General features: G+C 48.3%; 2 protein-coding genes and 1 pseudogene across 3 annotated transcripts; 1 reads left to right on the top strand and 2 right to left on the bottom strand.

Moving 5' to 3' along the window:
- Positions 1-5,171: 5,171 nt before the first annotated feature.
- LOC136321680 (U6 spliceosomal RNA) lies at positions 5,172-5,271 on the bottom strand (annotated as a pseudogene).
- A 4,624-nt stretch (positions 5,272-9,895) lies between these two features.
- On the bottom strand, positions 9,896-42,024 carry CERS4 (ceramide synthase 4). Of its 2 annotated transcripts, none has more exons than XM_066266643.1 (11): positions 41,868-42,024; positions 19,278-19,451; positions 16,471-16,588; positions 15,669-15,787; positions 15,524-15,581; positions 15,128-15,178; positions 14,329-14,421; positions 13,998-14,126; positions 13,488-13,594; positions 10,450-10,606; positions 9,896-10,359 (listed from the first exon to the last, which is right to left on the bottom strand). In XM_066266643.1, the coding sequence occupies exons 2-11, from the start codon at positions 19,448-19,450 to the stop codon at positions 10,183-10,185; spliced, it is 1,182 nt and encodes a 393-aa protein (XP_066122740.1). In that variant the 5' UTR covers position 19,451; positions 41,868-42,024; the 3' UTR covers positions 9,896-10,182. The 2 variants fall into 2 exon arrangements, with proteins under 2 accessions (XP_066122740.1, XP_066122745.1); XM_066266648.1 differs by lacking the exon at positions 41,868-42,024 and adding an exon at positions 41,348-41,787.
- Positions 42,025-80,394: 38,370 nt separating this feature from the next.
- On the top strand, positions 80,395-142,684 carry FBN3 (fibrillin 3). The gene is given in 81 exon segments (XM_066252633.1): positions 80,395-80,594; positions 80,729-80,811; positions 81,526-81,624; positions 81,805-81,900; positions 82,143-82,238; positions 85,406-85,411; positions 85,414-85,602; positions 86,284-86,409; positions 89,317-89,441; positions 89,443-89,473; positions 89,547-89,730; positions 90,023-90,046; positions 90,048-90,154; positions 90,223-90,342; positions 90,466-90,486; positions 90,489-90,594; positions 92,018-92,022; positions 94,281-94,364; positions 94,367-94,392; positions 94,482-94,629; positions 94,632-94,730; positions 95,001-95,054; positions 98,018-98,229; positions 101,017-101,219; positions 101,221-101,255; positions 101,361-101,732; positions 101,735-101,773; positions 102,561-102,609; positions 102,611-102,684; positions 102,867-102,989; positions 103,139-103,175; positions 103,177-103,256; positions 104,174-104,299; positions 106,626-106,682; positions 106,685-106,747; positions 106,872-106,918; positions 106,920-106,995; positions 107,492-107,607; positions 107,609-107,621; positions 107,703-107,783; positions 107,786-107,824; positions 108,449-108,571; positions 108,946-108,984; positions 108,987-109,120; positions 110,179-110,242; positions 111,055-111,179; positions 113,904-114,030; positions 114,395-114,523; positions 117,364-117,435; positions 120,721-120,807; positions 120,810-120,851; positions 121,121-121,252; positions 121,595-121,720; positions 121,995-122,108; positions 123,388-123,516; positions 124,361-124,624; positions 125,644-125,769; positions 126,630-126,722; positions 126,725-126,781; positions 126,942-127,007; positions 127,245-127,370; positions 127,851-127,923; positions 127,925-127,968; positions 128,088-128,131; positions 128,134-128,212; positions 128,978-129,069; positions 129,071-129,119; positions 129,280-129,405; positions 131,389-131,595; positions 132,506-132,634; positions 134,078-134,170; positions 134,173-134,208; positions 134,406-134,519; positions 137,264-137,392; positions 137,481-137,531; positions 137,534-137,603; positions 138,952-139,031; positions 139,034-139,125; positions 139,127-139,155; positions 139,794-139,944; positions 142,346-142,684. Coding segments are annotated over 81 exon segments (8,073 nt in total).
- The last annotated feature ends 241 nt before the right edge of the window (positions 142,685-142,925 follow it).

Here is a 142,925-nt window from a genome sequence, read left to right as displayed (position 1 = left end):
TTTAACTTTTCTTTCTGTTTTCTCATGGCTAGATTTTTTTTGCAATGAGTAATGACATTACATTGTCTGGGTGTATCAGTTTATTTATCCATTCACTTACTGGACATCTTGGTGGTTCCCAAGTTTTAAAAATTATGAGTAAAGGTGCCATAAACATTCATGTGCATGTTTTTGTATGGATGTAAGTTTTTGACTCCTTTGGGTAAATACCAAGGAGCATGGTTGCTGGATAGCATGGTAAGAGTATGTGTAGTTTGCTAAGAGATCACTAAGCTACCTCCCAAAGTGGCTGTGTCTTTTTGCATTCCCACCGGCAATAAGTAAGAGTTCCCTGTGGCCCGACATCCTCATTAGCATTTGGTGTCTGTGTTCTGGATTTTGGGCCATTCTGACAGGTGTGTGGTAGTATCTAATTGGGGTTTTTAGTTACATTTATTTCCTTGATGGCATATGATGTGTGATGATATCTGTGTTCCCATATGCTTATTTGCAGTCTGTATATCTTCTTTAATAGTCTTTGGCCCATTTTATAATTGGGTTGTTTGTTTACTTACTGTTGAGTTTTAAGAGTTGTTTGTAAATCTTAGATAAGAGTCCTTCATCAGATGCCTTCTGCAAATTTTCCTCCCAGTCTGAACCTATCTTCTCTCTCTGTCTCTCTCTCTCTCTCTCTGGAAAATGTCTTTCATAGAGCAGAAATTTTAAATTTTAATTAAGTCCAGCTTATCAATTCTTTCTTTCATAGATCATGCCTTTGGTATTGTATCTAAAAAGTCATCACCAGGGGCCTTTGCCAGTGGCTTAATAGATAGAATGTTGGCCCGGCATATGGATGTCCCGGGTTTAGTTCCTGGTCAGGGCACACAGGAGAAGCGACCATCTGCTTCTCTCCCCCTACTCTCCCCCTTCTTTCCTCCTTCTCTCCCATCTCTCTTCCGTTCCCTCTCCCCCCTTCTCTCCCTCTTCTCCTCCCACAGCCAATGGCTCGCTTGGTTCGAACATTGGCCCTGGGCGCTGAGGATAGCTCAGTTGATTTGACCATTGGCCCCAGAGGGGGATTGCCAGGTAGATCCTGGTCAGGGCACATGTGGGAGTCTGTCTCACTATCTCCCCTCCTCTTACTTAAAAAAAAAAAAGGTTATTGCCAAATACAAATCCATTTGGATTTTTTCCCTCTGTCATCTTCTAGGGGTTTTACAGTTTTTCATTTTACATTTAGGTCCGTGGTCCATTTTGAGTTAATTTGTGAAGGATGTAAGGTCTGTGTCTACATTCATTTTTTTGCCTGTGGATTCATATTTTTGTCCAGTTGTTCCAATACCATTTATTGAAAAGACTGTTTTTCCCCATTGTGTTGCCTTTGATCCTTTGTCAGAGATCAGTTGACTGTAATTATGTAGATCCGTTTCTTGGCGCTCTCTTTGTTTCACTGATCTATTTGTCTGTACTTTTGCCAATACCAAACTGTCTTGATTGGTTAGTGTCAGTCTAACTTTGTTCTTGTCCTTCAATATTGTGTTAACTATTTTGGGTCTTTGCCTCTCCTTATAAACTTGAGAATCAGTTTGTTAATATCCACAATGTAAGTTTCTGGGGTTTTGGTTAGAATTGCATTAGATCTATCGATCAGGTTGGGAAGAACTAACATCTTGACAGTATTAATTCTTCATATTTATGAACAGGGAATATTTCTCCATTTATTTAGTTCTCTGACTTCTTTTGTCAGAGTCTATAGTTTTCCTTATATATAACTTCTATGTATTTTGCCATATTTATACCAAAGTATTTAATTTTGGGGGTGCTAATGTAAATGATACTGTGTTTTTAATTTTAAAGTCCATATTTTAATTGCTGGTACATAGGAAGGTGATTTTTTGTATATTAACCGTGTATCTTGCAACATTGCTATAAATGGCTTATTTTTTTTGGTCAGTTTTTTTGAATTTTTTACATAGACAATCATATCATCTGTGAACAAATTTTATTTCTTCCTTACCAATCTGTATCACTTTCCTCTTTTTGTCTTATTGTGTTAACTAGACCTTCCAGTAGGAATTGAAGAGTGGTAAGAGATGATGTTCTTGCCTTGGTCCTGATCTTAGTGGGAAAGCTTCTAGTAGTTTGTCACCATTAAGTATGCTAGCTGTAGAGTTCTTTGAGTAGATGTTCTTTTTTTTTTGTGACAGAGAGAAAGATAGAGGGACAAATAAGGACAGATAGGAAGGGAGAGAGATAAGAATCATCAATTCTTTGGGGCTCCTTAGTTGTTCATTGATTGCTTTCTCATATGTGCCTTGACCCAGGGAGTGGGGGCTATAGCAGAGCTAGTGACCCCTTGCTCAAGCCAGTGACCTTGGGTTCAAGCCAGCGACTTTGGGTTTCAAGCCAAAGACCTTTGGGCTCAAGCCAGCAACTATGGGGTCATGTCTATGATCCCAGGCTCAAGCCAACGACCCCACGTTCAACAATCAAGCCGAATGAGCCCGTGATCAAGTCAGTGACCTTGGGGTTTCAAACCTGAGTCCTCTGATTCCCAGTCCGATGCTCTATCCCAGGGGTAGTCAACCTTTTTATACCTACCGCCCACTTTTGTATCTCTGTTAGTAGTAAAATTTTCTAACCGCCCACCGGTTCCATAGTAATGGTGATTTATAAAGTAGGGAAGTAACTTTACTTTATAAAATTTATAAAGCAGAGTTACAGCAAGTTAAAGCATATAATAATAATTACTTACCAAGTACTTTATGTTGGATTTTCGCTAAGTTTGGCAGAATAAATCTTTATTAAACAACTTGCTATAATTAAATCTATCTTTTTATTTATACTTTGGTTGCTCTGCTACCACCCACCATGAAAGTTGGAATGCCCACTAGTGGGCAGTAGGGACCAGGTTGACTACCACTGCTCTATCCACTGCGTCACTGCCTGGTCAGGCTGAGTAGATGTTCTTTACCAAGTTGACTAATTTTCCCTTTAGTCCTAGTTTACTGACATTTTCCATTTTTTAAATTTGTAGTGAAAATACACATAACGTAAAAATTACCATCTTTTCTATTTAGAGATTTTATTTATTGGTTTTTAGATAAAAGATATACTGCTCACAAGAATTAGGGGATGAGGGAATGTGCAGATATTCCAGTACTCTCAGCCCTTTGTATAGTACGTTTTTACTGATGAAATAAAAGTTGGTTTTGTATCTCATTTGCATAATCAAACAACTTTTTTTACTTGTTATTTGCTTTTCTGATGTTCTTGTTTAATAAAAAAAATCAAATGCTTTTTTTTTTTTTTTTTTACCGCTTCATATTCATTTTGAAATATCCCCTATTTTTTGTGAGCAGTGTATACAGAGAGAAAGGCAGGGGGAGAACTGGGAACCACCAACTTATAGTTTCTTCTTGTATGAGCCTTGACCAGGCAAACCCAGGGTTTTCAACCAGCAACCTCAGCATTCCAGGTTGACGCTTGATCCACTGTGCCACCACAGGTCAGGCCCATATTAACTATTTTTAAATGTACATTTCAGAAGGGTTAATACATTCACATTGAGCTCTGGCTGGATAGCTTGGTTGGTTAGAGTGCCATCCTGATACGCAAAGGTTACCAGTTCGATCCCTAGTCAGGGCACATACAGAAAAAGATCAATGTTTCTGTCTCTTTCCCTTCCTCTCTAAAAAGAATAAACAAATTAAAAGAAAAAATATATTCACATTGTTGTGTAATCAATCTTCAGAACTCTTTTTATTTGGCAAAATTGAAACTCTACCTACATTAAATAACTCCATTTCTCCCTTACCCTGGCACCCATCATTATATTTTGCTTTTACTAAGTTGACTCCTCTAGGGATCTCATATAAGTGGAATCACACAGTGTCTTTTTGTGTCTGGCTTATTTCATTTACTATAGCGTCCTCAAAATTTATCTACATTATAGCATGTGCTAGAATCTCCTTTCTTTTTTAAGACTGAATAATTCCATTGTATTTAACCATGTTTTAAAAATTCCACTGTCAACCTGTTGGCCAATTCAGTACCAACAGAAATCCCCAATTTGGGGTGCAGTGAAGAAGGGAAATATTCAGTGTAAAACAGCACAGCTAAGAAAACATCATGGTTGTGAGGTAGCCCTGAGGTCAGGCCCCTCTCTAGCTAGACAGCTCCTCACTGGTCTGCTCCTTTCTGTGCCAGTCTGCTGTGATGCACTGGTCTGCTCCACTCCACTCTACTGAGATATCTTCAACAGTTCAGTTCAGCTCAGCCAGAGAAATCTTCCTTCTTTCCTGGAAGGAGGAAGTGTACTCCCAAGCTAGAAGGGAACTGGCTTATATATGATATATACAGAAGTCCTCACCCCCTGGTCCCTGATTGCTCCATCTTCATGAAAATGATGGTTCCAAATCCTTGAAGTTTGATTGGTCCAAAAGGTGATGCCCTGATTGGTCAGAATGAAACCGCTCTGCTTGGTTGGTGAAGAAGCTGTGTAGCTCAGATTGGATGGGGAAAGTCTCAGTCCTATTGACTGAAATAGGATTCCAGGACTCCTTTATAAAGGCTGTCTCAGATGGTAGAAACACAGTGCAGGCAGGCAGGTCTGTGTAGACTTCTCCATGAAGTGGTTTGGGTAAGAGGCCCCTGTGTAGAAATGGCTGCTAGGCTGTGGATTTTTTAAATTTTATTAATTTTAGAGAGAGGAAGGTAAAGAGCAGGAGAGTGACAGGAACATGTGAGCCTCTATGTGCCCTAACCAGGGATTAAGCTGGCAACATGCATGCTTTGGGACGACACTCCAACCAACTGAACTATCCGGCCAGGACTGTGTTCTTTTTGTTTTTATAATTTGAGCCCAGTTGGCCACTGAGTACCCTTTTTAGTAGGTATCTTCTTTCCTAGGGCCCACACACTCCTGTGACTTATTTGTTCATATCCTGTTTGTCTCTTTACTTTTGGGTGGTTCCTTTTCTTATTTCATTTAGCATAATGTCCTCAAAATTTATCTGCGTCATATGTGCCAGAAATTCTTTCCTTTTAAAGACTGAATAATTCCATTATATTTAACCAGGTTTTTAAAATTCCACTCCTGTGACTTGCCTGTCATATCCTGTTTGTCCCTTTACTTTTGGGCGGCTCTAATTTTTACTGATATTTGGGAGTTCTTCCTTTCTCTGTCTTTCTTTTTAATGGAGGGCTTTACAAATTTGCATGTCATCCTTGTGCAGGGACCATGCTAATCTTCTCTGTATTTCGATTTTAGTATATGTGCTGCCAAAGTAATCTCTACCCATTAAACCGTTATTCCTTTTCTCTGTGCCACACCCCTGCCCTGCCCCTGGCAACTATCAATTTGCATTATACTTTTATAGGTTTAGCTAGGCTGGATATGTGATATATTAATAAAAGGAATCATAAAAAGTGACCTTTTTTGTCTAATCTCTTTCACTTGGTGTAATGTTTTTGAGGTTCATCCATGTTGTAGCATTTGTATTTCTTTTTTATGGCTGAATAATATTCCATTGTATGGATGGACTAGTTTATCCATTCACCTGTTGATGGATATTTGGGTGGTTCCCATTTCTTGGCTATTGTGAATAGTGCTGCTTTGAACATTCATGTACAGCAAGATTTTGTTTGAGTCCCTGTTTTCAGCTGGGCCATATGGTAACTCGCTTTAGCTATTTGAGGAGCTGCCAAACTGTGTTTCACAGTGACTAACCATTATACTTCCAACAATGTATGAGAATCATTCCAATTTTTCCACATTTCACCAACACTGGTTATTTTATTTTTTTGTTATATCCATCCTTATGGATATAAAGTGGTATCTTGTGGTTTTGATTTACATCGACTATCCTTTAATTTGTTGAACATTTTTTCATGTACTTGTTAGCTACCTGTATATATTCTTTGGAAAAATGTCAAGTCCTTTGCCCTTCCTTTACTTGGGTTTTTTTAGTTGTTGAATTATATGAATTATAGGAGTTCTTTTTTTTTCAGAGACAGAGAGAGGGACAGATAGGGACAGACAGACAGGGAGATGAGAAGCATCAATTCTTCGTTGTGGCACCTTAATTGTTCATTGATTGTTTTCTCATATGTGCCTTGACCAGGGGGTGGGGGCTATAGTAGAGTGAGTGACACCTTGCTCAAGCCAGCGACCTTGGCTCAAGCCAGTGACCTTGGGCTTTAAGCCAAAGATCTTTGAGCTCTAACCAGTGACCCTGTGCTCAAGCCAGTGAGCCTGTGCTCAAGCTGGATAAACCCGCACTCAAGCCTGCGACCTCGGGGTTTTGAACTTGGGTCCTCCGTGTCCCAGTTTGACACTATCCACTGCACCACTGCCTGGTCAGGCTATAAGAGTTTTTTATATATTCTGGATAGTAGGCCCTTTTCAGATATATAGCTTGCAAATACTTTCTCCTATATTGCATGTTATCTTTTGCATATCCCCTTAAATTTTAAAAAAATTAGATTTCTTGGGGTTACACTGGTTAAATGTATATAGCTTTCAAGTGTACAGTTCTATGATACATTGTCTGTGTATGCATTGTGTCCATCATTCAGTCATTTCCTTCTGCCCATGCACACTGACCACCTCTACTCCTCACTATCCCCAGCCCCACTTTCGCTCTGGTAACCACCATATGTTGTGCTATGAGTTTTTGGTTGTTCATTTATTGCTTTCTGTTTTATATCCCAAGAGTGACATCATATGGTTCTAGACTGTGTATCCTTTTTTTAAAATTTTTTATTCAGTTAGAGGATGGGAGGCAGAGACAGACTCCTGCATGCGTCCCAACTGGGATCCACCTGGCAAGCCCACTAGGGGGCGATGCCCTGCCCATTTGGGGCATTGCTCTGTTGCTTAGCAACTGAGCTCTTCTTAGCACCTGAGGTGGAGGCCATGGAGCCATCCTCAGCGCCTGGGGCCAATTTGCTCTAATTGAGCCATGGCTGCAGGAGGGGAAGAGAGAGAAAAAGAGAGGTGAGGGGGAGGGGTAGAGAAGCAGATGGGCACTTCTCCTGTGTGCCCTGACCAGGAATTGAACCCTGGACATCCACACACTAGGCCAATGCTCCACCACTGAGCCAAATGGCCAACACGCATATCCCTTTTAAACTGTTTTTATTAATAATGTATCTGTCACATCTCACAACTTCAAAAGTTAGAACAGTGATTCAATTTATATCTGCCTGAATTCCATTCCCCTGCATCCCCAAATCAAAGGTAATGTATTAGTCTTCTGAATTTTCTATTTTGTTAATTAAAGAAATACAGTAGCCTGACCTGTTGTGGCACAGTGGATAAAGCATCATCCTGTAATGCTGAAGTCCCCTGTTCGAAGCCCCGAGGTCACTGGCTCTGAGCACTGGCTCGTCATTATGGGGTCACTGGCTTGATCAGAGAAACATCCATACAATCCCAAAAGCTTGTCAGCTTGAGAGCAGGGTCGCTGGCTTGTGTGTGGGATCATACATATGACCCCAAGGTCGCTGGTTTGAGGCCAACATCACTGGCTTGAGCAAGGAGACACTGGCTTGCCCTGTCAAGGCATGTATGAAAAACAATGGGTGAAAAACTAAAGTGAAGCAACTATGAATTGATGCTTCTTATCTCTCTCACTCTCTCAAAAAAAATAATGAAAGAAAGACAGTAGTAACCCTTTATGCATGGTTTTGCCTTCTGAGGTCTCAGTTACTTGTGATCATCTGTAGTAACAAAAATATTAAATGGAAAATTCCAGAAATAAACCAAGCATGGAATTTATAGGATTTGGTAAAATCTGTAATTTCAGGCATCCGCTGGGGATTTTGGATATGGGGGTACTGTAGTTCTACTAGACATTTATGCCTACCAATACATTATTTTGTTTGATCTGCTTTTGAACTTTGTAAAATAGTCAACAATTTTATGTGATGCTGAGTGGTTTTCCAAGTGATTGTACCAGTTTACACGCTCCTCTGTAATATGTGATTCTTACTGACCTCCATCTTCTCCATTTGTTTTATCCAGTTTCTTTATTTTTGCCAATCGAATGGGTTTAAAATGGTATTTGTCTTGCTTGGCATTATTCCTATTCTGAATGAGATTGAGTGAGGGTGTCTTTGTGTTTATTGGCCGTGTCTTCTCTTCTCTAAGTGTGCATTGTGTCTTTTTTTCTATATATTTTCCTTTTAAGTTGGCTGTCCTTGCCTTAGTGATTTGTAGGCATACCCGGGAGATCTAGATGTATCTTGAGAGATAAAGAGAAATGCATTTGTCTTCCCAGGTGTACTGCCCGTTCCCCTCACCAGGGTGCACCATGGCAGTTCCCCTTTCCCTGCAGATCCCACCACCAGAGGGCGCTGTCATAATCACTTTTGCTAGGATAGCTGAAGGGAATTTCATTTGCACTTTTTTTATGTTGAGCATCTTTTTAATTTGCTTCAAGGCCAACTGCATCTTTCCCTTTGAGCAGCCTATTCATCTTCCCACATTGCCTTCCTCTCGGGATCTGCTTTTCTATCTCAACATTTACTTTGTCACATTTCTATTTGAGAATCCTTTTTATACCTTTGTTTTGTTTTGCTCTTCTGTCTCTTGTGCCATTTTTCAGTCTTTTCTCCCTCTTTCTTCCTCCTGGTCCTTCCACCTTCTCACAAGTTCTTCTCTCTGATGCCTCATCCTTTCTTGAACCCCCAAGTCCACTGTCTCTTTGCTCCTAGTTCATTCTCTGCGCAGTGCCTCTTTCCTTCCCGTCATCCCTTCTTGCTCTCTTCCTGTTTGCTTCTTGTTCCCATGCCATCTATCACTCTCCTCTGCTGTTTTTCCCTCTTGTCTTTTTTATTTTAATGGGGTGACATCAATAAATCAGGGTACATATATTCAAATAAAACATGTCCAGGTCATCTTGTCATCCCTCTCGTCTTTATAGTCCCTTCCCAACCTCTTGAACACCTTTTTCTTAAATCTCTTTCCCTCTGTCCTTGTGTGTCTCAGTGAAGAAGAGACCTTTCTCCTCTCTGCCATTCTCTCATTTGTTTGCACAGAAGACAAGACCCACCCTTTCTCTTGTCTTCCCTCGTGTCCCTCAGCCTAGTCTTGGCTCAGCTGTCTTCTCTGTCTCTCTTAACTCCTTTCCTTCTTACAGGGCCTCCTCTCCTAGCCATTTATTCTCTCAGATCTCTTCCTTTTGTACCCTCTTTTTTCTTTCTCTCAAGATCTGTCCTCTGTCTCTTAACACATTTCCTCTCTCCTCTGTCGCCACACAGCACCTGTCCCCTGCCATCTCCTACTTCTTTTGTTTCTATAACTCACTTCCTTTTTGTTGTTTCCCTGAAGGCAGCATGTTCTGGTCCTGCATGGATCCTTGTGGCTCTGATTTCTGGGGTATGGGACACAGTGCCTCAGCCTATCTCAGCTAGCGAAGAGGGGGGCACCTTCCTGCAGAGCTCTGGAAGAGAAAGTGACCTACCCAGGTTGACCCTTGGGAAGCCCATGGGAATATCCCCAATTGTAGGCCCTATTTCTCTGTTTCTAGGGAGGCCTGGGATGCCATGAGGGTGAGGTCTTGCCAGCACTGAGCACAGGCTGCAAAGATAGGCATGAGCCTCCCCTTTGCCCTTTTGCTTGGCCTTGGACCTCTGTGACCTGAGGCAAAGTCATCTGTAAGCTGTGTCTGTGAATAGCCGTCTAAAGGCTGCCCTGGGGTAGAAGGAGGTGGCTTGGCTAAGGCATAGGCTGGACAGGGATTTGCCTGGGGGAGTTTCCAAATGTTGCTTATTGTCTGTGACCCCTGGGTCTGGGCATATGACTTGGGGTGAGAGTGTTCCATCAGTGGGGTATATAAAGTCCTGGCTTCCTTGGGGTCTCCAAGGAGCTATGACAGGGACACAAACTCTGAGGCATAGAATTTGGCTCTCTTCAAGTTTTATTGTGCCCCTCTTGGCCTGGGGCTCTTCAGTCCCCAGGCTTCAGTCTGGTGATGGCTCTGGCAAGCTGCAGCACCCTGCTGCTGCCCACCCCCCAGCTGTCTAGTGGCCCAAGGGAGTATAGGCAGAAGGAAGGGGCTGGAGACATATCATCGGCCCTCCCCGCACTTGGGGTGGGGCCCTCCTAGTCTCCACCGAGTTGGCTGGAAGGCTGCCAGTCCAGCTGCTCCAAATCCAAAGCACTGGGGCAGCTCCTCACAGCCAGTCCTCAGCCAGCTACGTGGCCAACATGTGCCCATTGGCCGGCTGCCCAGCTGCCCGGCTCCGAGGGCCATCAATGGGGGCCATTCTGGGCTCCTGAGCTGCCCCATTCTTGAGCTGCGGATGCTCCTGGGCTTCCTCCCCTTCACTTGAGTCAGACTCCTCCACATCACTGCGAACATCCTTCTCCATCTGGGGAACAGGGAGTGGGCACAAGGCTGGGGCTGGGCTGGGCTGGGGCTCCAGGTTGGCGCATGGGAGCTCACCCTTGCCCAGTCTTACCTGGCCTTTTTTTGTGAAGCTGTAGATCATACGAAGAATAAGGCAAGACCAGAACACGTGCAGCAGCTGCAGCATCACCAGAAGTGAGTTGAAGAAGTAATAGCCAAAGAAGGGACCCGAGTTGGCGATGGAGTCATAGTAAGTAGTATAGAGGATCCTGAGGCAAGTGGGGAGGCAGGCAAGTGGGGAGGCAGGCAGGTGGAAAGGTGGGCTTTACCGACAGCTCTAGTCCCCAGTCCTAGGAAGCTCTAACTTGTGTGACCTTCCCTGCTCTAGAACCTTCAGTGGCTCCCCACAGTCCCCCAGAGTAATATCTATGCTATTCAGCTGGGCATCTAAGTGCCTCATCACACTTGGTTATGTTAAATGAGTAGGTCGCACAAGCTTACCAACTGGCCCGTGCACAACGTGAACCTCAAAGGAAGCACTTAGTATTCTAGTGGCTCTCCTCAATGGTCCTTTTACACCTCTCTTCTCAGGTCCTTTTCTTCCCTCACTCAGCAGGCTCTGACCCCCAGCTGCTGTCACCCAAATCAGCTGTAAGGTAACCAGGGCCCCGCTGGCTCGTGCAGCAGGCTCCCTGCTGTCCTTTCCTCATGTGCCTTCAGGGACTCGCACTCCTCACTTCATGGCTGCTCCCTCTGCGTCTCCTCTGCAGCTGCCCTGACCTGCAAGCATCAGGGGCACTGGGACTGGCCTGCTGTCCACACCTGCTCCCTGAAGGACCCTGTCCAGTTTTGTGGCTGCAAACACTGAACATTCACATCTCCCCAAGCTAGTGTGCTCACTGTTTCCTCTCTGAGTTTTCTGGGGGAGGCCTGGAGGCCCCTCAAACTCAGCACAGCTAGAGCTGAATTCCTGATTCTCAAGGAACAACTGTGAGCTCATAACAATTTCATGACCTGTGAGTCATTCCAGAGTCCACTTACTATCTCACCTGGACCAGCTCAGTGGCGTCTGCTGCAGCCACCCAGCTCCAGGGACAGAAGCTGCACATCTAGGCTCTCACCTGCTGTTCCCTCTGCAGCCACCAGAGGGCACTTGTGATCCGTTGAGTCAGGTCCTTTCTCTGCACTACTCGGAACCCTCCCCTTCATTTAGGATTAACAACCCAAGGCCTCCCTGTGATTTTATTTTATTTTTATTTTTATTTTTGTATTTTTCCGAAGCTGGAAACGGGGAGGCAGTCAGACAGACTCCCGCATGCGCCCAACCCGGATTCACCCGGCATGCCCACCAGGGGGCGATGCTCTGCCCATCTGGGGCATGGCTCTGTTGCAACCAGAGCCATTCTAGCGCCTGAGGCAGAGGCCATAGAGCCATCCTCAGTGCCTGGCCTAACTTTGCTCCAATGGAGTCTTGGCTGCAGGAGGGGAAGAGAGAGAGAGAGAGAGGAAGGAGAGGGGGAGGGGTGGAGAAGCAGATGGGCGCTTCTCCTGTGTGCCCTGGCCGGGAATCGAACCCGGGACTCCTGCACGCCAGGCCGACGCTCTACCACTGAGCCAACCTGCACAAGCTGTCTGGTCCCCTCCCTGCCCTCATATTCTTCTCCCTCTCTCTCCTTAGCTCACTCTGCTCTTGCCATATGGGCCTCCTTGCTGCTTCTCCAATGTGTCAGGCAAAATCCAGCCTCAAGGCTCTTGCTCATGCTGTTACCACTGCAGAGAATACTTCTGCTGTGACTAGTACTGTTCTCTCCCTCAGTTTATTGCAGTCTTTATGAATGCTATCAGTGATACCTTCCCTGGCCATCTGTGTTAATTCCAACTACCCACACACTTCCTGTGCCTGACTTTCTTTTCTCTTGAACACTACCACCACTCCCTTACACACTATATACACCTTGTTTGCCTTATTTATCCCCCAATTATCAGCTCCATGTGTACGGTGTTGGGGACTGAAAGCCAACAGGGTCTTTGCAGTTTAGATTTTTGGGGGACAGAGGTGTGGGGAAGTGGCAGTAAGCTGACAGTCTGCCCAACACCCCACCTCACTTGTTCTGTGAAGTTGCTAAAGGCTATTTTGCTATGGTGCTGGATTGTTTATACCAGTGGTAGTCAACCTGGTCTCTACCACCCACTAGTGGGCGTTCCAGCTTTCATGGTGGGCGGTAGCAGAGCAACCAAAGTATAAATAAAAAGATAGATTTAACTATAGTAAGTTATTTTATAAAGATTTATTCTGCCAAACTTAGCAAAAATCCAACATTAAGTACTTATATGCTTTAACTTGCTGTAACTCTGCTTTATAAATTTTATAAAGTAATTTCCCTACTTTATAAATCACCATTACTGTGGAACTGGTGGGCGGTTAGAAAATTTTACTACTAAAATAGATACAAAAGTGGGCGGTAGGTATAAAAAGGTTGACTACCCCCGGTTTATACTCATCCTTCCCCTCATGTCCCTTGGAAAGACTGGAGGCAAGTTTCTTTTATCCTTTGTCTTGTGAAGTTAACATGTTATGTATGGTGGAGGTTTTCAGCACTTGTTAGAATTCTTGGGTTGCCTTGGAAATGTGATCAGAGATCTCTTTGATTTGCTAATGGCCTGATTTTGCCCTATAAATAAAGCAGGAAGCGGGTGTGGAGGCTGCTCTGTTCTTGCCATCAGCATTGCAGAGGCCTCCCAAGCCCATCCTTTTTCTCTAAGCCTATTTTCTTAATTCCACGCTGTTCCCACTCAGGACCTGGAATCACTAGCTGCGCTGGCTCGCAGCAGAATGGAGATCTTCACATTGCTCCCTATGCTCTGAGAGGCTCAGTAAATATACTGAGTAAAGACTGTAGTGAGCTGGTCACTGATCCTGCCATCCATTCCATGCTCCTCATTCTCCTAAATGAGGACTGAGCCCAGTTTTTTGTCTCATTCAACCTTTGGGCCTTATACGGTGGCCATATGCTGTGCCCTGGGCTGGGAACACAACACCCTTCTTTGCTTCCTCCTGGCCAACACCCCCTGCACGAGGGTGAGGCAGACCTAGATCCTAGTTGTGCCCACCCACCTCCCCAGCCCTAGAAGGCTGGAAGGCTGACTCACTGGGTGGGGAAGAGCACAAGGCGAGTGTAGAAGAAGACCAAGGAGAAGATGATGAAGAGAGAATTGCACACTCGCCGCTGGTATGCATAGTTGAACATCTTACAGGCCTGGGGAAGATAGCAGAGAGAGAAGGACTCAGTGGGTGGTAGTGGCAGGAAGGTGGTGGAAGAGGTGGGAAGAGGTAGGAAGAGGTGGGGCCTCTTTTCTAGGAGAAGGTACCTTGGGGTGAAGCCTTATCTCCAGGAATTTCCTAGAAAGATACAAGTTGGTCTCTAAGTGAGAAACTTCAACTCCTTGGAAGAGAAGAGATGGCAGGGTCTCACCTTCCAGGAAGACATTGGGCCTGGGACTCATCTCCCAGGAAACCTTAATAGGACAGGGTCTCTTCTCCCAGGAAAGCTTTGAGGGCGGGGCCTCCCATCAGTGGAAGCCTGACTGAGGTGGGGCCTCATCTCCAGGGGCACCTGGGAGGGCGGGGGATCACTGCGGACAGGAGCGGGCTGGGCCTACCTCCAGCAGGTAGTCCGCAGAGTCATGCAGCAGCAGCACCAAGGAGCCAATGCGCAGCAGGTTTGCACTGTAGGAGAAGACGATGAGGGTGATAGTCACCAGGTGGTGTGCCACCTGTTCCTTGAAATCCTGCAAGAGATGGCGAGTCACGGCCAGGACCAGGCTGGGTGGCCGGGGAGCACTGTCAGGGGGATGGTTGGCACCACGCTTCCTGCCTTAGGTACCAGGGACTCTCCAGGTGTCGGGGTGAGGCCATCCTTCCCCAACTGAAACTGAATCATGACTCTCCGAGGACATCACTTCCCCACCTGGACCCATGGCCAGGCCTCACCTTGCGCCTGATGTCGAAGGGCAGTGTGATCAGCAGGGAGATGTAGAAACTCAGCTCGAGGAGATACCAACAGTACAGGGTAGACTGCAGGGGCTGGGACAGGCAGAGTGCAGGGTTAGCTGGAGGGAGGGGAAACTCCCTTGGGCTCTCCCCAATTTGCTCAAAACCAGGACAGTTGAATTCCAATGAGCCAAGAAGGTGTGAGCTTCCTATCACTGGTGGTAATCAAGGGTAGTAGTTGGGGTTTTTTTTGTATTTTTCTGAAGTTGGAAACGGGGAGGCAGTCAGACAGACTCCCGCATGCGTGCAACTGGGATCCACCCGGCACGCCCACCAGGGGGCGATGCTCTGCCCATCTGGGGCATGGCTCTGTTGCAACCAGAGTCATTCTAGCGCCTGAGGCAGAGGCCACAGAGCCATCCTCAGCGCCCTGGGCCAACTTTGCTCCAATGGAGCCTTGGCTGTGGGAGGGGAAGAGAGAGACAGAGAGGAAGGAGAGGGGGAGGAGTGGAGAAGCAGATGGGCGCCTCTCCTGTGTGCTCTGGCCGGGAATTGAACCCGGGACTCCTGCACGCCAGGCCGATGCTCTACCACTGAGCCAACCGCCCAGGGCTCAAGGGTAGTAGTTTTGTGCCAGCTCCTGTCCAAGTTTCCTTACAGGGAAGGCAGAAATAGACAGTGGGACTCAGAGGGGTGATTAAAAGTGTCATGTCCAGGTTTGGCTCTGCTGTCTTTGGCCACAGGAACTCTGACCACCTCCCAATCTTCCCTCTAGTCTCCAGGCACCCCTGCCACTCACCTGCTTTGGGTAATTGTCCCAGCACTTTGCTGGCCTCCACAGCCATGGCTCCTGGGGGGACACAGTCGTTTGAGGCTGCCTGAAGATCAGACCCCAGCCCTCCACCCCAGGCCCGGGGTTTCCTTGGGGTTCCCCAGCCCTGTTTCCCACCTGGTTACATCTCTGCCCTCATTCAAGACAAGGGGCTCAATCACAGCTAGACCCCCAGCCCCAACCACAGCAGGTCCCAACAGGCTCCCGTTGAGGGGACATCTGCCACGACCTTTCTCCCTTCTCTGTGCACATGCTTTTCCCTCTGCCACACTGTTCCACACCCCCTCACCCCAAGCCAGGCTCGGCACATAGTAGGTGCTTGTGGGACAGGCGGAGGGCCAGCAAGAAGTCAAGAACACTCACGTGGTAGAGGACCGAGAGGCCACCAAAAAAGGAGCACAGATAGAAGACAAACCGCCAGCTGCAGACAGGGAGAGGGCCTGTGAGGTGAGGCCGCTGCTGACTGAGCAGACCCCTTCCCCTTCTCCCAGCCCCACCCCAGGCGGACCTGGCCTCACAGAACTTCTTGGTCAGGCAAGGCCGGTCCTGGTTCCGGCGTCTTCGGAACCAGCATTGGGTCTGCTGCAGCGTGAGGCCACACTGGGTGGCCAGTACAGCCATCTGAGGCTGGGGAGAGGGTGATGGAGGCCAGGTCACAGAGATGGTTTCCCACTCCTGTTCCAGGCCAGGTGGGACCCAGCTCTGCTACCCCCTTCCCTGCAACCTCAGACCTCATCTATGGGGTTGTGACCTATAGAAATAGGAGAGTACTGCGGTATGGGGTGAGGCCTCTCAAAGCAGGACCATGAGAACCCAGCCTTGTTCGCAGGACAGGCAGATGACTGATAGGCACTGGGATTAAGTAAGGGGCTGGGGGATGGAGCAGCTCCCCACAGAGGTTTTCCTGTACCCCTCTAGAACAGTGCCTACCCTACTCCAGATGTGCAGCTGAGACGCTGTCACCCACCCCTACCTGCAGAGGGTGACTGACTGACAAGGGACAGGGATTACAAGGCTCTATCCTGCAGGTGCTGCACCACCCCCGTCAGGGTAGGAAGCCCTGTCCTCTTCCCCTTCCCCTAAGGACCCAGCCAGATCCTGCCTTCCAAGCAGTCACACCATGGACAGGAATTGAGGGAGGGTCACATGACTGCAGAACCCCAGAACAGTCAGGCCTCCAGTCTTCCCCAGAACAGGAGTTCCCTAGACTTCCCTGGGCTTTCTCCGTTCCCAGAAAGGGGCCACACACCACCCCCAGGGCCCACAGACACAGCAGTCCTGCAGGCAGATAAGGAGGAAGAGGCCCTTACCTCGGCGGGTCTCCATCCTTCTGTGAGGAAATGTTTCTCCAGTGTGACGTTGGGTTTCACCAGCCTCCTGGCCTGATCCCTCACACCCAGCCACCGGCTCAGGGGCAGGCCGATGAGTCTGGTGCAGGGGACACAGGGCTCATCAGTCCAGGTGAGAAGGGACGTACGTGCTACAGGCGGGGAAACTGAGGCTCAGCAGGGCCAGATTGTGTCCTGGAACGCTGGGGGATGGCCTGGCTGCTGCACTAGACTGGACAGAGAGAGGCAGCCGGACTGGCCTTCCAAATGGGGGTGTGAGGTTGACCTCTGGGGCACCTAATCACCTTCATTCACTCTAGTCCCAGACTAGGGTCAGAGTCCCCTCAGTGCTGGTCGCACGGTGGCCTGTATCCTAGTCTGGACCTCACTAGGCTTGGGGCTCCTGACCAGCAGGAGCAGGTCTGCTCCCTCCCCCCTCTCAGGCCTCTTCCCGGCCCAGCCTTATCCACTCCAGGGTCCACATTTGGTGGAGCTGAACTCTGGTCAATCACATTTCCCACAAGGGGGCTCCCAAGGATAGGAGTCAGGACTAAATTTTATATCTATCATTCTAACATCACTGCTTCATGTGGGGAAACTGAGGCTCAGGGCATCCCTGCAAGGAACTCATCCCAGACTCAATCGCGAAGGTGGAAAGGTACACATCAACACTTGTTGAGTGCTTATGATCTGTTAAGATTATGCACATAACCTATTATCATCGTCCCCACTGTCCCAATGGGCAAACTGAGGCTGAAAGGTCAGAAATGTACCCAAGTGACACAGCCAGTGAGTGGCAGACTTGAACTACAAACCCATGACCCGCTTTCTCTTAATAAGGGGAAACCCTTGCCTCCCACCCCACTTTGGGGTATGATAGCACTCCCACTTCAGTTGGGGCCATCAGTTAAATTTGCAAACCCCCCTTCAGGCCACGGTAGTGAGCCTGGGCACACCCCTTCCAATGCTCCCCACCCTGGTGGGCAAGCAGATCCACCCATCAAGGCCTGGCTGATTGGGCCCCCCAGAACTGCCCAGGAGAAGCCTCGGTCCCTGCTGGCCTACTCACTGTCTGATCTCAAGCAGCTCACTTGACCTCTCTGTGCAGAGGCGGATTTAACGGTGGGCGCACTGGGCATGCGCCCTGGGCCCCAACTTCTGAAAGGCCCTGCAAAATCCCAATTTTACACCTTTTTCTAATGTAAGGGGCCCAATATTTTCTTCTGCACCTGGGGCCTCAACCGACCTTAATCCGCCTCTGTCTCTTGTGCCTCTGTTTCCTCTTCTGTAGAATGGGGATGATAACAGTACCACCTCTCAGGGTGGCATTGAGGGTAAAGTGGGTTAAGATGCATCAACTGCTCAGAGCAGTGCTTGGCACCAAGTGCTTAAAGGGTGCCTGTTAAATAAATACATCAGTGGATGCTCCCTAGGGCCCCTATGTCTAGGGAGTCCATACCCAGGAAGCCCTTTATGAGTGGGAGAAACAAAGTAAGATACAGAACACTTCCATCCCTGTGGTCCGGCCAAGGCAGAGGAGAAGGCAGACCCAAAGTAGCTAGAGGGAGTTAAAGGCTCTGTGGGGGGAGGAGCAGGGCAGGCTTCCCTGGAACCCAGGCTTAAAGGAGCCGCAAGGGAGTATGTGCAAAGGCCAGGTGGCCGCCAACATGGAGAACCAGCAGTGGGTGTGAGGAGTGGAGGAGAAAGTGCACAGGGAGAAAGGGGACCAGAAGGGGTCCTCAGCCTCAAAGGAACCTTTGTGGGGTACAGTATGGAGGCCACATGTGAAAAGGTGGGACTACCTGAGACAGGGAGGGGTGGGGAACCCCAGGAGAGATGCCCACACCCAGAAGGACAACCAAAGAAAGAGGAAGAAACCCAGTTTTTTGTTTTTTGTTTTTTACAGAGATAGAGGGTCAGAGAGAGGGATAGATAGGGACAGACAGACAGGAACAGAAAGAGATGAGAAGCATCAATCATCAGTTTTTTGTTGCGACACCTTAGTTGTTCATTGATTGCTTTCTCATATGTGCCTTGACCACGGGCCTTCAGCAGACCAAGTAACCCCTTGCTCGAGCCAGAGACCTTGGGTCCAAGCTGGTGAGCTTTGCTCAAACCAGATGAGCCCGCACTCAAGCTGGTGACCTCAGGGTCTCGAACCTGGGTCCTCGGCATCCCAATCCGACGCTTTATCCACTGTGCCATCACCTGGTCAGGCAAAAACCCAGTTCTGAGTAGTGTCTGGGTCACCTGAGAAATGACTGAAGAGCCACTGGGTTTGGCAATAGGGAGACTGCTGGGAGGGCAGGTGGCATGCACTCAGGGGCTGATGCCAGGCTGCAGGAGGCTGGGGAGGCCAGAGTGCCTATGTGCCCTTCTTTGGCTATTAAAGGCAGTAGGAGGGATGGTGGTGGATGCAGCAATGAGGACCGAGGGTGGTAAGGGTGTGGGACTGGCTTGCCTATAATGAAGGGGAGGAGGAAGGAGTGGGCAGGAGTTCTCTGCTTACTGACTGACCAGCCACTGTAGACCTTCCTCAGTCAGCAAAGTGAGCATATGCTTGCCAAGTCCCCGTTTTTTGAAGATGCTGGCATAACCAGACCAGAGCTGCAGCCGGTGTTCCGATAAAACAGCCATCAGAGACCACGAGAATGTAAGTAGCAGCAGCTGGGGGCAGGTTGGAGGAGGGAGCAATTTGGTTCGGAGCCAGAGACACATTAGGACAAAACCATGCACAAGGCGGCAGCCTGGGACCAGCACCGCACACACCAGCCGCGACAGGCACTTACCTCTCGAAGGTGAAGCGCATGGCTACCAAGGCCAGTGCCAGGGGCAGGGCGGCCAGCATGTCCTGGGGGTGGGCGTAGACCAGGCCGTCTCGGTCCTCCAGTTCAGCCCACGTGCTATTGGGTGGGAGCCAGAACCTGTCCTGCCACAGCCACTTGTTCAGACTGGACCACATCCTGTGGACAGAGGTCCAGTTAAGAGTGAGTTCAGCATGTAGGACGGAGGAGCCTATCACTTGGCCCTCATTCCCCCAGTGCCTGGCAACCTGGAGTTTATTACAGCCAGTGTTAAGGATAAACTTGGGCTATAAAGGGCACGTTCAGGCAAATGACTTCAACTTTCGCTGAACTCGAGTTCTTTTGTAAGACAAGGACAGTACTACCCACCTCTCAGCTCAGCCTGGTTAGGCATACAAAGTGCTTAGCCTCACACCTACTGACCCTTAACAGCAAAGCTCATGACAGTAATTATTTTTCTGCACTCTACAGGCAAGAAATTGATGGTCAGAAGTAAAGGGTCATGACTTCAAGTTTTTAAATGTCCAGGAAATTACTGCCATTGTGGGAAGATGCCATGGATGCTGCTCAAAGATGAAGAATTTTTAAAAATCTGGGTCCTGGCGGGTTACTTAGTAGAGCATTGTCCTGGCAAACCGAGGTCATGGGTTTGATCTCTGTTCAGGGAACACATGAGAAGCAACCAGTGAGTACACAACTAAATGGAACTGAGTGGAACAAGTTGATGCTTCTCTCTCTCTCTCTCTCTCTCTCTCTCTTTTCTTTTCTCTCTCTCTCAAATCAATGGAAATTTTTTTTTTAAAGAAATCTTTTTTTTTTTTTTTTGCACTTTTCTGAAGCTGGAAACGGGGAGAGACAGACAGACTCCCACATGTGCCCAACCAGGATCCACCCGGCACGCCCACCAGGAGGCGATGCTCTGCCCCTCCGGGGGCGTCGCTCTGCTGCGACCAGAGCCACTCTAGCGCCTGGGGCAGAGGCCAAGGAGCCATCCCCAGCACCCGGGCCATCCCTGCTCCAATGGAACCTCGGCTGTGGGAGGGGAAGAGAGAGACAGAGAGGAAGGAGAGGGGGAGGGGTGGAGAAGATGGGCGCTTCTCCTGTGTGCCCCAGCCGGAAATCGAACCCGGGTCCCCTGCACGCCAGGCCGATGCTCCACCACTGAGCCAACCGGCCAGGGCCTCAATGGAAAATTTTTTAAAATTAAGTGAAAGGTGAGGAGGCAAAGAGACAGACTCCCACATGTGCCACAATCGGGATCCACCTGGCAAGCCCCCTACCAGGCAATGCTCTGCCCATCTGGGGCTGCTGCTCCATCGGTCAGCAACTGAGCTATTTTAGTGCCTGAGGCGAGGCCATGGAACCATCCTCAGCACCCTGGGTCAGCTTGCTCGAACCATTTGAGCCATGGCTGTGGGAGGGGAAAAGAGGGAGAGAAGCAGATAGTTGCTTCTGTGTGCCCTGACCAGGAATCGAATCTGGGACATCCACATGCTGGGCGATGCTCTACTGCTGAGCCAACTGGCCAGGGCTGGAAAATTTTTTTTTAAAGTAAAAAGAAATACAGAAAATCTGTAATTCCCTCCCTAGCTACCCTTCCCAACGTGAACTGCCCATGAGGTGTGAACGTCAGCTGCCTCGCTTGTTATCCAACCATAGGCGGTAGCTGAGCAAGAGAACCAGTGGAAGACTGACCACTCTGTTAACAGAACAGTAACTAAAGTGAGGTACCTTCCCACTGAGAGCTGCCAGGGACCAGCCCCCATCCACACAGCCCAGCCCTGCTGAGTAGCCCACACAGCTTCTCCCTTTCTCAAGATCTTAAGACAAGTGTGCAGAGCCTCACACCAATCCCCACTTGGAATGTCTGTTCACTTACTTGTTCATTGGTCTAGCCATCTGTCCATCCATCCACCTGTTCATGTGTCCACCCATACATATATCCGTCTACCTATCCATCTGTTCATTTGGTTCACTTCTCCCACCTGTCAGATATCCTCTGGCTGACTTGTACATGCCAGCTTTGACTGCATGTTGAGGACACAGCCAGAAACAAAAGCAGACTCATTCCTGTCTTCATGGAGCTCCCAGCTCAACAGGGGAAGCAATCAATATGCAAACAAACCGATTTGTAAATAAACAAAATAACACAGTGTGATAGGGTCTGGTAGAAAATAAACAGTGGCATTGATTTTAAATGAATTGACCAAGGAAGGTCTCTCTAAAGAGAAACCATATGAGCGGAGACCTAGAGAAGAGGAGGGCCTGGGTTTACACAGAGTAGGGTAGTGGTGGTATAGAGGGGCAATCCAGAGACATAAGCAGCAGGTGCAAAGGCCCTGGGGCAGGTCTCAGTTCTGAGTGCTAGAGTCAGTAAGGTCTGTGTTGCTAAAGCAGAGTAAGTGCAGGGGGAGAGGAGAAGGTGAGAGCAGGGAGGGAACTGGATAGGTTATGCAGAATCTGTTGGCTGTGGGGAAAAAAATTTAGATGTTTTCCTACAACAGAAAAGTTCAAAAAATTTATAGTGAACACCTATATACCCACTGCTAGATCCTACTTTGCTTCATTTGCTTCAATGAACACCTGCCCATGCTTTCATCCATCCCTCTATCTACCCATTAGTCCATCTGATTTTTCTGGATGTATTTTTTTTAAAAGATTTTATTTATTGATTTTCTAGAAGGGGGGTAGTGAAAAGTATCAATTCTTGGTTGCTTCACTTTAATTGTTCATTGCTTGCTTGATTCAGCAAGCCCAGGAGTTTGAACTGGGGACCTAAGCATTCTAGGTTGACACCACCATAGGCCAGGCCTGGATGCATTTCAAAAGAAGCAGCAGATACAAGCCACATTGCCTGACCAGGTGGTGGCGCAGTGGATAGAGCATCAAACTGGGACACGGAGGACCCAGGTTTGAAACCTGGAGGTTGCCGGCTTGAGCATGGGCTCATCGGCTTGAGCGTGGGCTCACTGGCTTGAGCATAGACATGACCCCATGGTCGCTGGCTTGAGCAAAGAATCACTCGCTCTGCTGTAGCCCCCCAGTCAAGGCACATATGAGAAAGCACTCAATGAACAACTAAGGAGACTAAGGAACCACAATGGATAGATGCTTCTCATCTCTCTCCCTTCCTGTCTGTCCCTCTCTGTCCCTCTCTCTGTCTGTCATATACACACACAAAGACACAAGCCACATTATCCTGAAATATCTCAGCATGCAAATCATAACTTGGGTTAAGTATTTGCTTATGGGTTGTTTTTTTTTAATTCAGAGGAGGGGAGGCAGAGACAGATTACTGCATATGCCCTGACTGGGATCCACCCGGCAAGCCCACTAGGGGGCGATACTCTGCCCACCTGGGGCATTGCTCTATTGCTTAGCAACTGAGCTCTTCTTAGCACCCGAGGTGGAGGCCATGGAACCATCCTCAGCGCCTGGCACCAACTTGCTCCAATCAAGCCATGGCTGCAGGAGGGGAGAGAGAGAGAGAGAGAGAGAGAGAGAGAGAGAGAGAGAGAGAAGGGGGAGGGGTGGAGAAGCAGATGGGTACCTCTCCTGTGTGTCCTGACCAGGAATTGAACCCAGGACATCCATACACCAGGCCAATGCTCTACCACTGAGCCAACGGGCCAGGGCTGGGGTTTTTTTTTTCTTTCAAGGTAAATTTTACTAGAGCAAAATGCATCAATCTTAAGTGTAGAGTAGCTCAGTTTTGGCAAATGTGTGTACCTGTGTAACCCAACCTCCTACCACAAACATTCTTGCTTTTCCACAAAGTTCTCTCTTGCCCTTTCTTAGTCAGTCTCCACCTCCTCCATCCAAGGGTCACATCTGTTACAGTTTTTTTATTCCATCTACACTGGGGTGGGTGTCTCAGATGGATGAGAGGGCCCCTCCGGAGGAGGCTCTTTCATCTGTCCCAGAACTGTACAGAAGTGGAACCACAGATTCTGTGTCTGGCTGCTTTCACTCTGTGCTGTGTTTTCAAGACTCATCCATGTTGTTGCACCTACCACAGCAGCTTTCTTTCTTAACAGGGAACCATGGGTACCGCAGGCATACAACAGTTGGCTTCATCCTTTGTTGAGGGGCATCTGGATGCTTCCAGTTAGGGTTAATTATGAGCAAAGCTGTTATGAACAGTCACATCCTACTCTTGTGTGAACAGAAGTTTGCATGTCTCCTGGATCAGGCTGAGGAATGGAATTGCTGGGTCATACGACAGTTGAGTATTTAACTTTATGAGCAACTGCCAAACTGTTTCCCAGGTGGCTGCACCATTTTATACTCCTGCCTGTGCAGTCTAGGGTTTCTGAGGCTCTTGGTTATATTATAGGCAAGATGGCAAGCCATAGGCTGTTGGTTGCCATGCAGGAAGTGGCTGAGGGGAGGCCGGAAGGGGGTGCTGTGGGCTGTCCAGATGAGGTAAGTAGGTGGGCTCAGTGTTGAACAAGACAAGTAGGGGTGGGGGGCTCAGATGTCCCTGTGGACATATGGAGGAGGCAGGAGCTCCTCAGGTCTGGGGCAGGGGTAGGGAAGGCTGAGGTAGGACTTATCAGTGTGTGGCTGATGTTTAAATCTATGGGGATAGATGGAACATTGGCGGGGGAATAGAAGGGGTGAGGGATAAAAGGAACAGCCTGGACCACACTATGGAATCCAGCATTCAGGCATCAGTGAACAATTAGCAGTGGCACCTGCCATTGGACAGTCTGGTGGCGGAGAGGCAAAGGCAGTAGCCTGGCAAATGATCAGGGATGTGCCGCAGTGGCTAGTTTAGACCCACAAGGCTTAGGCAGCCCAGGTAGAATAGAGAGATGGAAAAGTATATGCGAGGACTTTTGCTTGAGTGGTGGATTTCTCTAGCAAAGAAATCATCTCCACTAACAGGCACCGCTGGCTTGATCTCATTCACCTACTGGGACAGGAGGGCACATGCCCAGGTGGCCTTCCTGGCCTCCCACATCCACAACAGGGCATCTCCGGTCTCCTCCTCAGGGTCAGTCCCAACCATCTGGTAGACAGCCCCTCCTCCACTAAGTACAGACTGAAGTGGGCTGGGAGTCCAGGTGCCCAGCCCCATATTCTTCCCCCACAAGGGTGCTAAGAAGGGGGTCCAACTGAAGCCATGGTGCTTGCAAGTCTTGATGAGCTTCAGGGACAAGGGAGAACACACAAGAACAATGACATCTCATAATCGCCTCCATTGATGCACCCAGCCTCAAAGCCCACCATTCATTGCCTGACACTCTGCTTCCATCACACTGTGCAGCTTCACACACATAGCCTTGACAAATGCAGTCCTCTGCCCACAATGCCTATATAATATCTATTGCTCCATGCTGGGTGCTTGAAGGACGCAGAATGGTGGGGAAAGTGGGTAAGGTCTCTGCCCTTGCAGGGCTTGCTCACCTTCCTCTTTTGTCTGGCAAATGCTTTCGAATCCTTTAAAACCCAGTTTAGTTGTCACTTCCTCCTGAAGGTACCTCCTGATTGCCCCAACCTTGGATCCACTTAAAGCACCTTCCCCAGCCCAGCCTCGCTCACTGTGGTGTTGGGAGCTAGCCATGCTGTCAGAGGGGCTGAGTGGTGAAAGGAGGACACAGGACCAGCCTGAAAACCCAGTTCCCTCAGCTACAGCAGGCACAGCCCATTCTGGCCCCCAAGTCATTTTGGAAAAGCACTTTCCAAACCAGAGAGCCCTTCAAAGGGGCTTCATATTGACTTACCCTACCCTGACTGCAGAGGTCTCAGCCCTGCAAGCGCTACTTCTCTGCCACCCTGACATCTGTCCTCCTCCCATGCCCTCCACCCTCTTGATAAAGAAGAGAGACTGGTTTGGGAAGAGAAACGGGTCCAGAGCCCAGCAAAGTGGCTGGAGCTCTAGCTCCAAAGCTCCTGGCCCCGGGGCCTCAACTTCTCCACCCTCCTTGGGTGGGACAGGCCCCTGGCACACAGGGTGGGCTCAGGGGTGGCTGTAAATGGCCATCCATGGCCAGCAAGGCCCAAACTTCTTTCATCCCCAGACCCCCCACCAGATGCTCTCTTCTTGAGGACAGGAAGAAACGGGGCTCAGGGTGGCAGTTCTCGGCAGTCTTTTGGATACCAGCTCCTCCACTCATTCCCTGTGACACTCTGCCTCCCTGGGCATCGGCTGCCCCATCTAAGAAGTGGGTACAGACAGGTCTTCTGCTTTACCACACACATTGCATGCTGGTATAGCAACAGACAGGATTCCTATCTCGCCTGTTTACCAGTCAGGTGGCCTCGGCTGCTGACCTGGCTGCTCTGTGCCTACATTGCCTTATCTATAAAATGGAGTAACAGTAGGCTCTTCCACATAGGGTGACTGTTAGGACACCTGGCATGGAATGGGTGGGAGGCAAAGTTTAGCTACTTATTGTCAGCAGTAGAGAGAAGAGGAGTGGGCTGGGGAGCATTCTGGAAAGGAGGGGTGCCAGCCTGTGGCAGGTTCTGGGTGGTTCTTCCCAAACAGCTCCTGGCCTTGGCAAAGGTGCCTTCCCTTCAAGCTGGTAGCTCATGCTGGGCTCATGCTGGGCTCAGGCACAGCCACAGAGGGGTTATTTCGAGAATGACGGGGGGGGGGCAGTCTGACCAGCCCGAGCCTTCAAGAGAGACTTCATCCCCAGCAGACCCAGCACCATTTGCCCCTGGACCTCCCAGTTTGGTTATGTTTTGAAGCCTCTGGCCTTTTCCCAGCCCTGCCCCTGCCACCTGGAGCCAGACTGGATTATCCTTCTTAGTGGCTAAAAATATGGGGGTGGGGTGGGGGCCAGGGGGTGAGGATTAGGGCTTGGGCTGACAAGAGGAGGAGAGAGAGGATCCCTGGCCACCTCAGGCGTCTGAACGAGCCTGTTCAGCCTCTGTTCTTCTCTGAGCCCTTAGACACCCCAGCAGTGCAGGCTGTGCACTGGTTTCAGTCCAGCTGGTAGACACCCCAGCAGTGCAGGCTGTGCACTGGTTTCGGTCCAGCTGGTAGACACCCCAGCAGGGCAGGCTGTGCACTGGTTTCGGTCCAGCTGGTAGACACCCCAGCAGGGCAGGCTGTGCACTGGTTTCGGTCCAGCTGGTAGACACCCCAGCAGGGCAGGCTGTGCACTGGTTTCGGTCCAGCTGGTAGACACCCCAGCAGGGCAGGCTGTGCACTGGTTTCGGTCCAGCTGGTAGACACTCCAGCAGGGCAGGCTGTGCACTGGTTTCGGTCCAGCTGGTAGACACCCCAGCAGGGCAGGCTGTGCACTGGTTTCGGTCCAGCTGGTAGACACCCCAGCAGTGCAGGCTGTGCACTGGTTTCGGTCCAGCTGGTAGACACCCCAGCAGTGCAGGCTATGCACTGGTTCCAGTCCAGCTGGTAACACAGGACTAGCCTGAGCTGTAAAGTAGGAAATCCATTCAGACTAGATGTCTAGGTCCAGACCATGGACAGACTGACATGCAAGGACACACACAAAATCACCTGTGTGGCCTGACCTGCTGCCTGGAGTCGTCTGACTCCTGCAGCTGGAGGCTCCAGCAAAGAACACATGATATGCTAAGTGGGGATTGTGTGCTGATAACCACAGCTGCTCCTGCACTAGTTCCTTGCTATCCCTCCAGATGGCCCTGGCTCCTCTACTCTGGACCTCTGAGCAGGGTCCCCATGAGGTGCTAATGACCAGAGATGCAGCCAGTCCAGGGGACACTAACATGCTGCTTCCTGCAAAGACCCAAAGAAAGACCCCAGATCCAGGGTTGCACCTTGCCCCATCCTCTCCTATTTAGACACACTCTTACCCTCTACACTCTGGGCCTGTTGATACACTTCCTTCTCCCCAACAGCTCAATTCACTACAACAATGATTTGGTGGGCTTCCGACTCACCAAGCTCATGCTTTCCCCAGGGCCTTTACATGTGTCTCTGTCTGTCTCATCATTCACATCTCAGCTCACTCATCACCTCTACAGAGAAGCCTTCTCAGATCACTGCCAAAGAGGCTACCACCTCAGTCCATCTCCTGACTCTGTTTTCCTTTAGCCCTGACATCTCAGTTGATCTGTTTTCTTATTTACTTGTTTGTCTGCCTCACAAAGGCATGAGTCTCATGCAGGCATGAATATTGTGTTAGTCACTGCTGTGTCTAAAATAAATATTGTTTTAGTCACTGCTATGTGACAGGGCCTGGCACAACATTAGGTACCAACTAAATGTTGAGTGGATGAATGAGTGGGTAGAACAGACACATGGACAGGTGGGTGGATGCAAAGACTTTATAGCTCAAAATTTCTATAAAAAGAAGCCACTTTCTTTTCTTTTCTTTTCTTTTCTTTCATTTTTCTGAAGCTGGAAACGGGGAGGCAGTCAGACAGACTCCCGCATGCGCCCGACCAGGAACCACCCGGCATGCCCACTAGGGGGCGATGCTCTGCCCCTCTGGGGCGTCGCTCTATTGCATCCAGAGCCATTCTAGCGCCTGAGGCAGAGGCCACAGAGCCATCCTCAGCGCCTGGGCCATCTTTGCTCCAACAGAGCCTCGGCTGCGGGAGGGGAAGAGAGAGACAGAGAGGAAGGAGAGGGGGAGGGGTGGAGAAGCAGATGGGTGCTTCTCCTGTGTGCCCTGGCCGGGAATCGAACCCGGCACTCTTGCACGCCGGGCCAACGCTCTACCGCTGAGCCAACCGGCCAGGGCTAAGAAGCCACTTTCTTTAACAGGCAAGGTCAGTTTGATCCCCATAAAGCAGGTGTACTATCTCCACGAAAACTGGGAATTCTGAGGTTCAAAACCAGATGCTACTGAAAACAGGTCACTCAGTCAGCAAGGAAGAGAACCAGGGCCAGAAGCTCCCCAGGGAGGGGAATAGCTTCTCTGTGCCGCCAGGGGGATCAGGCTTATAGGACCCTGTGGAGGCCTCCCCAGGCTTGCTTCTGCCTATCAAGGTTTCCCCAGGGAACAAGCCCCCCTCCTCCCCCTGCAGGCTCAGGGATCTAGGTAAACTGAGTCAGGTATCCTGGCATCCCCAGACCACTGGCCACAACCTCTCACCACAGCCACCCCTCCTGGTTGCCACAATTCCCCTGGTTGCTTCCAAACCCCTAAATTAAACAACCAACACTGGGGCCATGAGGGGCGCTCTACAGCTGCCCATCAGCTGTGCCCCGGGCCGCCTGCCAGGCCTGCTCTCGTGGCAGTGCTCCTTCCCTCCCACAGCTCCGTTCCAGACCCTGCCCTGCCCCACACCCAAGTCCTAGGATGCCCCAAAACCTCCCCTGGTGGTTCAGCCTCCAGACCTTTGCATCAGCCCTTTGCCAGAAATGCTTTCACTCCCTTCACTGGGTCAGTTCTTAACTAGCCTTTCAAGACCTGGATCAGATTCTCCACTTAAGAGACTTTCTTTGCCCTTCCCACCTACGGCAGAGCCCTAGCTCCTCAAGCCTTTCGTAAGACCTTTTCTTCACCCCTGGAACTGGCCAGACCCCACTGGAGCTTAGATAGCTAGCTGGCTGTCCATCTCCCTAACAGTGAGCACCAGGCAGAGACCTCTTGGGTCCCCAGTGTCACCTAGTGTAGCTATGTGTTGGGGGATAGGTCAGGGAGGTTTTAAGGACCGAGGGAGGAAGAGAGGATCAGGTCTCCTGAATTGAAGGGGAAAACCTGCTCCGAAGGCAGGCCAGAGTGGGGCAGCAGGGTCTGACTGACACCAACTTGCATAGGGTTGGGTCAGGCATATAGGTTGGGGTGCAAGGGAAGCTCTCTTGGACTACTATAATTAAAACAACAATAACACAGCCCTGGTCAGGTGTCTCAGTAGATAAAGCATCATCCCAGGGCACTGATTTGATCCCTGGTCAGGGCACATATTGAGAGGCAATCAATGAGTGCACAACTAAATGGAACAACTAAGTGGAGCAATGAGTTGAAGCTTCTCTCTCTCTCCCTTTCCTCCTCTCTTCCTCTCTCAAATCAACAGAAACATTAAAAAAAAAATCCCACAGCCTGATCAATGGTGGCACAGTGGACAAAAGGTCAACCTGGAATGCTGAGGTGCCAGGTTCAAAACGCCAAGGTCACTGGCTTGAATGTGGGATCATCAACATGATCCCATGGTCGCTGGCTTGAGCAGGGGATCACTGGCATGGCTTAAGCCCCCCCCCCGTCAAGGCACATATGAGAAGCAATCAATGAATAACTACAGTGCCGCAACTATGAGCTGATGCTTCTCATCCCTCTCCCTTCCTATCTCCCTCTCTCTCTCTTTCAAACAAACAAACAAACAAACAAATAAACAACACAAATACCCCCCCACAGTTTTATTGAGGTATCACTGACATGTAGGAAACAGCAAATTTAAAGCGTGTGATTCAATGCATTCTCCCATCCAAATACTAACCAGGCCCAACCTTGATTAGCTTCCGAGATCAGATGAAATTGGGCGCATTCAGGGTGGTTATGGCTGTAGACTCAATGCATTCTGACATATGTGCACAACCACGATCGTCACTTCAACCAAGACACTGAATACAGTTGACCTTTGAACTACACAGGTTTGAACTGAATGGGTCCACCATATATATAGTTTGTTTGTTTGTTTGTTTGTTTTTACAGAGACAGAGAGTCAGAGAGAGGGACAGACAGACAGGACTGGAGAGACGAGAAGCATCAATCATTAGTTTTTCATTGTGCATTGAGACACCTTAGTTGTTCATTGATTGCTTTCTCATATGTGCCTTGACCATGGGCCTTCAGCAGGCCAAGTAACCCCTTGCTCAAGCCAGCGACCTTGGGTCCAAGCTGGTGAGCTTTTGCTCAAACCAGATGAGGCCACGCTCAAGCTGGCAACCTTGGGGTCTCAAACCTGGGTCCTCGGCATCCCAGTCTAGTGCTCTATCCACTGCGCCACCGCCTGGTCAGGTGATTTTTAAAATCTTTTAAACAGAAGATGGAAACTTATAGTATCAATAAATACATACAGTACTATAAATGTATTTTCTCTTCTTAATGATTTTCTTAATAACATTTTCTTGGCCCTGGCTAGTTTGCTCAGTGATAGAGTGTCCACCTGGCGTGTGGATGGCCTGGGTTTGATTCCCAGTCAGGGCATACAGAAAAAGCACCCATCTGCTTCTCCACGCCTCCCCTTCTCCTCCTGCAGCTATGGCTGGATTGGTTCAAGCACATCGGCCCTGGGCGCTGAGGATGGCTCTGTGGAGCCTCCACCTCAGGTGCTAACACTAGTTTGGTTACGAGCACTGGTCCCAGACGGGGGTTGCCAGGTGTATCCTTGTTGGGCGCAAGCAGGAGTCTGTCTCTCATCTCCCCTCCTCTCACTTAAAATAATAATAATAATAAATCTATGAAGAAGAAAAAAATATGCATAAATGAATTCAGAGAGGCTCTGACCACCCGAAGTAAAGTAACTCCCCTCATACTCATGCATTTCTTGAAAATTCCACAAATACAGTGTGTCCGTAAAGTCATGGTACACTTTTGACCAGTCACAGGAAAGCAACAAAAGACGATAGAAAAGTGAAATCTGCACCAAATAAAAGGAAAACCCTCCTAGTTTCTGTAGGATGATGTGGCAGCATTTGCGCATGCGCAGATGATGATGTAACACCGTGTGTATATAGGGGAGCAGCCCAAGGCCATGCCAGTGGAGATGTGGATGGTACAGAGGAAAGTTCAGTGTGTTCTGTGGCTCGCTAAATTCAAATCCGTGACCAAAGTGCAACGTGAATATTGGCGCGTTTATAACAAAGCACCACCACATAGGAATAACATTACTCGGTGGGATAAGCAGTTGGAGGAAACCGGCAGTTTGGTGGAGAAACCCATTCTGGTAGGCCATCAGTCAGTGACGAGTGTGTAGAGGCTATATGAGATAACTACCTAAGGAGCCCTAAAAAATCTGTGCATGAGCCCACATCAAACTGCACTGAATAGGTATGAAACTGGGAGAGTTTTCCTTTTATTTGGTGCAGATTTCACACTTCTATTGTCTTTTGTTGCTTTCCTGTGACTGGTCAAAAGTGCACCATGACTTTACAGACACACTGTATATATGGATATTTGCTAAGTGTCCTATTTCAGGGTGTGACTTGCCCCAACTCCTTCCAGTCTCCAGCTAAGTCCCCAGGAAGCTACAGCAGGTATCCAGTGCCAGGTATTTCTGTTGTGCATATTTTGCAGCTAGGGAAACTGAGGCACAAAGTAGGAAGTGGAGAGATGGAATTCAAATCTAAGCCAACCTGTCTGCAGAGCCTGACACTCTATGCAACCTCTCCCTAGTCCCTCCCCTTCCAAGCCAAGCCTCTCAGGCTGTAGCCAGAAGTACCTGGGACTCCTGTTGTCCTTCCACAAACATTTATTGGGCACCTACTGTGTGCCAGGTGCTGGGCTACACATTGGCACCCCTGCTGGATACAGACTACCACCAGATTCCCATCCCATGAACCTCGGCTCCATGAAGGTGGGAGGGGGAGGCAGCAAACACCATATAATTTATTAATTTGTGTGTGTGTGTGTGTGTGTGTGTGTGTGTGTGTGTGTGTGGCAGAGACAGAGTCAGAGAGAGGGACAGATAGGGACAGACAGACAGGAAGGTAAAGAGATGAGAAACATCAATTCTTCGTTGCGGCTCCTTAGTTGCTCATCGATCTCTCATATGTGTCTTGGGGGCTACAGCAGACTGAGCGACCCCTTGCTCGAGCCAGCGACCTTGGGCTCAAGCTGGTGAGCCTTGCTCAAACCAGATAAGTCTGCGCTCAAGCTGGCAACCTCAGGGTCTCGAACCTGGGTCCTCCACACCCCAGTCTGACACTCCATCCACTGCGCCACCACCTGGTCAGGCATAATATATTAATTTGTTTCATGATGTCAGGTAGTACAGAGAAAAATAAGGAAGGAAAAGAAATCAGGAGTTGGGCAGTGAGGGCTGCAATTTTAAACAGGAAGGTCAGGAACAGTGGTGGGATTCTATTGGTTTGCACTGGTTGGGCAGAACTGATACCTAGTTTTTTGTTGAGTTCACCAAACTGGTTGTTAAAATGACACTTGTAATCAGGGTTCTCTCTAAGGTGGGTACCTGGGTAGCCACCCAATGTGGAAATCACAAATTCATATTCCTTACTTTTTGTTGTTGTTGACAGAGACAGAGAGACAGAGAGAGGGCCAAATAGGGACATTCAGACAAAAAGGGAGAGAGATGAGAAGCATCAATTCTTCCTTGCAGCACCTTAGTTGTTCATTGATTGCTTTCTCATCTGTGCCTTGACTGGGGAGCTCCAGCTGAGCCAGTGACCCCTTGCTCAAGCCAGCAATCTTTGGGCTCAAGCCAGCGACCATGGGGCCATGTCTATGATCCCACACTCAACCCAGCGACCCTGTGCTCAAGCCGGATGAGTCCTCATTCAGCTGGCAACCTTGGGGTTTCAAACGTCAAGTCTGACACTCTATCCACTGTGCCACTGCCTGGTCAGGCTTCTTACTTTTTTTTTTTTAATGTTTATTTTATTGATTTTAGAGGGTGAGGAAGGGAGAGAGAGAGAGAGAGAGAGAGAGAGAGGAACATCAATCTGTTCCCATATGTGCCCAGACTGAGGATCAAACCAGCAACCTCTGTGCTTTGGGATGATGCTCTAACCAACCAAGCTATCCAGCCAGGGTGCTTCTTACTTTTTTTAATTTTCATCTGTGCAACAGAGTATTCTAAGGACCCGCTGTAATGTTCATTCCGTCTATAGGTGAAAAAAATTTGATGAAACTGTCCTTGTAACATTTATTTATTCTTTTCATAAAACTCATTATACCTTTGGTGAAATACATTTTAATTCCTTTGTGTTTGTTACTTCCGTAAATAAACATATAAAGTAAGGAGAAAAAGTGCCAAACAATGAGCAGGTGGCAAGCTGTCACTGGAAATATCTTAAATAACAGTTTTATTATTTTTTGTCAGGTATTATTTAATATTTTTTCATTAATATTTTAAAGATAAAGAAATAAAAGGCATCCATATTGGAAAAGAAGAAGTAAAGGTTTCACTTTTTGCAGATGATATGATCCTATACATCAAAAACCCCAAAGACTCTACAAAAAGATTACTAGAAACAATAAACCAATACAGTAAGGTTGCAGGATACAAAATTAATATACAAAAGTCCATAGCCTTTCTATATGCCAACAACAAAACATTAGAAAACGAACTAAAAAAAAAATCCCCTTCACAGTTGCAACAAAAAAAATAAAATACCTAGGAATAAACATAACAAAGAATGTAAAGGAGCCTGACCAGGCAGTGGCACAGTGGATAAAGCGTCGGACTGGGATGTGGAGGACCCAGGTTCGAGACTCCAAGGTCGCCAGCTTGAGCGCGGGCTCATCTGGTTTGAGCAAAGCTCACCAGCTTGGACCCAAGGTCGCTGGCTCAAGCAAGGGGTTACTCAGTCTACTGTAGCCCCACGGTCAAGGCACATATGAGAAAGCAATCAATGAACAACTAAAGTGCCACAATGAAAAACTGATGATTGATGCTTCTCATCTCTCTCCATTCCTGTCTGTCTGTCCCTATCTATCCCTCTCTCTGACTCTCTGTTTCTGTAAAAAAAAAAAAAAAAAAAAAGAATGTAAAGGACCTATATAACGAAAACTGCAAAGCATTGTTAAGGGAAATCGAAAAAGATACAATGAAATGGAAAAATATTAGTTGTTCTTGGACAGGAAGAATAAATATAATCAAAATGGCCATATTACCCAAAGCAATATACAAATTTAATGCAATTCCCATCAAAATTCCAATGACATTTTTTAAAGAAATGGAACAAAAAATCATCAGATTTATATGGAACTATAAAAAACCCCGAATAGCCAAAGCAATCCTAAGGAAAAAGTACGAAGCTGGGGGCATTACAATACCTGACTTCAAATTATATTATAGAGCCACGATAATCAAAACAGCATGGTATTGGCAGAAAAATAGACACTCAGACCAATGGAAAGAATAGAAAGTCCAGAAATAAAACCAGATATATATGGTCAAATAATTTTTGATAAAGGGGCCAACAACACACAATGGAGAAAAGAAAGCTTCTTCAACAAATGGTGCTGGGAGAACTGGAAAGCTACATGCAAAAGAATGAAACTTGACTACAGTTTGTCCCCTTGTACCAAAATTAATTCAAAATGGATCAAAGACCTAGATATAAGACCTGAAACAATAAAGTACATAGAAGAAAACTTAGGTACTAAACTCATGGACCTTGGTTTTAAAGAGTGTTTTATGAATTTGACTCCAAAGGCAAGAGAAGTGAAGGCAAAGATAAATGAATGGGACCACATCAGACTAAGAAGTTTTTGCTCAGCCAGATAAACTGATGACAAAATAAACAGACAGCCAACTAAATGGGAGATGATATTTTCAAACAACAGCTCAGATAAGGGCCTAATATCCAAAATATACAAAGAACTCATAAAACTCAACAACAAACAAACAATCCAATAAAAAAATGGGAAAAGGACATGAACAGACACTTCTCCCAGGAAGAAATACAAATGGCCAACAGATATATGAAAAGATGCTCATCTTCATTAGGTATTAGAGAAATGCAAATCAAAACTACAATGAGATACCACCTCACACCTGTTAGATTAGCTATTATCAACAAGACAGGTAATAGCAAGTGTTGGAGAGGCTGTGGAGAAAAAGGAACCCTCATCCATTGTTGGTAGGAATGTAAAGTAATACAACCATTATGGAAGAAAGTATGGTGGTTCCTCAAAAAACTAAAAATAGAACTACCATATGACCCAGCAATCCCTCTACTGGGTATATACCCCCAAAACTCAAAAACATTGGTACATAAAGACACATGCAGCCCCATGTTCATTGCAGCATTGTTCACAGTGGCCAAGACATGGAAACAACCCAAAAGCCCTTCAATAGAAGACTGGATAAAAAAGATGTGGTACATATATACTATGGAATACTACTCAGCCATAAGAAATGATGACATCAGATCATTTACAACAAAATGGATGGATCTTGATAACATTATATGGAGTGAAATAAGTAAATCAGAAAAAACTAAGAACTGCATGATTCCACACATAGGTGGGACATAAAAATGAGACTCAGAGACATGGACAAGAGTGTGGTGGTTATGGGCGGGGGGAGGAGAGGGAGGGAGAGGGGGGAGGGGAGGGGTACAAAGAAAACCAGATAGAAGGTGACAGAGGACAATTTGACTTTGGGTGACAGGTATGCAACATAATTGAATGACAAGATAACCTAGAGATGTTTTCTTTAAACATATGTACCCTGATTTATTAATGTCACCCCATTAAAATTAATAAAAATTTATTTTTAAAAAACCTTTTTCTTTTTTTTCTTTTCTTTTTTTTTTTTTTTTTTTTTTAAATAAATTTTTATTAATGGTAATGGGATGACATTAATAAATCAGGGTACATATATTCAAAGAAAACATGTCTAGGTTATTTTGTCATCAAATTATGTTGCACACCCCTCGCCCAAAGTCAGATTGTCCTCCGTCACCCTCTATCTAGTTCTCTGTGCCCCTCCCCCTCCCCCTAACTCTCTCCCTCCCTCCCTCCCATGTCCTCCCTCCCCCCCCACCCTTGGTAACCACCACACTCTTGTCCATGTCTCTTAGTCTCATTTTTATGTTCCACCAATGTATGGAATCATGTATTTCTTGTTTTTTTCTGATTTGCTTATTTCACTCCTTATAATGTTATCAAGATCCCACCATTTTGCTGTAAATGATCTGATGTCATCATTTCTTATGGCTGAGTAGTATTCCATAGTGTATATGTGCCACATCTTCTTTATCCAGTCTTCTATTGAAGGGCTTTTTGGTTGTTTCCATGTCTTGGCCACTGTGAACAGTGCTGCAATGAACATGGGGCTACATGTGTCTTCACGTATCAATGTTTCTGAGGTTTTGGGGTATATACCCAGTAGAGGGATTGCTGGGTCATAAGGTAGTTCTATTTGCAGTAAAAAACCTTTTTCTTATAACCTAGTTTTGTGTACTTTTTTTTTTTTTTTTTTTTAATTTTTTTTTTTTAATTTTATTTATTCATTTTAGAGAGGAGAGAGATAGGGAGAGAGAGAGACAGAGAGGCGGGGGGAGAGAGACAGGGGGGAGGAGCTGGAAGCATCAACTCCCATATGTGCCTTGACCAGGCAAGCCCAGGGTTTCGAACCGGCGACCTCAGCATTTCCAGGTCGACGCTTTATCCACTGTGCCACCACAGGTCAGGCTTGTGTACCTCTTTTATAGTTCTTATTTAATTATTAAATGCATGAAATAATAAACTACCTTTCAGTATATCATTTTTTCATACTTAAAATGGTCATTAGAGCGGAGAACCAGTTGTAAAATTATTTGGACCCCACCACTGGTCCGAAGCCCTCTCTGACAAGATGATATATGACCAAAAGAGGTGGGGGAGGAGCCATGGGGAGAGAGCATTTTAGGCGGAACAAACAGCCTGTGCAAAGGCCCTGAGGCAAGGCCATGTGTGGTAGATTCAAGGCACTGAAATGAGGCCTGGGAGACTGAAACGGAGGGAAGAATGGGAAGAGGTGAGGGCAGGCAGATGACAGTCAACATCTAACCAATATCTTAGATGAAGAAATGAGACCCAGAGGCAGACATTTTCAGAACTTGTCTTGCTTGCTCTCTCCTGTCACGCAAGGTCCTTGTCCCCTGCCATCTCTCAATAGTTTAGCCTGACTCTCTTGCTCCAACTGTGGTCCCATGGCACCTGCCAGGATACTGCCATAGCTGAGCCAGGATCTAAAGGAGTTGCCCTTAGGTGCAACCATCCCTATTTGGAGGGTGATTTGAGGGGGGGAGGGGTGTTTCTAATCATGACTCAGCAGAACCTCTGATTAAGGTTCCAGGGTCCAAGTATCTAAAGCTTCCAAAGCCAGAAAGGTTTGGGGCTCATCTGGGTCAGTGGTGGGTATGTAAAGAGTGACCAAGACTTTGTCCTCAACCTGGACAGGGAGTGACAGTGGGCTGATGGCAGGGCTATCCTTAAAACACACCTGCTAGGATTTTGCTGCTTGTCCTGAAGGCCCAGCCACGACCTTCTATGCCATCTGTGTCCCTTACGGCTCTTATCACCTTTCTGAGGACATCCTAACTTATCCAACTCTGCGTCCTGTCTGACTTGCCTGGCCTGCAGCCCAGACCACCAATGTCACTGTGCCCTCCCCAACCCCATGTCTAAACTAGAGGGAGATGGCAGGGGACAAGGACCTTGCGTGACAGGACCTGGCTTCTTCCTTCAACTCCCTCTAGCCCCTTCAGGGAGTCTCCCAGGTCAGTCTAGCTCCACCAAGTACAGGGGAAAGGGGTGATCTTCCCTCCTCCTGCCAGCCCACTCAGCCTTCAGAGTTCTAGCGCTTTAGAGCAGAATGACCAGTGCACACAAGGATAAAGTACCAAAGCCATCATGCCTTCTCTGCAAACCATAAAGCAGTCCTGGAGCAAGCACCTTCCCATGGTCTGCTGTTGTTGCACTAGGGGCCTGAAGAGCTTTAGCCTCTTTATCTTGCACCTCTCTCACTCTCCCTCTTCACTCAATCTGCTCCAGCCACACCAACCCCTTATTCTACCTCCAACATGCCAGGCCCAGTCCTGCCTCAGGACCTTTGCACATGCTGGTCCCTCTGCCTGAATGCTCTTCCTCCAAAAGCCCGTCTATTCCCAATCTGGCTGGCTCCTTCTCATCCTTTAGGTTTCATCACCTTATCACCTTCCTGTTCCTCTCCCTTGAGAACATCAACTCCATGGGAGGAGGGGGGTTCATTTTGTTCACTGCTGTTCCCCACTGTCTCAGAGTAGGTACTTCCTAAATATGTGCTGAATGAATGACAGGCACAGGTGGAAGGAAGGCGAAGCTGGGCAGAGGGGGTCCTGATGATGGCAAGGCTGGCAGGGGCTTCACCCCTCCTTAGATACAAAGTCATGGGACGGGGGTGGGGGAAACCATGGTTTTGAAAGCCTAGGAGGGGTGGGGAGAAGCCAAACTCCTGCTGGTTCAGTGTGGGGAGCTGGTGTGAGGGCATTACATTAACAAAGGTATAAAGTCAATACTGAGGGAAGAGAAAAGCCTCCTCTTTGCTAATGCAGTCAGGGCCAGGTTGGGTCTGAGGTACAGATTCAAGGGTGGCAATGGACAGCCTATTCTGAAAGGCTGTGGGTGTGATGGGGAGGCAGAAAGGGCAGGATTAGAAGCAGGGGATTCAGAAACATGGCTGAAGTTGACCTCTTCCTCTTTTATGAAGCCCTTGCTCCCTTGGCTTCTGACTTGTCACCAACTCCTAGTTTCTTCCACCCTCTCTCCAAACTCCACCCTCCCACCCAAGATGGGTATGTCTCCCAAGCTCCAGGTTTGCTGTTCCAAAGCCTGCCCTGCACCTAGCCTCACCTCACCTCTACCTGAACCTCCAGTGGCACCACAGTTTCCAGATGCTAGAAAGATTGCTGACTTGCACCTGAACCCGCTTCACAATCAGCAGCTTCTGCAACCCACCCAGCTGCAAATCGATGCACCCATTTCTCACACATCCACGCCTCCACCTGGTCCAGTCCCACCTTGATCTAGACTAGTACAATTGTGCCTGACTCCATGCTGGCTTCTGAATGAAGTAACTCCTATGTACCTTGCAGTTTCTCGCCACATGTTAGCTCTGGTCTCTGCCCATTAACTCTTTGTGTGTGTGTGTGTGTGTGTGTGTGTGTGTGCCAGAGACAGAGAGAGACAGAGAGAGGGACAGATAGGGACAGACAGACAGGAAGGGAGAGATATGAGAAACATCAATTCTTCGTTGTGGTTACTTAGTTGTTCATTGATTTAGTTCTCATATGTGTCTTGACTGAGGGGCTATAGCAGGCTGAGTGGCCCCTTGCTCGAGCCAGTGACCTTGGGCTCAAGCCTGTGAGCCTTGCTCAAACCAGATGAGCCCACGCTCAAGCTGGTGACCTCGGAGTCTGGAACCTGGGTCCTCCACATCCCAGTCCGACGCTCTACCCACTGCACCACCACCTGGTCAGGCTCTGCCCATTAACTCTTTTCTTTTTTTTTTAATGAGACTTTTTTTTTTTTTAAGGTTGGGCTTGGGAGGACTTCTCTTTTTTTTTTTTTTTAAGATTTTTATTTATTCATTATAGAGAGGAGAGAGAGAGAGAGAGAGAGAGAAGGGAGGGGAGGAGCAGGAAGCATCAACTCCCATATGTGCCTTGACCAGGTAAGCCCAGGGTTTTGAACCAGCAACCTCAGTGTTTCCAGGTTGACGCTTTATCCACTGCGCCACCACAGGTCAGGCCTGCCCATTAACTCTTAATCATCCTTTCTAATGAATCCAACAGCCACCTCGTCCAAGAAGCATTTCTGACCCCTCCCGAGGCTGAACCAGGTCATTCCCCTGGCTCCCTTCCCCCAGGCAGCCTGTTTTACCTGTGCTTATTAGCAGCTAGGTACTGTGCTCTCCTCTGAGGTGATGATTGCTATTATTCCCATTTTGTAAGGAAGAAACTGAAGCACAGTAGTAGGAGGTGATGTCACTATCCTGAGGGCACTGAACTCAAACTGGCAGGACTTGGTCAGTGGCAACCTCTAGACAGCCTCAGCCCCACAGCCGGAAAGGGGACAGCCTGCACTGTCCAGATAAGAGAAGACTGTGCCTCTCACCCCCATGCCAGCTTTCCTGTGGGTGTCCTAGGGGTAGTGGGAGGTGGGAGGTGGGAGGAGTGAACCCAGGCCTGCTCCCCCCACCATCTACAGCCACCCCAGCAGCTCCTGTGCCAGTGTTCACTCCATGCCAGGCACTGGGCCAACCAAACAATTTGCATGTCTGACTCGCTCAGTCTGCAAATGGGCCTGGGTCTGGAGGTGGGTGTAGTTAACCACCTCACTCCCATTTCTCAGAACAAGAAATGGAGGCTAATGGGGTTGTGAACTCCCATCAGCACCAGAGCCCTCCCCATACCCCCAGACATCAGGCTGCCACTGAGATGGCCAAGCCCTTTCCTAGCCAAGGCTTCATTTGACCCCAACACTCTCAGGGATAGGAACTACTGACTCATTATACAGATGGGCAAACTGAAGCTCAGAAAACTTTCCCTGGAGCCAAAAGTCCAGTTCAAGACCCAAGACTCTCAGCTTATTTCCACTGACACTTCCCTCTCCCCTCAAAACATCTTTGCTGGGAGTAGGTGAGCTGGGAGAGCAGGCAAGGAAGGTCCTGACAGCCTCATCCCTGCCACCTGGCTAGGCCCGTGGGGACCCCGGTGTGCTGAGGGAGGGTCCAGGCTCACTGGTATGTTTGCAGCAGCTGCTCTTGGAAGAGGACTGAGATCATTCTGGGGATGCCAGGGGTTTCAAATACAGCCCCATGCTCCAAAATTTTTAACTCGGGTGGCCTCATGCAACAGATCCTGCAGCTTGGGACCTTGCCTGGGCTCCCCCATCAGGTAGCATCTCACAGCTCCACCTCCAGACATGTTTCTCTCTGTTTCTCCATCCCAGATGAAAGGCTCCTCCACACTCCCAGCTGCCCGTGCCAACAATCTCCTCTGGGCATTTTCCTTCATGCCCACTTCTGAGCAGGAAGGAAATAAAAATTATGTTCTGCCAAAATGAACCCCCAATTCACTTAGTTTCCATCAGCCCTGACAGGTGCACAGCAGCAGCCTCCTCCCATCTGTTCTGCCCACAGCAGCTGCTGGATATTCTGAAATGCAATGGGAGTCCCTCACGCACTTTGTTCTAAGCCTTCTATGGTCCCCACAGGCTTGAGAATGGAAACCGCACACTCGTCGCCATCTACCTTCGAGGTCCGCAAGCTCTCCCAACCTCCAATCCCTGCGCTTCAGCCACGCTGGCCTTTTTTTTTGCTCTGCAAACACACCAGGCTGGGCCCTGCTTCAGAATCTTGCTGTTTTCTGGGCCTGAAAAGCCCTCCCTGCTGGCTGGCCACTCAGGCCCGGATGACAATTTCTCCGAGAAGTCTTCCCTGACTTAACTTACCCCTTTGCCTGGATGCGTTGTTTTCCCCACACGTAGCACGGGCTAGAATGATCGGTTTATGATTATGCGGTTCCTAGCCGTCCACGAGGCCCGGCTGCGAGCTCCGCGACTGGGACCCCGTCTGCATCCCCAGCTTTAGCACGCCGGCGGCACCGAATGAGCGCTCCGTATGGATTTGCAGGTGACGGGCCGACATTCCCGTCGCGTTCCCCGCATTCACGCACCCAGATCACCCTGCTTCCCGGTGCCAGGCTTGACCCCAGTCCCTCGCCCCCGTTTGGCCGCCCGTCCTAGGCGCGCGGCGCCGGGGCCCTCCGGGGAGCAGGGCTCTGTCGGGGACGCAGCCTGGGCCTGGGACCCGATAGGAAGCCCCGAGATGCCGTCAGGGGACGGGGGACGGGAGACACAGCAGCTGCGTCCAGGGACTGGGCCGGGGCCTCCATGGCTGCGGAGGAGGGGCCGGAGCTGGCCGCGAGGATGGCGTTGTGGGCGGTGTTGTGGGCTCAGGAAGCTCGCTTACCTGGGCAGCGGGGGCGCGCGAGTGCGCCGGGTGGGCGTCTGGGCTGGCGGCCGCGCGCCAGTAACGGAAACGCACGCAGCGAGCGCGGGCTGGCCAGACTCGTTCCAGCACCGAGTCAGCCGCGGGCCTGGAAAAAGGCTGGGGCGGGGCGGGGGCTGGGCCTGGAGGCGGGCCTAGGGGCAGGTCCGGCCAGACGCGGGGTCCCGGCGGCACTGCGCTCCGCTCCTTCTCGGCGGTAGGCCGCTCCGGTCCCCGCCGCTGGCCCCGCCCCCCGCCGGGGTCGCAGGCTCGCTCTACTGGGATCCAGAAGCAGATATCTTGCTTCTACCTATCGCTCCGCTCTGAACACAGTGTGGACGTGGTGCGCTCAGTCTGATTTCCGTTTCTCCGTCCGCTACACGTCCCACCCGGCGCCCTCCGGAGTCCTCTCTTCTGACCTGGCTCTGACCTGCACATCTGCTGTGGCGCATGGCTCGGCTGGGCGTTCCCGAGGAGGCCCAGACATCGCCTTGGACCTCAGGGACGTGTCCCAACTCCGAGGCCATGCCGCCCCATTCATGGTTTCGCTCAGAAGCCAACCGCAAAATTGGGGGCTTTAGAGGCCATTCTGGAGGCTGGGAGGCGTAGGGCGCAGCTGGCCAAAGTCTGTGATTTGGAGTCATAGTAGGAGATTTTAACTCCCTATTGACATCAAGGGACAGAATTTACGGACAGAAAATCAACAAGTAAACATCAGCCTTAAATGACACACTAGATCAGATGGGTTTAATCGGTACCTTCAGAGCATTTCAATCCATATTGGCAGAAAATACACATTCTTTTCAGTGCACATGGAACACTTTCTAGGATAGACCACATGTTAGGACACATAACAAGTCAGGATAAATTTAAGAAGGTTGTGATGGGGGGAATACGTCTGCAGTTTGGTGGGGTGCACGGATCAGGCAGCATGGAAGGTGGAGCAGCCCCAGGTTCGGCCATGGTGCCCACTTAGTGGAGAACAATAAGGGAAGGTGCTGTGCCCCCTCTTGATGGCTGGATAAGAAAGTGACCCTGGATCAGCAGCACGCGAAGGCATGAAGCCTGGAGCCATGAATGGAAGACAATCGTGGATCATGACCACCTGAGATGCACTGGGGACTCAGTGGGGTCCAGCTGTAGCCAGGTGACCAACCATTGTCATCTGCACAAGTGGCCTCAGCTTTGGACAATAAGCCTCTCCCTGGAGCTGATCTCATGAAGGTGGGGGAAGTTACGATTTTCTGGGCTGTGGGGCCCCTAGGCAATTTGCTTCACATCCCTGAGATTTGATTCCCCGCACACAGGAATTGAACCAGGAGGGCACAGAGGACTCGCTGCAAGTGTGGAAGAACCTGTCCCTCCAATCCAGCTTCTAGCCTTTGTTTGCAGCTATATCCTCCACCCTCCACTATTCTCTCTCCTTTCATTATTACTATTTTTTATTTATTGACTTTTAGAGAAAGACATATACTACGGTGCTGCAACTATGAATTGATGCTTCTCATCTCTCTCCCTTCCTGTCTGTCTGTCCCCTCCCCTCTAAGAAAAAAGGAATCAATCAATTAATGCGTGCATAAATAAATGGAACAGCAAGTCAATATTTCTCTCTTTCTCTCCCTTGCACACTCTCTAAAAAAATAAAAAATAAAAAATAAATTTTTAAAAGGATTCCTGCCTTTGGAATCTAAAGAATAAAACAAACAAGACAGAGACAAATTTATAGATACAGAGAACATTTTGATGGTTGTCAGAGGGGTGGTGGGCTTAGGGGCTAAGTAAAAAATATGAAGGGATTAAAAAGTACAAATTGGTAGTTACAGAATAGTCCTAGGAATGTAATGTACAGCATAGGAAACAAGTTAATAATATAATAACTATGCCTGACCTGTGGTGGCCCAGTGGAGAAAGCGTCAACCTGGAATGCTGAGGTTGCCAGTTTGAAACCCTGGGCTTACTGGGTCAAAACACATAGGGAAGTTGATGCTTCCTGCTCTTCCCCCCCTTCTCTCTCTCTCTCTCTCTCTCCTCTCTAAAATGAATTTAAAAATAAAAAAAGAAGAAGTAGAGAGGGTAGGTCGAGATAAGACCACAGAAGAAGCATGGTTGGTGCCAAGAAAGTCCTTAAGGACTTGGATATGATTTTAGAGGCTATAGAGAGCCATGGAAAGTTTTAGAGCAGGAAGGGACATAGTCTTATTTGTGTGCCCCTAGAGACCCCCTGACTGCTGTCTGGAGGGCAAGCAGGGACAGTTGCTCAGTGCAGAGTTGATAAGGCCTGAATAGGGCAAAGAGGCGGAGGAAGGGGGAAGGTGAAGGTCTTTACCTTTATTCAAATAGAGCAGGGGTAGGGAACCTTTTTGGCTGAGAGAGCCATGAACACCACATATATTAAAATGTAATTCCGTGAGAGCCATACAATATGTTTAACACTAAATACAAGTAAATGTGTGCATTTTATGTAAGACCAACACTTTTTTTTTTAATAAATTTTTATTAATGTTAATGGGATGACATTAATATTTCAGGGTACATATATTCAAAGAAAACATGTCTAGGTTATCTTGTCATTAAATTATGTTGCATACCCCTCACCCAGAGTCAGATTGTCCTCCGTCACCCTCTGTCTAGTTTTCTCTGTGCCCCTCCCCCTCCCCCTAACTCTCTCCCTCCCTCCCTCCTGCATCCTCCCTCCCCCCACCCCTGGTAACCACCACTCTCTTGTCCATGTCTCTTAGTCTCGTTTTTATATTCCACCAATGTATGGAATCATGTAGTTCTTGTTTTTTTCTGATTTACTTATTTCACTCCGTATGATGTTATCAAGATCCCACCATTTTGCTGTAAATGATCTGATGTCATCATTTCTTATGGCTGAGTAGTATTCCATAGTGTATATGTGCCACATCTTCTTTATCCAGTCTTCTATTGAAGGGCTTTTTGGTTGTTTCCATGTCTTGGCCACTGTGAACAGTGCTGCAAAAGACCAACACTTTTAAAGTACAGTTAAGTCTCTGAATTCTTTTTAATAATGTTGTTATGCTGTTGCTAACCAATGATGAATAAAGTACTTCTTAGCATTAATGCAACTTCTGGTACTGCATGGTTTTGCTGATGCTTTGTAGTCTAGTTGATATGTGATGAGATTAAGCTTCATGCAGGCATTGAGACTTCCATCCGTTAAACGTGATCATAGGTTGGTCTTAACGTTCTTTAGATGTGAGAAAGACTGCTCACATGCATACGTAGAGCCAAACATTGTCAGTACAGCAATATTCACATGCTGCAGAGTGTGGTATGTGACGGGAAGTGTGTTCCAAGTTTTGACAATCAGCTGATCCGCAGGTTGACGTTTTTTCATTTCTCTCCACTTGTGTTTGCTCACCAGCTCTGCTTGCTGTCGTGCAAGTCTTCCCAAATCTTCATTCAGTGACTTGAACTTATTCACCCACATGTCTGAGGACTTCAGGTCAGTAGCTTGTAGCTCAAAATCTCTGACAGAGACACCTGGGTTGTAACTCAGGTCGGCGCTGTCCACTGCACACTCGTGTAGCTGGGTGATGAACTTAAAAAGATGAGTGCGCTCTCGAAATTCTCCAAAGTGTGCTTTGAATGACTGCAGGTAATTAGATGTGAAGCCTGCTAGCTGCTGGAGATCAAGATGTTGAGCAGGGTCACTTGCTGTGCATGCATCTTTAAACTCTCCCAGTTTTTCAAAGTGTAGTAAATGACCTGTTTCAATGTTGGCGATGAAGAGTTCCAGCTTGTTTTCAAATGCAAACACTGCTTATTGAAGAGATAAGACTGTATTTCCAACACCTTGCATTTTCACATTGAGCTGGTTCAGATGTTCAGTTATGTCCACGAGATAGTAGAACTTCAGTAGCCGCTCAGTGTTAGCTAACTCAGGATGCTCGATGATTTTCATTTCAAGAAAAGTCTGGATTTCGCTCAGACAAGCCGCGAAAGGGCTGAGCACCTTCCCTCTTGACAACCAACACACATTGCTGTGAAGAAGCAGACCAAGATAATTATTCCCAACTTCATCCAGCAGTGTTTTAAACTGGCGATCATTTAAAGCTCGGGCAACAATAAAGTTGACCAACCAAATGACCAGCGACATCACCTCACCAAGCTGCTTGCCACACATCTGAGCACAAAGCGCCTCCTGATGTAGGATGCAGTGAAAACTTAGGATGGGTCTCTTTTCATGTTCATGAAGAAGCGCTACGAATCCTCTGTTTTTCCCCACCATGCACGGAGCATCATCAGTACACACCGAAATAAGTTTATCCATCGGTAAATTTTTTTTCTTTAGCGAACTCAGTGAAAGACTTGAATAAATCCTCCCCTCTTGTTGTCTCTTTCATATGCAAAACAGCAAGACTTTCTTCACATAGTGTGTCACCGACAGCATATCTTGCAATCACGCTGAATTGGGATAAATGGCTTACATATTTTGACTCATCCAAAGCAAGAGAGAAGAATGGTGCTGCATTTATGTCCTCCACTTCTGTTGCCTCAATTTGATTTGCCATCATGATGGTATGATCATGAATAGTTCTTGCCGACAGAGGCATGTCTTTTATTCCTTTAATTGTCTTGTCTTTATCCGAAAAGTTGTCAAAAAGTTCATTGGCAACATCAAGCATGAATGTTTTGGCATACTCCCCATCTGTGAATGGCTTTCCGTTTCTCACAATTGCTAAAGCACCAGCAAAGCTAGCCGAATTCCAGTCACCTTGTTGGATCCAAACACGGAGTTGCTGCTGACTAGCTTGCACTCTGCACAGTAGCTCTTGACATGCTTTCTTCCTGCTGTCCCCTGCTGGATATTTCGATGCAAATGTAGTATGGCGTGAGTCGAAGTGCCGCTTTATATTTGACTGTTTCATTGATGCAATTTTATCATTGCATATTAGACACACTGCAGAACCTGCTCTCTGCACAAAGGCGAATTCCTCTGTCCATTCCTGCTGAAAAGTACGATACTCCTCATCTTTTTTTCTTTTAGCCATCTTCTTCGTCAAAAGGGTTTCTGCAATTAGCTAGCTGACTACTTGATTAAAAGGAGGGAAGTTTACTTCCTGACCTCACAACAACCCATGTATGTTAGGCGTTATCCAATGAAAATTTTTGGCTCCAGCCACCCGCAACCATGAACATGAGCGGTAGGAAATGAATGGATTGTAATACATGAGAATGTTTTATATTTTTAATGTTATTATTATTTTTTTTTTATTAAAGATTTGTCTGTGAGGCCCTGGCCGGTTGGCTCAGCGGTAGAGCGTCGGCCTAGCGTGCGGAGGACCCGGGTTCGATTCCCGGCCAGGACACACAGGAGAAGCGCCCATTTGCTTCTCCACCCCTCCGCCGCGCTTTCCTCTCTGTCTCTCTCTTCCCCTCCCGCAGCCAAGGCTCCATTGGAGCAAAGATGGCCCGGGCGCTGGGGATGGCTCTGTGGCCTCTACCTCAGGCGCTAGAGTGGCTCTGGTCGCAACATGGCGACGCCCAGGATGGGCAGAGCATCGCCCCCTGGTGGGCAGAGCATCGCCCCTGGTGGGCGTGCCGGGTGGATCCCGGTCGGGTGCATGCGGGAGTCTGTCTGACTGTCTCTCCCCGTTTCCAGCTTCAGAAAAATGAAAAAAAAATAAAAAAAAATAAAATAAAATAAATAAATAAATAAATAAAGATTTGTCTGTGAGCCAGATGCAGCCATCAAAAGAGCCACATCTGGCTCGCGAGCTATAGGTTCCCAAACCCTGAAAAAGAGCATGCATACAGAAAAAGCACACAAGTCACAACTGTATCGCACAAAATTTTCACAATGTGAGCATGCTTATGTAGTCAGCGCCCAGATCAATGACAGACCATCACCAGCCCCTAGAAGTCCCCACATTGCCTCCTTTCTTTTATTCCCACCCAGGATCACCCCTAACTTGACTTTGAACAGCATCGAATCATTTTGCCCGTCATTTGGGCTCTACAAACTGAAAGAGACAGGATGTTTTCTTGTATGTCTGGTTTATTTTGCACAGCATTAGGCTGGTGAATTTTATCCAAGTTGTTCTAGTCTGTGTTCTTTGTCATTATTATATAGCAGGGACTCTTAACCATTAATTGCATTTAGAGCTGGCTAATTCTTTTTTTTTTTTTTTTTTTTTAGAAAGAGAGTGCACAAGAGAGGAACAGGAAAGGGGGCAGAGGAAAGAGATAAGCATCAACTGATAGGTGATAGGTGTATCTCTTTAATGTTCACTGATTGCTTCTCATACATGCCTACACAGGGGGTGGAGGGGGCTCAAGCCAAGCCAGTGACCCCTTGCTCAAGCCAGTGATGTTGATCATGTTGATGATCCTGCACTCAGGCTAGCGACACTGATCTCAAGCTGGCAAGCCTGTGCTCAAGCCCACAATTCTGTGCTCTAGCGGGTGACCTTGGGGTTTCAAATCAGGCACCTCAGCATCCTGAGTCGATGCTCTATCCACTCTGCCACCACCAGTCAGGCAATCTGGATAATTCTTTGTGTGTCCTGTGCATTGAAAGAAGTTGAGCAGCCTCCCTGGTCTTTCTACCCACAAGATGATGGTAGCACATCCCTCCACCTTGTGACAACCACAAATGTCTCTAGACCTTGCTAAATGTCCCCTTAGGGATAAAAATCACCCCTGGTGGAGAATCATTGCTATAAAGAATTACATTTTTTGACATCACCACAACTACTGTCTGATCCATTCTTTTATTGGACGTTTAAATTGTTTCCAGCTTGGGGGTATTACAAGCAGAAGTGTTATGAACATTCTTGTGAGTTTGTTTTTCTTCTTTTAGATTTTATTTATTGATTTTAGAGAGAAGAGGGGTAGGGAGGAGGAACTTCAACTCATAGTAGTTGCTTCTCGTATGTGCCTTGACCAGGCAAACCTGGAGTTTTGAACTGGCAACCTCAGCGTTCCCGGTTGAAGCTTTATCTACTGTATTACCACAGGTCAGGGTTGTAGGTTTTTTGCATGAACATAAATATACATTTCTTTTGAATTTATTCCTGGGAGTCATAGTGTAGGAGTTTGTTTAGCGCTTTGAATACTGCCAAACAGTTTTCAAAGTAGTGTGCCAGTTTACATTTCCATCAGCAGCTTGGAAGCATGACTTGGTATTGTTTTCCTCATGTTAACCATTCTGGTAGGTGTGGAGTATCATGCATTTTGGTTTTAATTTGCATTTTTTCCAATGAGTCATGATATCAAGCATCTTCATTTATTGGCCATTGAGAGATCACTTTTTGTGAAGAGCTTATTTTTTCCTTTAGGTTTTCTGTCTTTTTTGTGTCGATTTGTAGAAGCTCTTGGTATATTCTGGACACAAATCTTTTGTCAGATATTTCTGTGGCAGATATGTTGAAGAAATTTTAGGAGGTACTCAGGAGGTAAAGTCTGCAGACCTAGGTGACTGATTGGAGAAGAGAGAGGGGTAAGACTGGACAATGATTCTTCAGGCTGAACGTCAGAGTGACTGAGGAGGCCATGGCTCGGGTGGGGACATGAAGGGAGCTACAACTGAGGGAGGTGTTGGTGGATCTGAGGAGCCACTGGAATTTGTCCTGGGTGCCAAAGACAAACTGGGGCTCATAGGGAAGGGCCCGTGGGGGGGCATGGACCCCAGAAATCATTGGCAAGATATGCAGCCTTGTGTGTGTGTGGGGTTTCTGTGCATCTGTAGCTTGCAGTAGGTCCAGACACGCCAACCCTTGATTCAGAGCACAAAACCTGACAGAGTCCTGTAGACTAGCTGAGGATCTGGCAACAGAATTTCCTTCTTTGCATTAAAATTTAAAAACATATATCATAAAGTAAGATGGAGATTTTTCTTTCGTTATGTCACTCTGTGAATTTTAACACATGCATAGATTCCATGCAACTATGACAATCAGGATAGAGAACAGTTCTGTTATTCCCCCCCAAACTCCCTCATATTCCCCCTTTGCAGTCTCCCCTTCCCTCTCCCCTTTCCTGGCAACTCTTTCCTCTGTCACTAGAGTTTAGTCTTTCTGAGAATGTTATATAAATCAAATCACATAGTGTATCGCCTTTGAAACTGGCTTTTTCCATTCAGCATAAGGGCAACTTTTTCAATAGACTTTATTTTTTTAGAGCATTGGTAAGTTTACAGCAAAATTGAGCAGAAAGCGCAGAGATTTCCCATATACCCCCTGTCCCCACACATGCACAGCCTCCCCACTATCCACATCCCCTAGCAAAGTGGTGCTTTTGTTACAATCAATGACCCCACCCACGATGGTAAAATGTCTTGATTGAAGCAGGAAGATTAGAACAGGAAACAAAAGCCTCAAGCTCTACCCCTCCCTTTCTCCATCTTGGTTGGAACATTGTGGACTGACCTTCACTGGCCACCTATTCCTCCACTTGCCCTTCCTTAATCTCCTGTAACAGGAAGGACCAAAAAAAAATCACTATCTGGAGAGGAGGGACAAGGATGAGTGGCCTGAGCAGCTCTCCATTATCAGAAGCCGAGGACCACCCTATCCTCCCCCTGTCCCATGTTTAATAAAAACCCTCCACCCGGACCCCATTGGTGCATCTCGCTTTCCAAAGTCACCCACTCTCACCTCTCAAGCGCATTCTATTGCTTTAATAAATTTGCTGTGTTTTGCTAAACCTTTCTGTCATGCTCCAGAATTCCTTCTTGTTCTTTGACAAGGACCTGGATGGGGTTGCAGCCTTCCTTCACCTCCCTGGGTGTTGCCTGGCATCAGTGATCACCCCAAATCCTATGACATTAGGGTTCATTTTGATGTACATTCTATAGGTTTGGACAAATGTATCATGACATGTACCCATCACCAAGAATCCTCTGTGCATCACCTGTTCATCCATCCCCACCATCTCAGCCCTGAAAACCACTGATCCTTTTACTGTCTCCGTAGTTTCTCCTTTTCCAGAACATCATAGAGTTGGAATTATGCAGTACGTAACCTTTTTAGACTGGCTTCTTGCACTTAGTAACATACATTTAAGCTTTCTCCATGTCTTTTCATGCCCTGATAGCTCATTTCTTTTTCTCGATGAATAATATCCATTGTCTGGATGTACCACTTTGCTTATATATTCATCTGTTGAAGGACATCTTGTGGGTTTTTTTTCTTTTGGGGTGCAATTATAAGAAAGCTGCTATAAACATCCGTGTGCAGGTTTTTATGTGGTCATAGATTTCAACTCACTTGGGTAAATATCAAGGAGCTCAATCACTGGAGTGTATGGTAGGAGTATGTTTAGTTTTATAAGAAACCACAGAACTGTCTTCTAAAGGGACTGTACCTTTTTTCATTTTCACCAGCAATGAAAGAATGTTTTTGTTGTTCCACAGGCAATAGGATTTTAGTAATAGCTAATTCTTTTTTAAGTGAGAGGAGAGGAGACAATGAGATAGACTCCCGCATGCACCCTGACCAGGATCCACCCAGCAACACCTGTCTGGGGCTGGTACTCGGACGAACTGAGCCATCCTCAGTGCTCAGGGCCATGCCCGAACCAATCAAGCCACTGGCTGCAGGATGGAAAGATAGAGAGAGAAGGGGGAGAGCATGTAGGGGAGAAGCAGATGGTCACTTCTCCTGTGGACCCTGACCAGGAATCGAACCAAGGATGTCCATACACTGGGCTGATGCTCTATCCAGCCAGGGCTGCTAGTTTTATTAGAGAGCTTTATTGTATACAAAATAATTTATACACGTTATTTCTTTTTGTAGGACAGAAAAGGATCCTTATTTTATGTATTTTTTCCAACCTTATTGTTATGTAATTGACATAGGACATTGTGTGATTGAATTTAAGATGTACAAAGTATAGATGGAGTTGATATACAGATATACTGGAATTGATGGCTGCAGGAGAGCTGGCCAACACCTCACCTCATTACCATTTATTTTGTGGTGAAAACATGAAGATCTCTCTTCAAGTCTAGCAACTTCAAATCTATCACACAGTATTATTAACTATAATCACCATGTTGTACATTAGATCTCCAGGATTTACTCATGATTTTTAAAATTAAATTTCCTAGGGTAGCATTGGTTAATAATATTATATAAATCTCAGGTGTACTATATATATATATATATATTAGATAGAGAGAGAGAGGGACAGACAAGGATAGACAGACAAAAAGGGAAAGAAATGAGAAGCATCAATTCTTTATTGTGGCATCTTAGTTGTTCATCGATTGCCTTGACGGAGGGGGGTGGGTGCTCCAGCAGAGTGAGTGATCCTTTGCTCAAGCTGGTGATCTTGGGTTTCCAAACCTCGGTCCTCAGCATTCCAGGATGACGTTCTATTCACTGCACCACCACCTGGTCAGCCTCAAGTGTACAATATTATAATATAACATCCCTGTACTCTATTTTGAGCTCACCACCCTTCTCCTTCTGCCACCACGTCTACTCTCCTTCTGCCACCACATCTTCGACCCCCTTTACCCTCTTCATTCTTTTCTAGGCAGCAGGATTTTTAATCACAGAGAAATACAGGAAATAAATTGAGGTCTATCTGTAGGCAGCTTTTTTCTTGAAACATTATAGAAAAGCACTTTCCATAGTGTTAGAAAAAAATATTTTTGTATTGTTAGAAAATCTCCTTAAAAACATAAATTAAAAAAAAATTGTTCAATGACCACCTAATAGATTGTATCATCTCAGTGCACTGCATTTTACCTCACAGTGCCCCTTAGGCTCTGTGCCATCAGACTGTTAAAATAGTGTTACCACAAGTATTGTTACGTGTACATATTTTCCTGCTTCTCATGTTTCTTTAGAATGAATTCTCAGAAGTGGAAATACTGGCTTGTAAAGGATAAACATTTTATAACTCTTGGCACGTCGTGCCACATGCTCTCCAATTGATGCTGAATGCATCACGTCAAAGCAAAATTTAGTAATTTTTAAAAAGTCACTATTGAGACATCTCATTTTAAATTAATGATTAGTATCTTTGAATGCTCATTAAGGTGAATATCTTTCCCAGATAAATCAGCGCTACTGGTCTGCATTTTTTACCTGGATATTTGCGACTTCTTTGTCCATGGGCTTTTCAATCGTTTGGTTGCAATATTCATATGAATAAATTCATATAAGCTTTTTAAGCTTTAAGGAGAGACAACCAGTACATCTCTTTCATATTTCTCCCACTGCTCTTAAACTTAAAAGGGGCTTTGAAATCTCAAGAGATATGAAATCCATTTACTTCCTTATAGTCACATGGAAGAGTGAAGTTTGATTTTTAGGTATTTAACTCTTCATATAATCTTGTATTCATCAGCTATTGCTGAATAACAAGTTACCCCAAAATGTAGTTGCTGAAAACTACAGCTCATGGGTCAAATGCAGCCATAGCTTTTTTTTTCTTCTTTTTTTTAAGAGAGGGAAGGAGAGAGAGAGAAACATCGATTTGTTATTCCACTTATTTATGCATCTATTTGTTGATTCTTGTGTACACTTTAGGGATCAAACTTATAACTTGGCATATCAAGATGATACCCTAATCAACTAAGATACCAGCCAGAACAACCCACTGCCCGTTTTTATAAACTTCTATCAGAACACAGGCCCATTTGTTTACAAGTTGCCTATGACTGCTTTCGCACTGCAAACAAGTCAAGCTGTTGAAACAAAGATTGTATGGCCTGTGAAGCATAACGTATTTACTATAGAGTCCTTTACTGAAAATATTTATCAATCCCCGCAAATGACCAAGGCAGAATTTGCAATGCTGTTTATGACCTAGCCTTTGAAATCACATCTTGTCCTACAGAATTCCACTGGTCACACAGGTCACCCCACCTCTGACTTTATATGGGAGAGACTTGAATACCAGTGAGGTGAGGGTCATGGGGGCCATCTTTTTTATTTTATTTTAATTTATTGTGTTTACATAGATTCTAGTGTTGCCCTGAATGCATCCTCCCTCCCCCCTATTTCCCTCAACATCTCCCTTACCCCCTCCTGATAGTGCCCTCCCCCCTTCCCTTCAGGTTTATCCCACCTTATCATCCCCCTTCCCTCTGTCCTCTTTTTCTCTGGTCCCTTTGATCTCTCCTCTGTCTCAATTCTGTTCCTCAGTTCACATTTTTCATTGGATTCCTCAAATGAGTGAGGTCATATGATATTTTTCTTTTTCTGCCTGGCTAATTTCACTTAACATAATAGTTTCCAGGTCCATCAATGTTGTCGCAAAAGGTAAGATTTCCTTCTTTTTCATGGCCCCATAGTATTTCATTGTATATATGTACCACTGCTTTTTAATCCACTAGTTCACTGACGGACACTTGGGCTGTTTCCAGATCTTCACTATTGTGAACAATGCTGCCATAAACATGGGGGTGAATTTCTCCTTTTGAAACAGTGCTATGGTGTTCTTGGGGTATATTCCTAAAAGTGGGATAGCTTGGTCAAAAGGCAGTTCGATTTTTAATTTTTTGAGGAATCTCCATACTGTTTTCCACAGTAGTGCACCAGTCTGCATTCCCACCAACAGAGCAGGAGGGTTCCCTTTTCTCCACATCCTCACCAGCACTTACTATGTGTTGTTTTGTTGATGAGCACCATTCTGACTGGTGTGAGGTGATATCTCATTGTGGTTTTAATTTGCATTTCTCTAATGAATACATATTTTTTCATATGCCTATTGGCCATCTGTATGTCCTCTTTGGAGAAGTGTCTATTCAATTCTTTTGCCTATTTTTTGATTGGATTGTTTATCTTCCTGGTGTTGAGTTTTACAAGTTCTTTATAAATTTTGGTTATTAACCACCTTTTCGGACGTATTGTTGAATATGTTCTTCCATTGTGTAGTTTGTCTTTTTATTCTGTTCTTATTGTCTTTAGCTGTGCAAAAGTTTTTTAGTTTGATATAGTACCATTTGTTTATCCTGTCTTTTATTTCACTTGTCCATGGAGATAAATCAGCAAATATATTGCTGTGAGAGATGTCGGAGAACTTACTATGTTTTCTTCTAAGATGTTTATGGTTTCACGGCTTACATTTATGTCTTTTATCCATTTTGAGTTTATTTTTGTGAATGATGTAAGTTGGTGGTCTAGTTTCATTTTTTTTGCAGGTAACTGTCCAATTTTCCCAACACCATTTGTTAAAGAGGTTGTCTTTACTCCATTGTATACTCTTACCTCCTTTATCAAATATCAATTGTCCATAAAAATGTGGGTTTGCCTGACCAGGCAGTGGCGCAGTGGATAGAGCGTCGGACTGGGATGCAGAGGACCCAGGTTCAAGACCCTGAGCTCGCCAGCTTGAGCCCAAGGTCACTGGCTCGAGCAAGGGGTTACTCGGTCTGCTGAAGTCAAGGCACATATGAGAAAGCAATCAATGAACAACTAAGGTGTTGCAACGCGCAATGAAAAACTAATGATTGATGCTTCTCATCTCTCTCCGTTCCTGTCTGTCTGTCCCTGTCTATCCCTCTCTCTGACTCTCTGTCTCTGTAAAAAATAAAAATAAAAAAATAAATAAATAAATAAACTGGGTTTATTTCTGGGTTCTCTGTTCTTTTCCATTGATCTATATGACTATTCTTATGCCAGTACCAGGCTGTTTTGAGTACAATGGCCTTGTAGTATAACTTGATTTCAGGAAGTGTGATACCACCCACTTTATTCTTCCTTTTCAAGATTGCTGAGGCTGTTCATGTTCCTTTTTGGTTTTATATAAATTTTTGGAATACATGTTCTATATCTTTGAAGCATGTCATTGGTATTGCATTGAATTTGTAAATTGCTTTGGGTAATATAGACATTTTAATGATGTTTATTCTTTCTATCCATGAACACAGTATATGCTTCCACTTGTTTGTATCTTCCTTGATTTCTTTTGTCAATGTTTTATAATTTTGCGAGTACAAGTCTTTAATCTCCTTGGTTAAATTTACTCCTAGGTACTTTATTTTTTTGGTTGCAATAGTGAAGAGGATTGTTTCCTTAATTTCTCTTTCTGACAATTCATTGTTGGTGTATAAAAATTCCTCTGCTTTCTGAGTGTTAATTTTATATCCTGCCACCTTGCTTAATTCATTTATCAGGTCCAGTAGTTTTTTGACTGAGACTTTAAGGTTTTCTATATACAGTATCATATCATCTGCAAATAATGATAGTTTTACTTCTTCTTTTCCAATTTGGATGCCTTTTATTTCTTCTTCTTGTCTGATTGCTGTGACAAGGGCTTCCAGGTCTATGTTGAATAAAAGTGGTGATAGAGCGTTGGCCTGGCGTGCGGGGGACCCAGGTTCGATTCCCGGCCAGGGCACATAGGAGAAGCGCCCATTTGCTTCTCCACCCCCACCCCCTCCTTCTTCTCTGTCTCTCTCTTCCCCTCCCACAGCCAAGGCTCCATTGGAGCAAAGATGGCCCGGGTGCTGGGGATGGCTCCTTGGCCTCTGCCCCAGGCGCTAGAGTGGCTCTGGTCGCGGCAGAGCGACGCCCCGGAAGGGCAGAGCATCGCCCCCTGGTGGGCAGAGCGTTGCCCCTGGTGGGCGTGCCAGGTGGATCCCGGTCGGGCGCATGCGGGAGTCTGTCTGACTGTCTCTCCCCGTTTCCAGCTTCAGAAAAATAAAAAAAAACCAAAAAAAAAAAAACAAAAGAGTGGTGAAAGGGGGCACCCCTGCCTTGTTCCTGATCTTAAGGGGATTGCTTTTAATTTTTGCCCATTGAGTATGATGATGGCAGTGGGCCTGTCATAGAAGGCCTTTATCATGTTGAGGTATGTTCCCTGTATTCTCACTTCGCTGAGAGTTTTGATCATAAATGAGTGCTGGATTTTATCAAATGCTTTTTCTGCATCTATTGAAATTATCATGTGGTTTTTCTCCTTCCTTTTGTTTATGTGATGAATCAGATTGATTGGTTTGCAATCATAGGGCCATCTTGAAGGCTGACTGCTACCACTGAAATTTGTTTGCAGGTATTTTTGCAAAGATACTTGGTTGCGTGCCTGATATTTATTTCCCTCCTTCATTACTAAAACATTGATTTTGTCTGGAGCAACAATATGCTCCATTTAAAACACAAATGTCCCCAGATTCCTGTGTAACTAAAAGTGGCCACAGGACCCATTGGTGGCTAATGAGATGTAAATGATGGTAGGGCTCCTGAAAGTTATTGTTTTCCTGATTAGAAGGGAAAACTATGCCATCCCTGACTTTTTAAAGGACATAATCCTTCCCCTTTCTTGCTGCCTAGAACATGATCACGATGACTGCTGAGGACAAAAGCCACATACATAGCTAAGAATGGCTGTGCAAAGAGATGGGATGACCCTGGGTCCCAGCAGGCAGCATGGAGCCTCTGTGCTGGGTTCTTTATTTCCTGATTTAATGTTAAATGAGCAATAGCAAAACTTCTCCCTCCATGTTTCAGTCACTGTTAGATTTTTCTATTTTGTAAATAGTCAAATTTAATCCCAAGTGTTAGAATGTAGTATGAGGACAGGTTCTTTTTCTTCTTCCAAGTAATTAGCTAATTGTCTTATCACCACTTGCTGATCTGTGATTGTTCAGTAGGATAGACAGTTACCAGGCGAGGAAAAGGGGTAGGTAAAAAAATAAGGGGAGGTTATCTCACAACCCACTGAAGGAGGGAGTCTATAGTCTTAAGGTCTTCCAAAACAAAATCACCAGATGTTCAAATGGTCTTGAAAACCTGTGTTACTCCCATATCAGGAAAAGGAAACCTTGAAACCCTGGCTGCTAATCCTGATAACAAAGAAACAGAGCCTTGAAGCTAAGAGTCTATAACTCTGAAGACCTCAGTAGGTGAGGTACGCAGACTAGCTGAGTTTGGCTGATTATGCCTTATGCCAAGTGTATAGTTTTCCCTAATAAACTGCTTGTTTTGCTTGAATGTTGCAGAGAAAAAAAACAAAGCCAAGCGTCCACCTCACTTGGGGTCAGCACTATCATCTTGGTGCCTGGCCCTTTCCTCTCTTGGAAAGTAATACAGTGGTCCTTCATCTATCATGGGAGTTAGATTCCAGAACCCCCCCGTGATAGGCAAAAATCCACGAAGTAGCGATGTTATTTTTATTTTATTATTTATATATTTTTAAGGTTTTATAAACGCTCCCCATACTCTTATAAACCTTTCCCACACTTATTTTGCTGCAAAAATAATTAAAATAATAAATATATAAAAATGCCTATACACCACGAAAAATCCACAATACAAAATTAGATATATACAGCCCTGGCCGGTTGGCTCAGCGGTAGAGCGTCGGCCTAGCGTTCGGAGGACCCGGGTTCGATTCCCCACCAGGGCACATAGGAGAAGCGCCCATTTGCTTCTCCACCCCTCCACCGCGCCTTCCTCTCTGTCTCTCTCTTCCCCTCCCGCAGCCGAGGCTCCATTGGAGCAGGGATGGCCCGGGCGCTGGGGATGGCTCTGTGGCCTCTGCCTCAGGCGCTGGAGTGGCTCTGGTCGCAACATGGCGACGCCCAGGAGGGGCAGAGCATCGCCCCCTGGTGGGCAGAGCGTCGCCCCTGGTGGGCGTGCCGGGTGGATCCCGGTCGGGCGCATGCGGGAGTCTGTCTGACTGTCTCTCCCTGTTTCCAGCTTCAGAAAAATGCAAAAAAAAAAAAAAAAAATTAGATATATACAATTTTAAAATCCATGATACAGTGAGACTGCGAAAAGTGAACCGTGAAATGGGGAGAAACAACTGTAAATTCTTCTGCTTCAGTATTTCTACTCTTTGTGGATTCTTTCACAATCCGTGTCACTGGCCGACCTAACAGTGACACCACCTTCATTATGCAAAAATCACGTGCACATGCACCCACGTGACTTTTGGGTCTACAAATTCTGTATAAAATATCATTGCTAGAGCAATGTTGTGTAATTATTCTAACTCCATGACATGTCCTCATATCCAGTAAGACCCCCTTTCTCCTCTTCATTTTGCCTCAATTATTTTCACCTTTTTATTCTTCTCTTTGAACTTGTGGGTTGATTGGATTATTGCCCACCTCTCTCCCATACTATCTTCATCAGAGTCTGTTTTTTTTTTTTTAAAGAGTGCCTTTGTTTTTCATTTTTATTTTATTTATTTATTTTTAGAGAGGAGAGAGAGGGAGAGAGACAGAGAGAGAGAGACAGAGAGAGAGGAGAGAGAGACAGAGAGAGAGAAGGGGGGAGGAGCTGGAAGCATCAACTCCCATATGTGCCTTGACCAGGCAAGCCCAGGGTTTCGAACCGGCGACCTCAGCATTTCCAGGTCGATGCTTTATCCACTGCGCCACCACAGGTCAGGCTGAGTCTGGTTTTTAAGGACAACTTTTTATGTTGTTTGGTTTAGGTCAGCTGTTGTTTTCTAGCCCTGCTTTTATTTTCTAGAGTCTAGAAAATCTAGAATCTAGACTATTTATGACGTCCATCCTGAATGATGCCAGACCCCCAAGTTAAGGGTCTCGTTTATTTACACAATCCTCACTGGAAGTAGGTACTATGATTTCCCCTATTATACAGATTAGGAAATTCAGGTTCAGAAGGGCTCTCTAAATTGTCCAGTGTCATGGAGCTAATAAAGGACTAAAGATGTGGTTTAAATAAGCATCCAACTGTGAGGGCTGTTTCAAGTCTTACACAATCCTGCCTCCACTTTGTTATCTCAATATGCCAGAAAGGTTCTCTTCTCACCTGGAGTCAACTCAAGGAGTGCCAAACAGCCTCAGGCAGTCAGTGGAGGGTGCTAAAATTCCAGAGAAAGGTGTCCATGAAGCCCTTGCTTTATGCCTCCCTTCCACCCTTGTGTCTCTAGCTTCTCAGAGAGAAACTGAGGCAGATCAAGCAGTGGCCAACACTCCCAGACAATCACAGAAAGGAATTCAGAATTTTGGGGGAAGAGGAAAACATCAGGGCCCACTAAGCAGTCACATGGTAAATGAGGGGTACAATTGCTGGAACTTCATCCCTGCAGAGACCTCAGTGGAAGATGGCTTCACCCAAGTCTGGAATCACACTTCTCATGACCTATAACCACTAACCTGTCTGTAATCCCCTTACCTGTTGTCCATTTTATCCTCACCAGCTTTGCCCAAGTCCCTGAATGGGAAACAGTGAGTTTCACTTATTTAGTGCATCAATAGCTATTAGTTGAAAAGCTACCATAGGCAAGGAACCCTGCTGGTGATTCGGCAGTGACTAGTATTGGCAAAGTCCCTTCTTTCTGCTGTTGACAGTCCAAAGGCAGCAACGGCTCTTCTGTCTCTGAGCATCATGAAGGTCAAAGGGCTCCCTGTTCCCTTGGAAACTTTTTCCGACAGTGGGTATGACAGAAGGTAGTTGGCCACCACCATCTTCTCCAATTTGGTTGAGTCTGGACGATTTTATTTGTCCATCCATTAGTGGGAGTCCCCTGAAGTTGTGGCTGTAGGCAGGTCTGTTGACTGACTGCCCGCCAGGTCTTATTCTATTATATATATATCCTGCTGTGAGTCCTCCACGGGCACAGACCCTGGCATCACCTAGTTCTCAGTCCTCTGTGTGGCTCTGCAGGGCTGACTCATCCTTTAAGCAGAAGAAAAAAATGAATAGATATTAATGAATATGTAACCATGAATCCAGCCTGGATTACATTCACTTTTATACCAATGCAGTTCGAAATATAATTAATACTTTCATTTAAATGGAGGAAGAGACCCATGAAAGCAAAGTACTGAAAGTTCACAAAGGCAGCCCTGGTGCTCTCCTTCCAGGAAAACTCCAGCCCCACCTGCCACTCCTACCCAGTGAGAGAGATTTGGTCTCATCCTGATCCTGTTCAAAACCCTTCTGCAGCCTCCCAGCGCAAAGAGACAAAACTAAACTAAACAAAAAGAAAACTTCAGTTCTCATGACCACAGCCAACAAGGGCCCATCACCTCCTTTTGCTCTCTCTATGCCAGCCCCAATGTCTCCCTGCTATTCAGTCCTGCCTCAGGACCTTTGCACTTGCTGCTTCTGTTGCCTAGAACACTGTTTCCTAGTTCTTTTCATAGCAGACTCCTCATCCCTCAGGTCTCAGGTCAAATGTCCTCTCTAAGAGGCCCCCTCTAATGCCTCCAAACTAAAGCAGCCCCCTTCAGCCATATCACTTCACTTTTGTGTTTCCATATCATTGGTTGAAATTCTTTTGTTTGTTTACTCTCTTTTCTTGTTCTCATTATCTATTGCTGTGTAATGTCACCCTACCCACAAAACTTTTTTTTCACAGTTTTGGAGGTTTACTGGGCTTGACTGAGGGGGTCTCGCTCACGGTTTCTCATATGATCGCAGTCAGGCTGGGGTGGAAGTGATTTTCAAGCTTCCTGTCTGGCTCCCCTGCTTGGTGTGTGATGCTGGCTCTGACTCCTGGGAGCTCAGCTGGGGCTGTCAACTGCAACACCTACGTGTGGCTTCTCTGTATGCTTTGGGCCTCCTTCCATCATGGGGACTGGTTCCCAGGGGGTGTGCTCCAGGAGGGTGCCTGGAAGGGGCCTCACACTATTCATGACTTAGCCGTATAGCATTATGTCACTTCCACCATGCTCTGTTGGTTAAAGAAGCAGACACATAGGTTTGCCTGGTTCTAGACCTCAGCTCTTGTGCAGGATGTCAAGTTCACAGTGAAGAAGAGACTGTAGGACAGGAGATAGTGCTACAGCTGCTTCTGCAAAATACAGTCAGCGCCATCCCCACTGCAGTGTCCCTTCCAGGAGGGCCGGGTCTTCGTCTGGTTGTTCACTGTTGTGTCCCCAACAGTGCCTAGTATGAAGTAGGTTCTGAGCATACCAGGTACTTTTATGGAACACATTCCAGCGGTTTCCTGAAAAACCTTGTGTTCACACTCCAACAATAACTGGATATTATTTATATACTGAAACACATTATAATGTAAACAAAATTTAAATTATAGCAGGATATTAATTATAATAAATATCTTAACTATAGATTTTACATTTAATATAAAAAATAATTGGGGAAAAACAGAGTTGAGGGAAGAACAACAAAACACACATCACTTTGTACCTGGAGCATTAAAAAAATCAGAGTATCTGGCCCTGGCCGGTTGGCTCAGCGGTAGAGCGTCGGCCTAGCGTGCGGAGGACCCGGGTTCGATTCCCAGCCAGGGCACACAGGAGAAGCGCCCATTTGCTTCTCCACCCCTCCGCCGCGCTTTCCCTCTCTGTCTCTCTCTTCCCCTCCCGCAGCCAAGGCTCCATTGGAGCAAAGATGGCCCGGGCGCTGGGGATGGCTCTGTGGCCTCTGCCCCAGGCGCTAGAATGGCTCTGGTCGCAACATGGCGACGCCCAGGATGGGCAGAGCATCGCTCCCTGGTGGGCAGAGCGTCGCCCCTGGTGGGCGTGCCGGGTGGATCCCGGTTGGGCGCATGCGGGAGTCTGTCTGACTGTATCTCCCTGTTTCCAGCTTCAGAAAAATGAAAAAAAAGAAAAAAAAAATCAGAGTATCCTGGTAAAATCCCTTTACCTCAGGTAACCTCTCCTGATATTTGTCCATTCCCTCTCCAGACTCAAACTCAGGGTGCCTGCCTCTTCCTCTGAGATGAAGGCAGTCTCTCTAAGAGAGGTCGTTTTTAACCCAGTTCAAATCTGATCCAACATATGGGTGTTTTCATTAATTTATAACTTCAAACTAGGGCAAAATGTCGCTGCAGTGTCTTTTCACCTGAACTTGAAACTTCCCTAACCAAGAGAACAGAACATATAGAGATTCTTGAAGACCTAAATCAACCACAGAAACCAGTCACAAAACCTAAACATGGAACCAGTCATGGAACCCAACACAAAACCGGGTCATGAAACTCAATCCAAAACAGCCACAGAATACAGCTGTGGAATCCAGCCACAGAAACCAACCATGAAACCCAGCCACAGAACCCAGCATGAAACCTAGCCACAGAACCCAATCATGGAACACAGCCACAGAAGCCAGCTATGGAACACAGCCACAGAAGCCAACCATGGAACACAGCCACAGAAGCCAACCATGGAACACAGCCACAGAAGCCAGCCATGGAACACAGCCACAGAAGCCAGCTATGGAACACAGCCACAGAAGCCAGCTATGGAACACAGCCACAGAAGCCAGCTATGGAACACAGCCACAGAAGCCAGCCATGGAACACAGCCACAGAAGCCAACCATGGAACACAGCCACAGAAGCCAACCATGGAACACAGCCACAGAAGCCAACCATGGAACACAGCCACAGAAGCCAGCTATGGAACACAGCTATGGAACTCAACACAAAACCCAACTATAGAATCCAGTCAGGGAACCCACCCATGGAACCCAGCCACTACTTCTCCTGAAGGGAGGTATTCTGTAGCTCCTCACGTTTTTTCCTTTTTAAGTAAGAGTACTGACATACCACTAAGTCTTTCTCTTTAATTATGAAACAGTTCTAGGACAAAATCATATGCGAACCAACCTTCTGGATTATCCCAACACTCACTCTCTTTCTCTGTGAATTCCAACCAGGTAATTTACAAAAAGGAAGCACAAGTGGTAGCAGAGTGATCTGTGGTTATTGGGTTTGTCAGCAGGGACTGGATGCCCAGGATGGGACCATAGAACTCATTCCAGCACCTAAGATGCAGTCCAATGATGCAATAATGAGAGAAATGACCTCTAAGAATTGGTGGTAGTTCCACCAATTCCCAGCTGGGCATGCTCAGGCAAGTTGCTTCCTTGTTTTGTCATCAGTAAAATGCTATACCAAGACTGGCTTTGCATTGTGTGACCTGTGCAGCTGCCCAGAGGACTGCACTCAGAAGGGCCATGCACTTCACTTAACTCTGCAGTGGCTATCTGGAAATTCTTTTTTACCCCTGCTTTATTGAGATATAATTGACACATAGCTGTATAAGTTTGTACAAAGTATTAATTTAATACATTTATAATTGCAAAATTATGAATACCATAGAAAATTAGCTACCTCTCTCCAGCCCATCTCTTAATTACAGTATAATTTCCTTTCCATGGTGAGAACATTTAGGATCTACTCTCTTAGCAGCATTCAAATATATGATACACTGTTATTAGCTATAACCACCATGCTGTACTTCATGTTAATCTTCTAACAAGAAGTTTGTATCCTTGGGTCAATATCTTTCCATTTCCCAAGACTCCAATCTCTGGAAACCACTTCTGATTTTATTGTTTTTAGGTTCTACACATATCTAAAATCATAGAGTATTTGTCCTTCTCAGTCTGGCATATTACACTGAGCATAATACCTCTATCTGGAAAGTCTAAATAATTTTACCTTGGAACTTGTGCTTTTAAGTGAAGTCAGATGGGACAATGGAGCATACACAGGAGAAGAAATCTGTCTATAGCCTTCATGAAGCTCCATGTACACCAAGTGTCAGTGGGCCCATGATGTGGAACAGTCATGCCAGACTGAGTAAGATGATGACAGCCTCTAGGAGCAACACTTTCCATGTGAACCAGAACTTGCTTCTAACTCTAAAAGAAATAAAAAATGTTTAAGAAAAACAAAGATGGCCTGACCTGTGGTGGCGCAGTGGATAAAGCGTCAACCTGGAAACGCTGAGGTTGCTGGTTCAAAACCCTGGGCTTGCCTGGTCAAGGCACATATGGGAGTTGATGCTTCCTGCCCCCCCTATAATGAATAAATAAAATCTTTAATAAAAAAATAAAAATAAAAAAATAAATTTTAAGAAAAACAAAGATTAAAAACCCCTGTTATATATTTTTTTCACTCATTTGACAGTCCTGTATTAACCAACTACTGATACAGAAGAATATCACACAGAAATAGAATGAGAGAACAACCGAAAATCCTTTTTTTTCTTTAAGATATTTCTTACCAGCAAGCAGAAAGTAAAGAGTGTGAGTAGAACATACCTGTATCAAAGTAAATGTTTTGTGTAGTATTTCCACTGTTTTGGTAAGAACAAGATATATGGGCAAGGATGAGCTATGAAACCCAATTGTATATGTTAGGGGATTTCACCAACAAGTTAAAATGCTCTTATGTTTGAAATGAAACCTGTGTTGGACAATTCAAAAATAAATGGTAAAATTGATGCTAAGTATTTAACACTTTATGTCCTTGTTACTTGGAATGACATGGGAAATAGAAAACACTTGACCAGTTGAGAGAGAAGTGATAGAAGAAAGGAAAAAGTTTTGTATTTCCTTTTCTTTTTTTTTTAACAAGGGCCCTGCAGCCTGCCCAGGCAGTGGTGCAGTGGATAGAGCACTGGCCTGGGACACTAAGGACCTAGGTTTGAAACCCAAGGTCACCGACTTGAGCGTGGGCTCATCAGCTTGAGCACAGGGTCTCTGGCTTGAGCATGGAATTGTAGACATGACCCCATGGTTGCTTTATTGAGTCCAAAGGTCATTGGCTTGAAGCCCAAAGTCACTGGTTTGAGCCCAAAGTTACTGGCTAAGCAAGGGGTCACTGGCTTAGCTGGAGCCCTCGGGTCAAGGCACATATGAGAAAGCAATCAATGAACAACTAAGGTGCTGCAACTATGAGTTGATGCTTCTCATTTCTCTTTCTTCTTGTCTGTATATCTGTCTTATTCTCACTAAAAAGGTGGAGGGGGGCTTGCAAATTATGCAGCTGTTCTGTATTGGCATAATACATTTATAGCTTGGCACAAATGGGGTAAAGAGTAGCCACCACGATCACCACACTGCCACCATCATCATCATCATATCAAAATCATTATTACCATCACTATCACCAGCATCATAATCATCACCATCTCCATCTTCATCACCAATATTATCATCATCATCACCATTATTGTCACCATCACCAATATCATCATCATCATCACCATCTTTAGCATTACCATCACCACCGTAAGCACCATCACTATCATCACCATCATCATTATCATTATCATCATCCTCACCATCCTCACCATCACCAATATCATCATTATCACCACCATCAGCACCATTATCATCTTCATCATCATCACCTCTTTCTTCATAACCCTTGTCCTCTTACTCTCCATTCTCCAGATCCCTGACTACATCTTTCTCTTCCCATTGGCCAGTCCAACTTCAGGGGCCCCAATTGATAAGGGGAACTCAAGAATTAGAATTTAACTTGAGTAATAGTGGCTTTAGTTATAATCAATAGGTTTAATAGTGAATGCAAGTAAAAACTTTACTCCAGGAACTGGAATACCTGAATAGGCCTACATGACTTAACGAGATCTGCAAGCAATCCAGCACTGTGTTCCAGGAGTCTGCAAGTAATCCAACTCTACCCCAGAAGATCTACAAGCAATTCGGTCTTGTGCCCCAGGGGACTGCAAGCAAAGCCTTTGTGATCAAAGGTTAGAACTCCCCACCCATAACTACAATTCACTTAACTTTGACTATGATCTAATTAACTCTCTTGAAATTCCAAAACTCCTTACCTAACATTTTCTTCCCATTATTAAAAGGATGGCTGGGGATAGGATGCTAAGAGTAGCTCTTTAGGGTACATAACTCCCATCTCCTCAGATCTCTGGGCATCTGAATAAAGTGCTCATAAAGATTCAATCCCTTTCTCTACTTATTTGGCTGAGAGATGACAGGCAGCACAAATGCTGATATTTCTGGTTACACCATGAACCGTCTTTCCCCACCACCTCTTCTAGCCATACCTTTCTTGCATGCTGCCAATGGTGCCTCTACTCCTGCATCCTTTCAGCCACCAGTCCCACCCCTGCTCCAAGAGGCATCGTGTGAGTTAGCTGAGCCTGCAAGCCTCTCCCTAATCTGCTCCCCTTCCCTGTGCTTGCTCCAGGGCACCATTAGAATCTCACTATGCTCCTATAGTCCTTTGATATCTCTTCCACTGGAGAACGAAAACAAAAACGCTTCTCCAAGCTGGTCTCTCTCCAACTGCCCACAGCCTTCTTCCCTTTAGCAGTTAACCTGCACTAATTTCCCAGAGATGACATTCTGCCCTATACTTGCCACTGTCTGCCCATCTATTTCAGTGGGTATCCCTCAGTCCCTGCAGTCACCAGCCACTTTAGGCTGCCTTAACTTCTTGTGGCATCTGACCCAGTTGACCATCTATCTGTATTGTTTGAAATCTTCTTGTCTTCAAGTGTATCTGGGATTTGTTTTAACTAGGTATGATAAGACACCTGGACACAGAAATGACTGTCAGGAAGAAAGGTATTTATACTCAGTACCTTAGAAGCAGGAGGCTTATATCACATCTGGCCACAAGGGGAAGCATAAAGGTGGCTCAGGAAGTGGAGATATGAGGGAAAAAAAGTGAGTGACAGTGTTGATTGTGATTTCCATGAGAAAGGCAAGACAAAGTTTAGGAGTGGCTGGTTTGAATAATTTCAACTGTCTCTGGGGCATAGGGGCTGCCCTAGTTGTCTGGTTCTTGGCCCTGGGATGATTAGGGCAGAGGGGTTATTGGTCCAGGTGCAGAGCTTGATAAAAGGGGTGGTTGTGTATGAGTTGTTGCATTGGCTGATTTGCTAATGAGAGGAACACTCCCTGAGGAAGCTGTTTGCTATCTCTAAGGATTAGCTAATCCTGGGAGGGTCAGTGTCTCCAGGGTCAGCAAGGTCTCAGGATGACAAAGCATCAGAAAATACACAACATAAAAAAGCAAGGTTGCCTGACCAGTGGTGGTACAGTAGATAGAGCATCAGTCTGGGACACTGAGGTTCCAGATTCAAAACCAACCCAAGGTCACCAGCTTGAGTGTGAACTCATTTGGCTTGAGTGCAGGCTTGACAGCTTGAGCACAGGATGACATGATCCCAGGATCACTGGCTTGAGCAAAGGGATCATTGGCTCAGCTTGAGCCCCTTGGTTAAGAAGCAATCAATGAACAGCTAAAGTGACACAATTATGAATTGTTTTTCATCTTTCCCTTTCTGTATCTCTCTCTCTCTCTCTCAAAAAAAATTAATTGACTATATTTATCTGGATCTATTTCTGGGCTTTCTATTCTGCTTCATTAATCTATGTGCTCTTTTTTTTTTTAAGAAAGAGAGAGATACAGACAGGAAGGGAGAGAGATAAGAAGCATCTATACTTCGTTGTGGCACCTTAGTTGTTCATTTTCGTCTGTGTGTGTGTGTGTGTGTGTGTGTGTGTGTGCGACAGAGACAGAGAGGGACAGATAGGGACAGACAGACAGGAAGGGAGGGAGACGCGAAGCATCTATTCTTCGTTGTGGCACCTTAGTTGTCCATTGACTGTTTTCTCATATGTGCCTTGATTGAGGGGCTACAGCAGAGTGAGTGACCCTTTGATCAAGCCAGCGACCTTGGGCTCAAGCCAGTGACCATGGGGTCATGTCTATGATCTCACGCTCAAGCCAGTGACTCTGTGCTCAAGCTGGTGAACATGTGCTCAATTCGGCAACCTCGGGGTTTCAAACCTGGGTCTGCCGTATCCTGGTCTGATGCTCCATCCATTGTGCCACTGCCTGGTCAGGCCTTAGTTGTTCATTGATTGCTTCTTACACATACCTTGACTGTGGGTGGGGGGCTCCAACTGAGCCAGTGACTCCTTGCTCAAGCCAGTAACCTTTGGCCTCAAGCCAGAGAGCATGGGGTCATCTTTATGCCCCCTTGCTCAAGCTGGTAAGCCTATGCTCATGCTGGTGAACCCTCACTCAAACCAGTGACCTTGGGGTTTCAAACCTGGGTCCTCAGCATCCCAGGCTGATACCACTGCCTGGTCAGGCTTGCTTTTTAAAATTTTTTGTTTTTTTTAAGTGAGAGGAGGGGATAGAGAATTAGACTCTCGCATGTACCCAGACCGGGATCCACCTGGCAACCCCTGTCTGGGTCTGATGCTCAAATCCACTGAGCTATCCCGAGCACCTGAGGCCAACCCTTGGACCAATCAAGCCACTGACTACAGGAGGGGAAGAGAGAAAAAAGAGGGAGAAGGAGAAGAAGAGAAGCAGATGGTCACTTCTGTGTGCCCTGACCAGGATTGAACCTGAGAGGTACGCACATCAGGCCGATGCTCTATCCACTGAGCCAACTGGCCAGGGCCCATGTGTCCATTTTGTGTGTGTGCCAATCCCACGCTGTCTTGATTACTGTAGATTATAGAAAGTCTTGACTTTGGGTAGCATCAGTCTCCTAATTTTGTTCTTTTTCAGTATTATGCTGGCTGTTCTAGGTCGTTGCCTTTCTGTATAAACTTTAGAATCAATCCATTCATATCAACAACCTGACAAAATCAATGAAAATTAAAAATACATAAGCTTCTTGGCTAGGTAGTTCAGTTGGAACGTCATCCCGACTTGCCGAGGTTGCGGTTTCCATCCCTGGTCAGAGCACGTGTAAGAGTCAACCAGTGACAGCATGAGTGCGCAGAACAACAGATCGATGTTTCTCCTTTCTCTGTCTCTATCTCTGTCTCTCTCCATTCCTCGCTCTCTGAACATTAACAAAATTAAGAAAAAGAAAGAATTAACCAATGAATGTATGGATAAGCAGAACAATGGATCCATGTTTCTTTCTCCCTCTTTCCCTTCCTCTCTCTCTCTTTCTTTAAAAAATATCAATAAATAAAAAAATTAAAAATAAAAATAAAACTTTCACCCAGCAATCTCATTCTTAGAAATCTTTCCCTCAGAAATAAATCAAAGTCAAACACAGAAAGACAAATATTGTATAATTTCACTTCTATGTAGAATCTAAAAAACAAAACAAACAAACAAAAACAGAAACCAACTCATAGATTCAGAGAACAAATTCATGGTTGCCAGGTGGGAGGGGTTTGGGGGGCTGGGTGAAAAAGAGGAAAGGATTAAAAAGTACTAATCAGTAATTAGAAAATACTCACAGGAATGTAAAGTACAACATAGAATATTACAGTCAATAATACAGTATTGCAATAACCGCCTAACCAGCCGGTGGTGCGTGCAGTGGATAGAGCGTTGGACTGGGACGCAGAGGACTCAGGTTCAAAACCCCGAGGTCACAGGCTTAAGCACCAGATCATCCGGCTTGAGCACAGCCTCATCAGTTTGAGCACGTGGGTTGCTGGCTTGAGCGTGGGATTATAGACATGACCCCATGGTCACTGGCTTGAGCCCAAGGTCGCTGGCAGGGATCACTTGCTCTGCTGAACCCCCCTCCCCCCACTGGTCAAGGCACATATGAGAGAACAATCAATGACCAACTAAGGTGCTGCAACACCTTCTCATTGCTGTCCCTTCCTATCTGTCTGTCCCTATCTGTCCCTCTCTCTGTCTCTGTCACAAAAAAAAATTGTGATAACTATTTCTGATGACAGGTGGGTACTAGGCTTATGGGTTGATCATTTTATAAGGTACATAAATGTCAAATTGCTATATTACACACCTGAAAGAACATGTCAAAAATATTTTTATTTTTTAAATTTTAATTAATTAATTTTTAAATTTATTCATTTTAGAGAGGAGAGGGAGAGACAAAGAGAGAGAGAGAGAGAGAGAGAGAGAGAGAGAGAGAGAGGAGAGAGAGAAGGGGGAGGAGCTGGAAGCATCAACTCCCATATGTGCCTTGACCAGGCAAGCCCAGGGTTTCGAACTGGCGACCTCAGCATTTCCAGGTCGATGCTTTATCCACTGCGCCACCACAGGTCAGGCTAATTAATTTTTTTGACAGAGACAGAGAGAGTCAGAGAGAAGGACAGATGGAGACAGACAGACAGGAAGGAAGAGTGATGAGAAGCAACAATTCTTCGTTGTGACACCTTAGTTGTTCATTGATTAGTTTTTCATATGTGCCTTGACCAGGAGGCTATAGCAGACCAAGTGAACCCTTGCTCAAGCCAGCAAACTTGGGCTCAAGCCAGCGACCTTGGGGTCATGTCTATGATCCCATGCTCAAGCCAGTGACCCCATGCTCAAACTGGTGAGCTCGTGCTCAAACCGGCGACCTCATGGTTTTGAACTTGAGTCTTCTGTGTCCCAGTCCGATGTTCTATCCATTGTGCCACTGCCTGGTCAGGCTGGACAAAGTTTTAAAGAAAGTACTTACCACAATAAAAAAAAAAGAAATAAAATTATTACCTATAATAATAGGTATAAAAATATTTATTGCAGCATTTTTTGTTTGTTTGTTCTTTTTTTTAGGAGCAGAGGAAATAAAACCTGCAAACCAAATGAAAACCTGTTATTGGGAATGTGATTGAATAAAAATTCTGGTTCATCCACATCATGGAAGATTGTCAAGAAATTAAAAAGAGTGAATTAGGACCTCAGCAGGCAGTCTGAGAAGTTTCCATAATATACTTTGGGTAAAAAAATCATGTATCCAATATGATTCCATATTTATAAAATAAAAAGTCCAACTCTCCATTTTTACTGTTTATGCGTATGTACTTGTATTCAATCAGCACGGAGCATAACCTGATGGGAAGCACTGTAGATCACTGGTCCTCAACCTTTTTTGGGCCACTGACCGGTTTAATGTCAGAAAATATTTTCACTGACCGGCCTTTAGGGTGGAACGGCTAAATGTATCACGTGACCGAGACAAGCGTCAAGAGTGAGTCTTAGACGAATGTAACAGAGGGAATCTGGTCATTTTTTAAAAATAAAACATCGTCCCTGGCCGGTTGGCTCAGTGGTAGAGCGTCGGTCTGGCATGCAGAAGTTCCGGGTTCGATTCCCGGCCAGGGCACACAGGAGAAGCGCCCATCTGCTTCTCCACCCCTCCCCCTCTCCTTCCTCTCTGTCTCTTTCTTCCCCTCCCACAGCCAAGGCTCCATTGGAGCAAAGATGGCCCGGGCGCTGGGGATGTCTCCTTGGCCTCTGCCCCAGGCGATAGAGTGGCTCTGGTTGCAGCAGAGCGATGCCCCGGATGGGCAGAGCATCGCCCCCTGGTGGGCAGAGTGTCGCCCCTGGTGGGCGTGCCAGGTGGATCCTGGTCGGGCGCATGCGGGAGTCTGTCTGACTGTCTCTCCCCGTTTCCAGCTTCGGAAAGATACAAAAGGAAAAAAAAATTAATTTAAAAAATAATAAAACATCGTTTAGGCTTCAATATAAATAAAACGAAAATAATATAAGTTATTTATTCTTTCTCTGTGGACCGGCACCAAATGGCCCACGGACCGCTACCGGTCTGTGGCCCGGGGGTTGGGGACCACTGCTGTAGATGGTTACCTTGAAGGATGACTAATATAAAAGGAAGTAAGAGAAAAAGAGGTTAGTTTGCCCCCCGTCCAGCAGTTGAAAATACTAACTTCTCAAAGCCAGCATTTCCCCATAGAAATATATGTAATCCATGCATGTATGTCTTAACCACATTACAAAAAAGTAAAAAGAAACAAGTGAAAAAAATTTTTATTCCTTTTTTTTTTTTTAGAGAGAGAGAGAGAGAAAGAAGGGAGAGAGAAGGGTGGGAGGAGCAAGAAGCATCAACTCCTATATGTGCCTTGACCAGGCAAGCCCAGAGTTTCAAACCGGCGACCTCAGAGTTCCAAGTTGATGCTTTATCCACTGTGCCACCACAGGCCAGGCTGAAACAAGTGAAATTGTAATAATATAATTTTTCAACCCAATGTGCAGAAAATATAATTTTGTCATTGATAGTTTTAAAAGTGTTAACAGGGTATGTTACATTCTTTTTCCCTTGCAGTCTTTGGGGTCTAGTATATACTTTATACTTACATCTAGGTTGGGACTGGCCACATTTCAAGTGCTCAAATGCCACCTGTTGTCAGTGGCCACCCTTTGGACATAGCAGTTCTGAAGATAATCTCTAGGAAGACCTGAGCGCCCCCTAGCGACAAACTCAATTAACTCTACTCTCTTGGCAACATGGTCCAACTCAAATGTAAATCAGATTGTGTAACTTTTTGTCTAGAAGCTTCCTTGGCTCCCAGGTTATGCCCACAACCCCAGGTTTGGCTGTAAAGGCTTCTCTCAATCTGAGTCCTGTTCACTTCTCTACAGACAATTCCCACTCCGTCCCCCCAGCCACACTGGACTTGCCCACTATCCGCTCATTCATTCCTTTATTCACTCATCCCTTGATTCACTGAATGGTTCACTGAGGACCTATGAGGACCTAAGAGATATCTTGGCACCTGCATATCTTGTGAGAGTTAGAGATGCTTGAGCTTCTGGGTCCAACAGTCTTCCCTTCACCAACTGTATCCCTGGGCCTCAGTCTCCACATCTGACCTTGAGCATCACACCTTAGTCATAAAATTATTAGGGGAACTCAACATGATAGTGAAAGTAAAGCACCTGACGCACAGTAGGTGCCTAATAGGTAGGTGCTGACTGAACTAATGGCATCCTCAAGGTTTGGAGGGTATGGGAGAAAGCTGCAAGTAGAAACACTGAGAACAGCTGAAGGATGGATGGGGCCATAGGGAGACAGACAAGCTGGGCAGAAACTGGAGTCCCAGAGAGATGGGTGCAGATGGCAGGGCTAGGGGTGGGTGACCAGGTCCTTCCTCCCCCAATAGTATTAATCCATGCCTGGCTGACTGGTTCCAATCTTGGCAGAACCCACTTGCATCAGCCCTTCAACAACTCCCTGCTGATCTTAAAACATTGAGAAACTTCCCAGACTGCCCAGCCTTGTCTCTCACTCCTCTTTGCCTTTGGGCCTTGTACTCGAGCCACTCAACTCACTCAGAGCCTTTGCACAAACTGTTTCCTTATTCTTTTTTTTTTTTTTTTTTTTTTTTGGTATTTTTCTGAAGCTGGAAACGGGGAGAGACAGTCAGACAGACTCCCGCATGCGCCCGGCCGGGATCCACCCAGCACGCCCACCAGGGGCGACGCTCTGCGGTGACCAGAGCCACTCTAGCGCCTGGGGCAGAGGCCAAGGAGCCATCCCCAGCGCCTGGGCCATCCTTGCTCCAATGGAGCCTTGGCTGTGGGAGGGGAAGAGAGAGACAGAGAGGAAGGAGGGAGGGAGGGGTGGAGAAGCAAATGGGCGCTTACTCCTATGTGCCCTGGCCGGGAATCGAACCCGGGTCCCCCGCACGCCAGGCTGACGCTCTACCGCTGAGCCAACCGGCCAGGGCCTCCTCATTCTTTTTCTCAGTTTAACTCCTCCTTATCTGGCCAATCTCAGAGCAAGTGTCATCACCCACTGATCTCCCAGCCCGAGTCAGGTCCTGGGCATAAGGTCTCTCCCTTCCATGGCATTTACTACCACTGGAATGTGAGTTAAGGGATTCTTGCTTTTTTTTTTTTTTTTTTTTTTTTTTGCTGCTGTGTTTCTCCCACTCCCACACTTAGAAAGTGCCTGGTACACAGTAGGAAATCAATAATGGTTGTTGCAGAAATGGATAACGACCTCATGTCTGGGTCACTGAGCACCTGTGTTGTGGGCCACCATGTGGCCACTGCACATTTTGGTCAGCCCGATCCCACCATTTTCCCAGGGAAATGACCAGAAGAGAGGGGGGGTTTTTAATTTTTTTTTTTTTGGTATTTGGAAGATGAGGAAACTGAAGACTGGAGGTTGAAACACACAACTTGTTCCACACCTTTCTCATTCCTCTGGAGCTGATGGTGAGGTTTCTTTTCCATCAAGGAAACTCACTGTAGTAGGCTCAATGATGCACCCCCCCCCAAGATGTCCACATCCCAATATCTGGGACTTGTGACGGTGTTACCTAACATCAGTGGTGGGATTCAGCTGGTTTGCCCTGATTTGGCAGACCGATACCTAATTTTTGTTGAGTTCAGCAAACTGATTGTTCAAATGGCACTTGTAATCAGGGTTCTCTCTTAGGTGTGCACCTGGGCAGCTGCTCAATGCGGAAATCACAAATTTTCATTCCATACTCTTTTTCATCTGCACAACAGCGTATTCTAAGCACCTGTAGTCATTTCTTCCATAGGTAAAGAAATGGGATCCTACTATTACAGTGAAAAGATGGTTAAGGATAAATCACACAGCCAATGATGTTCGGATAAAAGTGAAGAAAATTGCAAGTGAGGATATCAATCAAGAAGCAATATGGAAATAATCTTAAATAACAGTTTTAATATTTTTTGTGCCCTGGCCGGTTGGCTCAGCGGTAGAGCGTCGGCCTAGCGTGCGGAGGACCCGGGTTCGATTCCCAGCCAGGGCACATAGGAGAAGCGCCCATTTGCTTCTCCACCCCTCCGCCGCGCCTTCCTCTCTGTCTCTCTCTTCCCCTCCCGCAGCCAAGGCTCCATTGGAGCAAAGATGGCCCGGGCGCTGGGGATGGCTCTGTGGCCTCTGCCCCAGGCGCTAGAGTGGCTCTGGTCGCAACATGGCGACACCCAGGAGGGTCGCAACATGGCGACGCCCAGGATGGGCAGAGCATCGCCCCCTGGTGGGCAGAGCGTCGCCCCCTGGTGGGCGTGCCGGGTGGATCCCGGTCGGGCGCATGCGGGAGTCTGTCTGACTGTCTCTCCCTGTTTCCAGCTTCAGAAAAGTGCAAAAAAAAAAAAAAAAAAAATATATATATATATATATTTTTTTTGTCAGGTATTATTTAATATTTTTTCATTAATATTTTAAAATTCTTATAACATCATTTACTTTTATGTACTTCTTTTATTGTTCTTATTTAAGCATTAAATGCATGAAATAATACACTACCTTTCAGTATATCATTTTTTTATACTTAAAAAGGTCATTAGGGCAGAGCACCAGTTGTTAAATTATTCGAACCCCACCACTGCCTAACACGCAGACATATGTGCAGACAGTATAAAGTTGAGGATCTGGAGATGATGGGAAGATTATCCTGGATTACCCGGGGCCCCCAATGTCATTACAACAGTCTTTATAAGAAGGAGGCGGGAGCATCAGAGATCAATTGAAAGATGCTATGCTGTTGGCTTTGTAGATGAAGGAAGGGACCATGCAGGCATCCTCTAGCAGCTGGAAAAGGTATGGAATGGACTCTCCCTTGGAGCTCCCAGAAGCAACGCAGCCCTGCCCAGTCTTTGTTTTTTAAGCCACCAAGTTTGTGGTCATTTATTACAGTGGCTATAGAAACTCATACACTCTCTAACCTGAGGGGAATGTTCCAGCAGATCAGCAGGCAAGTTTTGTGACAGATGCTATGTGACCATAGCCTTGTCATTCAAAACCCAGTGTTCTAGACAAAACCAGCTCTGCCACTCCAGCTGTGTCCCCAAAAACAGTGGCCCAGTCTTCTCTTCCCAGCAACAGAGAAAGGGTTATGACTTTGGAAATATGACAGAACTGTCAGGTGTACAGGAAATGCATGACTTGTAAAGGGGAATGCCAGCCAGCAGCTATTTGTTCTATAGCTGCATAAATATCCAGATCTTTCTCTCCAACAGGAGAGAAAACAAAAACCAAGACAACTCTGAGTAGTCAGTGAAAAGCACTGCTTTGTGCTTCTGTTTCTGGCTGCCCAGAGGAGCAATGATGAGGAATGAGACCACCCAGCTGCCCCTCCAGAGACAGAGGTCACAGGTAGGGATGGATATTGTGCACAGATGATGGGCCTTGGATGGGTCCAGAAGTGAGACTGTGACCTCCATATTTTTTTTAAAATGTGGTAAGCTTTGGCTGGTTGACAGTGAATCAGGTGTCAGCCCAGGGTGCGGGTGTCCCGGGTTTGATCCCTAGTCAGGGCATACATAAGAAAAAACTATCTGCTTTTCTTCCCCTCCCTCTCCTTCTTTTTTCTCTCTTCTCCTCCTGCAGCCAGTGGCTTGATTGGTCTGAGCGTCGGCCCCAGGTGCTGAGGATAGCTTGGTTGGTCCAAGCACTGGCCCCAGATGGCAGTTGCCGGGTGGATCCCAGTTGGAGCACATGTGGAAGTCTGTCTATTTCCCCTCATTACACTGGAAAAATAAATAAATAAAAATTTTAAATGTGGTAAAATATACGTAACATAAAATTTACTATCTTAACAAAATTCACTAATTTTTTTTTTTTTTTGTATTTTTCTGAAGCTGGAAACGGGGAGAGACAGCCAGACAGACTCTCGCATGCGCCCGACCGGGATCCACCCGGCACGCCCACCAGGGGCGACTCTCTGCCCACCAGGGGGTGATGCTCTGCCCCTCCGGGGGGTCGCTGTTCCGCGACCAGAGCCACTCTAGCGCCTGGGGCAGAGGCCAAGGAGCCATCCCCAGCGCCCGGGCCATCTTTGCTCCAATGGAGCCTTGGCTGTGGGAGGGGAAGAGAGAGACAGAGAGGAAGGAGGGGGGTGGGGGTGGAGAAGCAAATGGGCGCTTCTCCTGTGTGCCCTGGCCGGGAATCGAACCTGGGTCCCCCGCATGCCAGGCTGACGCTCTACTGCTGAGCCAACTGGCCAGGGCCCTAAATTTTTTTTTAAGCGAGACAGAAAGAGGGACAGACAGACAGGAAGGGAGAAAAATGAGAAGCATCAACTTGTTGCAGCATCTTTGTTGTTCATTGATTGCTTTCTCATGTGTGCCTTGACCCAGGGGCTCCAGCTGAGCCAGTGACCCCTTGCTCAAGCAAATGACCTTGGGCTTCAAACCAGTGACCTTTGGGCTCAAATCAGTGACCATAGTGTCATGTCTACAATCTCACATTCTAGCCAGTGGCACCATGCTCAAGCTGGCAACCTCAGGGTTTGAACCTGGGTTCTCAGTGTCCCAGGCCAATGCTCTATCTACTGTGCCACCGCCTGGTCAGGCAAAAAATTTACTAAATTCTTTAAAACTTTTCCCCAACTTTATTGAGGAATAATTGACAAATATAATTGCATATATTAATATTTTATTTATTCATTTTAGAGAAAGGAGAGAGAGAGAAAAGAGGGGGAGGAGCAGGAAGCATCAACTCCCATATGTGCCTTGACCAGGCAAGCCCAGGGTTTCAAATTGGCGACCTCAGTATTCCAGGTCGACGATTTATTCACTGCACCACCACAGGCCAGGCTATAATTGCATGTATTTAAAGTGTACAATGTAATGAAATGATCTGTAATGTACACGTGTATATACATTGTGAAATGATTACTTAATAATTTTTAAGTGTACAATTTAGTGGCATTAAGTACATTCTCAATGCTGTGCAACCATAATCACCATTTATCTCTAGAACTTTCTCATCTTTCCAAACTGACACTGTCCCCATTAAGCACTAACTCCCCATCACCTACCTACAGCCCCTGGCTTCCACCATCTATTTTCTGTCTCTGTGGATTTGACCCCTCCAGGGAACTCCTGTGAGAGGCATTGTACAGTATTTGTCCTTTTGTGACTGGTTTATTTCACTTAATATAACGTCCTCATAATGTCCTTTTTATGGTTGAATAATATTCCATTGTGGGAGGACTGACCTAGGAGGGCCTCCTATGTGAGACCCGGGACCTCCAGGTCTTCCAAGCTGCCTCAAATCAAAGTCCAACTTCAGGGCCACCTCCAGCTCAACTCTCTCTGAAAACGCAGTCCCTGCAGCGACTCGCTTGAGGGGTCCGGAGCTCCCATCCCACGTCTCAGCTCCTGCCCTGCTCCCTTCCGTTTCTGCATCCCCCCAGAGTTTCTCCTAGAGCCCCAAGCCCTCCTCCAGCTCCAGCCCCTCCCTCAGCCCGGATCGGAGCCCCAGGCCCCCATCAAGGGAGCTTCGAGGTGCAAATGTGCCCTCCTCCAACTTCTCTCGCCCCCAACTCCCACGGAGTGGCAGCTCGGGCAACGCCGCGGGGTCGACCTCTTGGCTTCACGTTCTTGCTCTGGGTCCTGGCGCCCGGAGTCCCGCGTGTCTGCTCCAGGTGCCCGCCGCCACGCGCGCCGGCTCGCAGATAGGGGAAGCGCGGGTCCCACGACAAAGGAGAGACCCGGGAACACGAGTAGGGGAAGCCCGGACGGAAGGAGGGGGCTGGGGTGGGGAGGAAGAATGGATTCTTTTGTTTGCAGCCCGCATCCCGGGGCCCAGCCCCTTCCCCTCTCGCAGTTGTGCACTGGTCTTGGGTACCTGCGCGGCGGTGGAAGGGGCACCATCTGAGGCGCACGCAGGGCCCAGACCCACTAGTGAGGGCAGAGCGAACGTGGTGGCAGCCCAGGGCCTGCGTCCTTTGCCCTTCCGGCTGCAGAACGCGGTCCACGGGCTCCGGGAGTGCGTTCTTCCTCCACGCTTCCCAGCTTCCCGCTCCCCTGCAGGCCACGCGCGCCATTCTCTCTCATTCATTCGATAGGGGTCTGGGTCAGGCCGGGAGGGGAGAACTCGCGGACCCTGAGGTTGTTTGGAGAAGACGTCCTTGGAGTGCGGACACTCCCAGATATGGGTCTGGACAACTTGGAAGCAAGAGGGAATGAATGCCCTTCCCCAGCTGGGCCACTTTGTTCCGTCAAAGTGCACAAGGTTCTTTCTCTTTCTTGAGGACCTTGAGACCTCTGGTTGGGCTCTTGTGTTATCCCAAAGCCCAGAGAGGGGCAGCCACTGGCTCAAGGCATACAGCGTACTCCCCACCCATTTTGCATCCAGGTCAGATTCCTCTTCTCCCTGGTCCTAAAAGTGGGACCTGAACGTACCCCTACCCTCACCCCAACCAAGACCACTTGATCAGCCTTCTATTCCCTATGTATTCAGGTTCCATCCCCCAAACCTTTGCCTAGTCAACTACTCCACCCGGACTGCCCTGGTCCTGATCTTCCTCCCATCCTCTCAGGACTTGGAGAAAGCCAGCTTGGGGGGAGGGGGCAAGGGGACGGGGGAGCTGATCTGCTTCCTCTCCTTCCTTCCCTTCTGCCTGAGCTTCTGCTCCTACTTAGCTCCTCACTAACTGTATGATGGCCTTAGTTTGTTCATCTGTGAAGTGGGCACAAAAGCTGACCCTTCCCTATTGGGTGGACATTTGTGCTCTACACTGGGAAGTTCCCACCTGTCTGGTACCCCTGCCCAGCTGCCTCCCATAGACTTACCACCAACACTTCCCAACCTCCTTGGCCTTCCCAGCCAGAATTCTGGGAGTCTTCTCAATGACCTCCTACCTTCCTTAAATTCCTATGAATTCCACCTTCTCATTATCCTTGAGATCTTTTCCTCTGCCTGCTCTTATCTGGACACCTGCCTTGCCTCATCTCCCACACGTTTCCTCTGGAGCCCCTACATACAGCCCTTACACACTCCCTCCAGCACCCATGTCTGCCTTTGCTCCTCCCACTTAACACCCTTCAAGGGCTCTCCAGCCTCCTTCCCCTACAAGCGGAAGCTCCACTACACAGATATGCTCTCTGTAACACTGGCCTGCTGGTCCCTCTCTCTTCCACTCAATGTTCCATGCCATTCTCACCTCTGATCTCAATGTGAACTCCCTGCCCCAGCACCCTTCTCTTGGCAGCTCTATCTCTGAGCTATTATGCCTCCTTCAGGAAGCCTCCTCTAACTATTCACCTGCTTCTGGGTCAGGGCTGGACCCTTCCTTGGGCTCCCACAGGCTCCAAGAAGTTGTCTCACTGCTCTTGGTTCTGGGTGCCCCATGGTCAAGGGCTTCTGCCGGGATTGACTCTGCTTCCTGTTCACAGCCTCTGAAGATAACGGCATGGTTTTGGAGTCTCTGTGTTTGGCAAAGAGAGGAGCTGGTGACTTCATCATGGCCTGGTACCCCCTGGCTCTGTGCCTGCTGGCTTGGGTAGCTCTGTCCTGCATGGTGGGTGTCTAGGGCCACTAGAATGGGGACATGGAGCCTGCAGGTCCTGGACATGTGCGCAGGCGTGGCAGTCTAAGTATCTTACAGGGAGTGCGTGGTGCCCAGGCTGCTGGGAGGCCCCAGGGTGTGTGGGGTGGGTTGGGTTGTCTGTGGGTGAGGGGGATGAGGTCTAGGGGACATCAAATTGAGTGAAGACTCACCAGCCATATACTGTGTTCTCCCCAAGGCCGAATGTGTGTGGCTCTCGCTTCTGTGCCTATTGCTGCCCTGGCTTGAGGTCACTGCTGGGCAGGAACCACTGTGTCATGCATGAGTGCCTCTGCTTTGTGGAGGGAGAGGTGCAGGCAGGAGACACTGACGCCACTCTCCTGCCTGCTGGCAAGTCCAGTCCTGTGTACAGGTGGTCTTGGCCAAGGGGATATGGCTGAACCCAAGAAATGGCTTTTGGCTGTGTCCTTAGGTTCCCAGGCCACCCTGCCAGGTTCCCTTGCTTTGCTTTATGACCTCTCTGTGTCTGCCTGCCTGCCTGTCTCTTTCTCTCTTGGTCTCTGTCTCTCTTTTAATCTTTGTCTACCCCCACCTCACTCTCTCTCTCTCTCTCTCAACCTTTGTCTCTTTGTCTTTCTCAGTCTCTCTTTCTCTTTTTCTCAATCTATGTCTCTTTCTCTCAGTCTCTACCTGTCTATCTCTTTCTGTCTCTCTCAGGCTCTGTCTCTTTCTCCTTCTTGCTCTCTCAATCTCTCTCCTTCTGTGCTTCCTCTCTCTTATCTCTGTGTCTCTCTCCCTCCCATCTCTGTCTCCATCTCAGTCTGTCTCTCAAAATTTGATTCCACTCCTTCGGACAGCGTCCCCCAAGCCTCCCAGCACCTCCACCTCTGTTCTTGCTGTTCAGCAATTCTGGCCCGAAGAGTACCTCTCCCAATGGCTTCAACAGAAACCGGAGTTTTGGCTTGGCATCGATGGAGTGGGAATAGCACAGGATTTGGGTCCTAGTCCCTATTATCACTCTCTCTGCCCTACCAGCCGTCTGTAGGCATGCCTGTGGGGAGGGCTTCTGCTCCCAATCCAGTCTGTGTGCCTGTGTGGACAGGAAGCTGGCCCCTAGTTGTGGGGTGAGCTGAGGTGAGCAGGAGTGGTCCCTAGGACTGGGAGGAGGAGGTTGAAGGCTTCTGGATGCCTCTGGGAACCCAGGCTAGATTTGCTGAAGGATCAGAGCCAGTTGGGTATGCTGAGTCCTGCTGCCTTGTATGTGTGTCGTAGGGTCTGTCGCCAACTTATTGTGTCCCTCCTCCCCATCTTTAGGGTCAGGATGCAGTATTAGTTGCATAAATGAGGACATCTGCCAACGGGAGTCCTGCCTGTGCCGGAGGGGCTACATGGGCACTGTGTGTGGACAGCGTGAGTACCCCTCATTACACTTGGGCCTAGGATTCCAGAGGGTGGGTCTCTGCTGCCACCTGCCCACTGTCCATGATTATACTTCTGGGACCAGGGATTGGAGAGGACATACTCATTGTCATGGTCTTATCACTGGGTCTGGACCAGGTCGTGGGAATTCTTGAGTCACAGCGGGCTTGCTTACAACCCAACTCCCTCTGCTGTTGGGTGACCTCGGACCACTCTCCCTTTTCCTTCCATAGCCATCTGTGACCATGGCTCTCACAATGGGGGCCGCTGCATTGGGCCAAACCACTGCGCCTGTGTGTATGGCTTCATGGGGCCTCAGTGTGAGAAAGGTACCAAGCTAGCTGTAGGAAAGGGTGCTGGGGAGAGAGAAGGGGTTTCCTTGCAGCTCCCGAGACATGGCTAGGGCCTGCGAGGGTCCAGCTGACCTCTATTCTTCCTTCCCTGCTGCTGTGAAGGGCAGAGAAATCCTCTATTCCAGGGGTCCCCAAACTTTTTACAGAGGGGGCCAGTTCACTGTCCCTCAGACCGTTGGAGGGCCGGACTATAAAAAAACTATGAACAAATCCCTATGCACACTGCACATATCTTATTTTAAAGTAAAAAAACAAAATGGGAACAAATACAGTATTTAAAATAAATAACAAGTAAATTTAAATCAACAAACTGACCAGTATTTCAATGGGAACTATGGTCCTCTCACTGACCACCAATGAAAGAAGTGCCCCTTCTGGAAGTGCAGCGGGGGCCGGATAAATGGCCTCAGGGGGCCGCATGTGGCCCGCGGGCCGTAGTTTGGGGACCCCTGCTCTATTCCATGAAAGGGACCAGGGAGGGTTTCCTGGGGGAAGGACAAGTTGGAATTTATGAGACTAATAAACCAGCTATCCCTCGGACTGAGGTGGGTGGCGTCAACTTTTGGGAGGCTGTTGCCAAAACTAAGTGGAAGCAAGGGTGTTTTGTTAAAAGTTGAATCCGGGGCTGCTCCAGCCACCTATGACCTAACCTTGCCCAGAATGCTGGGATTTGCCACTGAAGGCTGAAGGTGCCCAGGGCCATCGGCCCCATCTACGACACTGTGGATGAGCCTAGAGTATTTCTTCCAAGAAGCAGGTAAACTGATCTCGTTTGCACAAGGGCCACTTAACTATGTCTTGCCTGAATAGTCAGGTTTTTTTATTCTTCCCTCGAAGATCTCTGTTGTGGGTGTTGATAGTCCTTTTTCTGCTGCTTTGTTTAATATATAGTGTTTCCTTTATTCCTCCTACCTCAATGCCCCACTCATATTTCAGGCTGGGACCTACTCCTAATTTAGAGCTCTCTTTCCCCCTTTTGCCAACTTCTATTATGAATCTACCTTTGCCACCCAGCTTAGTGTATCCCAAGGTTCTCTTTACCAAGCCACAGTCGCAGAGCTCCAGGGAAAAGCAACCTGGTCTCATCTCTCCAGGCAGAGGAGAACAGAAGCTCCATCTCCACACATGCTGCAGATGGCTTTTCCAGTCTACCTGAATCATTACCAGCTAGAAGCAGCGGTCATTGGGACTTGGACGTGAGCTACAAAGTATAGAATTGTGACAACAATTCCAGTGCCATGCGGACTTTTCCTGGAGGTGGACTTTTCCTGTACTCCTGCTCCTTGTGACAGCTCCTAACAGACTGAACTGGGGTTGGGTTGCATTTTTCAGGGATTTGGCATGGTATTGGGGCCAACTTGGACTTGGTGAACATGTTAAGGACACTACTCTTTTATGGTTTCTTGCTGTATTGGCCAAGAGGTTGCTTAAAGGCTTTAATCACTGTAAAAAAAAATAGAAGACTGAATAAAGAAGATGTGGCACATATACACCATGGCTATTCAGCCATAAGAAATGATGACATCGGATCACTTAAAACAAAATGGTGGGATCTTGATAACATTATACGGAGTGAAATAAGTAAATCAGAAAAAACCAAGAACTGCAGGATTCCATACATTGGTGGGACATAAAAACGAGACTAAGAGACACGGACAAGAGAGTGGTGGTTAGTGGGGGGGAGGGAAGAGGGGAGAGGGGGAAGGGGAAGGGGAGGGACACAAAGAAAACTAGATAGAAGGTGACAGAGGACAATCTGACTTTGGGTGATGGGTATGCAACAGAATTGAATGACAGGATAACCTGGACATGTTTTCTTTGAATATATGTACCTTGATTTATTGATGTCACCCCATTAAAATTAATAAAAATTTATTTATTAAAAAAAATTAAATCCCGGGGGTGAGAGGCGGGATGGAGGCAAACTGTTTGAGATCTCACATTTGATCTGAAAATTGGGGAGGGTGAGGGAAGGCTATTCAGCTGAGTGATGGTTGGGGACCTGGGGGAAGAGAAAGAAGGGCAATTTAAGAACATAGATTAAAAATGGAGCTCACAGGAGAGGTTGCTTTGGGGATGCCCAGGCTGAATTTCTTGGCTGCAGGAGCCATCAGAGTGCCCGGTGTGGCCAAGATGGGCAGGGCGCTGGGACTGACCCTGGTGCGGAGGGTTGCTGCTGGGAGAGGAGGCACACCTGTGACCCAAGCTGAGTTGGAAAGGGTGTAGTAATGATTCAGAAGCTGGAGATGCTGGGGGGTAACCTGGGATCGAGGGTGGGTTTTTGGGAACAGGATTGAACTGGAAATGGAATTGGTATTCAGTAGGGAGGGAGAGAGAAGAGAGGTCTGGGGTGGGTGATAGACTTTGAAGGGCCCAAAGAGAAGCAAGGCTGTGTGTCTAGCAAAGGCAAGAGGGGTTACAGGATTCTGGGTGAATCAGATTCTGGGAACAGTGCTTTGGCTCAGGGAGTCGGGATCCTCGGGGGTCTCTGTGAAACGCCTCCTCCATACCGGGGCCTTGGAAGGGCTAGCTTTGGCCCCTTTTTCTGGGAGGGGCTTCCCTTGATACAGTGTTAGCCTCTTGATTGGAACCATATGGAGGATAGAGCCAGGAAGTCCCATGCATGGTGGGCAGGGAGAGTGATAGGACTACCTTTACCTGGGTGCAGGGGCCAGGGATTTGGTGTCGGGGGTCCAGAGCGTTTGGACAGATTCAAGAACCATCCCACAGTCTGAGAGATTTGGCAGGCCAAACTGTCCTCAGGGACAGGACAGGTGCTTCAGTTGGGCATCCATTGGTCCCCACCCAGACCTGGGAGAAGGGTGGGCCTGAGGGAGTGTTGGAGGTCTCCAGACATCCCTGGCTTTATGGGCTTGGAGGTCCAGGCCTCTCTCTTGAAAGCTGGTTGGGGGAAGCTTTGGGGAGAAAGGTTTTCAGGGGGGAGTAGTAGTTCATCAGGTAAGGAAAGGGAACAGTGTGATTAAAGATGTAGTCAGGAAAAAGCCAAGTATGTTGATGCTGGGAAGCTGGCCGCTGTAGTGGTCCAGGTGAAAAAGGTAGAAGCCTGAGCTGGGGCTATAAGGATGGGGTTGCAGGAGGCTGGGGGCAGCCTGAGGTCAGCTGCCAACACTTATGTCCCACAGAATACCGATGGGGCCCTGCTTTGGCCAAGCAGGTTCCGAAGGGTGCCAGCGTCCTTTGACGGGCCTCATCTGCACCAAGGCACTCTGCTGTGCCGCTGTGGGCTGAGCCTGGGGCCTCCCATGTGAGCTCTGCCTGGCATAGCCACACCCCTGCTGCCGTGGCTTCCTCCCCAACATCCATACAGGGGCCTGCCAAGGTGGATACAGCAGTTAGCAAGTGCAGAAGGAGGGCTTGGGAGCCAGGGCTAAATGGGAACCCTGCAGCCTTGATTCCTGCTTCTGTTGGACCTCTCATCCTTTACTGATATGGATGAGTGCCAGGCTCCTCCGGACCTGTGCCAGGGGCAGCTGTGTCAGTGCTGTGGGCTCGTATGAGTGTCACTGCCTGACTGGACACCAGCTCAGTGAGAACAGTGCCAAGTGTGAAGGTGGGCGATGAGGAAGGGAGCCTCCACTGTCCTCCGGACCACTCGGGCTCCCCCGGGAGGAGGAGGTAGCCTAGGGTTGGTGGGGGCCAAGCTCTGTGTACTGTCTACACCAGGGGTCCCCAAACTATGGCCCGCGGGCCGCATGCGGCCCCCTGAGGCCATTTATCCGGCCCCCACCGCACTTCCGGAAGGGGCACCTCTTTCATTGGTGGTCAGTGAGAGAAGCATAGTTCCCATTGAAATACTGGTCAGTTTGTTGATTTAAATTTACTTTTTCTTTATTTTAAATATTGTATTTGTTCCCGTTTTGTTTTTTTACTTTAAAATAAGATATGTGCAGTGTGCATAGGGATTTGTTCGTAGTTTTTTTTATAGTCCGGCCCTCCAATGGTCTGAGTGACAGTGAACTGGCCCCTGTGTAAAAAGTTTGGGGACCCCTGGTCTACACAGATGTGAATGAGTGTCTCAGCCTGCCAGGCCTCTGTTCTGGGGGAGACTGCACCAACACAGCCGGGAGCTATATGTGCACCTGTCCCAATGGCTTTGTCAGCAGCCTGGGTGGCACTCATTGTCTGGGTGAGTCAGGGCCTGAGTGGTCTGCAGGGGCACAAGGAAAGTAGGAGACAAGCCTCTTGCTCTCTATAATACTCTGGCCCTCGGACTCCTCTAACCTTCTCTCCAATCTCTACTTCCTATCTTTTTTGGACCCTGGATTCCATCCCCTCTGGCACTCTAGCTCCCTCCCCTTTAGGCTTTTTGCTCTTTGGGCCTTAGTCAGCAAGTCCCTTTGGCCCTCTATCTCTATGCCTTTGAGCTCTCTGGTCCCCTGTCTGGTCCTCTTCACTCGCCCATTCCCCAGTGTTCCTCTGACCCTCTAGCTTTCATCTCCATGCCCCACTGGTCCTCTGACCTCCATCTGTTCACCCTCCTGCCCATCCACCTCTCTGACCTTCTGTGTCCCCCTTTCCACTCCCAGTAAAGAGCATCCCATCTTCCCCTACTTGCTCCTTGAGACAGGAAAACTGAGGTCCAGAGAGGGGTTTGCTCGAGTCAACAAATCCAGAGCACACAATGGTCAACACCCAGCTCTCCAGACCTTGCAGCCAGGGTGGGGTCCTGTGGGCCTTGCATCCCCCTGGATGCCCACCCTCCTGTGCTTCTCCACACCCAGCCTGGCTGGGGCAGGGGAGGCCCTTAGCCTCTCGCTCTGTCCTGCTCTCTTGATGAGCTGATCATTATACCTTAGAAGCTGCTGGTGGCCAACAGAGCAGGCCAGGACTATGGACAATTTGTAGCGGGGAATGGGCAGAGTCCTGGTTTGGGGAGGAGGGGAGGGTTTAGCAGTTCCTCAGCATCCCTGGGCCCCTCTGGCTGGACCTCTGCTGGGTTGGGCAGGAAATATTGTGATTGGAGTTCTGTGAGTGTGCTGTGTCCAGCCTCACATCTTCTGTTCCTCCTTTGGGGACCATCGTGGCTGGCATCAAAGGGACATTGGGGTGCATCCCTGGGACTTGGGGGCCTCTCCCTGCTATCAAACAGCAGAACCTAGATTTCAACCAAGGTCATATTGCCTCTGAACATGGGCTTGGGGTTCAGTTCTGGGTTCCAATTGCCACCTGAGGTGCTCACAAATTTTGTGACTGTGGGCAAGTGACTTAACCTCTCTGTGCCCCAACCTCTCTGTGCCTCAACTTCCTTCTCCTGTACTGCCTACATAATGGCAGTACTTACCACATGGAGTGGTGTAGAGGATGAAATACAAATTGTGGAGTGATTTACCCAGGACTGGATGTAGTTCACTCAGTATACATTTCCAGAGACAAGAGAGCAGTTAAGTTGGGGCTGTGATTGCTTAGCAGGGTTTGATCACAGTGGGAGCTTAATGAGCAGCATCTTTATTAAAATTCTTATGTTCTCTCTCTGTCTTCCCTACTTGAGTGGCAGCTGCTTGTTCAGAGTCTCTGGGGGTCAGGGATCTGGGTTCCCATCCCCCCTTCTTCTTTAGCAACTGTGTAACCTGGAATGACTCTGTTGACCTGTCCTGTCTGGGCAAGCCCAGCCCCCTTTGAGGGTCTGGGAATGTGCTGAGTACAGAGCTCCCACCCCACACTGCCCCTGGGGGGTCCCCAGGTGTGTGGGGTATGGTGAGGGTTGGAAAGATTGCCTGTTTTCTCAACTTAAGGCAGGTCAGGGGCCCTTCCAGCTATTGGGAGGGGTTTCTCCACTGTGGGCCACCACCCAAGATTTGTGGGTTTTTTGTTTTGTGGGTTTTTTTGGATATTTTTCTGAAGTTAGAAGCAGGGAGGCTGTCAGACAGACTTCCGCATGCACCCGACCGGGGTCCACCCGGCATGCCCCTAGGGGGCGATGCTCTGCCCATCTGGGGCGTTGCTCCATTGTGGCTGGAGCCATTCTAGCGCCTGAGGTGGAGACCATGGAGCCATCCTCAGTGCCCAGGCCAACTTTGCTCCAATGGAGCCTTGGCTGCAGGAGGGGAAGAGAGAGACAAAGAGGAAGGAGAGAGGGAAGGGTGGAGAAGCAGATGGGTGCTTCTCCTGTGTGCCCTGAACAGGAATCAAACCCGGGACTTCCACACTCTGGGCCAACACTCTACTGCTAAGCCAACCAGCCAGGGCCTGTGAGGTTTTTTTTTAAATTGATCTTAGAGAGAGAGAGATTGAGAGGGAGCGAGAAGCATCAACTTGTAGTTGTTTCACTTTAGTTGTGAATTGATTGCTTGTTGTATGTGCCTTGACCAGGCAAGCCCAGGGTTTTAATCAGTGACCTCAGCATACCAGATCAACGCTCTATCCACTGCACCACTACAGGTCAGGTGATTTGTGAGTTTTTAAACCTCAAAATATTCTCTGTGAGTCGTAGGTCTGGGGCACCTCAAGAAATCCAATCACTAAGTAAAGCCGTCAGACTTGAGGGCATAGTGGAAGAGCATCAGATGTTGTGACTCTCATCCCTGAGTGAGCCTCTGCCTCAGTTTCTCCTTGGGACCGTCCTCATAGTCATAGCCTCTCGGGTTTCCCAGGAATGCCGAGGGCTGTCAGGTGGGGATGCACAGCTATGGATCCCAGCATTCCTGCTTGAAAGTCCAGCCTGACCTCCCATTGTGGTGGATCGCCCCCACCAAGTGTGTTTGGATACACAGCAATGGGGAGCTTACTATCAGGGCTTTAGGTGTTGGGATGCTTTTGCTTGGCATGAGCCCAAAATGACCTTCCTGGGATAATGTGGAAATCTTGGTAATTAGATCCTCACTTAGTGAAGATTGGCTACATGCCAGATTCACCATGCTTTACTTTTCATTTGAACAATACTATTCCGAGGTGAGGTGGGTACTCTGAACATCTCCATTCTGTGGATGGGGAAACTGATGCACAGAGAGGCAAGGAGACCTGTCTTATAGTCAGTGCTGGTAGAGCTGGGATTTGAATCAAGGTATGGGAACTGGTCTTCCCACTCCCATCGTAGATCACTGGCTTGGCACTTGCTTCTCAGTTCTAACTGTGGGCTGCTGTGCCAGAAACCTCACTGGCCACCACACTCACAGGCAGTGCTGCTGCAGCAAGGGCAGGTGCTGGGCAGCTGACCCAGGTCTTGCCCGAGCTCTGTACTTCTTGGGGCTCTGGTGAATAGCCTGGGGGCTGCCTCCCACCCTCCTGTGCCCCAGACCTCCGGCCTCAAAGCCTGCTTCCTTGCAGATGAGTTCCGGTGACTGTGTGGTTAGGACCTCCTGTTGCTGCCTTCCTACCTTAGCCCCTTCCCTGGCCTCCCTGGCTTTAGATCCAGTGTCGGCGTGAGTCCTGGCCTTGGGCTGGCACAGCAAAGCCCTCACAGCCCCAGCAAGCGTGGGGTTCCCAGCCTGGGCTTAGATGATGCCAACATCGCTAAGGCCTGGGACTTGGGAAGAGGGTCCAGGCCTCGGGGAGACAGTTGGGGCTTCGGCTTAGGCTGCTGGCCTGGGCAGTAGGGATATACTGACAGTGGGCTGGGAGTGGGGAAGATTTGAGATCTGGATCTCGAAATCAGTGGTTCTGAATCTAGGACTCTGGGCTGAAGTGGTAGAGTCTGGCCGTAGAGGATTCTTAGCCTCAGACTAGGTGTTTGAACCCAGAGGCAAGGCCCAGACTCAGGTAGAAGAACCAGCCATTGCTCAAGTATTTATTGTCTCCACTGCAGGCACAGCCACTCTGAACCAGACAACATTTCACCAACTTGTATCTCAATATCTGCTGCCTGCCCACCCCTTTCAGCTACCTCTGCGAGTGTAATGTGGGCTACACACAGGACATTCAAGGGGAGTGCACTGGTGAGCCAAGGCAGGCTTGGGTTGGGGTGCACCCTGTCTGTCTGGGATTCAGGGTCCTCTGCCCACAGACGTGGACGAATGTTCCAGCACCCCTTGCCGCTGTGGAGACTGCAGCAACACCCTTGGCTCCTATCACTGCCGGTGCCATGAGGACTTCAAGGCCACACTCACCAGACAAGCATGCATGGGTATAATTGTCCATTTGCAAGTGGAGGCAATGGGGAGGTGGGGCTAGCCAGGTGTAGCCTGCATCTGTGGCCTGAATTTATTTGAGGGGGCTGCCTGCTGACTGCCTGCCTATCTCCCCCCAGATGTGGATGAATGCATTGTCAGCGTGGCCTCTGTCACCACAGCCACTGCCTCAACACAGAAGGCACCTTCCAGTGCATCTGCAATGTAGGCTTTGAGCTCAGCTCTGATGGCAAGAACTGTGCGGTTGAGTTGAGAGCAGGCAGATGGGTAGGGGGCTTCTGGGACTCAAAAGCTGCCTTTTAGAGCCATGTTGCATATTTCCCATCCAAGTACTAACCAGGCCCGACCCTGCTTAGCTTCCGAGATCAGACGAGATCGGGCGCGTTCAGGGTGGTATGGCCGTAGACACCATGTTGCATATTTATTCCTGTTGCATCACCCACTTCCCTCCTTCCAGTGGATCCTCTGCTCACTTCTGAACCCAGCCAGCCTGCTTGAGAGCCTTTCTGTGCTCTATCCACTCTTAACTCACATCTTTATCCCCTATTTGAACTCATTTCATGAATTCCAGGAAGGACTGTCTGACCCTAGCACAGCCTCTCTCTCTTGTGCCATGATGGCCCCAGAGTCCAGCTGATAGATGTGGAATCAGGACAGTAGAGAGTGCTTTAGCCTGACCAGCAGTGGTGCAGTAGATAGAGTCAAACTGGGACTCAGAGGAACCAGGTTTGAAACCCTGAGGTCCCCGGCTTGAGTGTGGACTCATCTGGTTTGAGCAAGGCTCACCAGCTTGAGCCCAAGGTCCCTGGCTTGAGCAAGGGGTCACTCGGTCTGCTGTAGCTCCCTGGTCAAGGCATCTATGAGAAAGCCATCAATGAACAACTAAGGTGCCACAACAAAGAATTGATGCTTCTCATCTCTCTCCCTTCCTGTCTGTCTGTCTCTATCTTTCCCTTTTTCTGTCTCTGTCACACACACAAAAAAAGAGAGAGTGCTTCACCGTCAGGCTCCCTGTGGGGATGTGGGTGCCAACCAACCTCTGGCAAATACAGTTTGTAGATGTCCCTGGGACCCCCATCAGTCTCAAGGAGACCAGTTTTAAAGTCCCCTTCACCAGAAAGGAGTCTCTCTGTATTCATTCATCATTCTTATATTCACTGAAAAAAAACCCCACCTTTTTAGTGTCCTTACTGATAACATCATCTCCATACTGTAAAAGTAGCCATTTAAAGTATACAATTCAATGATGTTTGGTACAGTCACAGAGCTACACGAGCATCACTGTCCTCTGAGTTTACATTTTCATCATCTCATTTCCATCAGTAGGTATCCCAGAATCCTAGCTCCCTGTCCCAGCCCTCAATACCTAGCTAATCCACTTTCTCTCTCTGTGGACGTACCTATTCCGGGCGTTTGTGTCTCACTCCTGTCACTCAGCATCGTGTGTTTTTTTTCTTTCTTTTTTTTTTTTATTCAGTGAAAGGAAGGGAGGTAGAGAGACAGACTCCCACATGTGCCCTGATTGGGATCTACCCGGCAAGCCCACTAGGGGATTATACTCTGCCCATCTAGAGCATTGCTCCATTGCTCAGCAACTGATCACTTCTTAGTGCCTGAGGTGGAGGCCATGGAGCCATCCTCAGCACCTGGGGCTAACTTACTCCAATTGAGCCATGGTTGCAGGAGGGGAAGAGATAGAGAGAGAAGCAAAAGGGGGAGGGATGGAGAAGCAGATGGTTGCTTCTCCTGTGTGACCTGACTAGGAATTGAACCCAGGACACCCACATGCTGGGCATATGCTCTATTGCTGAGCCAACTGGCCAGGGCCAGCATAATCTTTTCAGGGTTGCTGAAAGCAAGTGTCTGTCAGTGCTTCGCTTTTCTTCATGATCATATTGTATTTCAAGGCATATGAATAGACCACGTTGTGTTTATCCCTCCATTGAGCTGATGGACATTTGGGCTGTTCCCATTTTTTGCAATTATAGATAACACTGCTGTGATCATTCATGTAGATATGTTTGTATGGGCCTTTAATTAATTCATTCATTTTCCCCCCTTTCTTTGTGACAGAGACAGAGAGACAGATAGGGACAGACAGACAGGAAGGGAGAGAGATGAGAAACATCGAAACATCAATTGTTCATTGTGACACCTTAGTTGTTCATTGATGGTTTTCTCATATGTGCCTTGACCAGGGGGCTACAGCAGACTGAGTGACCCCTTGCTCAAGCCAGCAACTTTGGGCTCAAGTTGGTGACCTTGGGGTTTCAAACCTGGGTCCTCCATGTCGCAGTCTGACGCTCTATCCACTACGCCACTGCCTAGTCAGGCTTCTTTTTTTTTTTCTTGCTTGATGCATTTGTTTTTGTTTTTGGTTTTTTTTGTATTTTTCTGAAGCTGGAAATGGGGATAGACAGTCATACAGACTCCCACATGTGCCCGACAGGGATCCACCCGGCACGCCCACCAGGGGGCGACGCTCTGGCCACCAGCGGGCGATGCTCTGCCCCTCTGGGGCGTCGCTCTGACGCGACCAGAGCCACTCTAGCGCCTGGGGCAGAGGCCAAGGAGCCATCCCCAGCGCCCGGGCCATCTTTGCTCCAATGGAGCCTCGCTGCGGGAGGGGAAGAGAGAGACTGAGAGGAAGGAGAGGGGAAGGGGTGGAGAAGCAGATGGGCGCTTCTCCTGTGTGCCCTGGCCGGGAATCGAACCCGGGACTTCTGCACGCCAGGCCGACGCTCTACCACTGAGCCAACCGGCCAGGGCTGCATTCATTTTTTGTTCTAAACTGATACTTTGTTCATCAACTCCTTTCTTTCTTTCTTTCTTTCTTTCTTTCTTTCTTTCTTTCTTTCTTTCTTTCTTCTTTTTTTTTTTTTACAGAGACAGAGAGAGAATCAGAGAGAGGGATAGATAGGGACAGACAGACAGAAACAGAGAGAGAGATGAGAAGCATCAATCATCAGTTTTTTGTTGTGACACCTTAGTTGTTCATTGATTGCTTTCTCATATGTGCCTTGACTGTGGGCCTTCAGCAGACTGAGTAACCCCTTGCTCGAGGCAGCGACCTTGGGTCCAAGCTGGTGAGCTTTGTTCAAACCAGATGAGCCCATTCTCAAGCTGGTGACCTTGAGGTTTTGAACCTGGGTCCTCCACATCCCAGTCCAACGCTCTATTCACTGCACCACCACCTGGTCAGGCTCCTCATTTCTTTACCTACCACGTTCCTTTCAATTAGAATATTTTCTTATTAGCTGAGTGTGTTTTCCTTTTCTCTTTTTCAAAAATTAAGGTGAAATTCACACATTATAAATGTAATCATTCACAGTGGAAATTCAGTGATATTTGATACATTCCTGTCGTGCAACCACCACCTCATTTATTAAAAAATGTTTTGCAGTAAAATCTACATAGCATATGAAACTTAACCGTTTTAACCATGTTTAAGTGAACAATTTGGTGGTATTTAGTACATTTCCAGTGTTGTACAACCACCATCTCCTTTATTCAATTTTTTTGGCATTTCTTTCCATTGTAGTGAAATAGATAGAGTGTAAAATTTATTTTAACCCCTTTTAAGGGAACAATTTCATGGCATATAGTGCAATCCTGTGTGGCCACTACCTCCCTTACTCAATTTAGAACATATATTCATGGAGCACCTACTGTGTACCTGGACCATAGATACAGATGTGAACATGGGGCCCCAGTCATGCCCAGAGGTGCACGTTACACACAGATATAGTCAGACTGCCACGTCTTGTCTGGTTGGGCTCCCACACATCTAGGAGGGAGCCTGGGATTGAGCCCTAGCTCCTCCTTGGAGAAGTGAGCTGGAGGGGCTGGTCTACAGGCAGGGTGGGCCCAGTGAGAGACAGGCGCCTGGCCTGGCCTGCTGGGACCCAGTCTGTTCTGGTGTGCCCAGATCGAGATGAGTGTGCTGCCACCACTGTTTGCGCTAACGGCATGTTCCTCAATGAGAATGATAGCTTCACCTGCCTCTGCAAGTCTGGCTTCCGCTAGCACCTGGTGGCCACTACTGTGTGGCTGAGTATGGAGGCTGAACCTGAGGCGATGGGGAAGTGGAAAGGATGAGCAGCAGGGGTCTGGGACCCCTCGCAGTGTCCCCAAGGCCCCTGTAGACATTGACGAGTGTCAGACCTCTGGCATCTGCATGAACGGCCACTGTACCAACACCAAGGGCTTCTGCTGTCACTGCCTGTGGGGGCTGGCTGTGTAGCATAGCACGTGCTACGGGGTCCTCAACAATGACTCCTGCGCCCACCCTTACCTGGTGCCGTGACCAAATCTGAGTGCTGCTGTGCCAATCCAGATCATGAGTTTGGGGAACCTTGCCAACTGTGTCCTGCTATGAACTCCAGTGAGCTTCCCAACTGTCACCCACTTTCCACAGCCCTGCATGCCTTCTGATCCTTGCTTCAGTTCATCACCTTGGTCTTGGCTTCTACGGGTTGGGGACATCTCCCCAACTGGAGTTCTTTTCAAGAAGACACTGCAGGAAATTGATCAGTCTGTTGGGGGCATCTTAGTGTAGTCCCAGACTCTTGCCCAACTTCAAAGGGGCATGTCTTTGGGCATGGCTTAATCAGCAATGGCCAGTGGCCCCTCTTTTCCTGCCTTGCCACCCCAGCTGAGTTCCAGGCCCTGTGCAGCAGCGGTCTTGGCATGATCACAGATGACAGAGGTGAGTGGGGTTGGTTTTGGGGGAGCAGGGTTGTTGGGCACAGTATCAGTTTGCTGGAGTAACTTAAGTACCACAAGCTAGGTACTTAAGTTAAATAAATAAAAATTAAAAAACAGTTTGCTGTTTAAAAACTATTCTTTTTCATTTTGCAAGAACTAGTTCAAAGTATGCACACTGAAATCCTAGACAGATGAAAATGCTGAGTTTGAAACTTTTTGGGGGTTGGGGAATTTTATCGTCTCATCATTCTGGAAGCTAGAAGTCTGAGATCAAGGTGTTAGCAGTGGTGGTTCCTTCTGAGGCTAAGAGAGAGAATCTGTTCCTTGCTTCCCTCCCAGCTTTGGGTGGTTTGCTGGCAATCTTGGATTCTTTAACTTGTGTTTGTGGAGTATCACCCCATCCCTACTTCCATCTTCACATGGTATTCTCCTTGTGTACCTGTCTTTGTCCTAATCTCCCCTTTTATAAGGGTACAGTCATATTGGAATGGCTTGTGGGTCCACCCTAATGACCTTGTTTTAATGAATTACCTCTGTAAAGACTTCATCTCCCAATAAGGTCACATGCTGAAGTCCTGGTTAGGACTACAATGTATGAATTTTGAGGGATACCACTTAGCCCATAACAGATAGAGATGGTAGATAAAATGCTGTGCTTCCTCCCATGTCCATTTCCTGTCCCCTAAAGGGATCCATGGCTGGTTTTCAGCAGCTAGCAGCTCTCAGCCCAGAGTGCCTTATTTGTACAGTTGTGTGTCTCTTTCCATTTTTTTGCTGACCAAACACAGGGAGAAAGAAACAGTATGAGCAGAAATAAAAGGATTTAGGAGATGGTCAGGTTTTCCATCCATTGCTGAGCCACTGGGGCTGGACAAATGTCCTACCTTGCTTACCGCCCACTCCCCCCCTTCACTCAGTTAAAGGCACAGATTATGGCAGTGGATCTCAAACTTTTTGAAGTCAGGACATATTTAAAATCCTACAGATAATTGTAGTCACACTAAATACAAATTTCTGAGAAATATGTTATAATAATTAAGTCAAATGTTAAAGAAAAAAATATAAAGTCCAAATGTGCTTTTATGGTAATTAAACAAAATAAATACAACAAAATTAAATTTATTCTGACATTAAAAAACATTTTTATGTTACATTTTTTGAGTTATGCTTTTAAGAATTTGTAAAAAGGGGTTAAAAAAATTTAAAAATGACAAGAAATTATCTTTTTATATATATAGATACATTCTTAGTAAGATTTAGTAAATTTGGCAGGTCCCGGTGAAATGTGTTTTTTTCATTCTTGTGTTTATGAGAAACATAAGTAAGATAATGATGTGTTAATAATAAATATAGCCCTGGCCGGTTGGCTCAGCGGTAGAGCGTCGGCCTAGCGTGCGGAGGACCTGGGTTCGATTCCCGGCCAGGGCACACAGGAGAAGCGCCCATTTGCTTCTCCACCCCTCCGCCGCGCTTTCCTCTCTGTCTCTCTCGTCCCCTCCCGCAGCCAAGGCTCCATAGGAGCAAAGATGGCCCGGGCGCTGGGGATGGCTCTGTGGCCTCTGCCCCAGGCGCTAGAGTGGCTCTGGTCGCAACATGGCGACGCCCAGGATGGGCAGAGCATCGCCCCCTGGTGGGCAGAGCTTCGCCCCTGGTGGGCGTGCCGGGTGGATCCCGGTCGGGCGCATGCGGGAGTCTGTCTGACTGTCTCTCCCTATTTCCAGCTTCAGAAAAATGAAAAGAAAAAAAAAAAAATAATAATAAATATAATGATGTGTTAGCAAAAAGAGCAGTATTTCCATAATGAAATGGTATAATAGAGTACCTATATTTATTTTTATATCTGGGCACATGCCGTGAACCAGTGCAGCTAATAATTCCAGGACCTGGGTGGGAATGGTGTGGAATTAAAAAAATACACAGAATTAAGAAAATACAGGGCCAGGACGGCCCTGTAATTGCTGCTAGCAAGAACAAAGCACGCCCAAAAACTGCATCTTGCTTTATCTATAGGGCAAAGTGAGGCCATTAGCAAATCAATGGTCTCTGATTACGTTTCCAAGGCAACCCAACATTTTTACCAAGTGCTGAAAACTCCCCACCATACATATCATCTTAACTTTACACCAAACAAAGGATAGAAGAAACTTGCCTCCAGTCTTTACGGGGAGCATGGGGGGTAGTGTAAACAATCCAGCACCACAGCTTAACAGCCTTTTGCAACCTAATCAGGCAAGTGAGGTGGGGGGTTGGGCAGACTGTCAGCTTACAGCCAATTCCCCACACCTCTGCACCCCCAAAATCTAAACTCCAAAAACTCTATTGGTTTTTTGGTCCACAACAGGCACATATTTCTCTGGACTACCATAGGATGCACCTGGAAATCTAGGGTGCACCAGTGTGCCCTGGTGCACACTTTGAGAACCACTGGATTATGTCATCAGATGCCTAAGTACAAATCCTAGCATTACTATTTACTCATTGAATAGTCTTGGTGGCCTGACCTGTGGTGGCGCAGTGGATCAAGCGTCGACCTGAAACACTGAAGATGCTGGTTCAAAACCCTGGGCTTGCCTGGTCAAGGCACATATGGGAGTTGATGCTTCCTGCTCCTCCCCACCCCTTCTCTCTCTCTCTCTCTCTCTCTCTCTCTCTGTCTCTCTCTTCTCTTAAAATGAATAAATAAATAAAAATAAAGTGCAAAAATATTATTTAAAAAAAGAATAGTCTTGGAGAAGTGACTTATCTTCTCTTTGCCTCAGTTTCCTTGTCTGTCTGTAAAATGGGGATAATACCAATTTTAGGGGTGTTGCAAGAATCAAATTAATTAATATGCTTGGCATAAACTAGTCAGCACCCTATAATCTTTCGTTTATGATGCTTTTATATTTATTGTTCTGTGGCTACATAAAGTCTGTTCCATGTGTTCCAAACTGGGGACAGTTTTGCCCCTCCCACTTTCTCAAGGGCAACTTGGGGGTCCTGAGCCCCAGGAGAGCAGCTCCTGGGAGCCTTCAGCCCTCTCCTCTCATCCCTGCTTATCTTGCTCGGATGTGAATGAGTATGCGGTCTTTCCTGGGGTCTGTCCCAATGGGCACTGCCAAAACACTGCTGGCTCCTTCCACTGGGAGTGTCCCGAGGGCCTGATGCTGGACGCCACAGGCCGGCTGTGTGGGTAAGTCTGTGAGCATCCCTGTTTAGGACCACCTACCCTTTCTCCATTGTTTCCACCTCCAGTCACTGGAGACCCCTCTTGTTCACATTTCAGAGGACATTTATTTGAGGGGATTCACCCTCTTCACTTAACTGTCCCTTTAATGACGCTCATTGCAAAAAGTAAAAACCTGTGAAATGATATCTGCAGCTTGTTTATTTTTTCTCTTGACCAGATAAGGTTGACATGGAGGTGTGAGCATGAGGCACCCACAGCAGCCAGGGGCACACTCATCCCCCTCGGTTTCAAAGGCTCCGAGATAGTTGTCTCCTGGTTGAGAATTTCTTACCTTTGCCCCTATCGACACTTTCAGCTGGACATTTCTTGGCCACAGCCATCTGTTAGGCAGCAGATAGAGCTCTGAGTTCCACAGTTTTTCCTTCCATAGTCCCATCAACTCATTAGTAGCCTCGCCAGCATCTTGGGGCCCAGCCAACCCTTCTCAACTGTGATTTCCTCCTCTCCTGAGTCTCAGGTTTTGCAGCAGGTCTGTTCATTGGGCCCCAAAATGTACAAGGGAAGAAAGTAACTGAGTAAAGAGAAATAAAGGGACCCTATGCTTGAATTCAGGGCCTGGTAAAATGGGGTCATCTGGTCAGGTGTAATCATTAGCCCCAGACCAAGGTACAAGAAAATTTGAAAATCTCTGTGTAAGTTGCAGCACTTCTGGGTTACTTTCTAGAAATTCTATAACAGTGCTCAAACTCAAATTGGTCCACTTAACTGTATGTTTCTTTTATAAAGAGAGAAAAGTCATCCTAGACCAGGAGTCAACAGACTTTTTCTGGAAAGAGCGGGAGAGCAAACATATTCAGCTTTGTGGGCTACACAGTCTCTGTTGCAACTGTTTCAGTGCTGTGGGATGGCCCCAAAGCAGCTGCAGACAGAATGGAAACAAATAGATGAGACTGTGTGCCAAAATCCTTTATTTACAAAAACCTATGGGCAGCCTCCAGGGCCATGTTAGCTAGCCCCTGTCTGTGTGTGTGTGTGTGTGTGTGTGTGTGTGTGTGTATTTTTCTGAAGCTAGAAACGGGGAGAGACAGACAGACTCCCGCATGCGCCCTACTGGGATCCACCCGGCACACCCACCAGGGGGCGATGCTCTGCCCCTCCGGGGCGTCGCTCTGTTGCGACCAGAGCCACTCTAGTGCCTGGAGCAGAGGCCAAGGAGCCATCCCCAGTGCCCGTAGCCCCTGTCTTAGACACTTGTGTTGTGTGTGGTGTTGAGGAAGGCTTGTCCACTGTCAGATTGTTCTGGGAGTTTTGCAGATGAAATACACTACCTTCTAGAGCCAAGTGGCCTGGTTTGAATCTGCCTCTAACTTTTATTAATTGTGTGGTCTCAGATAAGCTGCCTAACCCTCTCTGTCTCAGTTTTCTTTTTTCTGAAGTTGGAAACGGAGAGGCAGTCAGACAGACTCCCGCATGCGCCCAACCAGGATCCACCTGGCATGCCCACCAGGGGGTGATGTTCTGCCCATCTGGGGCATTGCTCTGTTGCAACCAGAGCCATTCCAGCACCTGAGGCAGAGGCCATAGAGCCATCCTCAGCGCCCAGGCCAACTTTGCTCCAATGGTGCCTTGGCTGCGGGAGAGGAAGAGAGAGACAGAGAGAAAGGAGAGGGGGAGGGGTGGAGAAGCAGATGGGCGCTTCTCCTGTGTGTGCCCTGGCCGGGAATCGAACCTGGGACTCCTGCAAGCCAGGCCAACATTCTACCACTGAGCCAACCGGCCGGGGCTGTCTCAGTTTTCTTGCTTGTACAATAGACATAATATTTTAACTCAGTGGTTCCCGGGCCGCAGACTGGTACTGGTCCGTGGGCCATTTGGTACCAGTCCGCAGAGAGAATAAATATTGAATAACTTACATTATTTTCATTTTATTTATATTTAAGTCTGAACGATGTTTTATTTTTTATTTCTTTTTTTAAATTTATTTTTATTTTTTTTTATTTTTCCGAATCTAGAAACAGGGAGAGACAGTCAGACAGACTCCCGCATACGCCCGACTGGGATCCACCCGGCATGCCCACCATGGGGCGACGCTCTGCCCACCAGGGGGCGATGCTCTGCCCCTCCGGGGCGTCGCTTTGTCGGGACCAGAGCCACTCCAGCTCCTGGGGCAGAGGCCAAGGAGCCATCCCCAGCACCCGGGCCATCTTTGCTCCAATGGAGCCTCGCTGGGAGGGGAAGAGAGAGACAGAGAGGAAGGAGAGGGGAGGGGTGGAGAAGCAAATGGGTGCCTCTTCTCTGTGCCCTGGCCGGGAATCGAACCCGGGACCCCTTGCACACCAAGCTGACACTCTACCACTGAGCCAACCTGCCAGGGCCGATGTTTTATTTTTTTAAAATGACCAGATTCCCTCTGTTACATCTGTCTAAGACTCACTCTTGACGCTTGTCTCGGTCACGTGATACATTTATCCGTCCCACCCTAAGGCCGGTCCGTGAAAATATTTTCTGACATTAAACTGGTCCGTGGCCCAAAAAAGGTTGAGGACCACTGTTTTAACTGGTGTTATTTGAGGATTCAATGGATAGATGAGTTTAAAACAATGTCCAATAGCAAGCATCCTAATGGTGGGAGTTATTGTTATTAAACTGTAAAAACTGTTGGATGACACTGTTAGTGTGTGCGGTTACCCCTTTCATTCTCACTGTTTCTGTTGCTGTCAGGGAGAGGAGGTTTCAGACCTGTGCTGCTGAATGAAGCTGTACCTCCCGTATAGCAGTGGGTACAGTGTGGCAGGCCTGCCCTCACGCAGATGTGCGCTTGGAGCTGTGTTTTCTGTGCTGGGATGAGGATGACTGTGCGGCTGTCCTGCCCGGCAATTACTGGATGGATATCTGCTGCTGCTCCTTGGGGGCCGCACGGAGCACCACATGTAAGGTGTGCCCCAAGCCTGAGTCCCTGACCTTCACTAGCCTGTGTCTCCGGGGACTGGGCTTTGCCATCAGACTTCCTGTCAAGCCAGCCCTTCTATAAAGGTGTGTGGAGCCTGGAGGGTAGGGAGAGGCCACACCACGGGCAAAGGCCTGGCACTGAGCTGTGGGCTGGGCAGTTCGACAGTACTCAGTGCTTCCGCATCACAGATGTGAACAAGTGTGAAGCCTTCCTCGGCCTCTGTGCACACAGCACTCGCCACAACACTGTGGGCAGCTTCCTCAGCTCCTGCGTGAGAGGGGGGCGGGGCTTTACCCTGGACGCCCAGGAAAGGAACTGCACAGGTACTTTGCCCACCTCTGCCTACTGGGGGGCTCTCCTGGCTTCAGCTGGGGAGATGGGGCTGGGGGTGCTGCAGGGAGAAACTTTGAGAGCCACATCACGCCCTCCCATGTCCACATTGTCACACCTGCTATCTCCTTCCATGGGTCCAGATGTGGACAAATGTGCACGGGACCCACTGCTGTGCTGGGGAGGCACGTGCACCAACATGGATGGGAGCTATGCCTGTCAGTGCCCCCCCGGCACGTCCTGATAGCCAAGGGCACTACTGCCTGCGAGGGTGAGTGTGCAGCCAAGTGTGCAAGTTGAGGAGCAAGTGTGAGTGGTATGAGTGAGACATTGAGAGTGTGTGTATCTCTGAGTGTGTATTTATGTCTGAATTTGCACATGTGTGTCAGTACATGTCTGCATGCCTGCATGCATGATATAGTGGGATGGATATTTGTGTGTATGTCTGAGAATATGAACGTGGAAAAGCAAGCATGCAAGTATAGATCAATATATGTGTGTGGAGTGTGGCTCAGTGGGTGTGAGATGAGAGTGTGTCTTTGTGAGTGTGTGACCTTACAAATGTGTCTGTGTATATGTGAACATGTCAATACAAGTGATTGTGTGTTTGTATGTGAATGCATGCAAAAGTGGTTTTGAGTCTACATGCGTGTATCTCAGTGCGTTACACAAAGGCAAGTATGTGTGTGAGGTTTGAGTATGCATGTGGATGCATGTAGATACATACATGTGTATACATGTATGTCTATTGAGGGTGATTGTGTACATGTGTGTCTATTGAGGGTGATTGTGTTTGTGTGTGAGCCTTTGTGAATGTGTCTGTAACTACTGAGGGTGAGTGTGTGAATATGTGAGGGTGTGTTTGTGTCTTGTGAGGTGCAAGAGGATTTGAGTGTGTATCTGGGTGTGTGGACTTGCACCATGGTATGTGGATGCTTGTAGTATGAGCTCATCACATGCATGTGTGTCTGAGTGTCTCAGGGTCACACAGGTGCAGATAGGGCCCCTTGCCCACTTGTGCATGCTGGGTCGCAGCTAGCCATGTGCTACCCCAACAGACATCTATGAATGCTCCCTGCATGATAGCCTGTGTCCCCATGGCCAGTGTCAATATCATTGGCACCTTCCAGTACTCCTGCCATGCTGGCTTCCAGAGCACACCTGACCACCAGGGCTGCATGGGTAAGAATGCATTGACCTAAAAAAAAAAAAAAGAATGCATTGACCTGCCACATGTGAACATCACCCTGCTGGCCCCTGGTCCCAAGCTCAACCTCCCGACCTCAGCTCCAGCCACAAAATCAGCCCCATATTTGACCCTCTCCCTCCACCCTGCCTCTCCCCCTCTGCCTTGCTCCTTGCAGACATCAACAAATGCCTCACTGGGAACAGGGGGTGTGCCATGCGCTGCATTAACACTGAGGGTAGCTACCAGTGCGGCTGTGGACATGGCTACTCATTGATGCCCGATGGGAGGGCATGTGCAGGTGGGTGGGTGCAGCCCTCTCTCGCTGGCTGGGATGGAGAAGCCAGGGCAAAACCAGCTAGACAAGGCTGCTGACCCCGTGGAAGGGTCTCTGGAGCTCCCCCTCCATCCTTGCCTGCCTATAGCCCGGTCCCTATCCTGCTGCCCCAGACGTGGACGAGTGTGCAGAGAACCTGGACATCTGTGATGGCGACCAGTGTGCCAGGAGGCCACCGTTGTTTGTGCTCCGACGGCTTCATGGCCATGCTGGATGTGAGGACATGCGTTAGTGGGGAGCTGGGACTGTGAGGTGGACGAGACAGACCAGGTCCCGTCCCTGTCACATGTATGGAGCAGGCTTTCTAACAGTGTGTGGCAGTCTGCTCGTGGCCCTCAGTGCCCTGAGCCAGCACCACAGCTCGCAGACATCATTCAGAGGAGCAGAGCCCTTTAAACCTTGTTCCTTTGAAGTATGCTTGTTGAATACTTACTGTACACCCAATGCATATCAGAGAGGCTTGCACCTTGTTCCAAGAGCCAGATTTTACAATTGCCACTGACTGAGGGGTTTTATGCAGAAGATGGTGAGCAAGATGGAAGGATACTCAGAACTGTGTTCTCTGAGTCCTGTGTGGAGACCCTAGGCTGTTTGGGCCACAGTCACTATTTTCTCCTGGCTGTAGGTCACTAGCTGGGGAATGATGTGTTTTGGGTTCCCAACCAGGATAGAGCTGAAGGTCAAGTGGGGAGTTTTCAGGAATAAAATTTGTAAATGCCTGCTAAGAAGATGTGCCCAGCCCCAGTGCAACTCAAAGAGTTCCAGATCGCAGGAGGAATCTTTAGGAGACACGAAAGAAAAGGACCTTGGGAACCAAAGAAATTTAGGGAGTGCTGCCTACTTCATATCTTTCTTGCAGATCTACGCTGGCATTGAGCCTCTGAAAAAGCCCGTGGGAGCAAATCTTGTTGGCTTTGCTTAACTTGTGCTCTCTAAGTGTATTTGGGTGTGGTGTGTTTGTATGTGGATGTGCATGTCCTTTTGGAAATACATGTACAAACAGGAACCCTGACTGTGGAAACAGTGCGAGCCCCTCACTCCTGGAGATGGGCAAAGGGAAGCTTAATGCAGGGTATCTGTATGGCAAGGCCCTCAGCAGTGCTGGTACATCTGCTCCATGCTCACCTGCTTCTCCATTTATCCTTCAGACGTAAACGAGTGTGACCGGAACCCCCACATCTGTCTCCATGGGGACTGTGAGAACACAAAGGGTTCCTTTGTCTGCCACTGCCAGCTGAGCTATGTCATCAGGAAGGGGAACATGGTTTGCTTTGGTGAGCTGGTGGTCAGCAGTGCAGATGGATGGGGCTCTGAGAGGCCAGTTCAGGGGTTGCGGGAGTCTGCCCTGTCCTTCAAGGCAGAGCGTGACAGACTTCATCCTTCCAGATTTCCTCTCATGGAGCTCATGTACAAGCAGACAAACAGGAACCCAATCCAGTGTCCCTGGGGCTCCCTTTAACAAACAGCTCAGTGGAGGGAGCCCTAAACTGTCCACAGCAACCACAGGTGAATTAAGGTCGGTTGAGACCCAGGGTGCAGAAGAAAATATTGGGCCTCTTAAATTAGAAAAAAGTGTATAGTTGGGGTTTTGTGGGGCCCTTCAGAAGTTGGGGCCCAGGGCGCATGCCTGGTGTGCGTGCGGTTAAGTCCGCCTCTGACAGCAACCCTCCTCAAAGCACGTAACCTGATGGTTTTCAGTGATACAGGGACCAACACTGCAGCATTTCAACACTGAATGTTTGGCTTTGTAGACTGCCGGGACCAATTACCGCAAACCTGGTGGATGAGAACCACTGGAATTTATTCTCTATCTAGGACAACATTTCTGGAGCCCAGAGTCTGAAATCAAGGATTGGTGTTGGCAGGATTGGTTTCTTCTTGCGGGCTGAGAGGGAGAATCTGTCCCATGCCTCTCTCCTGGCTTCTAGTGGTGGCCATCAGTCATTAGTGTCAATTGGTTTGTAAATGAATCACTCTGTCTCCAAATTGCCCTCCTTTTAAGGGATATCAGTCATTGGGCTTGCTGTAATTCAGGATGACATCATTTTAACTTAGTCATATCTACAAGACCCTATTTCTCAATGAGGTCCCATTCCCAGCTTCCAGAAGTTAGGGCATAAACATCTTTTGGAGGCACCCAGGTCTACCTGTTACAATTATTCAATTATTTTAACACATGCTAGAATCAAACGTTATGTGACAGAGCATCAAACCTATGACTTTTTTTTTTAAGTGAGAAGCAGGAAGGCAGAGAAACAGACTCTTGCATGTACACTGACCAGGATCCACCCGGTAAACCCCCTACTGGGTGATGTTCTGCCCATCTGGAGCCACTGCTCCATTGCTTGGCAATCAAACAATTTTAGTGCCTGAGGCGAGGCTGTGGAGCTATCCTCAGCGCTGGGGGCCAACTTGCTCAAACCATTGGAGTCATGGCTGCAGGATACAGGAAGGGAAGAGAGAGAGAAAGAGAGAAGAGAGAGAGGGAGGGGAGGAGAAGTAGATGGTCACTTCTCCTGTGTGCCTTGACTGGGAATCAAACCAATAACATCCACATTTGGGCCAACACTCTACTACTGAGCCAACTGGCCAAAGCAAATTCATGACTTCTTAAGAGACTTAGTGTTGACATAAAATATTCTTTTAAAATACATTTACGTGAGTAAAAATGAGAGGCAGTGGGAAGAGCAGTAGCTCACTTAGGTGGTGTGTTAGGGTTGCAGACTATGGAGGTGATGCAGAATTGCTGGTTTGGAAGGACATCTTGCTTTACAGAGGATACGTGTGCATTAGGTCAGTTAAGTCTTTTTTTAAAAGTTTAATTTTCTTTTTTTTTATTTTTTATTTTTTTATTTATTTTTTTTTTCATTTTTCTGAAACTGGAAACAGGGAGAGACAGTCAGACAGACTCCCGCATGCGCCCGACCGGGATCCACCCGGCCCGCCCACCAGGGGCGGTGCTCTGCCCCCCAGGGGGCGATGCTCTGCCCATCCTGGGCGTCGCCATATTGCGACCAGAGCCACTCTAGCGCCTGAGGCAGAGGCCACAGAGCCATGCCCAGCACCCGGGCCATCTCTGCTCCAATGGAGCCTTGGCTGCGGGAGGGGAAGAGAGAGACAGAGAGGAAAGCGCGGCGGAGGGGTGGAGAAGCAAATGGGCGCTTCTCCTGTGTGCCCTGGCCGGGAATCGAACCCGGGTCCTCCGCACGCTAGGCCGACGCTCTACCGCTGAGCCAACCGGCCAGGGCAAAAGTTTAATTTTCAATTACAGTTGATGTACAATATTATATTAGTTTTAGGTTTAAGTTACACTTAATGTCTACCTTAGTCTCTCATGCTGCCATCTTAGATTAATTCTAAGGTCTGCTGATACTCATGCCTATTACGTCATGAGGTTTTCCTCTTGGCTCTGGGTGAAGGTGGACACTCCTGGAATGGTAGGGACATAGCTAGTCAGCCCTGTTCTAAGGGGTCCTACTCTTCCCTCTTTTACTGTACCAGAAGCCCTATTTCTACAAGGCCCAGGCCTTGCAGGGGTGCTGTGCCCTTCTCCCCTCTACTGATCTTACCCCTCCTGTAACTATGTTCCTCTCCTCTCAGAGGTAGATGAATGTGAATGTGGAGGACACAGCTGTGATGGCCACGCCTCCTGCCTCAAGCTCCTCAGGAGTTTCGCTGCAGGTGCCAGCCAGGCTGGGTAGGGGATGGCTTCAGATGCCATGGTGAGTGCCTGGGGGCAAAGCTCAGGGGTGCCCTGAGGGCTGGTCAGGGCCAAGACTGGAGGGACTGCCTCCTGCAACCCCCTAATGCACACATCCGTGGGGCTCTGGCTCCCATGTCCTACAGACCTGGATGAATGCACCTTCCAAGAACACTAGAGTAGCCCGAGTGCTTGACTGCCTCAATGCCCCTGTCTCCTGCCACTGTGCCTGCCACTTGGGTTTCGCTGGGGACGGCTTCTCCTGTGAAGGTGTGATCTGGAAAGGGTGGGAAGGCAGGAGGGGACTGAGGGGGCAGCCATGGGGGCTGGATTCTGAGGTGGCCACCATGGTCAGTTGCTTTCCTGACTCACGTTGACCTACCTATGACTCAGTGAGTGTTGAAGAGAATGTGTTTCCAGTCAGTGGGGCTAAAGGCCCAACCCAGCCACCTAGGGCAGTCTTCTTCCCTGGGCTCTGAATGCATGAAGCCTTCTGGATGTGGGGAGCAGAAACACTTGCTTATTTCCCAGTGACCTTCCAACCTAAATCCTGAGTGTCTATGTCCCCTGTCTCCCCCCTGGCTGGAATCCCAGTGACCAGTCCCCTATGCACTTGCTCCCTGGCCCACCCAGTTGGGGTCCGAGTTCCCAATGCTACTGGAACCTCAGGTGACAGTGAAGGGTTCGAGTGACCAGGGCCATCTCCTCACTCTGTGTGGATTCTTGCCTGTTGGCTCTCCACCTTCTGCCTCTTGGGGCCACTCAAACAGGGATGAATGTGTGGAGGATGTGGACCTCTGTGAGAATGGGCAGGGCCTTAATACACCCAGCAGGTACCGCTGCAAATGTGAGATGGGCTTCAGCCCCACTGAGGACCAACCTCCGTGCCTGCCAGGGTGAGGCCTGGGACCGTGGCGGGTGGGGACAGAGCAGGCAGGTCCCTGAAGTCAGGGCAGGCTGACCTGGGACCCCTGCAGATATGGATGAGTGTGTCCTGGGGAACATCTGTGTGCTTGGGAGCTGTGAGAACCTGCCTGGAATGTTCCGCTGTGTCTGTGATAGGGCTATGAACTGGACTGCGGTGGCCATGACTGCACAGGTGTGGGGCCAGTGGAGCTAAGGGTGGGTAGATGCAGGAGTGAGGTTGGGGGAGCATGGCTCGCTCTCTCGCTGCCCTCAGATCTGTTCTAGAACATCCTCTCCTGGGGTAGGCCTTATCTGATTGATCCCTGTTCCCATTAACTTTCATTATCATCTGTCATCCCCTGAATAAATACAGAGAATGGATGAATGAAGGCGTGCTCCCTCCACCAAGCTGTCCAACTGGTCTCCTAACTGTATTTAAAATGAGGTTGGCAAAAATTTTCAGTGAAGAGCCAGAATGTAAAATATTTTTGGTTCTGTAGGCCATATGGTCTCTTTCACAGCTGTTCCACTCTGCTGTTGTAGCTTCAAAACTGACAAGCAATGGAATGTGTGTGGCGGTTTACCAATAAAACTTTATTTACACAAAGAAGCAGAGGGCTGGATTTGGCCCATGGGTTGTACTCTGCCAAAGCTTGGTTACAAGGCAGGGCAGACCCCAAGCTTGCTATCTTCTTGGCTTTCTTCCCAGGGGAGGACATGGCTCACAGCTTGGCCTCCAGGACTTCAGTTTCCTGGGAGGTTGGTGGGAAGGATGTCGCTGAGTGAGGGCTTCCTGCTGATGGTGCCTGCACTCCATATGTCAATGAGTGTGCAGACCCAGTGAACTGCCTCAATGGCCTGTGCATCAACACCCCTGGCAGCTACCTCTGCAGCTGCTCCCAGGACTTTGAGCTGAACCCCAGCAGGGTGGGCTGTGTGGGTGAGTACGTACTTGGCTTCAGCTGCAGTTCTGGGGTCCCATAGCTGGGGGAACTACAATCTGGTCACCTGGCCTGTCAATCTGTTCAAACCTACCTGCACCTGGAAAATAGGACCTTACTGGCCCTTGGCCAGAATGATCATCCCTGTTGCCTGTTGAAATAGAGACTTCTGCTCTAGACCACATGCACACACACCCACCCCTTCCTTGCCTGGCCTCTGCATGATATTTTTTTATTTAGAAACACCATCTGACATATATGTGCATGCATGCACACACAGTCACACACACAGATGAAACACACACACACACACACACACATACACACCCCATTTCTCCTTTGCACTTGCTAACTATCCCTTCTGCCTCTTCAGACACCTGGGTTGGAAGCTGTTTTCTTGATACGCACTATCAAGGGACAGTGGCATTTCCTGCAGTGCTGAGATTGGGGTTGGCGTCATCTGAGCATCCTGCTATTGCTTGCTGGGACAGGCCTGGGGCAACCCCTGTGAACTATGTCCTACAGCCAACACCAATGAGTCCCAAAGGGTAGGAGACAGGCAAGTACTATGGCCTGAGCCACAGAAACATAGCTCTGGTCTGGGCCTCCCCAGGGCTAAGGGGGTCCTCTCTGCTTAGGGAGTGACACTAAGAACCAGAAAGGGAAAGGCTCTCCTTGAGTCACACAACGTATTCTCAACAGTTCATTAGCTGGGCCTCTCTCCAAGGTTCATTAGCTGGGCCTCTCTCTTTTCTGCCATCCCTTCCTGCAAATTCTTCTCTGTATGTTTATATTCAGTCACTCACTCAGTCAGTCGACAAACATTGACTACCTGGCTACCACTTCCAATATGGAGGGTTCCTCTGTGTTGGGATTCCTTGGGGCTAGGGACCCAGGAAAGGATAAACCACAGTGGCTGTACAGTGTCTCTCACTGATAAGCCAGGGGTCCCTGAACCGAAAGTAGAGTCATTGTAAGGTCAGCTTGAGGTACAGTGATGGCTCAGAACAAAGCCCGAAAGAAGGAGGTAAGAGAAGGCTTCTCAAGGCAAGAAGCTTAAAGGAGGTTGTGAAGGATGAATAGAAATTTTCTAGGAAGAATGAAGGGAAGGATATGCAATACATGAAAAGGAGGGAACAGAATGTGCAAAGGCTTCCAGGGTGAAATACGGAGGCACCTGTCCACCTATCCACCTATCCACCTATTCAGAGGTGTGTGTGTGTGTGTGTGTGTGTGTGAGAGAGAGAGAGAGAGAGAGAGAGAGAGAGAATATGTCCAGGGTCTTTCTTTGTGGCAGAAATTTCAGATTACACTAAGGTCTGATTTTAGATCAGGAGGAATCCTCCCTTCTCACCCCCAGCTGCTACCACATAATCCATCTGCTCCTATGTTGAATATGAACACATGTTTACACACACAGATACTGAATCTCCCAGGGTTAGCCAAAGTCTTCTAGCCCTGAGAGGAGATAAAAGATGTAGTTGGTGTGGTAAAGGAATGACAGGACATACTCTTAAGTCCTCTTAAGGGTCTTCCTGTCCGTGGGCTTTGCCAAAGTGTCCTGCCCCTCAGTCCCTAACAATAGCCTGTTTCTCTTACAGCTGAGTACAGAACCTTATGCCCAGGGGGCAAGGGCTTCCAGTCCAACCCCATCACTGTCATTCTGGAGGGTGAGATCTTGGCAGAGTATTTGTCATGCACCTACTGATGGACTTTTCTCTCATCACTGCCACCAGAGCAGCGGTGGGCATTTGTGTGTGCGCGCGTGTGCACACACACGCATGGGGAGGGGCAGCTCCTCTTGCCTGGAGGCCCAGAAGTGAGACCAAACTGTTTTTAGTTTGTGGTTAATTTTTTGTCTTTTCTTTTGTCCATCTCTTTTTTTACCAGTTAACCCATCCATGTTCACCCATCCATCTATTCCCCATGCATCGCTCATCCTTCCTTTTTTCCTTCTATACGTCCATACATACATATACGTACATTCACTCACATAGTTACCCCTCCACTTCCCTAGTCATTCATCCATTCATTCATTTGCTCACCTATCTCCTCATCTACCCATCCATTTACTCATCCATCTTCTCATCCATTGACCCATTTGCTTATTCATTCATTCACTACTTTTCATATCTATCCACCCACCCACTGATCCATGCATGCATGCACGCATCCTCCTATGCACAGGGCATGAGGAGATTGGAGAAGTTCATCAAGAAGTCCATGTGATGAATGGATGGATGAATGATCAGATGAAGGAAAAGGGGATGAGTGTAGGGTGACATTGACCCAAAAGAGTTTGGATGTGGTCCCCTAGATAGGCCCTAACCTGCCCTCCAGATATATAGCAGCTCTCAGGTATTCCTGAAGAAGCAGGACAGGCTCCTCCAGGGCCCTGGAGAGCCCAGGGCATGGGGGAGGGGTCTCCTGAATCCTCTTTTTGGATCTATCTTCCAAGCTCAGCCTTCTCACTTCCTGACAGATATTGACGAGTGCCAGGAGCTTCCAGGGCTCTTTCAGAGAGACGACTGTGTCAACACTTTCGGCAGCTTTCAGTGCGAGTGTCCATCTGGTTACCACCTCCGTGAGGCCACTTGCATTTGTCAGGGTGAGCCTGGACCTTCTCTGCCCACCTTATCTTCTTGTACAGCCTCACCGCCTCCTCAGGTACTGGGGCCTGAAATGGTCCTAAGAGCCTGTTCACCTGCCTTGCTGCCAATGCCCACTGGAAGGGTGGGGAAGGCTACAAGGGAACACCTGTCTGCACTCTGCTCTGCTGCCTTGTCCCACCAGCTGCCTGACCACTGGACTTCTTCCCACTCAGAAATGGCCTGGCTTTTCTACAGTAGGCATACCCTTCTCCCTTTGGGCAAAAGCTGACAGAGGCCCAGAGCTAAACATGAGAAGGCATCCTGACTGGTGGTGGTACAGTGGATTGAGCATCGGCCCAGGACACTGAGGCCCTGGCTTGAAACCCCAAGGTTGTCGGCTTGAGTGCAGGCTTGCCAGCTTGAGCATGGGGTCACAGGCTTGAGTGTGGGATCATAGACATGATTCCAAGGTTGCTGGCTTGAAGCCCAAGGTCACTGGCTTGAAGTTCAAGGTCTCTGGCTTGAGCAAGGAGTCACTGGTTCATCTTGAGCCCCTCGGTCAAGACGCACATGAGAAGCAATCAATAAACAACTAAAGTGAAGCAACTACAAGTTGATGCTTCTCATCTCTCTTCCCCTCCCCTCCCTTCTTGTCTCTAAAAAGAAAGAGTGAGAAAGTAAAAACATAGAAGAAGCCCTGGCCGGTTGGCTCAGTGGTAGAGCGTCAGCCTGGTGTGCAGGGGTCCCGGGTTCGATTCCTGGCCAGGGCACACAGGAGAAGCGCCCATCTGCTTCTCCACCCCTCCCCCTCTCCTTCCTCTCTGTCTCTCTCTTCCCCTCCTGCAGTGAGGCTCCATTGGAGCAAAGATGGCCCGAGCGCTGGGGTTGGCTCCTTGGCCTCTGCCCCAGGCGCTAGAGTGGCTCTGGTCGCGACAGAGAGACGCCCCGGAGGGGCAGAGCATCGCCCCCTGGTGGGCGTGCCGGGTGGATCCCAGTCGGGCGCATGCGGGAGTCTGTCTGTCTCTCCCCGTTTCCAGCTTCGGAAAAATACAAAAAAAAAAACACACACAAAAAAACATAGAAGAAACAGTCCCACCTTTCCTTCAAGCATCCTTCACTTATCTTATTGTTAAGTTGGGTTGTTTGTCTTTTTGTTGTTGAGTTCTGAGTGTTTTTTATGTGTTCTGGATACAAGACTTTTGTTGGAAATATGATTTGCAAATAGTTTCTCCTATTTTGTGATGTCTTTTGATGCATACAGGTTTTAATTTTGATGAAGTCCAATTTATCTGGCTTGTGTTTATTTTTGTTAGCTTGTGTTGTTATGAAGTCGTATCTAAGAACCCTTTACTAAAGAGAAGGTCTTTAAGATTTACCCCTAAGGGTTTTGTAGTTTAGTTCTTACATTTATTTCCAAAGTGAGAGGAAACAAGCATGTATTCGAGATTTAAAAAAAGAATAGGTATTCAGGATAGAATACCAATCAGAAGCCCAATCAGTGTTCCAATTAGGAGACAAAAATGAGAGGTTTTTATGAGAAAGGAAGGGGAACAATTAAATCAGTAGAAAGAAAGCATTTCTATTGGTTACAGATAAGCTAACATAGTGACCTTAATTCTGAACAATGCTTTTTTAAAAATTGATTTTAGAGAGGGAGAGAGAGAGTAACATCAATTTTTTTCCATTCATTTATGCATTCATTGGTTGATTCTTATATGTGCCCTGATCAGGGATCAAACCTGTAACCTTGATGTATCTGAATGATACTCTAACCAATTGAGCTACTACTGGGTCAGGGCTGTAAAAAATGTTTTTAATTTTCAGTAGTCATCATTATCTGCTTTCTTATTATCCTTGCAAACAGTTCTTTGGGACAGGAGGTTGCTTTATGCCTCATCCAAAGACTGTTTTGCCATTTTAACATGCAAAGGTTTGAGGCTAAGACATGCTAAGCAGTTCCTTTAGGATGGCAGTTCTGGCTCCATTTTAAAGTGGTTCTATTTCTACTGTTTTTTGACACAAGACTACTTTATACATGAGACTCTTGCTTCCTGTCACATCACATTAGGTGATAATATAATTAACTCATGGGCTCATGTCATTTCTTTTTTCTTTCTTTCTCTCTCTCTCTCTTCTTTCTTTCTTTCTTTCTTTCTTTCTTTCTTTCTTTCTTTCTTTCTTTCTTTCTTTTTTTCTTTCTTTCCTTTTTGAGAGAGAAAGGCAGGGAGAGATAGAGACAGTAACATGAAACTGCTCCTGTACATGCCCCGACCAGGGAATCGAACCAGCAACCTCCACACTCCAGGACAATACTTCAACCAACTGAGCTACTGGACTTAATTTTTTAAAATTAATTTTTAGAGAGACAGAGAGAGGAGGGGAGAGAGAAAGTGGGGAAAGGAAAGCATTCATCTGTTGATCCACTCAGTCGTGCATTCTTTGGTTGCTTCCCATGTGTGCCCTGACTGGAAATGGAACCCACAACCCTGTTGTTTCTGGACAACACTCTTAATCAACTGATCTAACCAGTCAGGGCCATTTTTTCTTAATAGTAGTGGGATCATAGTTAACTTTTTTGTCACTTAACACCATGTCGTATTTTTCCACGTCACTAGAATGTCTGTGTTTTAAGCTAATCTTGATACAAAATGCAAACTGATAATGTAGTGGCTCCAGCAGACCTGGTGTGGGAGGTTATCCAGACAGATCATTCCTGGACGCTGCCCCTCTCTCCCCCGCTGACATTGACGAATGCTTTGCACACTCGGACATCTGTGGCCCCAGTACCTACTACAACACCCTGGGGGACTATATGTGTGTGCGCCCTTTGGAGTACCTGCAAGTTGATGATGGCCACAACTGCATGGGTACACAATGTGATGTGAGGGGAAAGTGGGCATCTTGGAGGCAGTTCTGGGATGTGGGAGGAATGTCTCCAAGCCTTGGAAAAGTGGAGAGGAGAGAGAGGGAGGATGAGTGTATTGGAGGTGCTAGGATGCAGCAGTGAGCAAGGGCTGCCAGGCTTAGGGGTCCAGCGATGCCATGAATTGTTGTCCAAACTGTGCACTGCCCAACAAAGGTGGAAATGGGAACGGCCCCTTCAGTGTACTGTGGTGGAGATTTCAAGCCACTAATTTCCAAGTGGATTTGTAAATGAGTTCCTATCTGTCTCTGTTCTCTCTCTTCTGGCTCTGGTGTCTTACCTACACTCTTTTATCCGCGCAACTGCAGACATGACAAAGAGCTTCTGCTTCCAGCGTTATAACGGCACATCTTGGAGTAAGCTGGCTTTTAATGTGACCCAGAAGATATGCTGCTGCTCCTACAACATTGGCTGGGCCTGCCCTACCCCTGGCAACTGTGAGTGCCCCTCCACTACCTTCTTTCCAACTTGGTGGGGGGTTTTTGTTTGTTTTTTGTTTTTTTGGTGTTTTTTTTGTATTTTTCTGAAGCTGGAAACGGGGAGAGACAGTCAGACAGACTCCCACATGCGCCCGACAGGGATCTACTCGGCACGCCCACCAGGGGGCGACGCTCTGCCCACCAGGGGGCGATGCTCTGCCCCTCCGGGGCATCGCTCTGTTGCGACCAGAGCCACTCCAACGCCTGGGGCAGAGGCCAAGGAGCCATCCCCAGCGCCCTGGGGCAGAGGCCAAGGAGCCATCCCCAGCGCCCGGGCCATCTTTGCTCCAATGGAGCCTCGCTGCGGGAGGGGAAGAGAGAGACAGAGAGGAAGGAGAGGGGGAGGGATGGAGAAGCAAATGGGCGCTTCTCCTGTGTGCCCTGGCCGGGAATTGAACCCGGGACTACTGCACTCCAGGCTGACGCTCTACCACTGAGCCAACCGGCCAGGGCCCCAGCTTGGTGTTTTTAGTGCATTGTTTAAGGAGAAGCACCCCACTTCAGCTCCCCAGTTAGTCTACATTATTCTGTTGAGAGCTGAACAATTGAAGTGACATCCCAATGTATGGAAATCTATACTTTTAGCAATGAACGAGGCACACTTCCTTCTGTGTCACAGATTTGGAGGATTTAGGCTGGATCAGAGAGGCTTTACTTTGTGGTAAAGGTCCTTGAAGACTCACAGACTAAGGGAAAGTGATTGTATGGGGCCAGGTCTTAAAGCACAATGGGTCAGAGCAATCAAGGGAAGCTCTGGGAGAATTGCTTAACATGTTGGTTAGGATGAAGAAGGCTGTTTAAGGTAGGGAGCAGCATGAACAAAAGCCTGGAGACGGGACTGAGCAGTAGGTCATTTTGGCAGCTGGGATGAGACCTGTTGGAATGATCTAGCAGCCAGCCAGGCATCAGATAGAGTTGCAGGAATGAAGCAGTGACTAGAATGGGGCAACTAGAGGGTTACAGTTATATTAGTACTATGGACTGAATGTTTGTGTCCTCCCCCCAAAATGTATATGTTGAAGCCTAACCCTCAATGTGATGGTGTTAGGAGCTGGGGCCTCTGGGAAGTGATTAGGTTGTGAGGGTGGAGCCCTCATGAAAGAAATAAGTATCCTTATAAGAAAAGACACAAGAGAGATGTTCTATGTAATGTGAGGACACAGCAGGAAGGTGGCCATCTGCAAAGTAGGGAAAGAGCCCTTAGCAGACACTGAATATGCTGGTGCCTTGCTCTTGGACTTCCCAGCCTCCAGAAATGGGAGAAGCCAATGTTTGTTGTTTAAGCTGCACAGCCTGTGATATGTCATTATAGCAGCCCAAACAGACTGAGATATTTTGTTTCCTAGGGCTGTAGTAACAAATTACCATGAACTTGATGGCTTAAAGAACCCAGAAATTTATTTTCTCACAGTTCTGGAGGCTACAAGTCAGGAATCAAGGTGTTGGAAGGAACATGCTCCTTCCAGAGTCTCAGAGAAGAAGTCTTCCTTGCCTCATCCAGCTTCTGATGGCTCCAGGTGTCCCTGTGTTACCTTGACTTCTGTCTGCATCATACCAATCTCTGCCTTCATCTCACATGGCTTCTCCTTGGATCTGCCTGTCTCTCCTTTTCTTATAAGGACACCAGTCATTGTGTTTAGGGCCCACCCTCATCCAGGACAAACTCAACTTGATTATATCTAAAGACCTTATTTCCAAGAAAGATCCCATTCAGAGGTTGTGAGTGGACATGAACTTGTGAGCATGGGGTCATTATTCCAGTGGAGTGCAACAGGGCAGGGTCATTACTGGGCACCTCTAGGCGTTGCTGGGCCTTGTCCTGGGTTCTAGGAATCAAGAATAAGGCAGACCCAAGCTGTGCAGTCTGGAAGGAAGCTGCAAAGAGCCCATTCTGATCATGAGACTGTCAAGACAGACAGATCAGATATCACCATGAGTTGCATACTGGGACTTAGATAACTGCCTGGATCTGGATGGCCTGGATCTGAGGTGCAGGTATGAGGCAGAAGTCCACACTAGCAAAAAGATTGCTGAGATTGGTCTGTTCTCATTACAATGCAGACCAGGTAGGGACCAGGAGAAAGTTGGCAAAGTAGCAGTGTCCAAAAGCCTGCCTATGTCTGTCAGGTGAGTCCAGGATCACCCTCCCTTCCTGGGGAGTGAGGTCTGTCAGGCAGCATCTTGGTCCCAGCAGTGGGATTTAATTAGAGAGTGAATTACTCTAGAGGTGTTTTTACTCAAGGATGATACCATCAACTATCCTGGGCCAGAGTGGCAGCTCAGGGGGAGCCCAAGGGGTCTTCCCTGTAGGCTTTCCTGATAAGTCCTCAAAATTGACAAGGGCTGTGCTAGAGAACAGCAAAGGGAAGAGCATGTACAAAGTGGTGATGACCTGATGGGGCAGGGCATGTCCAGACATGGAATGACATCAATGTAATGGGAGGGCAGGAGTTACTGTTGGATGGAAGGGAGGGCTGGAAGGCGAAGGTCTTGAGGTCCAAACTGAAGAGTCTTCATTTTATAGTAAGGGCAGTGGGGCACGGCTGGCTGTGCTCAGGCAGGCAGGAAGTGAGCGGCAGTGCGTCCGAGTGCTGGAAGGGTCACATTGCTTGGGTGGATGGCGACCTCTGGTCTTCTCATGCTACTCAAAGGGTGGGAGAGGATTAGTTACCGGAAGCCAGTGAGGGCTGAGCTGCAGGGCTAAAGGAGGTGCTGGGACCCAGAAGAGGAAGAAGAGGAGAAAGTATTCTCCCCGGAGGCTGCAGACCAGCACTCCATATCCGTCCTCCTTTGCCCAGTGGATTAACAAGCCCTGTGCAGAAACCAGGTCCCTGGTTTTGTCATTGGTAGTCACACAGGGAAGCCACTTGGTGAGTGACTGCCACCCACTACCCGTAGCTGCAGGTCCCTCTGTCCCCAGAGTCTTGACCTCTTTCTTCTCTTCCCCCACAGTTCCTCCCTTTCACTCTCCCCTACCCCATGCCCCTGCATTCCAATTTCCCAGGCCAGGAATCCTGCCCCCAAACAGTTCTCTTTATTGATTTATTTTTTGAAGACAACAACAGTGAGAGTATTTTTATGAAATTGTTATTTATTTTTTAAATTCTGATAAAATATACATAACATAAAATCTGCCATTTTAACCATTCTTAAGTGTCAGTTCAGTGACATCAAGTGCATTCACATTACTGTGCAGCCATCCCATCCTTCATCTCCAGAACTTTCTCATCTTCCCAATCTGAAACTCTGTCTCCATTAAACAGCTCCCCACCCCCTCCCACAGCCCCTGGCTCCCGCTGCCTACACTCTGTCTCTATGGATCTGACTCCTCTATCACCTCCTATGAGTGGAACCACACAGTATTTATTCTTTTCTGTCTGGCTTATTTCATACGCAGTGCCCTAGAAGTCCATCCACATCGTAGAACAGTTCCTTTTTTTTTTTTTTTTTTTTTTTTTGTATTTTTCTGAAGCTGGAAACGAGGAGAGACAGTCAGACAGACTCCCGCATGCGCCCTACCGGGATCCACCCGGCACGCCCACCGGGGGTGACGCTTTGCCCCTCCGGGACGTCGCTCTGTCGCAACCAGAGCCACTCTAGCACCTGGGGCAGAGGCCAAGGAGCCATCCCCAGCGCCCGGGCCATCTTTGCTCCAATGGAGCCTTGGCTGGGGAAGAGAGAGACAGAGAGGAAGGAGAGGGGGAGAGGTGGAGAAGCAGATGGGCGCTTCTCCTGTGTGCCCTGGCCGGGAATCAAACCCGGGACTTCTGCACGCCAGGCCGATGCTCTACCACTGAGCCAACTGGCCAGGGCTAGAACAGTTCCTTTTTAAGTTCAATGAAGTTTTCTAGAATTTAATACCTAAATGCCAAATTTCAACTGTATAGTGTTTCATTAATGAACTAATTTCCAGTTGGTTTCACCCCTTGGATGTATCCTCCTTGTTTTAAACAACTGGAATGAAGCAGATAATATCTACTTCCCCTCCCATCGCTACCTCAGATCTAAGCTCCCTTCACCCCCTTAGGCTCCCATGCTTTATGCTTGGAGGATTTCTTTCTAGTTCTTTCTGTATGCATTTATAGACACATAAAAGTCAGTTGAAAATGTGCGATTTTGTTTTCTGGAGACTTTGACAGAAATTCTATGATTCCCATATATTGGTCTGTAACTTTCTTTTTTCACGCAGAAGTAAGTCGTGAAAAACAAGCCAGGTTACTATAGGTACCCCCGCCTCCCTTTACCTTGTTTTCTAAGTCCTTCATGCGCAGACACATCCCAGGCCCCAAGCCGGTCCCCCAAGGGTGGACACCAGGAGTACCTTGCTTCTTTACCGATATAGGACGGTTTTGCTGAGATATAATTCACATACTGCATCTGGTGTGCACAACTCAGTGATTTTTTTTGTAAACAGTTAACCCTTGAACAACATGAGGGGTTAGGGGTGCCAACCCCTGGACAGTTGAAAATCAGCACATAAATTCCAACTCAGAATCTTTATTACTAATAGCCTACTGTGAACTAGAAGCCTTACCAATAAAATAAACAGTTAAGTAATGTATTTTGAATGTTTTTTTGTAATAGATACTGTATTTTTACAATAAAGTGAGCTAGAGGAAAATGTTATTAAGAAAATCACAAGGAAGAGAAAATACATTCTTAGTATTTACTGGTAGAAAAAACTCATGTATAAGGGGACGTGCACATTTAACCAGTGTTGTTCAGGGTCAGCTGCACTTACAGTGTTATGTGACCATCACCTCCATCTAAACTTAGAACATTTTTATCTCATAGAAATAGATCCTATCCTGGTGAGCAGTCACTCCATTCTGTTTTCCCTCAGCCCCTAGCAGCTGCTGCTCTACCTTCTGTCTCTGGGTTTCCCTCTTTTAGGCATTTTACATACACAGAAACCTGTGGCCTTCTTTTTTCTTTTCTTTTCTTTCTTTTTTTTTGTGCGTGTGTGTATGACAGAGACAGAGAGAGAGACAGAGAGAGGGACAAATAAGGACAGACAGACAGGAATGAAGAGAGATGAGAAGCATCAATTCTTCATTGCAGCACCTTTGTTGTTCATTGATTGCTTTCTCATATGTGCATTGACCAGGGGGCTACAGCAGACCGAGTGACCCCTTAGTCAAGCCAGCGATCCCACACTTAAGCTGGATGAGACTGCGCTCAAGCCGGCGACCTTGGAGTTTCAAACCTGGGTCCTCTACATCCCAGTCCGATGCTCTATCCACTGTGCCACCACCCAGTCAGGCTCATGTGGCCTTTTGTGACTGGGTTTTCTCTCTGAGCATCGTGTTCTCAAGGCTCACCCAATGTTGTAGCAAGTGTCAGTGCTTCCTTCCTTGTTAAGGCTGAATGATATTCCACTGTCTTCATGGACCACATTTTGTTATATCCATTCATCTGTTGATGTTTCCAATTTCTTTTTTTTTTTTTTTTGTATTTTTCTGAAGCTGGAAACGGGGAGAGACAGTCAGACAGACTCCCGCACGCGCCCGACCAGGATCCACCCGGCACGCCCGCCAGGGGCGACGCTCTGCCCACCAGGGGGCGATGCTCTGCCCCTCCGGGGCATCGCTCTGCCGCGACCAGAGCCACTCTAGCGCCTGGGGCAGAGACCAAGGAGCAATCCCCAGCGCCCGGGCCATCTTTGCTCCAATGGAGCCTCAGCTGCGGGAGGGGAAGAGAGAGACAGAGAGGAAGGAGGGGGGGGGTGTGGAGAAGCAAATGGGCGCTTCTCCTATGTGCCCTGGCTGGGAATCGAACCCGGGTCCCCCGCACGCTAGGCCGACGCTCTACCGCTGAGCCAACCGGCCAGGGGATGTTTCCAATTTCTTGTTAAACATCCTGTCCCCAGCAGATTTCCCTACAAGGTCTGCTTTGTTCCAGTAGATCCCACTAAGCAGGCTTACTGGGCCACAACACACATTGCATTTTAGTTGAGAAAGACTCTCCTGCTCCACTCTTTCCTCCTTCATCCTGATTGCGTTCTAACGTGAGTGGACATAGTCTGGCCCTAGCAGGAGTTTTCGACTATGGGCCGTTGTGTGGTGATGTAACCTCCCAGATTGCAGGTCCCTTAGTTCGGAGTCCCCAGATGTTCCCCTAAGCGAGGCTGCCCTTGATGCTGATGCCTTTCCCAGATATTGACGAGTGCAGGGAGATCCCCGCCATTTGTGCCAGCCCTGATGTCTGCAGCTACCAGACTGGGAGCTTTTGCTGCGAGTGTCCCCAGGTTTCCGCTACAACAGTGTGCTGCTGGTCTGCCAAAAGGCCGCCCCCCCCACCTCCCCATCCTGGGTGGCTGTGCTGGTTTCCCTACCCCCATACTCTCTGGGCAAGTCATTTAAACTCTGTGATCCTCAGTTTCCCCCTCAGCATAATGAGACTAACGCCTTTTCAAGGGCCTCCATCTCACATAACCATCTCACTCTGATTCTGGCTGCTTCTGGAGACCCCACCCACTCTGAAGCCGGGGGGCAGGATTGGGGTTTGATTCTGACAGGGGAAGCTTCTCCTTCACCTCTGCCCCTTCAGCCATGTTCCCTAGATGTGGACAAACGTGCCAGCATAGAGACCCTTGCCAGCAAAATGCTGGCTGCATCGACATCCCTGGCAGTTGCCACAACAAGCGTGTCTGAGGGTGCAAGCCATCACCAGGCAGGGCTTGTATGGGTAAGCAGGAACACCAGCAGGTGCAGGGTAGGGAGGGAGGTAAGGGAGTGGGAGATGGTACAAAGTCAGGCTCTGTCCGTTGGGACTTGGGTAGGGTGCAGCTCTGTCCAGGCCTTTCTCCTTGGCTGAAGTATGCGTTGGTGGGGGTGCCAAGAGTCTCTGCTCATAGGGGAGTAATGGCGGTGAAATAGAAATCAAGATTGAACTTGGTGCTGGCAGCAGCTTGGATGAGGGGGGAGGGACTTGCAGGCTGCTTCTGGCGTGTCTATCACAGCATACAAAGGCTCAGGCAATACTGTGGGGTGGGGGCTCAGGGTCACCATCCTGCCTGCCCTTCCCCAGGACAGAATGAGTGTTGGGAGATCCCAAATGTATGTAGCCATGACAAATGTGTGGACACAGAAGGGAGCTACATGTGCCTGTGTCACCGTGGCTTGCGGACCTCAGCAGACCAGACCCTGTGCATGGGTGAGAGGCCCCTCCTGTCCCTCTTTGCAGACCAAGTAATAAAGGGTTGAAGTCCACAGACCTTTAACTCCTTTGGGATAGAAGCAGTGCCTCCATCCATCCTGGCACATAAGACCTTTGGAAAATGACTTACTCAGATCCCTGTGCCTCAGTTTTCCCATCAGAAAAATGTGAGCAATAAATAGTATCAGGAGGTACTTCCCAACCCCTCAGTCACTGAGCCACTCATTGTCCCAGGTGAGCTGGGTGGGGATCAGGGGCTTTGCTTTGCCAGACATCGAGTGTGACCAGCAGCCATGTGGAAACGGGACCGATAAGAACATTATTGGCTCCTACAACTGCCTTTGCTTCCCCAGCTTTGCAATGAAGCAAAATGGAGACTGTGTGTGTGAGCTGTGCCGGCTGGCAAGCAGACCTCCATATACCCAACCAAAAAGTGGGTCTGTGGTTTGAGAGCACACCTCTTAAATAGGAGCCCTCATTCCAGGAATCTCTTCAGAAAAACAACCCCAAGGGATTGAAAACAAGTGAACCACAAAGTTTCCCACATCCTTTCAGGCATTGGGTGCCAGAGAGTCTCCTTGCTAGATAGAGCTTATGCTCAGGTTGATGAGAGGCAAATAGACAGTAGAGAGAGGAAGATGAAGAGTGAAGGCAAGACTTGGTAGCTGTGATACTAACAGTTGAGTGCAGTGGTTAAAGGCATGGATCCCAAGACTAGGTGGTGTAAGTTCAAATCTCAGCTTTGCCACCTACCAGCTCTGTGACCCTACACAAGTCCTTTACTTCTCTGTGCTTTAGTTTATTCCTCTGTAAAACAGATTAATCATGGTACCTACTTATGTTAATGTCACACCAAAACGACTTTTGAACAAGGAGTATTATCAGAAATTATGAGACACGCTGTATATTGATTAAGGGGTCATTTCTCTGAGAAGACATCATAGTCATAAATGCATATGCATCTAACAAAGTAAAAATAGACAGAACTGGTAAAAAAGTAAACAAGTCCACATTATAGTTGGAGACGTCCATATTTCTATTTCAGTGATAGAGGGAAAAATATGAAACTAGTAAGGATATAGAAGACCTGAACAATGCTGTCAACCACCTGTACCTAACTGATATTGCTAGAACATTCCAGAATACTCATTCTTCTCAAATGCACATAGACATTCACCAAGAAAGGTCATAATCTGGACCATAAAACAAACCTTAACAAATTTAAAAGAATGAAATCACAAAAAGTAAGTTCTTAGAATATAAGAGAACTAAACCAGAAATCAGTCACAGAAGAATATCCAAAAAATCCCCTGATATTTGGAAATTAAACAACATACTCCTAAAGAATCTATAGACCAAAGAAAAAATAAGAATGGAGATTAGAAAATATTTCTAACTAAATGAAGGTGAAAACACAACAAAGTACGTGGGATGCAGCTGAAAGTGTATCTAGAGGCAAATTCATAGCATTAAAATGCTCATAGTAGAAAAAATATATATGTCTCATAGGATAGTTGGAAAGTTAATATACAGAGCCTGACATGTGAGCACTCCATAAATTGAAGTCACTGCCATCAACTTAACTTTGTTGCTGATGGGAATACAAAGGAGGTTCAGAGCCCCCAGTGGTAAGGGTGACCACACCTGCCCATCTCCCTCTGCAGGCATAGATGAGTATATCACCCTGGCAGGGCAGGTGTGCTGATTTTGCCAGTGCCTCAACATAGCTGGTTCCTTTCACTGCCTTTGTCAGGATGGATTTGAGCTCACATCCAATGGAAAGAATTGTATGGGTGAGTCTTGGACAGTGCTGGGAGCCATCTCAGCCAGTCCCTGCTCCAAGTTCCAAGTTTACATACAGTTGATACTTATACATGATCATGGTTCCATTTCATAATCTTGCATTTAGTTTAAGGTATTAAAAAAAACTATATCACACTCTTATTTTCAAAGGGTTTGTGGTTTAGGGTGAGATTTCTTTCTTTTTTTTAGTGAGAGGAGGGAAGGCAGAGAGACAGACTCCTGCATGCACCCTGACTGGGATCTACCCAGCTAGCCCACTAGGAGGCAATGCTCTGCCCATCTGGGGCGTTGCTCCTTTGCTCAGCAACCGAGCTCTTCTTAGTACCTGAGGCAGAGGCCATGGAGCCAACTTGCTCCAATTGAGCCATGGCTGCAGGTGGGGAAGAGAGAGAGGGGAGAGGGAGAGGTGGAGAAACAGATGGTCGCTTTTCCTGTGTTCCCTGACCGGGAATCAAACCCAGGACATCTACACACCAGACCGACACTCTACCACTGAGCCAACTGGCCAGGGCCAGGGTGAGACTTCTTGAAAATTCTAAGTACCAAAGTATAGAATAATGGAGATCTAAGTGATGCCATGGAAACCATGAAAGAGGTTTCCAGGTGGCTTAAGATTAGAAACATTGTTCCCTCTTTCTCTTGACACTACCTGGTTCCACCTGTAAACCCCACCAGGGCCCAGAATATCCTTCCCCAGCTGTTCCTGTTTTCCTGAGTCTCAGCCTTTGCTCTGAGGCCCTCAGCAATCACGCAGTGATTGTAGGTGCTGGTTTTGGTCCCAAGAGAACTCCTGCCACTGTCTGGTGCTGGGATTCCTCCTCTTCCTCTCCACAGACACCAATGAGTGTCTCGGCCCTATGGGAATCTGCTTGCCAGGCACTTGCCAGAACATAGAGAGCTCCTTCTGTTGTATCTGTCCTCCCAGCTTCACGGTGCAGAATGAGCTCTGTGTCATTGAATGTTCAGCTCCATCCCCGCTCTGGGACCAGAGAGGCATTTCTGGGCTTCTGTACCCCATCTGTAACATGAGAATGCCAGCTGGGGTCGTGGTGACTTTGGAGATGTACTTAGCACAGTGCTCAATACAGCACCATACACTATTATGAGGGTTTCATAAATTGAGTTATTAAGATTCTTTCTGGGCTTAGAGCTCTCTCTCTGGGACCCATAGGTTTCCTTATTAATTATATGAAATAGGCATGAGTGTGGGGTCTCAATGCACCTAAGATTACCCAGATGTAAACTCAATGGATGAGATCCGCTGGTGTGATTTCCCCATTTGAGTGACTGAACAATGTTGGCCAATCTGGGCCAGTCTGGCCTGAGCAGATGGGCTAGCCTCATACAGTGTGAGCTAACCTGGACTGGACTGGCCAGGCCACCTCTAGTCCATTTATCCACTTAGACTAGCCTTGTGCAATCTGGGCTAACCTAGATCATTCTGGTCTGAACAGATGGGTTCACCTTGTACAGTGTAGACTAACCTTGACCAGTATGGCCTGATCATCTCTGATCTAGTCTATCTAGGCTAGCCTAATACCATGTGAACTAATTCCATCTGGTGTTGAATAAATTTATCTAGCCTGACCTGCGGTGGCGCAGTGGATAAAGCGTCGACCTGGAAATGCTGAGGTCGCCGGTTGGAAACCCTGGGCTTGCCTGGTCAAGGCACATATGGGACTTGATGCTTCTAGCTCCTCCCTCCTTCTCTCTCTCTGTCTCTCCTCTCTCTCTCTCTCTCTGTCTCTCCCTCTCTTCTCTAAAAAAAATGAATAAATAAATTTAAAAAAAGAAAGTACTGACTTAACATCACATAATAAACCTTCCTCTTTAAAAAAAAAAAAGATAAATTTATCTAGTCTCAGTTAGCTTTATCCCAATTTAATCTCTGAAGATGAACTTTCCTGACCGTGACCTTACTCTGAAGACATCTTCAAGGAAAGACCACCCCACACACTGCCTACTTGGTGCGTGGGCTCATAATAGGCCCTGGAGACCCTTGCCCCAGATCAGTCCCTGGGACCCCACCCCATTTGCCCCTCCTGACAACTGAGGCTGCCCCACCCTGGTGGAGGTCCTGCTTGCATCCCACCCAGATTGTGTCCCTGTTCTTCCAGATATCTATGAGTGCTCAAAGGAGCCCAACCTCTGCCTCTTTGGTACCTGTACCAACAGCCCTGGGAGTTTCCAGTGCCTCTGCCCACCTGGCTTTGTCCTCTCTGACCATGGGCTCCATTGCTTTGGTGAGTCTGGGGTCAGGGAACACACAGGGCTTTGGGAAGAGGTGGAAGGTGGAACAGGGAAGAGTCAGATTCATTGGAAAAGGAGACTGAAGTTTCCTGTTTGAGCTTCTGGAGCTCTGCCCCAGAGGGTTTCCTCTGTATTTGTGGGGTGGTTCTACTCCAACCAACCTCTTGGCCAGACAAGTCACTTCTGTGGAGCACTAACCTGATCCAGTCTGGACTAGCCTGGTCCCTTGGGCTTTGGTTGTGCTGTGTGGGATGCAGTTGCCCTACCAGGGCTGGCTTCATCTCAGCTTAGCTAGCCTTGTCCAGTGTGGGTTAGCCTCATTCAATATGAGCCAGCCTGTCTTTCACAGGTTAGGGGCAACAAGGAGGACAGGGCAAGGCAAGTTAATCCATATTTGTTTTTCTGGGGCCAGGTTTGCCTCAAATCCCACCCTGCCCATGTGGCTGTCTCAGGCTGATGGGCATTGAAGCTGAAGACTAGGGGTCAACAAAGAGGACTTGGGGTCTGAAGTCTGAGGTTTCCTGGTTCCCGGGAATCAGCCACTTTGCTTCTCCAAGAAGAGGCTTCTGATCAAAGAACATGGCTGAGTTTGACAGTTCCCCCAGTCCCAGGAGTACCTCACAGCAGTGAAAGTGGGGCGTTGCGGGAAGGAATTCCCACGCGTCCTGCAAAAGCTCCGAGGCTGACCTTCACTGGCCCAGTGTGGCTCACATGTCCATTCCCAAACCAGTCGCCATGGTTAGGGACGTGGAGTGTTCTGCTTAGCACTGGTAGAGGTGGGGCCACCTATTTTCAGGGACAGAGGTGTAAGAGGCATGCAGAGAATGATTCCATCTGGGAAATCACCCCACAGACATTCAGCAGAATTTCTGCTTCACCTGTTTCAAGGCTGGAAGGTGCTCAGTGCCTAAAGCTTTCAACACCACCAAGATCTGGTGCTGTTGTAGTAGAGGCCTGGCGAGGGCTGGAATGATCCCTGTGAGCTCTGTCCTCAGAAGAGCGGTGGTGAGTGCCACCCCGTCAGTCTTCTTCCTGATTCTACCCACCTACCTCCAGCTGCTCTCCTTTCTCTCTACTCTTCATCCAGCCTTCTCAACACTCACTTGGAGGGTTCTGGGGGCTGCACCGAGCCCCAACCTTCACCCCTTCCCCTCTCACTGTCCAGCTGCCTTCCAGGAGCTCTGCCCCTTTGGCCATGGGGCAGTCCCAGGCCTGGATGCGACTCGGGAAGGTGAGCCCCTCATGCACAGATTAATAGCCACTCCAGGCTGCCTCACCCTGCTCCTTTCTGCCCGGCTTCATCTGGGCTCTGCCTAGATTCCCAAGTCTCAAGCTCCCTTCTTGACCCATGGGTGGCCCTGGACCCATGAGTGGCCCTGGACCCCGCTGGCCCAGAGAGAAAGAAAATACCCTGACTGTGGGTGGGGCATGACAAATGCTATATACCTGAGACACCTGTCAGCCGCAGACGTGAACAAGTGTGCAGAGAACCCCGATGTCTGTGTCAATGGCCTTTGTGTCAACATGGATGGCTCCTTCCACTGCGAGTGTCCATTTAGCTATAGCCTGGACTTCACAAGCATCAGCTGTGGGGGTGGGTGACCAGCCTGCATCCTAGGAAAGGAGGAAACAGTGGGCCTGGGCAGTCACCATCTGAGGTGGTGTCCTGTCCCTCAGCCACTGTCAGTCTCCCACCCATTCTTCCTTCGGTGTTATTTACTTACTTGCTCATTTACTTTGCAATTTACTATCTCATTCACTCCCTTGCTTCCTTATTTACTTGTTTACTCATTCATTTATTCACTCATCACTCATTCACTTATTCATTTACTCATTCATTTACTTTCTTACTCATTCACTACTCACTCATTTCTCCACTCACTCATTTATTCACTCCTTTGCTCACTCAGTCACTCATTTATTGAACACATACTGCATGTTGCCTTGTGTCCAGCCTAGAGTCGCACCAGATCTGGCCCAATCCAGTCTGTGGAAGTCAATGAGGAGGCAGACATGATAATACTGAGGACAGAGGGCCCTCTGCATGCACTGACCACCTCTTATCCCACCCCAGACACAGACGAGTGCTCCACTAGGCACCCAGGTGGCAAAGGCACCCGCATGAGCATCATTGGAGGCTTGAATGTGATGCGCTGATGGCTTCTAGCCCAGCTCCACAATGACCTGTGAGGGTATGACCCTGCCTGCTTAGGTCCTGAGCTGTGTGCTGGGGATGTAGGGAGTTGGCCTCCGGGTAGGAGCGGGAGTTCCACAGGCAGATCTCAGCCAGCTGCACCTCCAATGGCCTCAGACATTGATGAGTGCCCCCTGGACCCCTTGCTCTGTGGCAGCCTTGCTGCCACAGCACTGAAGGCTCCTATGTGTACGCCTGCCCAGCTGGCTATATCTTGCAGGAGGTTGGGGCCATGTGCCAAGGTAGGAATTACGCAGGTGGGCCTTGGTCTTGAGAGAGAAAGATAAGAGCCTGTGCTTCCAAAGGTGGGAATGAACAATAAGTGGCAAAGTGAGGGGAGAATGAGGCAAGGGAGTGTGCAATGGGCACTCTTTTGTGAGCAGTGGCTCTGATTCTGTTGTTATGAAAATGAAGTGCTAGCATCTTGGGTACCAAATGTAACAGGACAGGGGGTGTGGCTCTAGAGGACTCTCTAGTGGCAGTTGGATATGGCCTGAGTGGGACAGAGCAGTGGGGACAGCAATTGTGCCCCCCAGGGGATATGTGGCAATGACTGAAAACATTTTTTATCAATGGGGTATGTGTGTGGAGGGGGGTGCTACTGGCATTGTGTGGCCTGGGAGGCTGCTAAATATCCTACAATACACAGAATGCTCTCCCAACACAAGGAATTTTCTGGTCCCAAATGTCCAGTTTCAAGGCTGAGAAACTCTGGATTGTGACATGGCCCCTCCAGGGCTATTTCCAGGTCACTGTTTCAGGGGCCATGGTGAAGCCCAGAGATATTCACAGACCCTGATGTAGGCAGCAGATGAGGATGTCTGGGGCAGTCATGACCCCGTCAGCTTCTCAGAAGGCCTAAGCCAGGCTGACGAGGGGCGGGAGCCTGGCAGTGCTCCAGGGTCCTCACTCTGGTCCCACTCAAGGCCATCTTGGGGTTGGGATTCAGGCCCCACAGGTCATGGGGCACCTGACCTTGGTTGCCAATTCTTCCTGGTCATCTGCAGATGTGGATGAGAGCACAGATGTTCAGCAGGACTGCCGTGCCCGGGGCATGCTGTGCAAGAGCCTCATCGGCACCTTCACCTGCGTCCCGTCCCCCCCCCCCCGGCGCGCAGCCCCAGCCTCGTTCTGAGGAGGGCTGCATAGGCACCAGGTGCTTGGGGGTACTGGGAGCACTGTGCAGGGGAGAAGTCAGAGCAAGAGGACGAGGGCAAGCAGGCAGACATTGAAACCGAAGGAGGCTGGCTCGCCTCTTCCCTTCCACCTGTGTGTGCCCTACTGGCCTGCCTCCTCACTTCCGTCTCAGATGAAGATGAGTGCCGGACGTAGCCCAACCTCTGTGCCGATGGCCTCCGTGGCAACACTGAAGGCAGCTTTCGACGCAACCGTGATGAGGGTTTCCAGCCCAGCCCTGCCCTCAACGAGTGCCACGGTGAGTATGTCAGTGACAGGCCCAGGACATGCAGCCACCTAACACCTGTCTTTCTGCCATCTAGGAACTTTCCAAGGTGGGGACAGGGTCCTGGGTACCAAGGGAGCACACAGTGGTTTGCTGAGTTGATCTGGACACACATACCCCATGTTCCCTTCGTCCCTTCAGCCAAATATCCTGGAACCACCCCCCTCTGTCACACCCAGGCACAAGTTCCCCCAGGTTCACCATTTCCTGGAGGCTAAACTTGTACCATCTGTCCTGGCAACTTCTTGTCTTCACAATCCCTGCCACTCTTCTCCCTCTTCACTCCCCCAGCACAGTCTCCATGCCAGAATTTCAGGCCAAACATGTGTGTTCAGCTGTCTTCAGGACCCTCCATCACCAATTCTCCCCCAGACACAGGTCACCTCCAAACAAGTCCAGCCTCTCTTCCCGGAGTCTCCATCTCAGAGATGCACCCTACCTACCCAGACTCCCAAGCACACCCTCTAGCATGGCTGTGTCTCCCTACTTGACATCCAGTCTCTAGCCTGTCCTCTATACTTCCCACGTCTCTGGACATCACCCTTTTGCTCTCTCCCCACTGTCTATCCTGCCACTTTTTTTTTTTTTTTTTTTTTTTTTTTTTTTTGCATTTTTCCGAAGCTGGAAACGGGGAGGCAGTCAGACAGACTCCCACATGCGCCCAACCGGGATCTACCCGGCATGCCCACCAGGGGGCGATACTCTGCCCATCGCCTGAGGCAGAAGCCACAGAGCCATCCTCAGCGACCGAGCAAACTTTGCTCCATTGGAGCCTTGGCTGTGGGAGGGGAAGAGAGAGACAGAGAGGAAGGAGAGGGGGAAGGGTGGAGAAGCAGATGGGCGCTTCTTCTGTGTGCCATGGCCGGGAATCAAACCCGGGACTCCTGCACGCCAGGCCGACGCTCTACCACTAAGCCAACCGGCCAGGGCCTATCCTGCCACCTCTTGCCTCTCTCCCCCAGTGTTCCCCAGCCTCTATGCTGCCCCTTGACCCTTAAATCTCTCCTCGGCCAGAGGGATGCTGCCATTGACCCTCAGAGGTCAGCCCAATGTCCACAGCCCAGGTGTAAGTTCTCTGATCTTCAGGTCTGTAGCCTCTGCCACAGCTCTAACCTCAGAACCAGCCCGTAGAGGGTACTTAACGCTGTTGGGAACCACAGCCTTGAAGATTGCACCCACTGCACATGCACAACCACGTCAAAGGCATCTGGGAGCCCCACTGCACATGCACAGCCATGTCAAAGGCATCTGGGAGCCCCACTGCACATGCACAGCCATGTCAAAGGCATCTGGGAGCCCCACTGCACATGCACAGCCATGTCAAAGGCATCTGGGAGCCCCACTGCACATGCACAGCCATGTCAAAGGCATCTGGGAGCCCCACTGCACATGCACAGCCATGTCAAAGGCATCTGGGAGCCCCACTGCACATGCACAGCCATGTCAAAGGCATCTGGGAGCCCCACTGCACATGCACAGCCATGTCAAAGGCATCTGGGAGCCCCACTGCACATGCACAGCCATGTCAAAGGCATCTGGGAGCCCCACTGCACATGCACAACCATGTCAAAGGCATCTGGGAGCCCCACTGCACATGCACAGCCATGTCAAAGGCATCTGGGAGCCCCACTGCACATGCACAGCCATGTCAAAGGCATCTGGGAGCCCCACTGCACATGCACAGCCATGTCAAAGGCATCTGGGAGCCCCACTGCACATGCACAGCCATGTCAAAGGCATCTGGGAGCCCCACTGCACATGCACAGCCATGTCAAAGGCATCTGGGAGCCCCACTGCACATGCACAGCCATGTCAAAGGCATCTGAGAGCCCCACTGCACATGCACAGCCATGTCGAAGGCATCTGGGAGCCCAAGTATAGACTCTTGGTGCCCCTGGATGCCAGGGGGAAGTGGGACCCTAATGGCGAGTTTCTCCCACTCATCGTTCCCTGCAGACTTCTGGCAGGGGCCCTGCTTCTCCAAGGTGCTGCAATCCATATGCCAGGCCCCATCAAGTGGTGGCAAGGCGGTCACCAGGGTAGAGTGCTGCTGCAGGGGTGACCATGCCTGGGGGCCTCACTGTGATCGCTGTCGCCTGCCCAGCACCTCTACCCCCAGGAAGCTATGCCCCCATGGCTCAGGCTACACCACTGAGGGCCAAGGTGAGTGAGAGTTTGTTCACAGTGGTGTATCTACGCTTCACTGGATGCTGGAATTAGTGAGCCTGTGTGTGTGTGTGTGTGCGCGCGCGCGATGTCAGGTATGTGTGAATCAGTGTGAACCAGAACCCATTCATGACTATGTGTGTGCATGAACTTGGGTGATGGGTAAGCAGATGTGTGGGGCAATGTGTGTGTATTCTTTTGTATATAGGTTCATTGATGAGCATGAGAAAGCGTATGGACTGGTGTGCATTCCCTGTGTGTGCAAGTGTTTCAGTGAGCATTTGTCTTCAGTGATCCTGTGAGTTGGCGTGCATCCTCCTTGTGTGTAAGCTGGTTAGTGAGCGTGTGTGTGCTGATATGGGTGGGAGCTTGTGTCTCCTGTATGTGAGCTGGGTGAGGAGTCTGCACCAGAAGGTGAGGAAGAGGGAGTGAGCCTGTTGTGTGATTTGGATTCTGGCGAGTGTCTATGAGGGTAACTATGTGTGTGTGAGTGTGAATGTATCTGTGCTTCATTGAACATGTCAGTGAAGGTGACAGGAGAGTAGCAGGGACATCAGAGGCTGAAAAGGGAGTGCCTTTGCATGGATGTGTCTGGGGGACAGAGGAGCCCTTGACTGTGTGTGTACTCAAGATTCTGTGAGTGTCCACGTGTGTGACTGGTGTGAAATGTTTATGTGTCACTGTCTGTGCTTCTACGCATGTGGGGTTGTACCCCCGGGTGTTCACACTATCCAGTAAAAGGAGTTTCATTAGTGTGTCTTGCTGACAGAGTTGTGACCCACAGCCTGGTGCACTCCATGGATGCAGGAAGGGGAAGTAGAGACTGGCCTGGCCTCCAAGGAGAGGGCTGCTGGGCAAAAGTGAGGATGTGTGCCCCAGTGACCCGAAGCAGCCTGCCCCAGCTGAGGACTTATCCCCAATGTGGACGAGTGCTACGTGCTCTCTCACCTATATCCCCACAGTGAGTTCATTAACAATCTTGGCTCCTTCCACTGCCACTGCCAGTCCGGGTACATGCCAGACACCGCTGCCACAGCCAGCCTGCATAAGTCACCCTGACCCTTATTCCCTGACACTGCCTGGCCCCTCCACACAACACCCAGATCACGCTTCTATGAGAAAACCAAGACCAGAGCGACAGAGACCATATGGACCACAAAGTTGAAAATATCCATAAATTTTTCCCTATATCCCAACATTATTTGGGCCACTTTCCTCCTGTTACTTTGTGCATCCTGAGATTTTCATTACCTTGTATAGCAGATATCCATCTAATTCAGGGGTTTGCAAATGTTGACAAGGGTGAGCGTGGCCCTCCACTTGGTTTAAAATTTTTTTTTCTTTTAAGTGAAAGGAGGGGAGATAGTGAGACAGACTCCCACATGCACCCTGACTGGGATCCACCACCTGGCAACCCCGTCTGGGTCTGATTTTCCAATCAACTGAGCTATTTTTAGTGCCTGAAGCAGATGCACTCATACCAACTGAGCTATCCTCAGCCCCCGGGGCCAATGCTCAAACCAATCCAGCCACTGGCTGTGGGAGGGGAAGGGGCAGAGAAATGGAAGGGGGGAGAGAAGCAGATGGTCGCTTCTCTTGTGTGCCCTGACTGGGAATCGAACCCAGGATATCCATATGCCAGGCCAACGATCTAGCCATTGACCCACTGGCCAGGGCCCCACTTAGTTTTGTTAATATGGTTTTACTGGCACACAGCCATGTGTCGGGAGCCGATCCACTAATGCTGGCTAACTAGGTCACAGCAGGAGAAGATCCACAACTGCTGATTGACAAAGTCACAGCAAAAGAAGATCGATGGCTACTGGTTGATAGAGTCACCGCAGTGAAGACCAACGGCTGCGGATCTCTCTCTGCGCCCTTGACTCACAACAACAGTAAAATAGAGTTATTAATTAATACTAACCTTTTAGAAGTTTGTACCGATATTTTATTACTATTCAAGTTATTGTATAACTGTACTTTGAATGACTTACCACCTGATTTGTAGCTTATAGATATGAATTAACTGTTATCTAGAAATATGTAACCATAGTGAAACTAAAACAATGATGTATTCAAAATACCATGTGATTGTAACTTAGTGTGTGTGCATAAAAAGTAAAGTTAGACCAGCCATTGGCAGAGATGCCTGGCAGTAAATGCTAACTAGAGAATAAAGAGAAAAAAAAGAATTCGGCTCTCTCACTCCATTCGTGCCGACACCGTCTCTTCCTGTGGGACCCCTGGATTCCCCCCGGGGCTGGACCCCGGCAGCCATGCCTTTTGCTTCCTTACCTTCCATGGCTGCTTTGCTGCCACAAAGGAGGCTTGCGTAGTTGGGACTAAGACCATGTGTTCCACAAAGCCAAACGTGTAAGCCCAGAAATCCTGGATGGGTAGGGTCTGGGAAGGAGGCCTCAGCGGGACCAGGGTGAAAACCCCAGCTCTCAAGCCACTTGGAATGTCTGTCTGATTCCCCTGCTTCTAGATGTAGATGAGTGCAGCCAGGCCCCCACATTATGTAGCTTCTTCTGCAGAAACAGGGAATGCAACTTCCTATGTGTCTGCCCCACTGCTACCTGCTTCAGGAGGAGGGCAGGACCTGCACAGGTGATGCCTTCCCCTTCCTTCCCCTCATGCCCTGTGTGGCTCTGTTCCTGTCCCCTAGTGATGCCCTGAGCACATCTGCCATCTCACTCCCTCCCCACTGGATGGCATCAGGCACCATCTCTAGGGTCTTTTCCTTGAGAAGCCCCCAGCCTCGACCAGGCCCTGCCCTGAGCCCATTGGGACCATCTGTGCCACAGACCTGGATGAGTGTACCTCCAGGCAGTACAACTGCCAGTTCTATGTCAACACCAGCAATGCCTTTGTCTGCTGCTGTTCCCCTGGCTTCACCCAGCGCCACCAGGCTTGTTTTGGTGAGTACCCTCACCCTTCATGCAACAGCTGGTGCATGACTCTGGTCTCCACTTTTATTTGTTCACCAAATAAATAGTAAGTGCCCAGTGCGTGCTGGACATCAATCAGGAATACAGGAGTGATAGTAACAAATTCCTTGCCTTGTCAGTGATCACATCTAGAATCTTCTAGGGACTTGGGAGGCCCATCCTGAGGAGACCTTCTGACTTTGGCCCTTGACACCTGACTTGTCCCTGCTGGGTTTCTCCCCAGGGTGTTCTGGAAAATCCAGGGGCTCACAGGGTTAAAAGGGGAAGTTGGTTCAGAACCCAAAGCTACAGAGGCATCTGTCATTCTAATAGCTTCTTAATGCCCTGTGGCCCAGGAAAGCCAGACCTCCCCTGAGGACCAAACCGAGCTAAGGGTGGCCCCATTCAAACTCCTACTAATCCACTCAGCCAACACCTGCTGAACACCCACTATGTACCAGGCAGTGCTCTAGACCAGAGGTCATTGAACTCCAGCCACTAGGTCAAGCCTGGCCCCTTGCTTGCCTTTGTCAATGAAGTTTTATTGGTTCATATGACTCTTTATTTGTGTATTGTCTTTGGCTGTTTCTATGCTATAATGGCAGAGCTGAAAAGCTGCAATTGAGTCAAAAATATTTCTTATCTGGCCCTTTACAGAAATGGTGCCAAGCCTCATTCTAGACCCTGAGGGTACAGAAATGGACACAAGGGTTATGCTTGCTGCCATTATGGATGGCCCCTGCTAGCAGAGAATTAGACTAAAAACAAACATAATTATAAATTCACACTATAGTATGATGTATAGTATAAAAGAAAGAAAAAGGAAAGCAGAGTGAGGAGATCAGGAAGGCTGCACTTTTTTTCAGAGAGATCAGGAGAAGCATTATCAAAAGGGGACCTTTGAGCAAAGATTTGAAGGAGGTGAAGGAGTGGGCCATGTGCCTATTGGGGGAAGAGTGTTCCAGGCCTGGATATGACATGTGTTTTTCTTTTTCTGAACAGTGAAGTTATTTTCCCAGCCTCCTAAGAAGAGTACCCGTACCGGGACATTTGTATGCATGCAGGTGTATGTGTGTATACACGAGTCTGTGTACCAGCATATACACATCCCACTTGTGCCTGACATTCAAATCTCACAAAGGACTTCTCTCACTAAAATAGAGTTTAAATTCTAAGCCAGGCTCCCCACTGCAGAAGGATCCAGATCATCCATGACTAGCACCTGTATAGCCTATATTCTTGGTGGTTGTTCTTTGACTAACTAGATTAGGAGGTGACAGACATTTTCTATAAAGGGCCTGTTAGTGGACATTGTCAATTTTGTGGTCCATGTGATCTCTGTTGCAATTACTCAACTCAGGCATTGTAGCCTAAAAGCAGCCATAGATGATATATTGTAAATGAATGGGTGTGGCTGTGTGCCAATAAAACTTTATTTATACAAACAGGTGGTGAGCCAGATTTGTCCCATGGGGCCTTGGTTTACTGATGACTGAACTTGAAGATCGCATTCACATGACCACAGTAGGCCACCCTGACCCTTGGTTCACTTTGCTGAATGCAAGGGGGAAATGCAGGTGGCATTGGGTGTATCTCTTTGGCAGGATCCTGGTAGGAATACAGGGCTAGTCTCTGTGGCCCCTCAAGTGACAAATCAGATGTGAGGGATGAGACATGTAGCTGTGAGAGCCACTGTGGCTTAGAATCTCCATGTCCCCAGTGCTTTTTATACCCAAGAAAGATCCCAGGTCCCCAAAGGGAAGTACCTGATGTCAATTATCTCTGTATTCACAGAAGCCAAAACTCATATTTCTCACTCTGAAAAGTATTGTTTATTTCCTATAACCCCAGCTCAAATGCAATTTACCACTCATGGGCATTACTACCATAGCAACATTGCCTGGTAACTCGGGCTGCCATACAAAATACCATAACCTGAGTGATTTAAACAACAGACATTTATTGCTCACAGTTCTGGAGGCTGAAAGTCTGAGGTCAAGGTGCCCACAGAGTCAGTTTCTGCAAACTCCCTCCCTGGCCTACAGATGACTATCCTCTCAGGTGTCCTCCACAGTCTCTCTGGCATCACTAAGGCACTAATCCCATCATGGGGCCTCACTTACGGCTTTATTTAACCCTGAGCACTTCCCCAAATCCCTGTCTCTAAATACCATCACATGGGGACCTAAGGTTTCAGCATATGAGTTGGAGGGGGGGGGGGCAAACATTCAGTCTGTAACACTGACTGATGTCCTACAGTTGTCAGGTTTCCATGAGGACTCTGCACAATAGTTATCCTGGGTCATTTTCCCATGGAATATATTATAAAAAAAGGGGGTTTTATTAATCTTTTACTCCTATGCCAAGCTCCATCCTAAGCCCTTTACATGAATAGATTAACTTAATTCTCACAAAAACTCAATGAGGTGGGTGTTATTCTCTACATGTTATAGCTAAGGAAACCGAAGCAAAGAGAGGGTAAGTCACTCCCCCTAGGTCACACAGATTTGAGGAGGTACAGATGAGATTCCATTGAAGACCTATATGTGTGTGATCTCAAATGTCTGTGGCAATTCTGTGAGGTGGGAACTGTTACAGATCTCATTTCACAGAGGAGGAAACTGAGGCGCAGAGCAAGTAAATGACTTGCTCAAAGCCACATAGTTGATCAGATGGTAGGCTCAGCATCATGGTGCTTGACATGTTTGGCCCTGGTGCTTCTCGGTTCTCTGCAGATAATGATGAGTGCTTGGTCCAGCCTGGCCTTTGTGGCACCCGAGGATGCTGCCACAATGCTCCAGGCAGCTTCAGCTGTGAGTGCTATCAAGGTTTCACTCTGGACAGCTCAGGCCGTGGCTGTGAAGGTAGAGTCAAGCTTTGGGTGGAGTCTAGGCCTGAGAGGTGGTCCTAAAGGACACTGGGTGAGCCCCTCTCTCCCTCTCTGTCTTGAAGATGTGGATGAATGTGCCGGACCCCATCGCTACCAGCATGGCTGTCAGAATGAACTGGGGGCTACTCCTGCAGCTGCCTCCAGGGTTTCACGCCACACTCCCAGTGGAGCCAGTGTGCTGGTGAGTGGTAGAGACTGGGAGGAAGCCGAGGCTCCCACCAGGACTTGTCTAGACTGGGCAACTAGGAACAACCTCCCTGCGGGATATTGCGACAAGCAAAGATCAGATGGGCCAGTATGGAAGGTAGTGCATTGCTCCTGCCGGGAATCCAGGCTACAGAGCCAGCATGACAAAGTTTGAGTTCATTTTTTAGGGAGTTGTGACCTGCAGGGCCCAGATGAGACAGATTCTGAAACCATGCCTGTGATCACTGGGAAAGAGTGCTGTGATTAATTAGTGATGTCTGCCGTGGGTGCAGCAGGAGCAGCAGTGAGGAAGGGGGCCATGCATGTTACATCATTGCCATAGCTATTGCAGAGACTATCAGCTTGGAGGCTAGCCTTCTGCCCCTCAACCTTCTCCAGTGCATGATTCTCTTTGCTGTTTCAGGTCCTCCTAATTGACAGCCTGGTCCTCACCACCTCTCTTTCTTCCTCCCCTGGCTTTCACTCTTGACCCTCGTTGGGGCTGCTCTCCCACAACTCTTTCACTTCCTCTACTCTGGGCACTGCTGTCTGCCCTTCTGGGCACTGCTGTCTGCCCTTCTGGACACTCCTTCCATGGCCTCTGTGACACATCTGTTCCCACTTTCCTGCCACCTTACCAGCATTGCCTTTTCTCTAGCTCTTCCTCCTGCCCCTTATGGCAGATCTGCATCTGACCTGTGGCATTTGGCTCTGGGGCCTCTGCTATCCATGCTGTGTTCTTAGCCTGTCTCCTCCTCTTTGTACTTATTCACTCCTTCGCCACGGTTTGTCTAAGACCTGCCTGACACCAGGCCCTGTGGATACAGATACCAGCTGAGAAGCAAATTTCATGCCTGCTCCCTAGTCCAGTTTTACCAGAGAAACAGGGATTATTAGGCCAGTAGATCTCAACTGGGGACCGTTTTGCCCCCTGGGGAACATTTTGAAGTGTCTTGGAGACATTTGTAGTTGTCACAACTAGGCAGTGAGTGTTTCCAGCATCAAGTGAGTCGGGGCCAGAAATGCTGCTCAACATCCTACAGTGCCCAGGACCACCCTCCACCCCAAGAATGATCCGGTCACGCGTGTCAACAGTGCTGAGGGGAAAAGACCTTGTTTTAAACCATTTAGGATTTCTGGGAAATTTTGAGAAATGCTTTCAAGGAGAATTAAGGGGCTCACCAGGAGGCTGTTAGGGGTTTTGACATTGGCCTTGGGCTCTGAAAGAGGAGCTGAAGTTGTTGAGTGGAGAGGGGGAGATTTACCAGTGGAGGGCTCTGGGGGTGCAGAGGCTGGCCCCTGTTCCCTGCTCCTACATCTTTCTCTCCCTCTCCACCCTTAGATGAGAATGAATGTGTCCTGTTGCCTGCTGCCTGCTGCCTGTGGCAGCGCCTCCTGCTACAACACTCTGGGAAGCTTCCGCTGTGCTGTGGCTGCCAGGATGTGGATGAGTGTGCGACGCAGGGGGAACCCTGTAGCTACAGCTGCTCCAACACCCCTGGTGGCTTTCTGTGCAGATGCCCCCCCAGACTACTTCCGGGCTGGGCAAGGGTGAGGGGCTTGAATGGGGTGCACACAGACCTCCAAATCCTGAGAGTGTCTGCACACACGCAGGCTTGTGCACACATACACATACACACATGCACACAGAATGGGCACAGAACCCCAGTAGCACCTGTACATGTGTACACACAAGCTCACACCCACTATGATATAATTGTCCTATGGCACTCCTGCATGATTGCACATCCACAGGGATGGGTGCACACTTCTCTAATGGCATTTGAGTGATGGGTGCACATTTCTCTAATGGCATTTGAGTATGTACACAGTTCATACCCATGCCAACATGCCCCGGAACCCTTGTGCATTCACATATCCAACATGCAAGTGTGTAAGCACATGTTGGCACCCCTGCATGCACTCAGGCTTGCACGTGCACACACCCTTAGGTACACCCAGGTACATTCATACACCCTGTGTGCATGTAGGTTCATACCTCTGCCTAGGTAAGCCGAAGATGGATGCACACACACACACCCCTGGAGAGTCACAGACAGGAACCACACTGACATATTTGCATGGCAGACCTTTCGTCCATGGACAGCATGGCTACAAATGGATTATGGGGGTGGCTGGGAAGATCCTCAGTCTGTCTCTGAAGGCCTGCTGCCCCCCGCCTGGCCTAGGCATTGTGTCTCCAGCCTGAGCTTCAGCCACAGATCCCAAAACGCTCCAGATGAGGAGGAGCTGCTCTCACCTGAAGCTTGCTGTGAGTGCAAGATCAAGGAGCTCTCACCTTGTGACCAGCCACAGTGCAGCCTGCACAGGGACCAGCAGGTGCCATGAGGAATGCACTAGGTATAGCAGTACAGTCAGTGGCAGGGACTGTCAGAGTACAAGTCAACGGTGGAAACACCAGACTCTGTGTCCCAGCTTGTCCCTGCACTGTGGTCCCTGCTTGGGCCTTCCTCTGCTTCCTCAGCTCCTGGAGATCCCTCAGAACTCTCTATGAGAAACCAGCCCCTCAAGCGTCCCACTTCACTCCCAGTGATGAGTCAGGTACCTCCCACACAGACTCTGGCCAGGCTGTGATCCTCCTCCTAATCCCTTCCATAGCACTTAGATGCAGAAATGGCTTACCCCCTCAACCCTGCCTGTACCCTGGAACATGTCACCCCTCACCTCTTGGCTGGCTAAGCTTTCCCTCAGAGCTCCTCTGAATTTAGCACCACAGGGCCCAGAGAAGCCAGCTTAGCCCCTTTGTTTATTACCCCCTTCAGACACTCCACCTTTGCACCTCTTTCCTGCACCTTTTATGCTTGGGCCTCCTGAAACCACCTCACCTCTAGAAATCATAGGCTTCCATAGGGTTGACACTAAATTTAATAGAGAAATAGAGAAGAAATAAGTAAAACATTGTCTTTTATAACACATGATAAAATATTATAAGTGATAAATGCTGTAGGAAAAATGAAGGCAAAAGTGGGATAGAAATGTCAGGTTTGGCCTGACCAGGCGGTGGTGCAGTCAGATTGGGATGCAGAGGACCCAGGTTTGAGACCCCGAGGTCGCCAGCTTGAGCACGGGCTCATCTGGTTTCAGCAAGGCCCACCAGCTTGAACCCAAGGTTGCTGGCTTGAGCAAGGGGTTAGTCAGCTGTAGCCCCCCAGTCAAGGCACATATGAGAAAGTGATCAATGAACAACTAAGGTGTCGCAATGAAAAACTGATGATTGATGCTTCTCATCTCTCTCCATTCCTGTCTGTCTGTCCCTATCTGTCCCTCTCTCTGACTCTCTCTGTCTCTGGCACAAAAGAAAAAAAAAAGAAAGAAAAGAAATGTCAGGTCTGAGGGGCTCTTAAGATTAGATTAAATATGAGTGATTACTTTTTCTCTTTTTCCCTTTAGTTTTTTTTTCTAACCTCTTGCTGGGGAAAACAGTGCCTGTATATATTATCCCACTGTTAAGATTATTTTCTTTAAGCTTTGCAATAGTAGGGCCCTCTGTTGGGTTTGTCACTCAAGAGTGAGCAGATTGATTGTCTGGGCTTCTAGGATGGGACCTGTGGCTTTGCCTGCAATATCCATAGCCTGCTAGGAGGTGTCAGTAAGAGCACATGTCTGTGCAACACTTTAATGGGAAGGGCTGGAATCCCAAAACTGAAGGGTTGGGAAATGGAAATAGCTTTCACTTTTAATGCAACAGCAAAACACTCCAGCAGCATATCAATTAGGCAAAACAAACACAGCACTGCGGGCCCTGGCTGGTTGGTTCAGCGGTAGAGCATCGGCCCTGCATGTGGAAGTATCCAGTTTGATTCCTGGCCAGGACACACAGGAGAAGCGCCCACCTGCTTCTCCTCTCCTTTCTCTCTCTTCCCCTCCTGCAGCCAAGGCTCCATTGGAGCAAATTTGGCCCAGGCGCTGGGGCCAGCTCCATGGCCTCTGCCTCAGGCATTAGAATGGCTCTGTTTGCAGCTGAGCAATGCCCCAGAGGGGCAGAGCATCGCCCCCTGGTGGGCATGTCGGGTGGATCCCGGTCGGGAGCATGCGTGAGTCTGTCTGTCTGCCTCCCCCTCCATCCCTGGCCTCCCACTTTGGAAAAATACAAAAAATAAAATAAAATAAATAAGAATACAGCCCTGCGGCAGGGCAAAGGAGTAGAAAACACAGATAATCTCCTGTGTGATTGGATGCAGCACCCAGCCCTGGTTAGCCTGCATTGCGGCTGGCTAACTTAGGGCCTTGTCTGACTGCCAGGACCAGGAACACTGACAGGAGCTCGGATAAAGAAAGGTTTGTGATCTGAACACAGAGGGCTCTCAAAGAGCCCCAGATGCAGGAAGTGCAGTGGGACTCTGGGAACCGGAAAGCTGTCTGGCAACTCCTCTCTGGCCCAACTGGATCTTATATTTCTCTCACTTTGTTGGGTCTGGCACCCTCTCTGAAGCTGGCTTCTGCTGCAAGGCCCTTGGTCATAATCCCAGCTACCCCAGGACACCTTCCCTCTTTGCTATCCATCTGAGAACCAGCTTCCAATTTCATTCCTCTTAGCCCAAGCTCACCATTGGCCTTGTGGATGGAGGGCTAGACAGAAGTCAAGGGCAGAGAGTTTTGTGTTTTCCTCCTCTTTAGAGATTGGCTGAAATCTGCCCTTGGCCATGACTCCATGGTCCCTACCCACTGCATTCCGGGTCTGTCAGCCTCTAAGCATCACCCACCTGGTCTTTCTCCCCAGGTGAGCCTGGCCAGCCTTGATTTGGAGGCCCCGCTAACCTTGGACCTGAACCTCTCATACTTGGGCCAGGCTGAGCACATTTTAGAGCTGTGGCCAGCACTGGAGAGTCTAGGAGGCCAGGTCCACTATGTCATTGCCCGTGGCAACGAGCAAAGTTTCTTCCACATGCATCACCTCTGGGGCCTCAGCTCCTTGCAGCTGGGGCATCAGAGGCCAGGGCCTGGAACCTACCAACTGGAGGTGGTAAGCAAAGCAGGGCCCTGGGGCACCCAGCCAGAGGGGCAGCTGAGGCCAGCGGTCCAGGCCTTGAGACTAAAGGTTTGGCTGCAGCTACGATAACCTGGCCCAAAACCCCTTCCGCAGCCCCTTCTCCAGACTCCCCACCTGGATACCCCAACCCCTGCCTCATTCTATGAAGTTTGGGAGAAACTGATGAAACTCTGCTCACTACATACCACAAGGAGAACCTGATGATGAGCTGGGGCCTTAATAGGCCTAGGGCCCCCATGCCACCCTCCTCTCCAGAAATGGAAGATTCTAGAACTGGTAAGGATTCGTCCCTGGTGACAATGGCTGACCA

Source organism: Saccopteryx bilineata, chromosome 1, assembly GCF_036850765.1.
Source record: "Saccopteryx bilineata isolate mSacBil1 chromosome 1, mSacBil1_pri_phased_curated, whole genome shotgun sequence".
In the NCBI taxonomy this organism is placed as follows: Eukaryota; Metazoa; Chordata; class Mammalia; order Chiroptera; family Emballonuridae; genus Saccopteryx; species Saccopteryx bilineata.
The sequence above is the reverse complement of the archived record's forward strand: the minus strand, read 5'-3'. Positions and strand labels throughout refer to the sequence as shown.

Coding starts and splice junctions, on each gene's coding strand:
- CERS4 (XM_066266643.1), bottom strand. CDS start 19,450: ATGTGGTCCAGTCTGAACAAGTGGCTGTGGCAGGACAGGTTCTGGCTC. Junction 15,179..15,523: donor GCCTCTCGGTCCTCTACCAC/GTGAGTGTTCTT, acceptor GTGTCCCCCCAG/GAGCCATGGCTGTGGAGGCC. Junction 14,127..14,328: donor CCTTCGACATCAGGCGCAAG/GTGAGGCCTGGC, acceptor CATCTCTTGCAG/GATTTCAAGGAACAGGTGGC.